This window comes from Barbatula barbatula (genome assembly GCF_947034865.1).
Source record: "Barbatula barbatula genome assembly, chromosome: 21".
Lineage (NCBI taxonomy): Eukaryota > Metazoa > Chordata > Actinopteri > Cypriniformes > Nemacheilidae > Barbatula > Barbatula barbatula.
In genome coordinates this window covers 13,044,933-13,189,111 of record NC_136784.1, presented here as the reverse complement: position 1 = coordinate 13,189,111, position 144,179 = coordinate 13,044,933, and the positions used below count along the sequence as shown (strand labels likewise).

The 144,179-nt window shown below is 40.6% G+C and overlaps 3 protein-coding genes across 12 annotated transcripts; 1 reads left to right on the top strand and 2 right to left on the bottom strand.

Moving 5' to 3' along the window:
- Nucleotides 1-38,526: 38,526 nt before the first annotated feature.
- fam49al (family with sequence similarity 49 member A, like) lies at nt 38,527-63,723 on the top strand. Of its 9 annotated transcripts, none has more exons than XM_079485216.1 (13): nt 38,527-39,039; nt 49,814-49,906; nt 52,949-53,029; nt 53,510-53,589; nt 56,501-56,622; nt 57,105-57,210; nt 59,606-59,742; nt 59,964-60,041; nt 60,119-60,235; nt 60,388-60,467; nt 60,559-60,685; nt 61,667-61,737; nt 61,974-63,723. In XM_079485216.1, the coding sequence occupies exons 4-13, from the start codon at nt 53,517-53,519 to the stop codon at nt 62,035-62,037; spliced, it is 975 nt and encodes a 324-aa protein (XP_079341342.1). In that variant the 5' UTR covers nt 38,527-39,039; nt 49,814-49,906; nt 52,949-53,029; nt 53,510-53,516; the 3' UTR covers nt 62,038-63,723. The 9 variants fall into 9 exon arrangements, with proteins under 9 accessions (XP_079341342.1, XP_079341344.1, XP_079341346.1 ...); XM_079485218.1 differs by having other exon boundaries at nt 38,551-39,039; nt 53,248-53,589; XM_079485220.1 differs by lacking the exon at nt 53,510-53,589 and having other exon boundaries at nt 38,551-39,039.
- Nucleotides 63,724-77,391: 13,668 nt separating this feature from the next.
- On the bottom strand, nt 77,392-114,507 carry trit1 (tRNA isopentenyltransferase 1). 2 transcript variants are annotated; one of them, XM_079484270.1, is made up of 11 exons: nt 114,327-114,507; nt 100,378-100,517; nt 97,134-97,233; nt 95,980-96,134; nt 93,941-94,083; nt 93,738-93,849; nt 90,628-90,740; nt 87,221-87,298; nt 78,905-79,014; nt 78,709-78,826; nt 77,392-78,629 (listed from the first exon to the last, which is right to left on the bottom strand). In XM_079484270.1, the coding sequence occupies exons 1-11, from the start codon at nt 114,483-114,485 to the stop codon at nt 78,496-78,498; spliced, it is 1,362 nt and encodes a 453-aa protein (XP_079340396.1). In that variant the 5' UTR covers nt 114,486-114,507; the 3' UTR covers nt 77,392-78,495. The 2 variants fall into 2 exon arrangements, with proteins under 2 accessions (XP_079340396.1, XP_079340397.1); XM_079484271.1 differs by having other exon boundaries at nt 95,980-96,131.
- Nucleotides 114,508-115,380: 873 nt separating this feature from the next.
- On the bottom strand, nt 115,381-119,739 carry myclb (MYCL proto-oncogene, bHLH transcription factor b). Its single transcript, XM_079485362.1, has 3 exons — nt 119,392-119,739; nt 118,408-118,993; nt 115,381-117,386 (listed from the first exon to the last, which is right to left on the bottom strand). The coding sequence occupies exons 2-3, from the start codon at nt 118,967-118,969 to the stop codon at nt 116,746-116,748; spliced, it is 1,203 nt and encodes a 400-aa protein (XP_079341488.1). The 5' UTR covers nt 118,970-118,993; nt 119,392-119,739; the 3' UTR covers nt 115,381-116,745.
- Nucleotides 119,740-144,179: the final 24,440 nt, after the last annotated feature.

Genomic DNA, 144,179 nt, shown 5'->3' with positions numbered 1-144,179 from the left:
TAAATGCACGACACATCAACGTATAAATAGTTTAACATTAAACATCATAACTATTTAACTTCCATTTTTTAAGTAAAAGTGAGTAATGCATTGTTTTAAGCATAACGCAGTTTGTGTGATTTAATTACTTACAATATTTCAATATTACTTAAAACATTTCAATGTTTACGTTCATTTCAGCGAAGCTTGAAGGAGGAATGCGCACTTCAGATGGTGATATGTGAAATGATAAATAACAATTTCCATACAGAAGAAGAAATACTCACCCAGATATCGTGAGAAAACTATCCTTTCTTTTATTGATCGTTCGAGTGACTTGCGGTTGGACGGGTAAACTGTACTTCAACAGAAACGACACCTATTTGTTTCTTCGCTGTGATTATGAAGATGAGTGGAGCGCTTTCGTCTCCCTTGCCAACACATATGCATAAGGTCCGCCTAATGCGCGCTCTCATTGGCCAACGCTGGTTATTGGAACGGCTGTCCGACGTAATGCGCTTTTTAATTGGACGGTGTGAAATGTCAGTCAAACACAGCTCGTTGCCTCATACTTCACAGAGTAGCGCGTATCATCACTTGGAGCGGGTATGGCTGCATGCCAGCAGAGAAAATGTTAATGTTTATATTTGCTCCAGCTGGCATGTTAATAAATTGCTTTAGGCTGGTAAAGGACCTATCCTATAGGTTATATTCTAATATATTTTTTTCATAAACGCCATACTTGACATTTATTTATTCATTCAATCGATATTGCATCACGTCTGGCTTACAGACAAATACCTGTTTCACTAATGTTAACTGGTAAATAGTTAATTTTAGCAAAAACAATTAACGTGATGTCATAAGAATGTTGTGTTGATCATGAAAAACGGATCGGTAAACAAACCTTTGTAATGGGGACTTTAAACACGGTAAGACTGATGAGTTTACATATACATAGTCACGCGTGGTAGTCTTTGTTACTGTAGCCTACCCAGGACATGGTTATTTACATTTGCACAAAAAGTCATAAATATTCTTCCACTTCGTAAAATTCTAATGTTTGACCTTAAAGGGACTTTTAAATGTAACCCCATTCGTTCTCTGCATCACAGCTCCATTAGATCTCCTTGCATAAAGCTGTTGCCTATGTGTTGGCTGGATTCACCTTTACGCATATTCTGAGTCAGATCATCAGAAGACACGTCATGCGTGTCCCTCACAATGTCCTATCACACCAGACTCTCCCCCAGATATGAGGAAATAAACATAAATTAAAGCGTGGCATGCCTCCGTCCACCCCACTGTCGCAAATCCATTATTCTGGAGATGATCAACATTACGGATAGAGTGAACCCTCACTGCGATGTCTAGTCATGGCCACTGATCTGTAATAAAGAACCTGTTTGGAAAGAACTGAAGCTGGTGTCATGCTCTCTTAAAAATAAGGTAGGCCTACTTAAAGGTTCTTCAAAGCGTGAAACATCTGAACTACACGGCATACATAAACAAGGCAAAAAAACCTATGGGAAAGGGTTTGCTCATTGTGAGAGAACTGCTGGATTAGTGTAGAGCTGAGGCAGCCTCTACAGAGGCAGAATAATCCTTCTCCGCTATGTGGGGAGTCACCCCAACCTCGGAACGCATTTAAGATGAGGGCGGGCACAGGTGCGCTGCGATCGCCTGCTCGGCTGGAGGAATGCTCGCGTAGCCGCGGACTTCACCCCCACCCAGCGAGGCGAAGATTTTTAGGCTGCGCACATAAGCTTAATATCTACAGAGTTGGCAAACGTCCACTCAGGAAGCAGCAGCAAATACCCCTACATCATCTCAAGAAACAGGTAGATCATATACTGTAAGTATGTTTGTACTTGTACTGTGATTTCAGAATAAGCTCAAGTCTCTCTCTTTCCCGATATATATAAACTATAACTAACATATTTTATACATTATCTTATCTATCCTCAAGGTACAGAATGGGGAGGGGGCACCAGTTCTTTACATGTGTTTACAGGGTGGTGCAACCATGAGAAGGTTGAGAACCACTGTTCTATGGCAATGCTGCGAAGAACCTTTTAAGCACCTTTATTCTAAACATAGCTTCTTAAGATATTCTTAAGAAATAAAAATTCTGGTCTTATTGTGGACAATTTATTAATGCACATTTTAACTTTTTATTTTCAATTTAATTTTGACTTAACCTTCTCCAAGGTGCCCTGTACATGGAAATGCACTGCACATGTTGTGGCATGCAGTAAACATCTGATTAACCTCACACTTAGACTAGTAGCATATTGTTTTTCACACACAAACCCACTTAGTGTTTATCCATTATTTTATATGATTAAGAGAAACACTATGACGAAATTTCCACCCGCCTTAAAGGAACACTCTCTCCCCCTCTCTCTCCCCCTCTCTCTCTCGTTCTCTCCCTCTCTCTCTCTCTCTCTCTCTCTCTCTCTCTCTCTCTCTCTCTCTCTCCCCCTCTCTCTCCCCCTCTCTCTCTCTCTCTCTCTCTCTCTCTCCCTCTCTCTCTCTCTCTCTCTCTTTAGGGTAAACAAATGAATTATAGTCATAAGAGCTGGAATTTTGCTAATCAACAATCGTAATAATTTTGCGAGGATGGGACAGTGCTTGAATTTGGAGAGGAATGACGTGGCTGGATCAATAGGATAGATATCAAGAGTACACAGACCACTGCGGCAATTTCACAGAATTACCAAGCCTCCATTCTCCTTCCCCGCACATCCTGACCTTTAAAGAAGAGGGAGACATTTTATTTCCTTTTTATATCAGAGGCTTTTTAATCATATCAGAGCGAACGTCTGCCCCTTTAGCGCTTTGCGGTCATGATTTGCCATTTTGTTGATCCTACAACAGAAAAAGGAGTTCAGAAGATGAGTCCGCATATTCATTCAGCACAACTATAAAAAAAAATATATAAGAAAGTAATGTTTCGATTATATTTTGTCGTGCAAAAATACAGTAAATTGAAGAATGTTTATATTTTCTGAAGTAAAATCGTTTGTCAGGGTGTTCTGGAGGGCTGCTACTTATTACATATCAAAATCCATGATCCACATCACAAGCACTTAGAATCAGAGGCGACGTGCGGAGTTAACAGATCTAAAAAGTCTCTCCGTCATTACAAACATCGCTTGAGGTAAGTAAGAGAAGAGCAGAAGTTAGTGAGTCACTGAGGTTAATGGTCCGAGCTCTTGTGTAGACCCTTACGCTCGTCTCAATGATTGACTCATACAGCGGCAGTCGACTCAGGCAGACTGAAACATTGGAGTAAGCAGGGGTAGAAAGAGTGTGTCGTCTATTCTATTGTCGTTTATTCATATTTCTCTCAGTGTGAGGTGATTCAGGGACAAAGGAGGTAGTTTCTCTCAGACTGACATGAAGCCAGACAGCCTGAGGCAGTGACATTGATGTTTTGGTGACCGTTGGCTCATTCATTGCCTGTGCGGCGTACATCTGCCATCAACAATTTACACCCTGACAGAAACCATATCACATTGAATCGGACAAACTGGCAGGGATGTGAGCTAGTGACAGGGCTGGGAAGGTTACTTTTAAAATGTATTTCATTACAGATTTCAAAACACATGCTTTTAAAGCTTTAGTATTTGTAATGCTTTTAAAAGTAATCTGTTCGTTAGATTACACACATTTTGTAACATAATCTAAATACTTTGGAAAACTAATAAAATACAGAGGACTTGCCTATCTTCTGCATATTATTTTAAACAGCAGATTCACAGTTTTCTCTCATTGGACATTATAGTCCACAATCGTGAGTATATGTCTCACAATTGTGAGAACAGAAGTCAGAGTTGTGAGTTACAATCTCACAATTGTGTGAAAATGTCAGATTCAGTGTGACAAAAAGTTGCAATTGCCTTAAAATTACCTAACAAAGTATACATTTAATAAGTTTGTCTTCTGGAGTGGGATGTATGTAAACATGAAATATCTATGAATTTTGTTAAAATTTAATCAAATTTTTTATGTTTGGCAATGGGTATGAAACTGTAGTTTAGGATGCTTTTGCAGATTAAGTCAGAGAATCACAGATTACAGTTTATATTAATGTTTAAATGAAATAAATGACATTCATATTCAAAGTAATCACTTTGGTAATGTAAAATACTTTTTGGATGTAACTGTAATTTGATAAACACCCATTTAAACGTAACAGTAATGAAATTCAGTATTTTAAACAGGTAACTAAGTTACATGTATTTATTTACTCCCGAGCCCTGGCTAGTGCACACTGGTCTACTAAACCAATGTTGTTTAGGCATACAGTTTTTATTTACCCAAACAAACTGGGGTCAGGTATTGTACACATAAGCTCATACGATACAGCAGGTTTTCAATGGATTTCTTTGTCATTCAACTTTTTATTTTATTTCGAACTCTATCATTGGATATTTGAGAGGTAACAGATGAAAAGATATTCCAGGTAAAACATAAAAGATCTTTAATAACTGAAATAATAAATTGGGCTGAACCAATAAAACATCATAAAAAAGATTGTTTAAAACCCCTTCCAGCTTAATATGCCCTTCATTAGTGTTATGTGTTTCCTCTGTCATTTTTTACTTATATGTTACTTCCTGTTTGTGCCAAGTGTTCTGTAGTCCTTTGTAGTTTTTAGTGTTAATTGAGTGTGTTTTTTATCTTTTTAGTTTCTGTGTATTTAAGCTTTAGTGTTTGCCTTTGCCTCTTGTCAATTGTCGCTTTATATTGATGTTCTTCCGGTTCCTTGTTTTTTGTGACTTTGTCCCTGGTGGATTTGAAATAAGGACTTAAAAGCTGCATTTGGATCCGCTCTCTGTTTTCCCTTGCCCGGCTAATGACACTAAGTTAATTTTTATAGCATTTTATCTTGGATATAATAATTCAAATTCTGTATGTCTTGCATTTATATTTTAGAACATTACGTATGTTAATTTACTTTCATTTTCTCACCAGGAGTCAACTTTAGCTGCAGCATGTTGTTTCCTTAATTCTGTTAGTCACTTTGGATAAAAGTGTTTGCCAATGCCTAATGTGTAAATATTGTGGGGTTTATACAAAGAAGAAAGACTACAGCTCAAATACAGGACAGGAACATGCTGTTTTCTCTCTCTCTCGACCTTGTCAATCTTGTTTCCGCTTCACTTCAACCCTCCTCTCTTTGCCACCTCTTCATTCACCTGTCATACACGCATACATTCAGCCTCCCTGGATGCGGCAGCCCTGACCTAGTTTCTATAGCAACAGCACCGGTCCTCCAGGGCAAATAAAAGGCCTGTGACAACCACCTTGCCGGTTCCACCTCTTCTTTCATCTGCACAGAAGCTGGTGAGAAAAGGGGTGGGAGATAAAACAGACGCATGCTTTCTTTCTTCATTATGTTAGTTTTTTTAATTTTCAACCTACATTTACAGTGTTTTGCTTACATGTTGCTAAAAATACCCTCTCTCTCCGTTATTCATTCCTACATATCAAATCTTTTTATGGCACTTTTACCCTTAACAATTTTTTTAAATACATCCACTTTTGTAGAATAAAGTGAAATTCTGCTTATTCTTGTTTATATATACAAAACACTTGAATGCCACTTCACAAGCATTTATCGGAGTATTACAACAACAATACATCAAGAAGAGGCTTTGAAGTACATTGCAGTGCATGTACCATGGTATATATATTTATATATATATATATATATATATATATATATATATATATATATATATAAATCAAAAGCATTATTTATTTATTTATTTATATAAATTGTATATCTCTGAACGTTTTGTGTTCATATATTAACTCTCTCAATTTATCAAATACTACAATATTAGAATAGTGAGAAAAATGTGCATTGGCAGTGTTAAGGTACAATGATATTGACAATGATAATAATGTGATTGGGAAATGTATTTACTATGGTAATCCAGGGTACTTACTAAACTATAGAGCTACTATGGTACTTCATGATATCCTTTATTAGTGATAACACACCTAAAATGGACTGAACATAAATTACAAGAAGTTTTATAACAGTTTATAAAGTGTTTACAATAATAACAATTTGTGTGTGTGTCTCTTCAACGTAAGTGTTGTATGATGTGTGTTTTCATGTTTGCACACAAGGCAGTTGGTTTAGGGCTGTTCTGACCACATGGATGTGTTTGTGTTGTGAGGAGGAAGGGAAGGTGCCTCAGATTAACACTTCAAAGGCACAAGAGCCCAGCGTGGAGATTAAAGCCCAGCGTGTATCAAAGCCCCTCAGGTGTCCAACAACACACAGGTGTACCCACACAACATTGTGTATGTGTGGTGGTGATATAAGAAATACATCATTACTGACAATTTGCCGAATTTAAATGAACATAAATGAAAATGATGAATTTCTAGCAAAGATGGATGGCCTACAAACATGCAGCTATGGGTGTATGTCATGACGATATGTTAGTTTCATACTTTTCCACGAAATAATAAAAAATTCTATTGTTTACCTCATATAAGTCACTTTGGATAAAATTTAAATGTAAATAAATAACATTAAATACAAATATATGAAAGAAATATCATAAAGAAATCATTTTTGTACCATTAAATCTTGCAATTTTACAATTCTCAAATTATGTAATACAGTATCAAAAAAAGTTTTTATTGAAAACAGAATAAAAAAGTACCATAATGCATCAATACCTCTTTTTTATGAGGTAATGGAGAACTCTAAGATAAAAGGTTTATGTATTTCAGACACAAGAATTTTACTATTTATTGCTACATAACTTACAAAATAAAGGTGTTTCACGATGCCATAGAAGAGCCTTTTTTGTCTAAAAGGTTCCATAAAGAAAAGTAAGAAAGAGATGGTTCTGTAAAGGACCTTTGACTGAATGGTTCTTTGTGGTTCCAAAAATGGTTCTTCTATGGCATCGCTGTGAAGAACCTTTTAAGCACCTTTATTTTTGTAGGCTATTCTGGATATGTGGCAAATTCTGGAAAAAATGACAAAGTAAAACATTAATTCAAATTTCTGTTCATTCATCCAACGTACATTTCATCTCCTTATCACTACTATAACCACTGTATCACATTTTAAATTGTGCTGAACACTGAAACACATAACATACCTCAAGCTACATGAGATGAAGTGAACTGACGTACTAAATGAGGGCATGAGAGGGAATCTGATGAAAATCTTCTCACCCCCGTTCCAGATCATTAACCTTTAAACATCGCCCCATACGCCCGATCAATGTGAAGTGCATCTTACATTAAAGAGGAATACGTGGGATATGTGATGTACCAAGCGGAGTTCACGACGCATCCACACGCACAAGCCTTCCTGAGGATGTGACTCAACCGACAGCATCCATTCATTACTCAATGCTTTACTGCATTGCAGGAAAGTACAGTACAGTATGGTCACAAACACAAACAAAAGTACCTTGAATTCAAAAAATGATGTGTACCAATTACATTGTTTCTGAAAACCAGAATTTTTGAGTGATGCAAGAGATACTGTTGTCACGGTTACCCCATTTCACAAAGCAGTGATGTGACAGGGACCCAATAATACTCCATTATTGATCTGCAAACCACGGGGATGAAGGGAGTGATATAAATAGAGAAAGACTAAAAGAATAGGGAGAGGAAGAGGGGGAAAAGTGAAAAGTGGCCTAAGAGAACAAGAGACGAATGAAGAAAAATGTCCTATATTACCGTCATGCACTCAGGGTCCTATTTATAGACGGAATGGCAGAGAGAGAGAGATCGAGTTTTAGGAGGGGTGGAATGATTGAAGATGTGTAGAAGAGGAAAATCGCCCAAATCAGCCCAAATCACCCAGATGAACATTGCACAATTCTACTCCACAGGAGACCAACACACGGGCTGTGCACATCACTGGAATAAAGTGTAGACCAGACAACATCCCCACATAAATATGTGCAATACCGCCATGACCCGTCAGTTCTGATCTGAGTTCTGATCACCCTACACCTGACTCTCATCACCGTAATGTCCGTGCCGCATATAAGCACACCACTTTCATCACAGTTGTGATACGGACTATTAATGCCTTACCTGTGTTGACTCCCCCGGTTTCCACGGCATAACTCACGAATCCTCAGCCCTGCGTCCACGATCTCCTCCAAAATACAAAGACAGTATTACCTTTCTTACCAGTCATCCAACTGTCATTGCAAAGTTCACTAACCTGATTGATTATTGTGTGTGTGAATAAAGCTGTTGAAGTCACTCACCATCCATCTGTCATAGTGATTCTGTTACAGCCACCTGTCAATCAGATACCAGCACTGGACAATATTAGCATTTGTGTAGTATAAAAACATTCTCAATTACCATGGTTATTAATCATATCAATATTGTGAAAACCTAAATATCATGACATCCACTGATGACATCTCTACCTAAAATACACTGAAAGTGAATGTAATAGCGGTGAATTTGAACAGAAACCCTGCAAGACATAAAACACTGTACATGCATAATAAATGCATACTTCTATTTTAATAAGACCATAATAGAGTGTCATCGTGTTCAGTGATAATAAAAGCAATTATGGCAATATAGTCTTTTGTGTGGTTATGTCCTTTTGAAAATTGATGGAAGATGACAAGCATGTCAATCACCATTTCCCTCATTTAGATTTGGATGTGATACACCTGATTCAACCAATGTACCTGTAAGGACTTCCGCAAAATTATATACAGTATAGTGTAGGTGTGCCTAAAGGAACAGGAAGACTGACAACACTCCCAAGTTTTCTCTAAGGGCTGATGAAAATCTGTAGAGGTTTCATGTGCACACAGACATGAAAACAACAGACGTGAAAAATATTTACACGTAACACATGTGTGTGTTTCTGACCTCCAATGTCATGTGATGCGGAATCTCCTACTTTTAGATGTTCATCAGTGTCATTGACGACAAATATATCATCATCGTCATCATCATGATCATGTTTGGAAGTGCTAGACTGTCTGTGTTTTGAGTAATGGAGTGTGTGCCTCTCCATCCATGGCTCCACAAAACACTTTGGGCTCAGTGTTGCCATAGCAACAGAATACTCGCTTTGTGGCTTCATTAAGCATGGCACAGAAGTCCGTGGGCAAACATACGACACACAGACATTGGTTTTAGTATCATTGTGGGCATTTGCCGTAGATTTGTATATGTTATTTTTACTGACCATCACTACCTCTCACCACAACCCTAAACTTAAGCCTTCATTGAAGCCTTTCTGCATTTAAATTGTTTTAAATATGCTGCTTTATTTTGTGTGAATAGATGAGAAATACGTTATATGCTTTTAATGTTTCAATCATAAAAAACAAGCATTTTAAATTAACTTGCTGGCAATTCGAGATGGTTTGAATACACTGCCATCCAGTGGCACAAAAATAAAATGCAAAACTTTCTTCCTCCTTGCAAAAATATTCAGTAATACAGATAATGGTACACTTATAAGTCGATAAAGGTGCTCCACAAAATCGACTTTATGTGTTTTTGCTTCCCACACACGAACATACGTGTTTTTCTGCTTCATGATCAAATGTAGAGGTCGAGAGAAAGATGTCATGTTTGGGTCTGAACACTAGAGGGGGGTAAATATCGTTAATACAAGACAGCAGCCAGCATCTGTTCGTCCATAGAGTCCTCAGTATCAGGTAATATTTATTAGATACATAAGTATACCTTAAGGATAAATCATGAACAAGTAACAAAAAAGAGGTATTATAAAAACAAATTAAACAAATGGTATGAAATACGAGAGAACCAATTCGGCACATCTATCCTGTGATGTTGTATTATTTTAAAACATTTATTAAAAGTTTGTCATGATCATTTTTACATTTTAAGTTACGTTAAACTTTGGGCACGCTATTTGTTTGATTATTTCTATCATACAGCATGACTAATCTCCTGCAGAAAAACAAACCTTGATCAAATTTGTGACCCAAATGTGCCCTGTACACTGACTTGTATAAAAATGAACCATCGTTTAAATACACTTACCATATACAGTATATTTTAAATGTAATTGTTTTGTAAAACCATCATAAGCAATAATATACCTCTGCGTCGACCGCTTTACAAAATGTAAACATTGGTCCATAAGCACTTCCGGTTTCAGTTTTTATTTATATATAAGATATATGTTTAACAATGTATCTGTTAAAAATATTCTGGTGGTTGTGTTTTGTTTAATTGTCTTTGTAGTGTTAAAGAACTGAAACAGAAAGTTCTTCTGGACCTCTTCGGGGCATAGGCTGCCTGGCCATGATGTCGCCCAGCTGTCGGGTGTGTAACACACAACTTGCCATTTTGTTCTGTGTGATCAGAAAGAGAAGAATAGAAAGAGAAAAAAGAACAAACTGATCTGAAAAGGGCTTGAGTACAACGCCGCTGTTTCCGTGGTGACAACTTGTGACGTCTGTGTGGAAGAAAAAGAAAAGTATGTTTGGAGGGAATGTGCCACGTGGAGGAGCAGAGAATGAAAGGGAGCGAGGAATGATGCCACGACCGATGCTGGCCGTGGCGGAGGGGGGCAGCTGTCGTGCAACTTGCCCCCCCACCGTGGCTGAAGCTTTTGGCCTTACAAACAGACGCACAGGTGGATGGGTGCCAAAGCGGCTGCCCACAGGGCTTAAAGAACTGTGTGTGAGCGAGTCTTTTCAATGAGCCTGAAAAGCAGACCATGGATTATTAGGAGGGTGTGTATGGATTCATGCCAGGCCCTCTTTGCCCAAAGTAACTTGATGTGGTGCTCACAGTAACTCTGTGTGAATCACTGAGCATGTCATACTCTGGTTATCTGTGTTTTCAGTCCTGCCCTACATAGGGTCTCCATACGGAGCGTTGTTTGTGAAAGCTGCACCCTGGCATAGGATTCACACACATACTCAAAATGAAATCCAAAGCCACAGGAGTCTCAGATCACTGTTAGGGCACGGCCACAGATTATAATTGAATAAAAAGCCTTTAAAGAGGGTTAAGTGCAGATGCTAGCATGTCAACTAGGTGACAACACTGAATGACAAAATGTACATTCGTATTGCCAAAGCATTTACAGCTGGGCTGCGTACAAATAGCGCAAGTATGTAAAGAAAGATAATCGGTAAAGAAAGATAATTATAGTTATAAAATAAAATATTTGACAGACTTTCAAACGTCTGGTGCATGGACTTGGACGTTTGGTGTGTATAGACTGATGAGAGCATCAGTAGATGTTTGGACTGAAACATCAGGACTGAAGCTCTGGAATAGCTGACAGAGAGGATTCATTTCTTTGATCATCTCGTGGTGTTTCTGGTCTTTATAATTTCCATTATTTTATTGCCCTTTATTCTATCTTTATGATCAGCGGAGATGCTTTATCACAGTTCATTCAATGTATGATTAAAGTTTCCTGTGGATGTGATTTTTAAACCCAGTTAATTGTAGTGTGATGTTTGTGTTATGGGGTTTGTGCCTAATGTAAATGTGTTTTGTGATAGTTGGGATCTGGATCTTTTCTGAAAGGTGATAATTGGGATAATTGATTTGATTTGTGAGTCGTGATGAAGTTTAAAAGTCAAGCGTTTATTAAACTACAGAATAATTTCCCAGGTTACTAATAACACAAATGCCTCTATAGTTGTTAGAGTAAAATGTATCTCCGTTTTTAAAGGTTGTTGTTATCAAGCCTTGATTCCAGATGTCAGGGAAGTGACCAACACTCATATTCACGTCGTATCTAAGTCCGTTTGTATTTTTGACTGCTAAGTGCTTTCTGATATTATTCTGACTGTTTTCAGCCCATATAATATTGTACAGCTTTCTGGGCTCCGTTTTACTGTTATTTTCTGTCTCTTTGAGATGTAGAGTAATTTGACTGTGATCCGATAGAGGGGTTAGTTCTCTAACAGTGAATGATCTGAGAGATGAAGGATCTATGTCTATTATCATTTAGACACCTGTGCTATTCCCAAGAGGTGAGCAAAAACCGAATCTACCTAAAGTGTCTGTTCTGTGTTCTGTGGATATGAAAGAATATGTTATTCATGCTGGTCAGTTTGCTGTTGATATATTTAGTTCCTTGTGTGTTAGTGAAGTCCGGCTGTAGTCCTGTTCTGGCGTTGAGGTCCCCACAGATGAGCACATTTCCCTGGTTCTGGAAGTGACTTGTCTCCTTCTCTAATGTTGGAAACATGTATTCGCTGTAGTAAGGAGACTCTGGCGGTGGGATGTACAGTATATGGCACACAGGAGTATATTTTTGGGATGGGAATAGATCCTTGGGTGGTGGTGTTTCCTGTTGAATTAAAATGTTTATGTCCTTGATGCTCTTTTGGAATTCTGTGTTTGAGCTCTTTAGCCTGAATGCTGTAGAGTTCAAGCCTTTGATATTCCACATTGATATTGAAAGAGACATTCTAAGAGTTCAAGGTGTATAGTTCTTGTTTCCCAAAAATAAGAGGTAATCCTTTCATTTTAATCTGGAGCTTGTATGTGTAGATTGTAATGAAGTCAGTTTTTCACTGATTTAGTTCAGCAGCTGTCTGATCTCACTCATCTCCAGGGTCTTTGTCTGTCCTTTGACAGCCTGTGTGTAGCTCCTGGAGTGTGGTGGTGGTGCTGAGTTTGATGTGTTTTCAGCTGAAGGTGGGTGAGCTGGGTTAGTTGCTGGGGGCTGTGGTACCTATCAGGTGTTGTTCCTCTGCCTGGAGTGAAGTCTTTGTGGTGGCGAGGTTCTTGGGTGGTGATCTGATGTAGTCTGTGGTTTTTGCAGTTGTAATGAAGTAGGCAGAGGTCCGTGGTGATGTTCAGCTGTGAGAGGTGGAATTAAGTGTGGGATGGGGGTCCCCAGTATTGTTCAATCATTGGTGCTTGTTCTCTTTGATGAGACGGTGAGTTTCTGCATGGTCTCTGGATTTGTGACGTGTTGACATCTGTCTTGTTTCAGAAGTTTTGAGGTGGTCTGTCTGCTCCATGCTGTGTCTTTCAGTCTTTTTGCTAACACGTTAACGTTGTCCCTCCTTATGTGTACGTGGTATTACAGGTCTCTTACTGTTATAGTGAGGTGATGAGCCAGGTGCACACTAGGGAGACTAGCACATCCTTTGGAGATGTCGGAGTTGACTCTCTGGGTGGAGTCTGGGTGAATGTCTATCTTTGTGCTGGCGTAGGTCACTGCTGATTTCTCTGCTTCTCTGCAGATCAGATGCCCAACTCTCTCCTGTTACTTTCTCAGGTTGTTGGTGCCTTTGTGTGAAATGATGTGGCAAAGCTTGAGTCAGATACAATTCTGAGGGCATCACCTGTTTTGGGCACCAGAGTTTTGTTGTCTTAAGGTACAACTGTAAACAGTTTTTCCCCATGCAGGAACTTCACTTTAGAGTCCATGAGGACGACGATTTCCGCCTCAGTTTCTAGTGGCTGTTTCTCAGTTTGGGTTGAATAATGCGCAGAAAGTTGTGTGCCAAACAGTTGGGCGTTCTGTGTAGAAGAATAGATTTGTGGTGAGGGTGGTCTTTAAACAGAATCTCTGGATTTTATTTCTGTGTTTCGAGTTTGTGTTGTTGTCTGATCTTCTCAGACTGTATGTTTGGGGGAAGGAGATGGTGTGAGCTACATTTACCATTGCTGATGTTGCCACAGTGGTGGTGTGAACTACAAAGATTTTTTGTTATTGAAAATTGCTTTGGAATTCTAGAGCTTCAGAGTGCTAGAGGTCTTTGTTGGTTTTGCTGGTTTGTTTGTCCTTTCACTGTTGTATATCCCTGTTGTGTGTAAGAATATCTTTCAGTTAAATACTTTTTTTCAGAACAATCCTTATTGATAATCCAGTAATGTTTGGGAGTAGTTCCTTTTCCAGTAGGTTTTGTGTATATCTTTCCTTGTTAAATGGTTCACTCTAGTGTGAAGAAGGTCCTTCTTCGTAGTTTCCACAAGGTTTCTATATTTTTCTCCTAATCTGTCATATAATTTTGAACCTTTTTAGAGTGAACTTCTGTTCACTATTGCATTTTTTGTTAATTTCGTCTCTTTTTTTTGGGTTACCCCATATAAGAAGCAAGAAAGTTCAAGAGCTCATGATGTCTAACACCTCTCTCTTTGGTGCCTCTCTCTCTCCCACTAGGCCAAGGACAGTTGCCATTACAAAGAAGGACAACAACATTGAAAGGGATGCGATGGAAGGGATCGGCAACAAAAACAGCTGATTAAAGACCTGTGAGGTGACAGAATCAAGTGATGAAACAGATAAGATAATCAAAACAAGTACTCACACAGGGAGTCACGAGGTAAGGACAGGACAGTATTGACATGAACAGGCTTTTAAAAGCGGTCATAAAGAGCCCCATCCATTCCTTCACTCGCACCCTCATTCATTCATTCATTCATTCACTGGCTGACTGCTTCAGGGTCAGAAGGTCACACCACACTTAAGGCTTTTAAGGACTGACCTTTAAAAATCCAATATTCCTCTTTCCTCTTATGATCATGTGTGTGTATGCACGTGTGTGATTTGCTTCTGTTGCATGCCGTCAAACATAATCAACCTGATGGATAATGGTCATACTTTCAAAGACCTCTTAATGTAAACTGAATTAACTACATTGCATGGTATTAGTGAAGCTATTAATGAGGGCTGAGCTATTGAGCATTAAAAGAAGAGAGTTGTGACCAACAGGAAGAAAAAACACAAAGATATTTTGAAAAGCTCAGCTTCTCTCCTAGACTAGAATGGCATGGAGAGCAAATGAAGACTAACATCTCTTGTTTATCAGATTTTCCCTTTGAGTACATTTTTTTATTTCACATGCACTTCCTCTAGATTTTCAAAAATGATCTGAATGATGTCACACTGTGCTCAGATGAACCAAAACACGAATGTCTGATTTCATTGGCTATATTCACACAGTCAGGGACTGTATTTAGCTCTTTGAAACTGGACTGACATTTGCTTTCTGCTGCTGTGGGAATGTGGCATATAAGAATTTAGATTATCTGAGCTGTGATATCCATATTCATGTTATACCTCTGTTCACATTTTCTTCTATTTAAAGAAAAACATTAGGAACATGACCGAGACTTTTTTGTGTTTCCTCATTGTGGTGGAACCAAGTGCTTACCAGAGAGGAAAAAAGTACATTGAAAATGTCCTGGAGTGTTTTTCCCTTTCATCCTGTTTGCTTTTAATACCTCTCCTTACCCATCATCCTCAGAGCCATCTGATGGAGAGAGCCATCTAACTCAAATCAAATGGATATTTTATTGCAAAGCGACATCAAACGCAAAGGTATATTACAGGTCTGTTTTGGCTATAGTTGAGTCTTTTACAGGCCGGGGAGATTCCAGTGTGGCGGGATAGTAACGGTTTTCCCCAGAGAGAACTGAAAGTGAAAAAGGGGTTTTGGGTACTGCACTTTAAACATACACACAGTGCTACACACACACACACACACACACACAAACCGCGTCTTACAGCCCTAGATAACGTCATTTTCATAATGTCATTGCATAAGTATGTAAATAGCCACCTGAAGGAGAGACTTCATATCACATCTGCATCTAGACAACAACATGCATTATAGCTTTCTCAGGCATTCTCCATATGGCAGTGTATTAGGTTGAGGATATGTCTATTTAAATATCTCAATTTAAATATACGCCTAAACTATAGACGGTTTCATCAGACTTACACGCCTGGCTTGAAGTTAACTACTGGTCCATGTTTGTCGATCCGTCTGACTAGCGCCTAATAATTTAACTATTTATACTTTATTTAATTTACATTCATATTAATTTATATAAATATTTAAATAAAAATCATTAGCATATAGACTGTAATGTATCTATAGTCATTCTCTCAGTAAATTAGTAGGTTAGTATGTCTATAGGTTTATTCTTGTTTTACTCCACTGTTGTAGTTCTGTATTTATGTAGCACTGCGGTCCTGTTAGGCACGACATTTAGTTCCACTGTCTGTCCCCAGAAGCGTAATGTGAACTTGATCTATTTTATTGTATAATAATTATATTCAATAAACAATTTGTTCAGTTTTATGGTACACCATTTATTTAAGATAAAAAAATTGTTGAATGGGTCGTGTAACTTGGTCACATTTAGGTTTAGCCAAGTAACGGTTCTTCTACTGGGAACCCAACATTAACAAACTGGCTACTTTTAACTTGCTAGCTAATTTAATTTGCCACAAAAGTGGTCATGCACAGTAACGTTGTTGCTTTGAAAGCGGCTATACAAAATTTGCACTATGACATCACAAAGTTCGTCAAAAATTGTTACATGAATCAGTCATTTCAGCTACTAACTTTACATGCTGTACATAACATATGTACGAACCCAAACCGTTGGGTTTTAAATGTAACTATGCTGGGTTGTTTGAACCCATTTTAAAAGTTAAATATAAACCATTTTCTCGGTTAGTTTAATCCAACGGGTTGGTTCGTCCCTTTTTGACCCAATGCTATGTTGAAAATAACTAACTTTTAGAGTGAAAGTTCAGATTTATTCATGCACATATTTATAATAGACACACACATTTGTGCGTAATAAATGTGCTGTGCATAAAACATCTCATTGTTCAATCTCATCTACATTATCCTGACACGGTTCTGCAGTTGGTCTTATGTCTGCTCAAGCTCCTCCACACTCTTTTCTATGACAATCTACCATGCACACACACACAATGCGCCGAACACTCATACTCAGAATCTGTATCCTAGAGGGACTGTTGATGCGTGGGCAGCACTTTTCCATTGTTACAGTGTATTGCACTTGTGAAAGAGAGAAAACACACTTAAAACGCTGTATATACAAAGCAACATCTCACACTTCAGAGAAACAGTCTCCTATAAATCGCCTTCCTTTTCTTTTTCTGTAAATTCTAAGGTACATATTTATATAGCTAGAGTGATGAGATGTCAGTCCACTTGAAACAGTTCAGTATGTGGGTGCCCAACCCCATGGCACCTATAGCTGGTGTGATTTATCAAAAGTAATCTATGAGTCACTTTACAAATGTTACTCGCTCTCTCTCATTCGTTTTTCTATCTCCCCCTCCTTCTCAATGCGTGGGAAGGAAACCATGCCAGTTCCTGCTGTGAACATCATGCCTCTCCATCACGTTTCTCCCATGACAGATGTGTCCTAAAAGATCTTGAATTACAGATTATTAATAACTGAAATATCAAGTGTTGGTGGAAGTTCTGTTTTAATCAACAGTGTGTTTTTAATTTTAACACATATTACACAACAGTAGGTAAGAACTTAGATCGTTACATTATTTGAGGTACAAGTCAAGACCCAACACCACAATACTAGGGTGTATTGTATTGTTCTGAGTGGTTGATAGAGTGTTGCTAGGCAGTTGCTATGGTGTACTGGGAGGTTATTGGTAGTTGCTAGACAATTATTGTGGTTACTGGGGGCATCGATATGCCAATAAATATAATTTTTTGCATTCAGAAATCTCACTGGAATTTGTAACTCTTTTGGATGGTGGATAATTCAGGGGAGTTAGTATTACTTTTTTAATGTTGTTGTACGGTTTTGGATGTTTTGCATCACTCAAATTCATACGAATTAAAAGGTTAGGGCCTCAGGATACCTCGTGGCGTTGTCTACGATGACCAAGATATGTTCGTGGCCACAGGCAGACTTTGGCATCGGACCCACCAGATCTATCCCAATGCACCCAAAGAGCACCTCTATAATGGGCAGAGGGATCAGGGGGCTGGGGGAGGGCGTTTCGGTGACATCTGTTTCGCAGGTGGGACAGCTCTGGCAATAGCATTTCACCCCAGCTTCCAGTCCTGGCCAATGGAAACTGTCCCGAATTCGCTGGGCCATGTTGGCGGCTCCCAGGTTTCCAGCCATCGGATGGGGGTGAGCCAGTTCAAGAATAGTGGCCGTCTTAGACTTTGGGACCACCAGAAAGAGTTTTTCCTCCCCCTGCCTCTAGGCAGCACAGTAGAGGAGACCATTTTTGATAACTAAGTAGTGGATGGGGTGCGAAGCGGGCTGGTGGATGTCCTCCTCTATGAAAAACACTTGCGCGAAGCAATTCCGCAGCCGCTCATCCTTCCTCTGTTCTCTTACAAACCACGGTCACCTGTTGAAACAGACCAGGGAAGAGATTAGATTAAAGCCCTCAGTGGCTGGTCGAAGTCGTCGGTGGCCACTCCGTCTCTCGGCCTGCTGCATCGAGGAAGCCAACAGCTGGTCGTAGCCTGGCCAGTCTCGACCCAGAACCACTGATATGGGGAGGTCCTCCACGATTCCCACCTCCAGTGGCCAGGCCCCCTGTCCAGCGGATATGGTGACTCGCCGGTACACTGCGGGTGTCGCCGTGGACACAGGTGATGGGGATACAGATGTGATCCCTGGGGCTTTTATGCAGCTTGTGGATTGGGAACAGGTGGTGACGATCGGCAGTTTCGCGGCTCTGATTGCCGCTGTTTCCATGGCGACGCTGATTGCGCACCTTATACACCTTATATACCCAGCTGAAACAAATAGTCATCATTTCAATGGTCATTGTGGAACTTAGTTTGGGATCTCAATCTATTTGTAAACAAAATTCCCTGAGAAAGCCACACCTCTCCCGAGAAACCAAGCCCATCACATGGCCGCAGACCTGGACCGCAGGAGCACAGAATTAAATAATTCACCACGCAAAACTTATCACAAAGTACAGGGTTTGGCGCCCCCAAATCCAACTGCCGTCCAATCTCCTCTAATAAATTTGAGCCTGCTAGTTTGTTGGTCCTCTAGTGATGATTGAGCACAACGTCTCCTACCACTGTAAATTAATGGGCAATTGGCCGATCGGAATAGCTTGCCTCGATGCGGACGCTATTTCAACTCTTAAGGATGTCAGCTCAACCCAATTTATTTGATTTGTTTAAAGTATGTTAAATGTTTCATATGTTAAGTTTGTGTTTATGTTTTGTGGCCGGCAGTCTACCGTGAGGTGGCTGCCGGTCTTTTACTTCTGTGTTATTGTTTATTTTATTTGATTCAATTACGTTAAATGTTCGCCGGTTCCCGCCTTCTTCCTTCCTTTTATAGTTCTTTGTTACACACTGAGATTGAGCGGAAGTACGAAGTCTGACGTAGTCAGGCTAGAAAAAATGTGTGATTAATCAGATTGTTTTTTTTATCGATTGACAGCACTAGTTTTTATATATGTTGCAGCCTCGCAACTATTGTGCACACGATGTACGTCTACATAACCTTTTATTGTCTTCATAGGTAAACATTTTTTTGTCTGTTGCACAAGTGGTGTTTAGATGGGCTACCCAAATCATTTAAATACATTTCTGGTTTTGTTTATTCGAATACCTAATAAATAAAATTAAAGTTTCCCAAGCAAGCATCAATAACTAAGAGCCCCTAGGGCACTTTTACACCTCTCAAATATGAACAGTAATCCACTTATTGGGAGTATAACTACAGTACGCTGCTTTCAGACAAGTCCTAAAGATAACACAAGGCTTATCTCCAAATTATTCTAGCCCCCTGACATTTCTTCCCTATTCTCATCTCTCTTGAGTTTTCCCTGAAATCCAAGACTCTTACATGGGGGCCAGAAGCGAGCACCGAAAAATGTGGGTAAATCTGGAGAACCCACAGGTTAATAGAGATTAGTAGAGCAGATGTTTTGACAAGATAAAAGACATGCAAGTCTCCAAAGACGTCCCTCTCCGCACACATTTGTGTGCCTTGCCAAGGAAATAACATATTAATACAGTTAGGTTAGGTTTAATTCTCAGACCTCCTTCGGCTGCCACCTCCTTGGGACCTGTGACTAAACAGATTGGCATCTGCGGTGCATCATTATAGCTGGAACCCCCAGAGCATCTGCTCCCATTTTCCACCGCAATAATAGCACACGACAGACTGAGTAAAGAATTACACAGAAAGCATCCTGCACAAACAAGCTTCATAGGTCTTTTCATTTGAAAGCTACCCACAAACAAACACTTGGCAAGCAAATAAGATCCAGTTTACTGTGCTTCACACCCACAGCGCCAATTCACACCTCACATCCGAAAGGTCTCTCTTGAGAAAGTTCCCAAGCAGTGTCAATATTTATTCTCCCATGGCAGTATTGTTGCTGTGCATTTTCATAAAGTTAGACTTCGTTACATTGTCAGTAATAAAACCGAAAAACCTTCAGTAAATTATGGTTTAATTAAGTTTAAACCTTGTCCTCCAAGAGCCCAATAGGGCTCATGTGACACCCCTTTTCATCTCTCTCCACTAGCTAAAGGTTGAAGCTCGTATCAGATTCAAGTCATGAATGCTTGCCTACAGGACTATCCCTGGATCTGCACCGGCATACTTTCACACCCTCCTACACTCCATCAAGAACCCTGCGTTCAGCAAATGAGCGCATCTTGTATTGCCTTCTCAAAAGGGCAGTAAATCGTTTCCCGCTGATGGATTTAGATGCATTTGTTTTAATGTTTTTTCAGGACCAACAAAAGATGTTCTTAAAAAAAGACATCAAGTCTACAGACCGGCTCTCGTACACAGATTATGCAGTCTGAGGTGTCCAGGAGATGATATTGGTTCAGTAACAGTCATCCCATTTGTATTCAATAGAGCTTCAATAGAGTTAATACAGTGAAGAAACTCAATACCTGTATACTGTTTAGAGCATACAGCAGAATCTATTACTGGAGCAGCAGAAACAATTCATTTAAAACACTGCTCACAGGTCTGCGTACACAGTTAATGTTCCTGTGTGAAATGAAGAGCTAAATGCAAAAATGTTCTAGCTAGTGACCATGTAAGTAAAACTTTCTCAAGGTTTAAGTAATATGTACTAAAAAGATTTTATACATAAATATGTTTCTGGATTAAGATTATATTCTACAAAGTATGATAATCATATTCTGAACAATAATCCTGCCAAAATAAAAAGGGTTTAATATAGTTGTTTTATGTAGCCACGCCCACTTTCATAATTCATAATTGTGTTTTGAATATTGATTCAGAAATGCAGATTCGATTTCAGTAGCATGTTTAGATTCAAATTCAGGTCCATTCTCAGTTCAATTCAATTTCGTTTAGACTACATGAATGTGGATTTAAAATGAGAATGATATGTGTTTTTATAAACGTTGCACATTATGAATTTGTTAAAGTACTTTGGATATTAGACAGTATGGACACCATCGAAGCATTTTCAATGCTGTAGCGATCAGGTGGTGTATGTAATGCATTGCACCCCTATGTCACTCGACTCTGAGGATGTCATGAGAAAGTGACCAGATTTCTGATTAAAGATATTTATAGTTACAGGTATGTGTTTAGTTCAGGTTCATATTCACTGTTGAGCAATACAGCAGTAATGTTTCTACATGTACGTCTCTTAATTTTTCCCGCGGCTGTAAAATAACATTATAACAAATAACAAAATTCTTTATATAAAGTTGTAACATGTCTGTCATTTTTGTAAGCGTGTAATTCCTGAGAGCCTATTCTGTCAGCATGCAGGTGTTACGCTGAGGGCAGTCCTCATTATTTTCACTAATGTGTATCTGTTCTCAGCAGTTTTGCGTGGGAAGATGGAGGTTTGTACACTGAGGGCTGATTTAAGACATGCAATCTGAATTGTCACAGCTAAATTAACTCAGATGGCACACAGCCATTTGTTCACCTGTAGAAGCATGTGACACATACAGAATACACACAATGAGCCTCATTTATTGATTTAAAGTTGAAGTGTGTGCAGATACGAGTGCAGTAATCATCTTACGAAAAGAGTTTAAATGTGATGCATGTTAACACCATTGACTACCATAGTGAGACAATTATTGTATTTTTTTTGTTCTGTTAAATGCAAAAGAAGATATTTCGAATACTTTAGGAAAACAAACTGTTCTGGGGCACCTTTGACTGCCATTTTTGACTACCCCAAAAATGTTGATGGCTAACTTTCTTCTAAATATCTTCCTTTGCGTTCAACACAACACAGAAATGTATACAGGTTTGGAATTACTTTAGGGTAAGTCCTTCATGACATTCATTTTTGGGTGGACTTCCCCTTTAAATTTGCAATTGTGTTTAATTCTATTCAATATTTTATGTGTGTGTGCATGCATGTTAGTTAAACTTTGCCTGGGCACAGCTGGCACATTTCATCACCTACATTCTACATTTTCTGACAATGCAAAATCGTCACCGTGCTGCTATGGTGCTGCGGGTGGTTGCTAGGGTGTTGCTATGCATTTGATAAGGCATTCAGAGAGAGTTTTTGTGCATTCTTCTGTCCAGATGCTATATTGTATACTAGAGTGTTCTGTGTAAATTTCAGTCTTCAAAGAGCCCACACCAACCCATAATTTTCACATCCCTATATGACTCAGAACCCTTTTCAATATGAAACCATTCAATATGAGTATTCAATATTTTCACAGTGATGCAATAGCAGCTAGCAAGCACTATAAAACCCTGGGGGGACTGTGAACCAAAAGTTTATAGTCATGACAAATCATTCAACTGTAAGTGTCTTTCCTTCTTTTATTCATGCTTGTTATCTGTACTGTTTGTTCTTCTTCTGGGTTCACGGAGAACATCAAGGCGCTGTCCCTTCAGAACCATCGATCCCCCCCACCTCTATTCTCTCTTTCTCTCCACAGAGCAACGGTCCCCCTCCCTGCTGCCGTGAGCTGGTACAGCCCCCTCCTGCTATTTCTCAATGCATTTTGTCCTTATAAGGAGAGAGAGTGAGAGCAGCGAGAGGGCTGAGCGAAAACGTAGCTGGACCGTACCATCTGCTCATGTTTTACTGGGGTGTTCGGAGGTGCTGTGCAAGAGTAAGGGGACGTGGAGGGGGTGATGGAGATTGTGTGAATAACGCCACCCCACTAAATAAATGGACAAAAATAGGTTTAGGAGAGATGAACGGATAGAAAAGCATGTGATTAATATGCCTATGGATTTCTCTGTGGGTTGATAGCACGTTGCGGCATGTTTCTAAGGGTTATTTTAAAACTACTGTGGCGTCAGTCATGTATCCAAGTACCGTTCATTGAGTGGGTTTTTAGGAAGACTTTTCTTTGTGTTACTCACCACCCACATAAACCAAATGCAATAGCAGGCGTCACAGATGAAATACATCAGATGAGGACAGGTGCAGAGGTATCACATAGCCCTTGCGGTGGATAAGAAAGAAGAATCCAAGGTCACCAAACCTTGCATCCATCAAATACACAGTCAATCGGATGTTTGACTTGTAACTCGTCTCAGGTGTACAGTATTCGGAAATGACTGCTTGAATCAAAGTAATGATTTTGCTAATATAGGAAATGGATATGAACCGTAAGAAGATAGCGGGTAGTTTCCAACTGGGCCAACTCACCTGACCAACCTTATCAAGCCAGCAACGCCAACCATCTTCCACAGAAACCCAATGCTGGTCTACCCGCAAACACTTGCTAGTGGCATTATTGTTGCAATGCTGGTCCACTGGTTAAATTAGCTACAGAGCAGTAAACCAGTTTGATCAGGTTTGGCCAGGTTTAATAACAGCAGCTGACCCATCTGAAGACCAACTTGGCAATGGTGTAGTCACCTAGTCCAGCTACAGAGAGTCAACCAGATTTGGTTGGTTCATTCTGTTATAGCAAGGATTTTGCCTAGAGGTGGCTATTTCTAGTGTTGTGGGGTGAAAAGAATTGCGATCAAGCCCCCCCCATGATTTCATTTAAAGGTCAGATCTTACTAAATGCTAATTTGAATGACTCATCAGATCCATTCACAGATTGCATTACAGTCTGACGTATGCAAACACTGCAGGTTGCACCTCCGCATTCATTACCATCCAAAACCTCCCGTTACAAATTACAAGCGCAGATTCATTCTTAAACTGACAAGCATGAAAACAGACATTTTACACCTCAGCCTCATGACAGTTGTGCATCCTTCTCTCTGTACCCAATGATCCAGTCATACATTCACAAGCCAAATACACCTATACAAATACATTCAAGGCATGTCAGCCACAACCTGTACCTCACTCCACAGTGAGGAAAGATTTTGGCTTATTTGCTTAGACCAACTCAAATACACACTGTGGCAAACAGCTGCCGGTTGGTTTCACCCTCCATTGGATGATGTAGGTCACTGGGCTAATATTCACATAGCAAGCAGAAGAGAAAGTGGAAGCGAGGGACACTAAATGAGAGGGTGTTGATGGGTAACGGCAGATGTACAGTACAATACGAATACATGAATGCACAACAAACATGTACAGTAGATTGCAATGTGCTGTCGACCTCCGAAAAATGTCAGGAAACATTACGAAAAAGACATTAAAGGATTTGAATGCAAGTTCATTTCTGTCAAGCAAAAGATGACACTGCCAAATTAAATTTGATGTCATTTCAGCTTGCGCCTGACACAAGTGAAATGGTGTTGTATGTGTTATAATAGAGTTTAGTCAGTGGGCGTCAGTTTAAATTGAAAAATTGAAGCAAGGCTGTGGGGGATGAAGAACATCAGTCTATTCAATGTTGTTACATTGTGGAGCTGAGTGTCGCTGAACACCGGCTCTTCACAGGATGAAACATTGAAGAAATGTTTTAAAAATACAGGTGAACATTAGATATGGTTTTGAAGATGATAATGACAGCCCATATGTATAAAGTCCCTGTGAACCCGAAGTTGCATTTTTTGCTTCCGTATTTTTATGTAAAATTTAATTATGAATGACAAAAATAGTGGGTGTGGCATTATTTCACTGCAATTTATGTGGATGCATAAAAACAGACGTCGCATTTTAAATGAAAATGACAGCAGACTGACAGTTGAAGGGTTTAAGGAGTTAACGGATGCTCTGCCCGAGCCATCAAACTTACGTCGTTTAAGATGGAAAGGGCAGAAGTGCATTTTCAGATTTTTACTGAAGATTTTGAGGGCACATGAGTTATAAAAAGAGAGTGAACACTGATAAGCTTTTTACAATAAACTCTGCTATATTTCATGAAAAATTATTAATTGTAATTTTTTATTATACTGGGACTTTAAGGAAGAATTTGATAAGAAGGGTAACACAAAAGTCAATTTCTGATAAGTCATATACATTTTGTTGAGGTGGCTAATTCGTATGAATTTGTACAATCTTATTTTAAGGGTTAGTACGATTTGTATTTTCACCAATGACGTTAGGTGGGGGAGGGGCTTCAGTGTTGCTTTTTGTAATAATCGTACGAGTTAACCACCTCGTGAAATAGTTTAGAATTTCTGTGAGTTCAGGTCAGAAAAGTTCATTCTGACTTTTGATTGACGGCAAATTTATACATCGCTATATCAGACATATCGCTATTTAAGATTTTAAAGAGATCACGTTCACGATTATTCTATTCATATGTGTGCTTATTTGTTGGATAAGATTGCATTCATTCAGTCTGGGCATAACATTCCTTCCATAAAACCCATTTCCTATCAGCCACATGCACTGTTTATCTCACCTCGACAACTAGACTGTGACTGAAAACCGTAACAAATAAAAGAAACAAGGGTATGGTGACGCTGTTCAGGAAATTGTCCGGCACAATCTTACCTCTTGTGTTTAATGTTACAATAAGATTTCCTATCACAGCCACCCTCCAGATCTCTGTCACCTTGCAATAAGCAGATCTGTTTATGACATCAGCAAGATGGGGCTCTGCGGCCCATTTCAATAAGGCTGTTCAACCAACACAGAGTGAAAATGTGAACTCAGAGTTGATTCATACCGAGCTGTGAATCCTTGAAGTTTATGAGCGAGGCACAGTTTCCTCACCGCTCTGCATACAGTGAATTTACAAATGTGCTGAAAATTACTTAAGTTTAAATAGATAAATGTACCAATAAATGAATAGATTAAACAGTAAATTAATGAATGCAAAACACTGAAATAAAGACAAATCCGTTCTGACTCCCCATCAATAATCTAGTGATGACAGTGACATGTCATGATGTATTGGACACTTGTTAGGGTGTAAGACTTTCGTATCAAAGTCAGACCGATCACTTTATTTATTCACGTTAATATGAAATTTCTCCATAGAGAACTACCGTTTGTGAGAAAATGTAAGGGAAAGAATATGCTCTGATGTAATACTCGGCCATGATGGCTGATGTTATTGATGTCGGGATGGATGAGATGTATTTTGATAATTCACTGTAAAGAACAATGGTACAGTTTTAATATAAATCGGGTCCTAAATTCCCCTAAAGGGCAGGAGATTGAAACAAACTCTGGGTTTACCAAAGAGACCCTGCTCCCAACCAGGTTAGGTTCGCTGAGTAAGTTTCTATGGTTACTGACTCTGAGTATAAGTGTGTCTTGGGTGCGTGGTTATAGGTTTGTGTTGTGAACGTGGTGGAAGAACCCAAGTGCAGGCAGACACGGGGATGAAGGGGTTAACACACAGACTTTAATAACAAAACAAACACCCAACGATGGGGTAAACACTAACAAAACTGGATACAAAACTGAAAACAAAGACTTCCCGCAAGGGGGGCAAAAATAAACTAAGAATAATTAAACTATGTCCTGATTGACCATAATATGTTTCTCTCCACGTAAAACACGTGGGTCTGTCATGATTCTGCCCCTAGACCAGAAAACCAAGACAAGATTAGGCAGAATCATGACAGAACCCCCCCCCCCTTAATGAACGCCCCCTGGCCTTCACCAAGGGAGCACACTAACAAGACAAGACCGACTGGGAAACAGACAACAACCAACAAAACATGGTAAACACAATTAGGGGCAGACAAGAATACATGATAAAAGGGTTGGGGTGACATACTAAAAATAACAAACAAGGGAGGGGGGGGGACAACAAAGTTCATCGGGGGAACACATGAGTCCATGGGGGGAAGTCCAAAGGGGTTGGGATAAGGGGGAACAGTTCTTGTCCCTGGCGCTCGGAAGCGCGGAGTCCCAGGGGACTTAGGGGACACCCTGGGGGGCGGCGCTCGAGAGCGCGAAGTCCCAGGGGCTCTAGGAGTCCACGGCTGAGGAACAGGGCTGGACGCCGGCTGGAAGGCCGGCTGAGGAACAGGGCTGGACGCCGGCTGGAAGGCCGGCTGAGGAACAGGGCTGGACGCCGGCTGGAAGGCCGGCTGAGGAACAGGACTGGACGCCGGCTGGAAGGCCGGCTGAGGAAGAGGACTGGACGCCGGCTGGAAGGCCGGCTGAGGAACAGGACTGGACGCCGGCTGGAAGGCCGGCTGAGGAACAGGACTGGACGCCGGCTGGAAGGCCGGCTGAGGAACAGGACTGGACGCCGGCTGGAAGGCCGGCTGAGGAACAGGACTGGACGCCGGCTGGAAGGCCGGCTGAGGAACAGGACTGGACGCCGGCTGGAAGACAGGACCGGCCACTTGACTGGGCGCCTGAGGGACCACAGGACTTGGGACCACCGGACTTGGGACCACCGGACTTGGGACCACCGGACTTGGGACCACCGGACTTGGGACCACCGGACTTGGGACCACCGGACTTGACGGGACCACCGGGACCACCGGACTCCAAGCCGCCCTCCGTTGCCTCTTCTTCAGCCGAGCCACCCGCCTGGTGGTCGGCTGCAGTAACGATGTGAATGGGATGGGCGGCTCGGGATTGGAGGCCTCGGACGAGGACCCCCAAGATTCCCGTCTCCCCCGCTTGCCAGTGAGACTGGGCGGTTGTGGAGAGGCTGCAGAGGCTGGAGAGTGGTTCGTGGCAATGCCCACAACACTGATCTGCAGAGGACCACTCTCGGGTATCGCAACGAGAGGAGATGAGTAAGACGGGTTCGATGAGGTTGCGGACTCCGACCGCGCTGCGGCAGTTAGCCACACAGCGTCGAAGTCCAACGGCCTCATCGCCCTCATCTCGGAGCGAGAGAGTGGCTCTCTGAGACCGGTGTTGAAAAGCACCGCCAGCTCCCTCTCCCCGAACACACCTTGTTCCGCGATGTCCAGGAACCTCCCCACATGCTCATCCACAGTCTCACTCCCCTGGCGAAGACTGCAGAGGCGACGGGCCAAGCTGGACCGGTCAGTGTCCATTGTGCTGCTGCTGGGTTCTGTAGTGGCTCGTTCGTTCTGTTGTGAACGTGGAACGTGGTGGAAGAACCCAAGTGCAGGCAGACACGGGGATGAAGGGGTTAACACACAGACTTTAATAACAAAACAAACACCCAACGATGGGGTAAACACTAACAAAACTGGATACAAAACTGAAAACAAAGACTTCCCGCAAGGGGGGCAAAAATAAACTAAGAATAATTAAACAAGGAACTTGCCAAACTGCATACAGTGACCAAGAACATGACAGGAAACAAGTACAGCGTACAGGTACAGGTATAACGAACGAGCACAAGACAATAGACATGAGGGCATCTTATAGGAAAACTAACAAAGGAGATAGCAATGGGCAGGTGTGGGTATTGAGACACAGGAGGAAAGCAATACTAGGAACGAGAGGGGCGGGGCCAATGACGAGACTGGAGAGAACACATATTATGTCCTGATTGACCATAATATGTTTCTCTCCACATAAAACACGTAGGTCTGTCATGATTCTGCCCCTAGACCAGAAAACCAAGACAAGATTAGGCAGAATCATGACAGGTTTGTGTGTCTGTCTGTGTGCGCGTTTGTGTTTGTGCGTGTTGTGTGGAGTTTTTGTGTGTGGGTGTGGCTGAATCAGTGTGTCTGGGTCTTCTGTGTCTCACCTTTTTAGTTTTTACTTGCACAATTTTATATGTTTTGCTTAGTCAATACGTTTTCTTGTACAGCTGCTTTGTAACAATGAAAATTGTAAAAAAGCGCTATATAAATGAATTTGACTTGACTTGGCTTGACAATAGAATGTTCATCTTAACAGAATGTAAGGGAAATAATGCACAATAACACAGAGAGAATATGTGAAGTGAAACCTCACAGTGCAGATCCTCTTATTGAACACAGCGGCTCGACAGGAAAGCTTCTGTCTATAATTAGATAGACATTTGTTTGATTCTCTCTAATGTACCACCACAACACTGCTCTCGCAGGTCTGAAAGCATTTTCAAACTGACATGTACACATACTTCTTTTTTTTGTCTCTAGTCGCTCTCTTGTTTTCTACAAAACATTTTATGTACTTTTCCACAAAGTATGATTCACTACTGACGTCTCAATAAACCAGAGGCTCCCTACAGACCCGTGTTGATTTAGCTAAAAGTGAGTAACTCTGTTAGTGGGAAACTTCCTAAAATGAAAAAATAAACTTCACAAAAAACAGGAGTTTACCCGGCTTAAAATATAGTGGCTAGTCAGCTTAACAGTGTTTGTGGATTTAGTCTCTTTGTGTTAGCATTGAAGTCAGCTGACAAAATGATCTTTTAGCTTTTAGCCATTATAAGGTATAATTCACCCAAAAATGACAATTCTGTCATCATTTACTCATTCATTTGGAATGATGTCACCAATTAAACAGATTTACTGTCAGAGTAGAGGAAATAAATACTATGGATGTCAATGAGGGATGGGATCTGTTTGGTTACTGACATTGTTCCAAATATCTTCCTTTGTGTTTAGCAGAACAAAGAAACTTATACAGGTTTGGAACATCTAGAGAAAAAGTAAGAGATGACAGGATTTCCATTTTGGGGTCAACTATGCCTTAAAGTCGGTTTGAAATTGTAGCGCAATAAAATAAATTGATCTATAAAATCTTCATGTATTTTTGAAATACAGTAAAGTACAAAAATCTTTACAACGAAAATTAATTTTCATGTTATTTTGGTGCCTCGGCTGGCGGAATATTACAGTTTTTAACAGTTATTTATGTTTTTGTCTATGAAAACAATACAGAGGAAAGATTTTGATACGATCGCTTTTAGGGCGATTTTTTTACCAGCTGATGACTGATAAAACATTGACAGCCAATCAAAATTCATCTAAATTTAGAGGGCTCACACATTTCAAACTCCAGTGTGCTAGCTTAGAATAAACAAGTCCCGTCTTCCTGTAAAAAGAGCCAATGATCAAATGCTAAAGACTGATGATTCTTTGGGGGAAAGGCTTTGTACAGAGTGTTGCGAAATGCGAAACTGACATTCTTATAGCAGAATTTAAGCTTAAGAAACTGAACAGTTGTACAGTTGTACAGATTTAGATGTAAATATTGTCGGCAATTTTTATTGTAAAGGCATCAGTCTTTCCCCATAAAAGCGTATAGAACTTTTGTCTTTAATTACTAAAATAACAGCGTTCCCCTTCAGTCGGTCTCTCGACGTTGTGAGATACTGACTGGGGTTTGATCTTGAGAACCTACCTTCTCCGAGATAATTAATTAATAAAACGCCAATGGGCTTGGCGAATGGCACGCGCACGCCAGTCTCCGCCCCGTGCATACGGGTATAAAGGAAGATGGCGGCGGTCATTCACTCATCCTTTGTTCTTCGGAACCTGTGTGTTTGCTGATGCTACACGCGATACTCGACTTCGAGAAAAACCTGCTGGATTTATGACGCGGAGCAGCGGACTTCTCCTTTCGGTGGACTTCCCCTGGGCGTTTCGGCAGAAGGCTACAGACCTTAAGAGGTAAGTCCCTCCGGCTACGAGCATGTTTCGTAGCTGTATCCTTGGGTGCGACAGACTCATCCCGGAGTCTGACGGCCATGATTCCTGTGTCACTTGCTTGGGGCTCAAGCATGCTGAGGCAGGTTTTCACTGGTGCAATGTCCCGTGTGTGCGGACATAGCAATCAGGGTGTTGCGGTCACGGTTGGCTACGTTCTTCGAGCGCTGCCACCACCCCGTCTGTTTCCCAGGCGTGTTCAGCTGCCGTTTCGGCGAGGTTGACCGCTTTGGCGAGCGGCGGGGGTGATTTAGGGACGCGATAGATGTCGCTCCGTCAGCTTCACGCTCGCGGACCATCTATACCTCTTCACGCTCACCTGGTTCGTCCCCTACGAGCGGCAGACGGCCGTCTCATAGTGGTAAGACTTCGCACACGGATGATGACGCTATCTGTGTCGCTGCATCGGACAGCTGCCTGCTGGCATCGGATGCGGAAGAGAGCTCCGGAGGAGACTCGGGCTAAGATGTCGGCCATGCTTTCCCGGGCAGCCGCGTGCATCGGGTTGCAGGGTGTAACAACATCCTCGCCGGAACGCTCGCGGCTAGATGCGCGGTTTCGGGGGCGTGGTCAAAAGCCACGCCCCGCTCCGTTACCATTTTTCCCGGAGGTGCATGACGAGCTCGCCAAGTCCTGGAATGCGCTCCTTTTGGCGCGTTTCAGGCCGGAGGGCTCTGTGGCTGTGACTTCCCTGGTTGGTGGGGCGGCTAGAGTCTATGTTGACGTTCCCCGCGTGGAGCGTGCAGTCGCGGGCCACTTGTGCCCGCAGACAGCTGCCACTGGGGGGGGCTCGACCTAGACTCCCGTCCAGAGCACGTAAGCTCTTCGACACTCGTCGAAGACTTGCAGTGCTGCTGGACGAACCGCCTCCGCTCTCCACGCCATGGCGGTCCTCCGGGTTTTTCAGGTAAGTCCTGAAGGATTTGGACGACGGGAAGTTCGACCCAACTCGTATGAGAGCTACGTACTGCCACAGACCTCGCGCTACGAGCGACGAAGGCCACGGCACGTGCACTGGGTCGGTCGATGTCCACAATGGTGGTCCAAGAGAGGCATCTGTGGCTTAGTCTTGCGCAGGTGAGCGGCGCCCAGAACGTCGGTTCTGGATGCGCCCATCTCGCAAGCAGGGCTGCTTGGTGATACCGTGGAGGATGGCAGTTCTCCGCGGTCTGGCAGACTGAGGCGATCGAACAGATCCTGCCACGCGGCAACGTGCCCGCCAACAGGTCGGCATGGTCTCGGGCACAGTCTGGTTCCCAGCAGCCCTGCCCTCCCGCGGCGGCCCTCCGGTTAAGGAACCTCCCAGAGGACGACCCACCAGAGGTGGACCCCCGCGGAAGAGGGCATCTGTTCCCCGTCAGCAGCCCGCCAAGAGGCTCTTTAAAGCGGCCCTGACGGGACGAACCAGGGGGAGATTTTACTGGGCCCGAATCCCGGCCTTTCCAATGCCGGATCGGAAAAGGACGCTGCCTGCCGCGTTCCATCGAGTCTGGGCCCTTTTCAGGGTCCGGCGCCCACATACTCTCAAAGAGACAAATCTCCCCTGGGTTTTCCTCCACAACACTCTCGTCCAGACGGTGTATGGGATGGATCGGGCCGCCGACCGCAATCTCCTCCGGACATTGCGTTGGGCCGCCTGAAGCAGGTAAACATACAGAGCCGTCAACCTCCCTGGGGGTCCCCCCTGTGCGAGGTGACCGTACTGTCAGCCACCGAACCAGCCTCCCCCGGCACGGTGAGGCAGATTGTCCCTCTGGTCCCGTTGTCACGGTTCTTGGGCGCTTGGTAGCGCACCAGCCCGTCACACTGGATAGAGAGGACGGTCCGTCTCGGTTACTCGATCCAATTCGCCAGGCGCCCCCCCCAAGTTTCGTGGCATTCTGTACACCTCGGGGCGAGGAGAGAATGCTTCCGTACTTCGGCAGGAGGTCGCCGCCCTTCTGGCGAAGGGTGCGGTCGAACCCGTCCCTATAACCGAGATGTCGTCCGAGTTTTACACTTCATCGTGCCCAAAAAAGGGCGGGGGGCTGCGGCCCATTTTTGGATCTGCGGCACCTGAACAAGCACCTGCACAAGCTGCCGTTCAGAGTGCTGACGCAGAGGCGCATCCTGGGCTCGGTACGTCACCAGGATTGGTTCGTGGCAATCGACCTGAAGGACGCGTACTTTCACGTCTCTATTCTCCCCCGACACCGGCCGTTCCTACGGTTCGCGTTCGAGGGAAGGGCGAATCAGTACAGGGTCCTGCCATTCGGTCTGGCCCTGTCTCCACGGGTTTTTTCAAAGCTAGTGGAGGCTGCCTTAGCTCCTGGCAGGGAGCAAGGCGTGCGAGTGCTAAACTATCTTGACGACTGGCTTGTCTTGGCACACTCGCGAGATGTGTTGTGCACGCACAGGGACCTTGTGCTTCGGCACCTAGACCGTCTAGGCCTCCGGGTCAACCAGGAGAAGAGCAAGCTCTCCCCCGCGCAGAGCACCTCTTACCTCGGTATGGAACTAGACTCTGTCCGAATGTCAGCACGTCTCACCAACGAGCGTGCACAGTCAGTGCTGCGTTGTCTGAGGTTGATCAGTCAGAATCCCTCGACGCCGCTGAAGAATTTTCAGAGGCTCCTGGGGCACATGCCGTCCTCGACGGGGGTAATCCCGCTCGGGTTGATGCACATGCGGCCGCTTCAGCACTGGCTACAGAGTCGGGTTCCCTGGACGGCGTGGCACGCCGGCACCAGGCGGATTACGGTAACGCCTCAGTGCCTTCGCACTCTCTTACCCTGGTCAGACTTGACCTTTTCTCCGAGCGGGGGTCATCAATCACAAGGTGGCATACGCTCACCGCAGTTATCACAACTCGCCCGACGCCTCCTCCTTGGGAGTCAGCAGGTGAATCCCTGCGGGCCACGTTTCTTCTGGGCAACCTGAACCAGACAGCCGATGCGCTCTCTCGACAGTGTACTCCCCACGGAGAGTGGCGACTCCATCCCCGTGCAGCCCGGCTCATGTGGGAAGCGGTTCGGCAGGCACAGGTGGACCTGTTGCCTCCCCGGACTCCACCCATTACCCGCTATGGTATTCCAAGACCGAGGGTCCCCTCGGCACGGATGCCCTAGCACACAGCTGGCCGCGGGACAAGCGGAAGTACGCCTTCCCCCCCAGTGAGCCTCCTTGCACAGGTCCTGTGCAAGGTCAGAGAAAGGGGCATCAGGTTCGGCTGAGTGGTGCCATACTGGCCCAACCAGACCTGGCTCTCGGATCTGGTAGATCTGACGACAGCCCCCCTGGCCCATTCCCCTGACGAAGGACCTTCCGTTGTAGGGGAAGGGCACGTTGTGGCACCCCAACGCAGGCCTCTGGAACCTCCATGCCTGGCCCCTGGACGGGACGAGGGCTTGCCCGTTAGCGGTCCGGGAGACTGTCTTACAGGCTAGAGCCCCGCCTCTAGGCGGTCATACGCTTATAAGTGGCGCCAATTGTCCTGGTGTTCTCCCCGGGAGGAGAACCCGCGGAGTTGCCTGATCGGATCAGTGCTGACCCGCAGGTAAGTATCCCCGTCAGCACAACCTGGTCACCAGGTTCCTCAGGAGCGCGAGGAGGGTGTGTCCACCCTGGCCGCGCTCCGTACCCTCTTGGGACCCTAATGGGGTCCTACAGGGCCTTGGTACGGCCCTGGTGAGCCCCTAAGTATTGCCAATCTTCCTCAGTCGGATGAAAGATGCACTCTTTGTGGCGCTCACCTCCATCAAGAGGGTGGGGGACCTACAGGCATTCTCTGTGTCCCAAAGGTGCCTGGAACTCGGGATCGGTAATTCTCACGTGGTCCTGAGATCCTATCCCGACAACGAGCCCAAGCTTCCCACTACTCCCTTCCGGGACCAGGTGGTGAACCTGCAGGCGCTCCCCTCCGGAGAGGAAGACCCAACCTTTCTATGTGTTGTGTCCAGTACGCGCGCTGCGCCTCGGTCTGGACCGCACACAGAGCCTCAGAAGCTCTGAGCAGCTCTTTGTCTGTTCTGGGAGACGGCACCCGGGGGGGGCTGTCTCCAAACAGAAGTGGCGCACTGGGTACCAATCCCAGGATCGCCGTGCCCGCTGGCAGTGAGAGCCCACTCCACTCGTGGGCACTGGCACAGGGCGCCTCTCTGGCAGACATTGTAGAACTGCGGGTTGGGCTACGCCCAGTACCTTCACGAGATTTTACAATCTCCACGTGGAACCAGTTGCAGCACATCCCTTAAACGCCGCCAACGTTTAGGGTGGGCTCCTGGTTTGGGCGTACGCCTGCGAAAGCGCCTTCTCCCCTCACCAGGTGAGACTAGTGCGCTATTGTAGCCTACCTACTTTCCCCTCTCGGGCGAAGTATAGGCATTCCATCCATCACTAAGCATTGCACTTGGTAACAGACTGGGCGGAGCCGTCTGTTAGAACCAGGTCCGTTACAGGTAGAGTCATCCCTGCTCAGGCAGACCCCTGTATTAGGACTAGTGCCCCATACGTAGTGACTCCCCTTTGGGTCGTCCCGTGTGTTGAATTCCTCACTCAGGATTTCCCGATTGGTGAATCTGTGACCTCCCCGCCGGTGGTAATCCCACCTGGATTGTCCCCCTATTCGGGCTAACACCGTTCCGCATGTTGTTCTCCCCGCCGGGGAGACCATGTCATGTCTCCACATGTACCTCCCCTCCGGGTAGGATGTGGCCTCCGTAGCACACTCTTCTAAGAGGAGAGCAGTGTTTCCCCAGTGTTCGGCTCCGGACAGCTCCTCGCTACTAGAGGCGTACGCCACTGTCCGTGAGGCCGTCAGTAGAGGCTTCTCGGTATGACCAATACTATATGACTGGAAGATTACGTCTCGCGGTAGCACTCTGGGACTCGCTAGCCCAGTCAGGGTCGCTCCGCTAGAGGTCGTGATATCGGTGCAAGCGCTGTGGCGTTTAAGATTGATCCCCAGTCAGTCTCTCACAACGTCGAGAGACCGACTGAAGGGGAACGTCTCGGTTACGTCTGTAACCTCGGTTCCCTGATGGAGGGAACGAGACGTTGTGACTTCATGCCACAACGCTGCACCGAATCACTGCAGTGAACGGGAGTGCCCTCTCAGGTTCCTCAGTACAAAGGGTGAGTGAATGACCGCCGCCATCTTCCTTTATACCCGTATGCACGGGGCGGAGACTGGCGTGCGCGTGCCATTCGCCAAGCCCATTGGCGTTTTATTAATTAATTATCTCGGAGAAGGTAGGTTCTCAAGATCAAACCCCAGTCAGTCTCTCACAACGTCTCGTTCCCTCCATCAGGGAACCGAGGTTACAGACGTAACCGAGACGTTTCCCACATGGCGAATGTGGTGATGTCCCTAAAATAACTTTGCTAGCAATAGCAAGTCGCATATCATTGTAGGCTTTTGGATAGTTAAAAATTACCCTTCACAGGAAATCAAACTGCACTTGACAAGCAAAGAATATTAATGATATTCATGTTGCCATCTGGTTCATTTACATAAAAACAAACTAATATACAGAATTATGTTGTGTATGCAAAAATATGATGGCTTACAATGTTCAAAGCAAACAGTTTTCATGTTCGATAATCCATTAAACCATATTTATTTCAACTGTATTGTCCTACTTAACTTGGGCGTCACTGCTAGACCCATTTTAATGGGGCATGTGCCCCAGTATACATTTACAATTAAAATTTTGAACAATTTAGTTTATGTTTCAGTGTGATCATATACATTAAAAAATTGCTGCAAAAACGGGTCTATATGCAACGTAGTAACCTAATGCACGATTGTAAGAGCGACGCAGGCGCGCATATTAACCGGTCTGCAAACACAAACTCATGGACGGGTCAGGTCTAAGACATTAGAAGAATGTCTCACGAAAAGCTTTGTCAAGTCTGTAAAAATGCATGGTTGCTTAGAAAAACATTTGTGTTATGTACTTCCATATAAAAATTAATATTTAGTTTACTAGCTTTAGTTTAGGACATGGGGAGACTGGGGAGGGTCACAACATGGGACAGTTGCAACATGGGTTATTCCTCCGATAATGAAATAGAGTGATGATGCTCATACTGCATATGTTTAGTTGGCCGCTTCACCCTTCTGGAAAAAATCGGACATATTTGAGTGACCATTGCTTCTATCCAAACCAAATTTCAAGGTAAAAAGGAATTTTTTTAATGCTCAGATTTTTACTCTGTTTGTGTGAACCATTATACATTTATATCATTTAAATCAGTGTTTCTAAGCTTCTAAAAGGCATTGTTAGCAAGTGTCAAAGCTATGGTGTCTAGCTAGAATAGCAATTTCTTTCATGGCTGCGACAACACTGATGCTAAAATGTGTCATATTAGCATAATACAATTCAAATTTTATGGATTAATAAAGAACTCTTTCAATAGCCACCTTTTAAAGTAGATGCTGTCAGACTAGACCACAATGTAGCCTGTATTAAAAACATAGCCTAACAATTACAATCACAAAAACAACAATAATAATAACAATAATTTTTTTTTTCTAATTTAGTCTTTATACAATCAAGTTAACTGTTCACACACACACACAAAAAAACCACAGTTCAGTTCAGAGAAGTGTGCACAAGTATTTCAGTAGGCTACATATTCAGTATCTTGTTTTTTATTTTAAATATTTGGCCAGTTTTACTTTTTAAAGACTCTGTTTGTTCACAAATAAAGTTAAGAAATTGCTAAATTATGTTATAGAATATTTTTATTACATTTGAATCAAGTTGCAACCGTACCTGAGAGTTGCGACTGTCCCCTGTTACGGGATCAGTTGCAACATTTGACTTGTCTGTTCCAGTATAAATTGTGCGTGTATTATAATACATACGCAAGTTACAGCAGTGTGGGTGGGTAGCTGACAGAGGTGAGTTCAACATATTAAAATATTGGCTTTCTACTAAAGACAGTCTCTGAGAAACTGCAAAAAGTGTTGCAACCGCCCCCAGTCTCCCCTATATAAAAAGTTGTCAGCACCTATGGCTGAGATAACTGTGTGCTGTTATAGGCAGTACAGTTTAATGCAGTACAGCTGGTCCAACAAATGAGCCAGCTTTGTTTGGACTTTGCTGTTAAACCAGAAAATATTTTTTTAAAGATAATATATGTTCTTTATATCAGTTGGAGCCATAAAACGACTGGTTTCTTGAAACTATGTAATTATTCATTTAAATGTGTAATGAATGCACATGTGCAAGAAATAATTCTCTCTGCTTTCATTATTTCTGTACAGTGCATGCAAACTTTTTCATAACGTTTGTAAAGTATGTTGAAGGTACATAAATGTTTACCTTCCCTAGTATTGTTAAACTGTTGGAATAGTGGTTTAAGCAAGGGAGGTTTGTGTAGTGCATTGTGTCGCAAGTGAAAATGTAATGGGGGCCGATAACCCAGTAGAGCTTTTTATGTATAGCGACGCCCCTGCTTGGATGTAAACTGTATTTTACATCCAAGGCATCTTCATATCAATTTCCGCATTGGTGAGCGAATCACTGATGTTCAGTGGTCCTGGAAATCGTGGGCTCGCTGCATGCCTGGCAGGTTGAATCTTGAGTCGACGGCGAACAATAGCCGTTCGGCTCATGTGCCACAGGCCACTTAGACATGGCTCATTTCACCAGCCCCATCGCCACGGCGACTCGCCACCATCCTTGGCCCTTCTTGGAGGGGCTCCCTCTATGTCACACACAGTCACAAACACACACACACACACACACACACACACACACCTGCTGTCGTAGCCCTAAGGAAAAGAACTACATACCCCCCCACCCCTATACACACAACCAAACACAGCTCATGGAAACTGTTCACTCACATACTTGCACACAACCCCCCCCCCAAACCAAATGAGATGTCAGTTGAGTTAGGGGGAGGGTGTGTAAAGGGACTAGTCAAGCGGAGGTCTTTGTGAGATGTCGCGCGAGAGAGATAGAGGATAGAGTCAAGACAGAACGAGAGAGCTAGAGAAAGCACGTGGAACAGAGCGTTCTATTTCTCAGAGATGAGCAGCTGCTAGGCAGACGCTGTCTTGTACGCAGAGAGACGGTAAGAAAGACCATTTGGTGCCCGATCGAGAGAGCGAGCGAGAAAGAGAGGGAGGGGAGAGAAAGATAGAGAGAGAGAGAGAGAGAGAGAGAGAGACATAGCGTGAGGTTGTGGTTTAAGCAGGCACTAGCCGTGCGTTTAGGGAAACCCACAGACTCAGCTCCCTGGGATAAAACACTCGCTTCTCACCCCTTTCTTTCACTCTTTAGATCCTCCAGAGAGCCCATACTCTTTTTTTCATCCTTTTATTTTATTCCCTCCATCCTTTCTCATCCTCCTTTCGCCTGCGGAAAGAGCCGGAACGCTGTGGTCTGCCTGAAACGCATCAAACCGGTAAGCCGGATCGCTATCCATCTCTTTTCCTGTCTGTTTTTGACGTTCAATGTCTTTTCTCCGGTTCAGTCGTTGGATTGAATAGATACTGTGCAGCGGAGTGGGCTGCATTGCCTAGGTGATGCTGCGCCCGGCATCCGTCGAAGCCGGTCTTTACTGCGCTTGGATGCAGGGGAATGAGAGGGACTGGAGGAAAGGGACAGGGTTGTTCTAGTTTCCAAGCCCTGAGATCGGTCAGCTGGGGCTCGTCCTCTTTCACTGCAGCACATGGAACCCAATACACACACTGACACACAGTAACGCACACGCTCCGTCTGCATTATTCAGTCGCATACAAACACCTTTTTTGCATTCGTACACAGCTGGAATCAATATACAGATTCTTAAGTCAAGGCCGGTACATTGTGTTATGTTTATCCACCCTTCTAAACACATACATGGTTTATCGGCTCTATATTCCATTAAGGGTAACATATCTTGATGCTATCTTTAAAAAATGGCATTCTATTCCCGTGAGACGTATGTGGAGACATTTGGTGTAAAGGATAAACCGCACCGGGGTTATTACGGTAGTCTGTCATCCTATGTGATGCACTATGTTTTAATGTTGGTGCATTCATCTTGCTAGAATAGAGAGAAGAATGAATGAAAGGTTGAATGGAGAGAACCGATCCTTTTTCGACCGTCGCTCGCTCTCGTATACATTAGGGGACATGGAAGAGGTAATTCACACCTGAGGGGGGTAAGAGGCGGATGTTTGAATGAAGCCCCTAAATATCAGGTCATACATGTTTACTGTACCTCCCTGTGTTCTGTGTGCAAGGTTATACTAGGAGGGGTGAAAGAGATGGATATGTGTTCGGTTGTAAGACCCCTTGCATGTTAAAAGAAAGACTTTGGGCGGCAACATAACGTGTGATTTTCTAGTGAATGGATGTGCAGCGGTGGGTTTTTGTGGGTCATAAAAACATTGTTATTATGTGTACAGCTTGTTTCACTATGAATTAAATATATAACCTAGATAACCATTAAAATGAACGAATAGACGTTTGAGTGAAGAAGAGAATTTGAATGATTTCATTTTAAAATGAGAGAAGATAATATGTGTGTCGGTACCATATGCACATCTCCTTACTGCAAATATGTGATTCTCCCTCATATATAATCAATCTGAGCCAGAAAATTTATTTACTTGTCTGTTGCTAGGACACTCCCTTTGAACATTTTCTAGCAGGCCTCCGATTGGCTGCAGCCAATGATGCAAGTTTCTCACCTCAAATCTTTCCCGTTCGCCCATGGAAACATGCCTGTCTGCGTTTCATCCTTTGCTTCTCTCTACCTCTCCACCAGTGACTGTCTGCACCTCGTCTCCGTTTCAAGCATCTCTTTTGCTACCTACACACCAGTTTCTTTGTTAGGCTCAACATACAGCCAGAGGAACGCTTGTTATAGAGCAGCCCTGCTAGATGCAATTCTTAGTTTTTTTTTTATTTATTTAATCTAAAATGTATATCCTAGCTAAATAACTATCATTCATTTTCAAGATCTGCGTGTGCCAATGGTAAACATTTGGACCACAGCTTTCAACAAAAGTATTATATACTGTATGTGGTGTACAGTAAGTGGGTCAGGGAGGGGGTTCAGGGGGTGGGTGAAGTGGCCTGGAGCTGGACAGGTCACAGAGCGTGGGAATCAGGTGGGGCTGGAGGGTCACTAAAGCATCCTTGTTAACCTTGAGACGAGCTTCCGCTGACATTGCTGCAGCTTGTCCACTACCTGCCTATCACGTATGAATGCCACTTTGTGTGGGGGGCAAAGAGGTCTATAATAAAAGAAGAGAGCTAGCTGTTAGCATTCCCATTCAATGGCAAGGACCCCTAGAAGATGTCATCTTTGCTACTGGACACTTATAGATGTTTTTAAGCCAGTTACCTGAGACAGAAATGTCATGTGACAAATGTGAAAATGATGTCCTGACAGATCGGCATCGAAGAAATCCTGGCGTTCAAGGCCCCTCACCAGTGACGCATCTGAACTGTGACATAACAGGCAACAAACATGAAAAACATATAACAAAACTACTGCCAATTGCAGTAAAAGGATAACTTTCACTTTCCTCTGGAAAGCTGCATAAATTGGTCGATTGTCTTGAAGAACAGCATAAAATTGCTTTTGCTTTACCTTCAGTCATTGAAATGAACTTGCTCTGTGAAATTGGTGTCATTAATTTCCATGGGCACGTTGACATTCTTTTATGAAAGTCCTATTAGATTAGCTTTAAAACCCGAGTTAACCTCGAGTCTTTATGTTAAAAAACCCCATAATGCCAATAAATCAAATCTAACGCAATTGATAGCCTCAATTGGCTTGGCAATTCCTTTCAGTTCATTAAAAAGTGAATTGTTAAAGGTCCCATGTGTAATATATTGGAGGATCTACGGACAGAAATGCAAAATAATATACATTACTATGTGTTCAGAGGTGTATAAAGACCTTACATAACGTTATGTTTTTATTACCTTAGAATAAGATATTTCTATCTACATACACCGCAGGTCCCCTCACATGGAATTCACCATGTTATTTACAGTAGCTCTAAACGGACAAACTGCTCTTAATAGCACCTTTCGTTAATACATTTTCTTCTTCGGCAAACAAGCGAAAACGTGACGACGTCTTAGTACTGTAAGAGCCGCCACAAAGCTTTGAAAGCAAGGGGTGGAGTGAGCCATTTCACCAATTCGCAACCTCACCACTAGATGTAGCAAAATTTCATACCCTGGACCTTTAATGTCTACAGCACAATCTCTGTCAAAAAAACATTTAAATCCAAAATGAGAGATTATTGAAGCATTCAGAAGTGTTTATTTACTCTGTAGACCTCCATCTAAAGGTTTTTAACATTCTCAGCATCAGAAAGGTGCTATTTTATAAGTTATTATATTGTCTGATGCCATCTGGTCCTACTGAACATTCACTTAAAAGCCTTACAAGAACAATATCACAAAATGTGCTAATGTGTAGAGTGGCATACATTGATGAAGTTTTAGAAGGAAGCTTAAAATGTGTACCGCTAATGGAGATCAGGCTCTTTATCAAACTTTCTATAATATAAATTGAATATATTTTTATCTGCGCATAGCTACAATTCTGTTATTGCAGTGCAAATTTGGTAAATGGTGTTCAGAACTGATCAGCTGGGGAGGGTTGACACTTCGCAAGCAGTTTGATTGACATGCGATCTAACCAATCATAACGCCGATATTTTGTGCCCCTGTGTTTGACCGCCATTTTGTCCGACAAACAAACCAGTCCGAGAAACCTGCCGTAGTAGAGCTTTGGTGATTCATATAAATAAAACCTTTTAATTATTGTAATAGTAAACAGAGAAATATATACCCAGCTTTAATGGACTTTCACAGTATAACAATAAATGATAACTAAGTTATAACTTATAAAAATCATCGTAAATGAAGGAGAATCGTGGAGTTCACATCACAACTATACCAATACAGATAGGCTACAAGACATGATATTGTTGGAATCATTATTTAATTTAACTTAATTACAGATGGAAGCGTTCCGGAAGTGGTGTTTTAAGGCGGAATTTACTACTTATTACTACATATTACAAGAATGAGCAAGCTGGCAAGACTTTAACACACATAAAGATTAAGACAACGATGGACTGTTATTCTTTTCTGTACTGAACTAATATTTAAAAGTTTACTTTCGTCTTCACATCCAACCAGAAAAGTTACTCTTTTCGAAAATTGTCATTGCTACAAATTTCAGAGTAAATATACACCACATTTAGGTTAGCTATACATCAATTTGTGTGACAGTAGTAGCCTACTGCATCGCGCAAGTTTAGAATTTACCTTATAATGTTATTGTCTGCTGGTGTGGACGCAAATATCCTGTAGGTATATGTTACAGTTATCTCAAATCCTGAATGTATCCCTCGAATGCAGACCTTTCTGTCTGAAATTAGCGTGTTATTTTTCCAGAATTCTTCACTATTTCCCCAAGAGAATGCACAAATGTACACTGGGAACGCATGGCTGATACCGAAAGCTTGTCGGACATAGCAACAGTAAAGAAGGGGCGGGTTTTGCGAAGGGTCAATTGTGATTGATTTTGCAATTCCCAAGATCAGTATCTCAATTAATTTTGGCTCAAATCCATCAAACTAATTAAACTCCATTTGCTCTTGGACCACATAAACATTACGTATAATAAGGAGTTTATGTATAGAACTGAAAGAGAGCTGTTTTGACAAGTGTTAACTTTGACCTGTGCCCTTAGTTTGATTTCCTGCAGGCCTGAGATGGCATCAACTCAAGCTTTATGTGGCGTATAGAAATTAAATGTTGCTGCAGACCTGATGCACGTTTTAAAAGAGCGTTGCATATGAAACAAATAGGTCTACAAAAAGCAGATTTGCAAGCTTTTGCACTTTATGATGAGTGCATAAGCGCCTTTTTGCAGGGCTCTCTACAGTATGGAGATGTGCTATAGTGTAAGATTGAGAAAATGGACTGATGGACAGTATGCGCAGAGACACATTTCTATCTTGTTTTCCAGACAAAAACTTTCAAACATTCCTAAACAAGATACTTACATTTATTTGAGCAATGTTATTGTGTATGGCTAGATTGATGCTTTTATGGTTTATAATTGTTTATATTGTGTATTTTGCTTACATTTTGCTTTACCTGCAAAAATGGTGTGATATTTATAAAGATTTGACCAGCGGGGGTTATGTTTTGTTTCAGTGTGTTGTGCAAACCTCTTACAAATGCATTTTCTTAGATTTATTAAGATCTCTAAACCACATTTAAAAAACCTGACTTATGTACTGATTTTTTTTAAGACCGCAAGGTGAAACAATGACAAATGGCTTCCAGTATTACGTGTCACTTAATTTCCATGTTTTGTAGAGCAGATCCCTCGCAGCCATATGAAAAGTATTATTATTTCCAATTAGCATACGGAATATTGAGGCGAGATAGAAACGTTTACGGCTTTACGGCTCTGAGTGGCCCAGAGGAAGTGATGCTGGTGCTAATTCCTGTAGTAGAGTTTCTTATCTTCTGCTATCTGTCTATCAATCTGCCCCACATAATCAGACCAGAGAGAAGAGGGGAAAGGGCTGCCAGATGTAGCACATGACGCTTTGATAAGCAAGAAGAAGCTTAATGGGACAGTTCATATGAAAATTCAAATTCCGTCATCGTTTTTTTCACACTAATGTTGTTTAAAATCAGACTCTTTCTTATGTGTTGGTTGGTCACCAACATTCTGTAAAATATCTTCTTTTGTGTTCTGCAGAAGAAAGATAGTCATGCAGGTTTGGAATGACATGAGGGTGAATAAATTATGACAGAACATTCATTTTTGAGCGAACTGTCCCTTTAAGGAGGTCGGGTACTAGACTAAGACATTAGTCACATGTGTATAATCATTTTTTTCAATGAGATGGCCAATGCTATAATTAGAACATGATTTTGAATCTTGACCCGGAGCAGGTGGGTTCCACACAAGGAGTAAGAAAGCAGGAGACGCTGAAATGGCAGGTAGACCTTAATGCAACGAGCTGCCAAAATGGCTCACTCTCACCAACTGCAATGGCGACTCTGTTTTGTTTATCAGCCTGAACAGGGCAGAAAAGCCACAACACATGCGGTTTGTGCCAGTGTTTGTGGGTCATTTTATTCTCCTAATGATGCTTGTCAATTTCTGCTGACAAAACAGCTGCTTAAAACCATAATAGCTGCTCTCAGGGGATGTTTTGATTTTTAAAACAAGATCAAAATGGGCCCGAGGGTAGAATTTGGTTATTAGAGATCAGGATGTTCCAGTTGTGTCCATTAATTGGACAATTGAGCGAGACAGTGAAATCACAAAATGCATTCGTCTAATCCCAGTTGTTCGTTTGATGTCGGTCATTGTTGAACATAATGCTTTCCTAATCAGCCTCTAAAAATGCAATTCATTACAAAACTCAGAAATCTAAAGGCTCATTTTGCCGTTTAATTAAATTCAAGCCATCAAAAGAGAAAAACGACGTTAGGATCTCGGCGATCAAGATTTTTGTCTCCTGTTAGCCCTTGAGCAAAGGCACACAATGCTAATTTGCAATCGGTCCGCGCAGTTCTCCGGTCTCAGCCTTTTTTCTTCCTGCTCGGCGGATGGAGGGATTGTGGGGGAGGGGTTCTCTACCATGTATCTCTCGCCCCTCTTCCCATTTCTTGCATTAGCATGACTTGTGTGGTTCTTTAGTATTGGTGTAGGTGACAAGGGGTCGAGCATCACCGTCCCCGTCAGCTGTAGCATCTGATTTTCATTTGGTCAATGCTGTCACCTCCCATCAAGCCCAGAGGCGAACTCACTGTCAATACGGATTTATCTTTATATATAGACATGCCATGCTAGGCTTATGCTGTCTCCAAACTTATATATATATATATATATATATATATATATTATGATACTACAGCTATAATGATGCCTTTTAGGAAGGTGGGCATGTCTGGAAGGGCGGGGTGTAAGACAGTACCCTTTATAGGTGGAAGGATCGTCTCTTCGTGAGAATAACAAAGTCAACATCTGACCATTAAACAGGGGTCGTTTCATTTGCTTTTCAATCCAATACTGGAAATACGCCAGACGCTTTATCAGATTTCAATACGTTTTCTGTTATTCTGGAGATAAAAGGTTATAGCCACTTACAGTATGTGGCTCTTTATTGGGTGGAACCCAACAGAAGCTCTTTTGAGAAATGTTTCTGTCTTTTTGTGTCCTGACAATGGGAGTAAATGTTGTTTGGTTACCAACATTCTTCAGAATATCTTCTGTTGTGCTCTGAAGAAAGTCATACAGGTTTAGGATGACACGAGGACTGACAATAATCACATATATTTGTTTTAAATTGGCAAACTGTTACTTTAAAGAGCACTAAACTGCAAATTATTTAGACTAATCTTATGATTAATAAGGTACATTTTAAGGTAAAATATATTTTTTAACTTTGCTACATGCTTTTGTCAAAAGTTTTTTGTTAGTTAATTTTTCCCCCCAATAATTTTTATGCCGATGTTTTATTTGATTACAATAAACAAAAACATTTTCAAAGTTTTAATTTTAGTCAACTAAAATAACCTCAATGTGGACCACAAATACTGTCTATAGTTACTTAATTGTTTTGAACTCAAAATAATTCTTTGCGTACAAATATAATACATTATCAACGTTTTCATCAGCTTCCCAAGTTCTATGAAATGCTACAAAAATCTATTAATGCATATCCAATGGTGTTTATTAAATGACAATTAAGTTACCGCGTCTGCGATTGTTTTTGTCTACCAGTATTCTTTTTGTTGTTCAGATGAGATTGTATGTTTGGTAACGAATGTGTTATGTTTGTACAATACACATTCTTGTTTATTTGCTAAATAAAACATCCACTCTTGAAAAAAACAGATTGAGATACAGAGTGATCCTCTTGAAACGGCATCAGTATTCTAAGTATCGATATATCAAAACTTTGCAAGAAAAAAAACACACACTGTACAAAATCAATAATAATAGTCAAATAACAAGCTTTTTAGAATCATGCCTCGCGGCTTTCTCTGCATTTTAATTGTTTTGTGAAAGTATTTCAATAAAAGCCTGTGGAATCATGTGCGCCACTGTAGCATAAAGTAACCATATAAATAAAAATGATATGAATAAAATATGGAACACAACTCAAAGAGGCGGCTCATTCAAGGTTAATAATATGTAACTTGGTTTGAGGCTTTTACTCTTGTCTGGGGTGTAGTTAAAGCATATAGTATATACTGTGACACACACACACACTGCCTGTGCTGTTATACCCTCTCTTTTGTTTTGTGGCGTAGCCTACATCTGAAGTTTTTCAGTAAACAGTACTTTCACAAACTTAGAATCTATTCTCTGTTTACAACTCCAGCTCCCTCAGTGTAAATGGATGTCTAAGTCAAAACTCATCCCACTTTTGACAAAAGAGTGCAGCAGAGGAATATTTGGCTAAATATTAGTTTGTTAAAACATTAAAGATCGTGTATCACAGGCAGTTTCTGCTAATCTCATATTAATCTTGAGTACCTATACAGTAGTATTGCATACGTCGTATCTTCGAAGAGTATTTTGTTTGATCAAATTTTTAAAAGAGAGATACAGCCATACAATTATTTCCGGAAAAACACGACCTGCTAGAGGTGGGACTAGTTGGGAGAGTGAGACTGAACTACACTACAGCACGAGCAAGTAACACATCATCACATTAAAACCTTCGTGTTTTGTACATTATGCACGTACACGCCGATTGCCAACAAAACACAGACATATGACTTAGTTTGACTTACCTTGTGCAGTTCGGTAGTATGTCTGGGATCTTTTAGCACGGGGGACTGCTGCATTTATCAGTTTCAAGCAAACTCCACTGTTTATATAACATCCATCACTGAAATGCCGTGAACAAACAGACACAGCCCATCTTAACGCAGCGGAGATAATCTTGATGGTAAGCGGGTTGGTAGGCTTGTGGGCAGGCTCTTTCTTATGCCTTGCTGTGCTTTTCCGGGAGAATGGCCATTAAAAGGAATAGGACGACACAGGGATCCAGAATTATAAAAAAACTTTCCGAAACAAGTTGGAGTGCTGGACGAGTGTATCAAGTATAGATAAACTACGTCATACGTCCAACTCATATTTAAACAAGTTGACCATGTTAAGTATGAGAAGCCAGCATGTTTAACAGTGTAAAGAAGTCAGAATGATACCCATCTAATGGTCTAAGAAAATCTGTTCCAAGAGAGAGAGATCTTCATAACAATGCATGTCTCTTGGATGAAGTCATTTTGATGTGTCCGTGACCTGCAGCAACATTGTTAGGACATTCAATGCCAGAGGTCAAAGTTCACGACTGAATGCTTGACCTTGCTTTGTTTACCGTGACGTGAACATCGGTCAGACCTACATGGTACAAACGGTTCCAGATTTCATCCTGTGACATTTAAACTCTCCTTTTCTTCCGGGAGGTGGACAGATTGATCTATGCACTAGATATGGTACCAAAGTCCCCGGTGACCTTGAATGATCCCGTTCTCAGCACAGTCATGATGTCTGATGTCCTCTAACACTACAATGATTTCAACTACACATGCGCTGGATGACAACAAAACCCCACGCACACACAGTATGAAAAATGATACTGTATATGATAAATGACTTACGGTCACAGATGCATAAATGACCAAATATAGTTTTCCGGAGTAAATATTGAAAAGTGTGAATAGCACTGGTCACAGAGTGCCACAGGAGATGTAGCTTTGATGAAGTGGGTTCAAATCAGTCATAAAGCAACAGCCGTGAACAGATGTTTTGTGCACCACATGCTCCCTTTAGATTTATGAGGGACATTGCCGCATAATGCATTCGACTAACATGGTCTTATCTGAAGTGTTGTACGGGGGTGTGTACTGTACACACTGTCTCTGGATGTGATGATAGATTGGTAGTCGTGCCACTCAGGAAATAAAGCAAATTGTGACCTGTGAATAAACATATCACAACAAACTCTCTCCAGAGGTTGTCACTTCACTGACTGACAGACTGGCCGTGCGTGTGACCCCAAGAATCTTAAATGGTCAATGAGTGTTGGTTGTTCAATGACAAAATCAAAAACTGTTACATTTACAATGTGGAATAGTAGCATAGACCACTTAATCGGTTATAAACGTTCTGTTGTATTTTGTTCAAACGTGTGTGTAGTGTCAAAATACTGAAATAAGATTTTCTTCTGGACCAGCGTTGTTTATGTCTTCCAAAGTGGTCTATAGAATACTGGTTTATTTTGGCAAGGTGAGGACAAGCATTCAGTAACCCACTGCAATTTAACTAATGGAATTTACAAAGGGGGGTATAAATTACACAAAATTCCCCTTAGACATGACGAATGGATCCAAAATCATAATAAAGATTATTTATCATAATTCCAAATTCAGTGGGTGAATCGGACACAAAAGATCCACATCGTACTGTATGTAACCATGACATTTGAGAGAAAAGTATAGAAATTATATTTTGCTTAAAGACAATTATAAAATATTCATATATTCCATATAAATATAAAATATTTATGCTATATTTTATATACTCTATTTATACAGAGCCTCGTAAAAATTATAAACCATTTCAAAATGTTTTATTAACCATTTATAGGTAGGTGATTTAGGTAAAACAATCCTTTTTGTTATTCTGGGAACTAGAAACAATATTTCTATCACATTTAAAATAAAAATGTTGTTTCTATTTGCATTTATTTGTAGAAAAAGAAAATTTGAGAAACAGGTGAAAATAACAGAATTGATGCTCTGTATTTTTTCAGACCTCCAATGCTATAAAGAAAACAAGTTCTTATTCACTTGTAAGCAGTACAACAGTAATTTATCTACATGTATTTAGGAAAATATTTGTATATGCTGTCAATCTTTAACATTGTTGTTGGATGACTTTATTTATTTATAACCGCTACTGCCCATTTATTGCATGGCAATAAGTGACAAAGACTATAAGTGCCAAAATAATGCGTCTACTCCAAACATACAGTATAAGGAAGTCATATACGTCATACATTTGTTGTTCATTTCCCCATGTTTCTCTCTGGAGATTCTGTATCTCAATCACTCTCATTCTCAGCCCTTTCAGCCAGTCTAACCCTGTCTTTCTTTCCTGTGCTTTCCTTCAGACATCGAGGCCGATGCTGTGATACTACAGGAGAAACCAACAGGCTCTCATTTGATGCAGTGAATTGCTTTTCCTGAGAAAAACGCAAGCAAAGGTACAGACCAAAACAAATCAACAATTGCAATAGCCACATAGCACCATGTGTGAGAAAAAGATGATCAAAAAAGAACAACAAGCAGGCAAACATCAAGCCAAGCACAGGTCATCTAAAATCAATGGTTTCTGTCACTTTGCAATGCAGCAGATTTTTTCATCACATTCAACACAAACAGTCACAAGTCTTATCCAAAATAGCTTGCGCTGTACCAACAGATGCCTTGTGGAAGCATTTAAAGATCTTTTTTTCTTGCATTGCAGCACTGCCTATTTGATAGCATCTCCCACTCACCTCGAACAGATATTTGAGACTAAAGCTTTAGTGTTTAAGTCATTCAAAATCCTGGGTGCCACATTCAAATAAATGTGCATTTCTGGTCTGGTTGCAGCCTAAGCACAAGCTTTTGCTTTAGTTTCTGATTCAGACGGTTGAGAAGAAGATGCATTTTTAGTCGGCCCAACACAAGGGTCATTTCCTTTAAACATCAAGTTGAGCTTTTCAGTCCTCAACCACATTGGGACTGTGTTCTCAATGTAACATTTAGATATACAAAGTAGGGACCATTGAACGTTTTTAGTGTAGTCTGAAATAAAGCAGTTTTACATCAGAAAGCTATTTTCAACCCACAAAAAAGGAACAACAGATTAGGTATGTTTTGGGCTTCTCTCGCTGCAGAGCACGAATTAATGGCCACTTTATTTTAAATTCAGCAGAACAGATGTTTCATACACAGGAAACATGTTTAAGCCGTGGGTAAACCACCACACTAGTAGTCTAACCTTCTCACCCCAACAAAACCAAGCATACACACACACACACACACAGTGGCACCTCCGAGAAATGGTTTCACCAAGCTCATTGAATATAAGCCGTGCCTTTAAATAGCAGTCAGAAAAGAGAAGTGTGAAAGCGAGATGTTGAATACAGAGCTGCAGAGAGGATCGCTGGTGAGGCTGACACAGTTCCTGTGGGGCTTCGCGGCACTAATCACGTTCAGACGGACTGCGTGCGCCTGGGTGCTAGAAATATTGGAGAGATTGTTCCAATATAACAGATATACAGAGAGAAGACCGGAAAACAACAAAGACTACCACAGGGAGAATCAAAGGGAAGTTGTAAGAAAGGCGACCGTTGGTTGGCTGGTAAGTAATGGGAGACTATCAACCTTTATGTTGAGTTGACAGCAACAGAACGGCTTATTGGTTTTTGGTTTATTAACAGTTTGTGATAGACAGACAGACAGAGACAGAGAGAGAGAGTGAGCGAGAGAGGCAATGTGGTCCAGCCATGGAAACAGGATTCTGGTTGCCAGGAGACAGGCAGAGGAGGGATATAGTGCCTCATAAGTGATCAACGGAGAGTAGCCATCTTTGCTCTGTGTGTTAGACGCATGGAATAGAAACTGAAAATGACAGATCAGCTTCTCAGAATTTCCCTAATTGTTTGTGGTATGGCATATTTTAAATTAGACAGGAGTCCAACGTTTATCTGTGTCTGAATACCATTTTGTTTGATATTACTGTCCTACGAAGAGAATACCGCTAGGTCAATCCGCGCCACTTTACATTGTTGACAAAAACTCAATTGAAAAAAGTGATCTTTTTCATGCGTGGCTCATTGTCGTTTTTACTAGCCAGCTGCCATTACGATCTCCCTAAGGACCAGCAAATGACCAGTTTAAACCAGCTTCCATAGAGCCTTAACATACAATTTCTGTATGGACTTGGAAACAGGCTAGATCCAGTATACATTTTGTTTGCTCAGCAGATTTGCGCCTATGATATATCTGTGCTATCGCGTTAACCGGAGCACACTCGCGTGTGCCGCTTCCACGGCTCTCATAGTGAATCTTCCGATTCGAAAGCAGATTTGATTGGACGAGAACTTTGACGAGAGGCTGAAGTGAAGCGTGATGTCATGGAACTTCTAGATTTGTTTGAGTGCATGTGCATACTGTCAGTTTTGAGAGGTTATATCTTCTAAATGAGAATTTTGTGAGCGCGTAGGAGCATATCAGTTTGTTTCACTGGGGCTTTAAAACAAACCGATAAGTAACTTCTCTGTGAATGAATCTTCATCCACCATTTTGAGATTTGTACCCGTATTGCATTATATGTGAGATTTTTATATGTGATGACATTTAATGTCCCTGACAGTCTCTGTCGTTGCATTTAGCAACTTTTTGGCAACCACCGCTTTTAAGTCATGTTAAAGCTTTAAAAAAACATCAAGAGGGTCTATATTGTAAAATAAAACATGAAAATATTAATAATATTAAAATAATAGAGCTTATTTAAGGCAGTTAAGCAAAAACCAATTAAAAAACATGAAAACTTTGGGGCAATGGAACCAGAAATACTAAAATGCTAACTTGCGTTTGGTTTTTGCATACAAAAGCACATCATCCCTGCGGCACTATAAGCACCATGACATTTTGTTGGTTGGTTCATTATACAGTATATCTGTCATGTTACAGTATACCGGTTTGCCCCGCCCATAACAAAAAGCATTGGTCCAAAATCCTGCACCTTATAACTGTCTGTCAAACGTGAAATATTTTCAGTTTAGCTGTAATGGCACAGCATTAACACTAAAGTACAGACAACTTGACATATTATGTCTGGATAGGAAATGTGTTTTTTATGTATTTTTAAAGTTAGTGTGAGCTCTGTCTCTTTTCACCGCATAATGTGTACACCCACAAGTGCTGCATTGCAACAAGCAAGAGAAAACAATAAGACGGATAAAAAGCACTGTGCACTTTAAAGACAAGACTGTAACATCTCATTAGCATTTCTAAAGTCACATTTATAGATCCAGAGACTGCCAAGATAACGCAACTCATTTACAGCATTGTGTAAAAGGTAACAATAGAAAAAAAACATGATTATTTGTTTAATGCCCTTTGGGAAAAACTAGCATATAACCTCATAGTGCCAACTCCCTCACATACACCACAATGAGCATCTCAAAGTATTTCTGATCATGAACGATGGGTTGTATTGTTTTGTACTGTATGTATTTGTTTCCCTTGTTCAGGTTTGCTGGCCATGGGGAACCTCATTAAGGTCCTTGGCAAGGATTTAGAAAACTGTCCTCATTTTTTCCTGGATTTTGAAAGTAAGTGTTTAACTGGTGTAAGGTGTGTGTTTCTGTGTGCTTGTGTGTGTTGTTGGAGATGGATGTCGTATCAGGGTTGGAGTACGGACAGCAGGTGCAAACCCATCCTCTGCGTAGATGGTGACTGGCATTAGCACAGAATGGTTATTGTTTTTTTTGTTTTGTTAATTTTTTTGGAGAAACTGTTCTTTTTAGCTCTCTCATTGTAGCTTCTTTAGGATTACCATCACTGCACCACCAGAATGTCATGCATTGTCTTCTAGAGAGAGCGAAAAGAACACGTTTACACTGTGATCCATCTGACCATGCCACCATCACCCGATCCAGCCCCTCTCCTGGCCCGAGCAAGATCCAACCCCTACGCCCAACCTGAACATCCCCCAGAATCCACGCACATTCACATAAACACACACCCGACACCAGAGACACAAGTGTCTCACCTCCCATGACCCACGTGCCTCTCCCTTCTCTCTCTTCCAGGGGGATCATGGGAAATCTCCTGAAAGTGCTGGCTTGCAGCGATCTTGAGCATGGCCCAATAGTTTTCCTTGACTTTGAACGTGAGATCATCAGCTTCTTATGTTTTGAGTTTTGTTTTCTTTCCCTTTTAATCACGGTTCCTCTTTAACCACTGCCCTCTTCGTTTTTCACTTCCTGTTCCCCAGCCATCCCTCTGTTTGTGCATTAATGCCTGGCATTCAGTGCTTTTTTTGGTGACTTCAATTTGTGACGTGACTTTTTTGCACGCATCTCCATGCTCCTCGAGGCTAAAGGCCGTTTTATGAATGCCATGCTTTTTTAGCAGTTGAGAGTGGGATGGAAAACAAGCAAAATGACTGACTGTCATTATCTCCTATTTTCCGTCCAACCCTTTGCAGATTTTTTAAGTGTGTCGGCTCCGTAATCTCTTCCTGTGCTGTATATCCTTTTGTGTCTTAGTGTGTGCGTGCGTGTGTATGTATTATTAACCAGTCTCAAGGATTTAAGGAAGTAGGAATGGAAGCTGCCTTGTGAAAGGGGAGCCTCAATTTCCTTGTTCTCTGATGTTGTGTTCCCTTTTTAACCAACCTAAGCACTTCTCTCCTTTCTGAGTAATCCTTCCTTTTATGACATCTCTAACAGACACATGGCTAACCTTTCCTGCTTTATGGGGTTATTAAAACTCTGTCACGTGTGAACGCCCAGAAGTCTTAGACCGGTTGTTGTCCAGTTTCAATGTGAACTCAAAACACGGTGGTACAAACTTTGACTAATGTCATAATCTCTCATTTAAAATATATAAAAGATATTTGTGACAGTTAAACAATGGTCACATCTGTTACACAGCTCTGGATTCTTTTTTTCTCACTCATGAAAAAAGGAAGTGAAAAAAGATCCAGATCCAGGATCAGGTTAATTGTAACATGTTAACATGCACATTGTGAACAAAAATTGGATGTGAATTTGCATAAAATGTTGGCTTAAAGTTTTTAATTTGGCACAAAGGTTGCATTAAAGAAGGAAAGGAAAAATATGCATTTGTATAAATTACAAAGCAATCAATGATAAATTTGAAATAAATAAAAATATATGATACTTTTTTATTTACTATTAAAATCTTTGACATTGACATTTTCTTTTTAAAATATTTATAAGAAAAAATATTTTTGTAAGTAAAGTTTACTATTTTTGTAGGCATTGTTTATAAATAATAATAATAAAAAAATGTATAATAATTATAGTAATAATAAATGCATTATTCATTGTCATGTTAATATTAATGTTTTTTCAAAGCCGAACAAACAAAAATCTACAAATCTGTATTTTGAACAATATTATTGATTCACTCACTCAATACTTTGACAATTATTGGTTTCAACTTTTGCGATATCTGACAAAAATGTCACTGAATATAGTGGTTTTGTAATCATTAAGTAATCTAAATAATAAACACTTTACTATCCAACACTTCATAATCAAACAAAATGAATCTTCATGGGTAGATTCTTCATTGACTCCCATCCCTACAGATACACTTTCATCATTACTACTTTAGCATTTCTCACATTTCTATTATAACCAATATACCACACAAAAAAGGTTTTTACCACAAAGCAGAAGCGTAGCCACGAGGGGCCCGATGGGGACCGAAGTTTAATTATGTCACGTGTTGTGCGTAGCATCTTTTGCGCCAAGAGTTTCATTTAAAAGCTGCGATGGCAAGTGCACAATATTCGTTTTTTTATAAATCACGAAAAGATGAGCGAGAAGAAAATGAGTAGACTGCAAAAGATATCGATTACACTGCATATGACTTCTAGTAGTGTCGAAAGATAGTTTCGAAACCTAATAAATTGCCCTATACACAACGGCCCCCTCATTTAAAGACAGGCCCCCTCAAAATAGAACAAACAGCCCCTAAAAGTAACACAGCTTTGAAGATCCTAGAATGAAGTTTGTTGTTTGTTTGCAAGAGGTGTAAAGACTGATGTGTGTTTACTCAGCTGACAGCACCACCACCATCAGTCACAAGCATCTATATATTCACTCAAACAACCACACGAGCAGAGACGGATAAACAGAGCGTTCAAGACAGGGAAATGCATTATGGTCCGCTGATGGAGTTAATGCCTCCATCTACATTACAGCCCCTTCATCTGTGAGACATAAGGGAGTCTGTGTGTTATAAATCAGACAGAGAGACGTCCTTCGTCGGAGGATCACTTACCATACGGAGAGAGACTTTGGGAGACTTAAGAAATCTGATACACTTAGAGCTTGAAAGACTGCATTACCCAGAATGCCTCCTGCTGCATTTTTTGCACCGCATAGCATCAGCTAAAACGTAAAATTTACCGGGAAAGCCAAATAAGCAGAAAAGTGAAAGTAGATAAGATGAAGTCACCCAAAGCTGCTATAAAATTGACTGTATGTTGAACATCCATGTGATTTTGCTGTCCTGCATGCCGTGTTGAAAGCTGACGCCATTTAATGAATCCGTATAATCAGTTTCCCTCAATTTCATCCTTTCATCAGCATTTTCCAGCAGATCTGTTAATATCACCCCGACAAATCCAGACACACGCCGACACAACCTAAATCCTGCACTTCAGACCCACAATAACATCTTCATTACCAGATTAATCCCTTTGGATTTATGGTTTCCATCTTTCAGGGAAAAGAGCTTTTTCCCTCTAGGTGCCAAAAAAAACGATAATCCAATATTAACCACCAATTTAACTCACACCACAAAGTCCTAAAGCTTCTTTATTTCAATTATTAATCCAGTTTTAAAATAAATTACTGCATTGATATAAATGACAGACTTAAACAACATATCCTGTTCTACCGATTAGGTTTATTTAGATATGACATCAGCATGTGTGTGACAGAGGTGATAAATAAATGGACATCAGGTTGGCCAAGGAGTTGAAAGAGGTCAGTGTGTGATCGGTCCACATGATCACCCCAAAATCTGACTTGTACCCGCAGATGCCCAGCCCACAGAGGCAGAGACAGCTGTGTGGAACCAGGTTAGTGCCGTGCTGGAGGAGGCTCATGGGATACTGGCAGAGTTACAGTCTTATAACGGAGCAGGACAGGAAATAAGAGAGGTAAGGCTTGACGCCACGATGCTGAGGTGGTTGCCAGGTTTTCGCTATTTAACTGCAACCACTTGTATTGATGGTATTGCTGTTATTAAAGGGATAATTCGACTTAAAATGATTTCATTGTTTACACATCATCATGTCATTCCAAACCTGTATGAGTTTCGTTCTTCGGCACAACACAAAAGAAGATATTTTGAAGAATGTTGGTAACTAAACAACACATACCCCCATTGACACAAAATCAATAAAACAATTTTCAAAATATCTTCTTTTGCATTACATTGAGAGTCATAGGCAGGTTTTGAACAACGTGAGAGTGAATAAATGATCAAATTTTAATTTGTGGATGCACTGTCCCTTTAAACATGGCCTGGATTGATGTCTATGGCTCTTTAAATATAATAAACGCTAATAATAATGGCTCTTGCTAGTTCCGTATCTGAAGCCTATCGCTTTAAAATATTGTCCTATGTCCGACTCTTCAGGCTATTCAGAACCCCAATGACCTCCAGCTGCAGGAGAAAGCCTGGAACGCAGTCTGCCCCCTGGTGGCCAAACTGAAGAGATTCTATGAATTTTCTCTCAGGCTAGGTAAGTGGGCGGCCATCTTTTTCCATTCACACCTTCTGTATTTACAAAACGCACTGTCCACACAGTGGTGGAGGAGCACGCAGGCGTCCAGCTTCGCCTCCCATGGAGCTGACCTTGTACACGGTTGTCATGGCAACCGTGGCAGCTGCGCAAAGATGCTGAGCTTTCTGCCTCCCATGCATGCTGACAACTCAGTACTCTCGGTTTAGTCGATCGGTTGCCACTTTCAGAGGTGGTGCTGACTGGTAAGAACCCCAGATCTACGACCAGACCGATAACACGGAGATAAGCTTTCACTGCTGCACCGTGGCATCGCAGTGACTCATGATAAATAAAGACCCGCCCTCTTCAACACATCCCGGTATCCGGATATCAGAACGTGGCTGCGAGTCGGGTTTCTCAGCAGCTCCCCAGATAAAACATACCAGCCCTTTTATTTATAGTAATGCTTCTGCATATTTCACGAGGGGGAAGGATATCTCCTCTGGAGACACGTGTAGGCATACTAATGACATTCGGAGACGGCTCAGGTCTGATGAGGTGGCTGGAGGTTTTCTAGTCACAAAATGCTGAGAGCTTCACAACAGCAGCCTTCTTCTTTTAATCTCATTTAAAATGATAATTCACCCAAAAATCCTTTACTCACCCTCTTGTCGTTCCAAACCTGTTTCGCTTTCTTTCTTCTGCAGAACAGAGAGGAAGATATTTTAAGGGAAGTTGTTAACCGATCAGCCCATTCACTTGTATTGTATCTATTGTATGGACGCAAAACCAATGCAAGTGAACGGGCGCCAGTTAACAACATTCTTCAAAATATCTTCTTTTGTGGTCTGCAGAGGAAAGAAAGTAATTTGGGTTGAAATGACAAGAGGGTGAGCAAATGATGACATGATTTTTGGGTGGAGTATCCCTTTATTAACATTCTTGGCACTTCCAATACTGTATGCATTATATATCAGCACACCCTAGAACATGCAAACACTGCATTTGAGAGTCATTATCTCTTGAAAGCACAGCGGCTTCCAACATTTTTCCGTATCCGGGCAACACTGATGGGATCACAGGTTCCCACGATAAATTGCAGCGATTACAAAAATACAAAAGGGAGGTGTTGGAGGTGGATAGGATGGTAATTGTTTTCCTGGTAACTATAGAGCTACAAACACAAATCGCAGCGGCGCATTATTGATACATTATGACGGATTGCTCACACTTTGTGTTGATAAAGGGAATTTTAGGTTATTAATATTAACACTAAGCTTTCTATTTATTGAAATCAAAGGGTATTGGCCTAAAAATAATTGGAAAAACTAATTAAGATTGAAATGCCTCAGCGATTTCACACAAAAGATGAGTACATTTTAAAGCTGAGAAATCAATTACATATACTGTTTAAATCGTGTTAAATTGAAGTAAAAACGAAGTTATTCTGAGTAAATAAAATATTTATATTAGAATTCATCACAAATATTAAGGGTTAATTAAATACTTATTTAAAGCTCACTCTAAAAATATTACAGTGGCTTACTAAATATCACAAAAATAAACTTTGTAAATCATACAAAGAAATACAAAATTTAATTTCTCTAACATCTACATTTATTATTTCAGTTTATTTAAGTCACAAAAATTATTATTGTAATAAAAAACTAAAATTGAAATAAAATGTAATACGTAAAGGTCCATTGTGTAATTGTTGGGGGATGATCTATTGATAGAAATGCAATATAATATAGCTAACATAGCTACGCCTTCAGAGGTGTATAAAGATCTACTCATATACTGCAGAACATTAAAAATCTTGAAAATTGGTCTTTCCTAATAATACTCTGGGAGTTCGTAACTGTTTAACAAAGTAAATTGTACAAAAATATAATTATTAGCAACAATGAAGCCTGCCATGAAAGCTCATGTCACTGGTGCAAAAGCAGAGCATGCCTCAATGAAAAAAATGTATGGATTATCAACATCATAAAATAAAGTTACAAATCGCCATTCAATTTTGCTAACACCTTTGAAATGTACCGTGCGTCATCATTTTACTTTGTCTGTGTTCCTCTAGCATAAGTTGAAAGCAAATTATGCTAGCAAAGCCATGATCGCGGGTTTGATTCCCACAAAACAGAATAAAGAAATGTGCACTTTGAAGCACAGTCAGCTTCGGTCTGTATAAAAAGGTTTGGAACTACAGTGATGAAATAATGACACAATTTTGGGTAAACTATTTCCCGCGAGGGCAAAGGTGTTGGGTTAAATAGCAGATGATTCAATATTTTTGGAAGGCTCGAAAGAACGATGATGGCAATAAGAACGAATCTGAGAGCGTTAAAACAAAAGATAACTTTATTCAGGAAAAATGTCTGCATTCAAATACGGCTGTAATATCTTCTTTCAGAGAACGCTCTGCGCAGTCTCCTGGAGGCTCTGACCAGCCCACCGTACGCCCCCATGCAGCATCTGGAGAGAGAGCAAGCCCTGGCCAAACAGTTCGCAGAGATCCTGCACTTCACCCTCAGCTTTGATGAGCTTAAGGTGAGCTGACACAAACACAAACTCATCTTGACTTTCAAATGAGTGTGCCGTGACTTCTGTAGCTCTCAAGTCAGCCGTGATATAGTCTTAGAAAGGAAACAAGTGACTCACAACGTTTTATCTATTAACTGCTCCGTCGTAAAATTGTCATCTTGAGAACGGATGTCTCGGATATCTTTTTTAACACTTCTTGTCTTTAACCACAATTCTGCTGTTGCCAGATGACAAATCCAGCCATACAGAATGACTTCAGTTACTACAGGAGGACCATCAGTAGGAATCGGCTGAACAACCAGCAGGTAAATTATATAAAAAACAGAAATAAATGCCACATTTACACTGCACTACAAATACAACATATGTGTTTGCATTATAGTTAGAGGCGGAGAACGAAGTGAATAACGAAATGGCCAATCGTATGTCCCTCTTCTATGCCGAAGCCACACCCATGCTGAAAACCCTGAGCAATGCCACGACTAAGTTTGTGTCAGAGGTAAGAAAAAATCTTATTGAATACCGTTGAATGGCTTTAGGGGTTAAGAATAAGCTTGCAATGGATCAGCCTGTTAAAAGGTGTGGAACGGTTACACCGTCGCCCCCTGGTGGCTGTTACTGGTATGGTGTTAATCCACATGCATGTTGCAGAACAAGACTTTGCCAATCGAAGACACCACAGACTGCCTGAGCACTATGGCCTGCGTTTGCCGTGTCATGCTGGAGACTCCGTAAGTTCCTCTAATTCAAGTCCTCTCAATGACACAATGAACATTGTCAACTTTCAGTTTTGCTGAACTGCTCATTATTTTCTGTGCGAAGGGAGTACAGGTGCCGTTTCACGAACACAGACACCATGCTTTTCTGCATGCGCGTGATGGTGGGCGTCATCATCCTTTATGACCACGTTCATCCAGTGGGTGCCTTTGCCAAGACATCCAAGATTGACGTAAGACAGAGCTCAGTAGTTTCACACACTGCACAGTGGCCCCAAAATGTATCTGGGCCCTGGCAACACAAAAGTGTCATTTATTTTAGAGAAAGATTGCACAAGGAATCTTATGTTTGGTTTTAAATTATATAATATAACATCGTACTTTATGGGGCCAATGTGTGACAATGTGACCCAGCCTGAAAACCCAGCTAGAGTCATTTTAGTGATTTTTAGTTTTCTACATTAAATCATCCTGGAGAACATTCTGTGAAAATATAATCTTGATGTCTTTAATATTGACCGAGTAAGATCATGCCAAAGATTGAAATCATTGAATATGAGAATTTACCCTGGATTTCACAGACAGGGTCACATATTGTGTTTTATAATTATTACAATATTATTATTTGACTGTTATCATATTTATTATTCATAAAGAGACGCAGCATAACAATATAGATGCAATAGCTGTATGAGAATATTACACAAATGAACTGGTTTCTTAAAGGAACGGTTCACCAAATAAGATGACAAACCTGTACGAGTTTCTTTTGTGGAACACAATATAATAATAAGGCAGAATATATATGCAGCTGATGTTGCCAAACTATAAATGAAAAATATGGTACCCTAATGGCACCTTTAACTTATATGGAGATCTATTCACAATCTTTATATAGAAAAGAGCATCCTGCTAATTTTTTCCTTAAATCTCCAGTCGTCTCCAGTAATGACATTAGGGCAAAAAAACGATGCCAGTATCTGTTTAATAGAGTAAATAATTCCTAAATTGCAAGGTGATTTGGATAAAAAACATCCGTGAAATGAATTAATGTAAATATTACCGTTTTTGGCCTATTTGGTACAGAGCTGAAGGGGTTGGTTATGCTTTTTTGTGTGTGGGTGGGCATTCATGGTCACGGTCAGGGGTGAGAAAAACAATGTGCTGACCTTTCTTTAAAGCTTTATTTGTGCATGCATGTGTGTGTTGTGCAGATGAAGGGCTGTATCAAGGTGTTGAAAGAGCAGCCCTCAAACAGCGTGGAGGGCCTGTTGAATGCATTGAGGTGAGTGCGGATGTCACACACCCAACCATTATATGCTTCTTACTGTACCTTCAGGAAGAGTACCCAGATATTACCATAACTTTTTCAACAGGGTACCACAATGAGACTATAGTATTCTTTGAAGTACAGTAGCATTGTAAATGAATATGCTAATACGATGCTTTATCCGATATCATCACTGCACCAAGAGAGACGTATTTGCACTCCATGTGTGAACCCTTCTTTCTTCTGCGCAGGTACACGACAAGACATTTAAATGATGACAGCACCTCCAAACAAATACGAGCCCTGCTTCAATGAAAGATGGAGGTGGGGATGCTGACGACACAGAAAGACTGTCAGAGAACAAACCAAGACGTGGGCGAACCTCCAAAAGCTGTTTACAAAAGCGCAATGCAACTTGATCTCAAATTAAATAAGATATTCTAGAAAAGAGAAAGGAATATGAAAATAAATATATATATAGATTGTTGATGGTTCATTATCGTGTGTCATTTTATAAAACAGGAAGAATAGAGATATATATGTATATTCAAAGTCAACCACTGAACAAAACCGCCGCCTAATACCCTCTTTGAAGACACATTTGATTTGGGGTTAAAACCAATAAAAACAATGGTTCATATTCCAAGGTACACTTGAAAGTAACAGGAACCCCATTTCACCGGAAAGATTTTCAGAATGGCTCGAAACTGTGTATATTCCATATTCGTGCGTTTAGACTCGATCTGATTTTAATGCCTTTGCCTCATGCTTCATCTAACGCATTCTGGAAGTGGCGGGTTTCCTGATAACATCGCAGTTTCATCTGGTTTAAGGTTACAGGATAAATGTAAAGATCACACTTGAAATCCTAAGCGTGCTATAAGCGGAGGTTTACGTTTCATTTAGCTGTATATATATTCAGAAAGCACAGGATAGTTTTGTAAAGAAATGAAGCATTTTGCTTGACTCGCTCACTAGTGCTGTACAGCAATACAACCAAGGTAACACAGACACAACAATTCATTTTAACTGCCTTCACACAAGCCAGACAACAGCTAATGATTCATCTGTGGAAGGTCGCGGTCAGCTGTACATATCATAACACAGATGATACTTTAAACAGCTTCAGTTTTGTTTTTGCTCTTGTAAATTTTTGTCACGAAATGAAACGAGTAAAAGCCATGAAACCGCATCACAGATGCGACACACGTTCTGCCCTGTGCCATATCTGCTTTCTATATCACTGCACGTCATTTATCTGATGGAGGGCCATTTTGCAAATATCATCTGCAGGAAAAAAACATCCATTCAAATAGATTTAGCGTTGAGAAAGACGACACAACAATCGTCGGTTTAACCGCGAGCAAATCATTGCCAAATGAGACCTTTTAGATAACCAGAAGTGATGCCGTGTGATGTTTGCCTGCTTGTTATCTCAATCAGATGTTTTCAATCCCTTATATGGAACAATGCACACGATTCAAAATCAGGCTTGAACCTTTAACGTAACACTTGGTGTAAATACAAAGTATCACAAGGCCTTCTACACACATGTTGAATAGTTCTGTTAGAAATACAGAATTGTACTGAAACAAGTGGGTTTGAAACAAAAGAATGACTCAAAAAGCAGTGCCGTATTTTGGATGTCTCATTCGTCTGAGTTGATCTTCTAATAAGTTTTCTACATGGAGTTCTGTCGAAAAGCAAACTCTGTATGAATATATAGATGGCATGCTGTACAAGTTCAGACAAGATTGTAAATATGGTGTTTTTATTCATTTTTAATTGTTCAGTGAATCTGAATTGGGTGTGTGTTGTCTCTAAGACCATGCGTTTTGGTTTGGACCATCGGACTTGCTGTAGACATATGTTCCAGATCTTCAACTTCATATCAGCGGGAGAAAAAAAGAGAAACAGGGCAGGGTGGGGGATAGGGGCTGTCCATTTGCTTGTTATTTTGTACATTTTGTGCAAGAAATAAACTTGTCATTTACAACATTCATCATTGAGTACTGTCATGTATTTTTAGCCGTATGACCTCGGTCACCAAATGTTCGGTAAGACAGAAGTGTATTTTTGATACAGAGCAACCTTTTGGCGATGAATGCTTTGAATCAGATTGAATTAGAAAGGACGTCATGTTCCAACGCTATTCTTTATGTCAGTGTTGCTGTGGCTCATGGCACCGACATGACTAAATGCGATACAGTACAACCACTGCAATAATAGTACAGTTAATATGATCAAAAGTGAATGAATGTTCTAGATATTTGACTTCATTTTTAAGAAAAGTATTATGGACACGATTATAAGCAACACGTGGCTACATACGTAATTTAAAATACTTCATAACAAAAAATCCTGTGTTTACTATCCTGAAAACACAACCTATTGGTTAATATAGTTTGAAGAATTTGACAGTAGAGCTTATGTACAGTATTTTAGTGTGGTTTTATTATGTTCAAACATTTATATTTAATACAAATAATTAGGATACCATTTCAGAGACTCTTGGTCTGATTTTAAAATTGACTATTTCGAAGGATGTGCTCAGGTAAAATGATCTTTTTTGTTTCTATAGACAATATTTCTACCACATTTTAAATACAAATTCAATTTCGATTTGCAGAAAATAAAAACTTGAGAAACAGGTCAAAATGACTGAAAATATTTATATTATATAAAACCTCAAACCTTTTTGTAAGCGAGGGCTACCAAAATATCCAAATCCTCTAGAGGGCTACTTGTTGATAACATACATTCAAACTTTAAACATGTGATGCCTTATTATATATTCTTTTAGATATTAAAGCTTATAACATTTGCTAATAATAAACTTTCATGACGATTTGTCAGTTGTCTTGAGCATTATTGGTGAGCCCTGTGTTTAGAGGGCACCTTACAGAGTTCTTGCGGGCACCACGTTGGAGACCCCTGCATTAAAGTGTACCGTCTAACCACAAGGGGGCAGCATAGCATTAACATTGAGAATTCACTAATCTATTCATAATTTAACAATACCAGGGGCCCTACAATTTGTATTGCTTCATTTTTGTCCTTATTAAAACATTTACACACACATATATAATATGTGCATAAATGTTACCACATCTTTACATAAAATGAGTAGGAGTGGGTGGTGGATAATAATGCAGTGTTTTAATAACCCGAAGCAAGAGAACACAAAGGAGATGAAACTGAGATTGTGTTAATAAAACAAGACTGTAAAGAGCAGATTCAATTATGGAATATGATAATAGAGTTGTGATTGTGTTCATATTGTCTTATAACAAACGTTTAACTCAAGGAGAGCAAATGTAATAATCTAAAAATTAACAATTGAAGAAAAACATCAATTTACCATCTAAATATTAAGACCCACGTTCCCATCAATGCCTGTGGTGGCCACGTACTCTGCGTTTACTTAATTTAGTGTAAGTTTTACGTTACATTAATGTTGTTAACTTCTAAATGTCTTTAAAGAATCGGTGAATGCTTATTTCAGTGTTACACAAGACTTCTGAAAATAAATATTTCATCGGTGACTGATTATCCTGTCATAAGTTCATTGACTTGTCTAGACGGTTCCGGTGCTGACCCAGTAAACACAAGAGCGATCCATCATCCCGCTGCGACGCAGAACAAATATCGCGATGAGTCATGTCGCACGGGGATCTGCAGTGGTGGGATTTCTGGGAGATTTCCAGGTAACTTCAGGAGCTGCCGGTGTCATGGTGAGAAATGCGCCCCTGCCAGATTATGCCTGGGTAAGAATTAGCCAATCGGACAGCCGTGTTATTAAAGGGGGTGCATAATCCGGCAGGGGTGCATTTCTTGACATTGCACCAGTCAGTAGACAGGTGTACCGCCAAGATAAACAAACCGGTCCCGCCCGGCAGATAAAAAGAGAGGGAGGTGTGAGTTTGTCTAAGGTCATGCCAGGTCACGGTTACCGGACCAGTTTACGACAGTGCGCACTGGGGTCGGTAAAGCGTGTTTCGATGTCATTTAAGCGCTCGTTGTGTTAAGACTGCTTTGTTTGTGTATCATCTAATTCACATTACGATAACTGAAGCAGACGTTGTGTGCATATCCTCTTTCTATTGTTCACTGTAAAAATTGGCACAGAGTTGTAAAGAAGTGCGGTTATATTTCCCAACCGCCATTACCTCCACCTGCCCCGTCCACACCCACACCAACTGTAACAACACACTCAGAATATTACACACGGACACTTGAGTACGTGTGAAGGAGCCATGTAAATATATTCAAAACATATGACAATATTTGACTAGTTTAATGAAATGCAAATTGCAATGCAATGGTTTTAATTACAAACACCATTATGGACCAGCTGTTTACCATTAAAACCATTATAAAACTCAATTTTGTACTTTGTTTGGAGCCTTATTTCATAAAGATTTAATAGGTTCCCATCTGTCAGATAACATACCATCAATAAAAAACTAAATATTACCAGCAGAGACCCAAAGGGACTAAAAAGTAATTGGCTCAGTAAATATCACAAAAATAAACAGTTTTATTAACTTTATAATTATATCTATTAAAATAATTTACAGATTGTTTTGAGTGGGACATTATAAAAAAATCCAACAGTTAATTTCTCCAAAATGTACATTTAGTACATAAACGTAAATAATATAAGACATTTAATTAACAAATTCTATTTTTAATATAGACTTTTTGGTGAATTCTGATAAAAGTATTTGAGTTAAGGTTTTCGTTTTATTTTAAACAGAATTCCCATTAACCATTAAATGTTTTAGAATTTCTCTGTTTCTTTTCTAAAGTAATTGTGACTGTAAATATTTATTATAAACAATTTTCTAATACGAAATATCTTGAAAATAGCAATTTTAAATGAAATGACAGAAACTAACGTTGCAAACAGAAAGAAAACTGTGTTTCATGAGGCCATATAGAAGGCATGTTGAGGCATCTCTCGTAGATAAACAACATGAATGAACAACCTTGAATGAGAAATCCATTCAAAAGAGATGAATGCATCCCAGACCAATTCAAGGCCGTCTAGTTAAAGTCATAAACTTATAACCTATCATTAAAACCTTTGTTTAGCAGTCCGGCGTGCAAAACTTCCTCACCAATGTGTTAAGAAAGACCACCATTTCCAGTAAACACATGAAATCTCATTTTCAGGCATGCTCAAGTATTTGACATCTCTGTGTAACTTAAATTAGAAGTGGACGGAGGGTCGCATATCCATGTACATAACACAAAGCATGAGGCTGGACGGTGCTCTTATATTGATGCTTAGTGGACTTGTGTCCTTCACTTCAGCAGTGAAACGGTTAACTGTGCTGCAAAAGCTTGCACGCCCCTCCCACCCGGCTCATTTGCATGCAAGGCATTTGGCGGGAAAGCCTCCCATGCTCCGTCTTTGTGCCAAAGCTCCTCCCTCTCGGCAGGCTCCGATGGCGGGAAAGCCAGCGCGCTAAACTGCAGCCACAGTGCAGCAGACCGGCTCTGGCCACTCCCATCTCTGTCTCCCGCGGCAACCGGCCCCGCCGTACCCATGCAACCAGAGAAAACATTCAGCCTTGATCTAGAAACACACAGGCATGATCATACACAGCTTGAAGAGAGATACATACACACCCATGTGAAAGATGGAGAACTCAAGAACACACACCGAATGTGCACGTCTCTAGAGACAGCGAAGGGTTAAAGAGAAACGTTTAAGGCCCACTTCTGTGTTCGCGCCTTGTTTTTGGCGCGAAATGGATGGAGAAATAAAAGATGGTTTTGAACGAGAAAAGGAATTGAGGGTAGATGGGAAAGAGGAGAGTGTTGAGCTGTTATTTAAGATGGCTGACGCACGCACACAAACACACACACACACACACCAAGGGCTTTCACTTGATATTGATCTAGATAAACATAGGAAAAAAAATTGTATATTTTCAATAATATAATCTTATTATAGGCCAGTGTTGTTAAGTTACGTACATTCTTCAAAATGTCTTCTATTGTGTTCTGCAGAAGAAAGAGAGTCATACAGATTTGACACTCTATTCCTTTTGAGTGCGTAGCAAAGAGAAAAAAGGCTGTAAATCACAGGACAAATATGCAGGTTACGGTATGCAAAACATTTATGACAGCATAGTTTTAATACGTGCAGAAAGGGAGAGCAAGACCCTGGGGTATTGGGGGAAAACCAGCATTCAGTGAGTCACGGTGGGCGTATCTTCCAGCTGAGCGCCCCCCTCTCATCCTGTGTCTGGGAAAGGGTTCAGTGGCCCACTGAGAAAACAGGAAGCTCTGAAAGACAGAGCAAGAAAGCAACAGAGCCGCACAGGGAAGGAAAAAAAACGATGCCCTCGGATTACATAAGGCAGGAAATCTGCTGAGCTGTAAGATTCAACACAGAATCCAGCACGAACACACGCTGCCTCATGCACGGTGTGTTAATATGCAGATTAGTTTACAGAAAAGTTCGAAGCACACGCTGTTCCCCCACTGAGACATCTTAACAGCGCGCGAACACGAGCCAATTAGGTTCAAATCGAATAACAGATCCAAGAACGAATCCACGGCATCTAATCTAATACAGACATCATTTAGTATTCACTTAAGGAGATGTGCACACGCACAGCGGAACATCAGATTTGTCCCCGCAAAGTCCCCTCGGTAAAATGTTTCCAAATATGATAAGAGATAAATATGAAAATATATATCATCAAATATTCAGTTCACACGTCGCCTGTGATATATTCCATAAGAAAGCTTTGTGTGAGGAACAAAACACAATTGTAATGTTTTTTTTCCTTCTCCGCTGTCCCTGTCAAGTCACATATGTGTATACTGTGCATACGCCGTCTTCAGCTCTAGTGCCTCATCATAAATCAAAATATCACTTTAAAATGTGTTTTTTTAAATGAATCAATGACATTTTTAGAGCTACAAGCAAGGGAAAACGTTTAAGTACTGTAAATGACAATTTTTGTCTTTTCTTTGCACAACTATTTTGTTTTTTGTAATTTGAAACGCATATGGGCATGTAAACCACCTTTATATACACTGCTGGTCAAAGGTTACCTATAATAATAGTAAAAACAAATGGAAAAACACAATGCAACTGTACTCGAGATTAAAAGCGGCAAACGTACATGAACTCTAAAATTAGCAAAATCTTACACAGCTTCATTATTTGGTGGAAGTAGTCCATTTCAAAAACTTATGAAATAAAAATCGAGTTTTCTAAATGAAACACTGAAACATACACCTTCGCATTAAAATTATTTAAAGATCACATCAGACATTTGTATCAAGGCATCCCAAACTTTTAACCTTTGATGTACGTTTCTCTGTACACTGTATATCACAGGGCTTTGAAATAACACGAGGATAAGTACATCACGACTGAATGTGTTAATTCTTGGGCTCACTGCTACTTTAATGTGCTGACACCTCCAGAAAACACTTAGATATTCACACCAGAGAATCTCTGCTTGCCTCTGAGCTACTGAAAGCCATTAGTCAAGTCATTTGTATTTGTACAGCGGAAAAGCATGCCTTAATGTTTTCAAGGGCCCAGTGATGAGGAAAATGTCCATTATACTATTTAACACTTGCACATGAGTTTTAAAACAACTATCTTTGGAATGCTCGATCGTGATTGGTCCCTCTGCTTGAAGACTTTCATTTACTATAAACACCATGGTAAAGTCATATATAAATTAAATCAATAACAAGGTATACAAAAACACAGTGTACTGTACTGGTATTGTTACTTAGGGGATAAACACACAACCAATAATTATAAAAAACGGTCATTTCGGAGAAAAATCTAAGTCATTCTGTACTCAGTTCAGTGTCACTCTCACATTGTTAACAGTGATGTGGAATGCGAGGAATGCTGACGTAATAGAGTTATGTGAGAAAGGGACTTAATCATGGGGTGGCATGAAAATCTGTAATGGGGGAGAGAGAGAGAGCGAGAGAGAGAGCGAGAAAGGTTTGGAGAAAGATAAAGCAGCGAGCAGCTACAGTGAGTCTACCTAGAAAAAAGCAAAGATACTGAATAAAACATCCAAGGCCGGTCTCGGTCTAGAACAGTCCTTTTAACATCGTTCACTGCTTATCTGACTCATAAACACCAGCAGCGGAGAATATAAAGGAGAAGTTATTTAGTTACATAGGAAGCCAGCCAGTCAATAAAGTATATGAAAAGAATTGAAAGGCATATCCAAGTGAATCTTCTTTATCTGTGGACGAGATAGAAATCTGTAATGCTCAGCCAGCTGGCAGTGAAGGAGGGAAGAGAACGCATGTGAGTGCTGCTTCCTGTCAAACAAAAGCCGAGTGAATCAGCCGTGTTCAACAGGTGGCTGCTTCCTGTAAGCCTCTGAGGCTTTCTGACAACAAACAGAACTCCAGAGATATCCTGCATTAAACACCGGAGCTTCCTCAACAACACACACTGACCAAAGACACAAACAGTGACCAGTGGCCAGAAAAAAGCACAAATAGGAGGGAGGTTGGGCGCATAAAAGATGTGACATTAACACAGAATTTGACGTGATGCCATTATAAGGACGAGAAACAGTATTAAAGTGCTTTCGAAACGCACCCAAGTGTCTCTTAAGCATCAAATATGTTCAGATCAACAGTGATTGTATAACGTCCCGAAGTGTTTTCCCTCACTGTACGTTTACACCTCCCTGCCATCAACTCTGTAGAAAGATGAATTGACACTCTGAGGTAAACCAAAGTTTACAGGGCTGTGTTCTCTGGATCCTCTCAAGCGGTGAACTTCTACGTTCCGATTGGTTGCCATTGAACCACGTCATAGCTCATTACGATAAACTTGATCTAATTTCAACTCTCCTCAATGCCCTCAATGGCCAAGACGCGCGGCCGCTCGCTGCCGGCTCGCATTGAATATGAATGACTTCCGGACACTGTGACGCTCTCGACGACGTCGGCGTGAACGTAGTTACAGTGTGGATGGACAAATTACATGTTGCAGAAAATGTGCTTCGACTGGTTAAAGCTGTTCCAGGATTTACAACAACATGTATAGCCTTCCTCTCCCCACCTTATCAGTTTCAACCTCACTGATGATCTCAAACGTTCAGACAGCGGTTTGTTCCTAGGAAGCCAGTCAACGGTTACTTTATTGGTGCAATTAGAGTCAAGCAAATGTAAAGCGTCCTGAACACCCAGGAGAAGACCGGTGACAGTTTTTCAAGACTAATACAGTTATCAGGAGCAACGGACAAAACCACAACAGCTCACTTGAAAACTGTGCCCCAGACGGAGACATAGAGCAACCACTGGGTGTTAAGCAAAGAACATAATCATCCTACGTGATGGCCAAGATGGCCTTTGCAAACTGCACCGAGAATGTGTTATTGAGAGCTGATGGCATTTTATCAAACAGACCTTCAGCGTTTTAGATGAATGCATGTACGGTACAGATCACCACGTAAGGCCACACCACTGAGTCCAATCCACTGTTCTTGAGACATTACAAAGCAAGGTCTTTCCGTCACCGCAGGAATGTGCTTTAAGCTTTCAAATGTTATTCTGCATGACATTCACATGAAGAGATGTTGTTATTTGAATGTTGTGTTTTGGTTTAGATAACAACACCCTTAGGCTTTCTGATGATCCTATAAAACTATGGGATGGAACAACAGGATCCATAGGTCACTAGGGGAATTGCAGACAAGTGCTCAAACATGTACAGGCATAGTTGCATTGGTAACTGTCAGGATCTATGGATCAAGTTCAAACGGGGGCAAAGAGAAGAGCAGACAGGCTGGCAGCCAAAGTAAACAAGGAAACGGGGTCGACCAACCGCCCTGCCAGCCTCTCTCTATCAGACAACCACACTCATGCTTTAAAGGGATAGTTCACCCTCATGTAGTTTTGTGTCCATACAAAGGATGCCAATTCTGTTTGGTTACAAACATTCAAAAACAGCTTTTGTGCACTGCAAAATAAAGTCATAGACGTTTGGAATGACCCGAGGGTCAATAAATGATGCCTTTTCATTTTTGGGTGAACTATTCCTTTAAGAGGAAAGCTATTATGGATTCTCGCAAAATAAAACCTTTGTTCCAAAACAAAAGCAGCGACGCAACCAACATTTCTTCTAGACTAAATACTCATCAAACATGCTCGGCATTTGGCTGAGAAAAATTTCAACCATGCGTTTAAAAACGGCACAAATTATAACCTTGGATGCGAGCCGATAACACACCCGACCTTCGGTAAACTATGGGCCCCTTGTGTTTGGGTTAGGGCTAAATCTGCGATAGCTGCTGGTTGCCCTAAAATGATAACATGTGCCAGGAAATAACGTGATTTCCAGTTGACAGCACTGTAGTTAGTAGTGTTCAAAACAAGTGCTAATGCTGAAGTCATGGATATTTTGAATGTCAACACGATCCCACATCGCGGCTCACAAACAAGTTTACAGTGAAAACGAGATAACATCCTTCTGTGTTTTTGTCAAAACCTCTTCATAACATTTATTACTACTACAACAACTACGTCTACTGCCACCCACACGCCAACGGCGGAAAAATATTATTCACACTTCTTAGTAAACATGAAACAGGAGCTGCTCTTAATCGAATCCCGTTGACTGGATTTCTCACTTCAGGGATGTTTATAGCGGGTGCCTTTACAAACAGTTCAAAGCGTCAGGACTGCATCTAGTTATCAAACAATAGCATTACGTCACTTTCATTTACCGTAAGTGTTTTCATGGACGGCTGTTGTAGTCAATGAACTAGAATCAAAATACATTGAACAAATGTTTCCGTAACGTTTGTCGACAGCAGTAAGTTAGTACAGTAGCAGTGTTTGTGTCTGGCTGGCTGTTCATTAGCTGCATTTGTAAGGCTTGCTCCAGATGGCCTGGTGTTTTGTCTAAGGGGATTACGATTATCTCGTAGACTCGAAAGGAGAGTTTAAGAGCAAGCGTGCTGCTTCTGTATACACAGATTCAGACCAAACATTAAAAACATAGTAGGCTTCACCAGAATGACAGATGCTAAGGCTCTTTTCCTGAATGTACTGAGCTGCTTTGCAGTTTTCTTGTCTACATAGGCAGCATCTTAAGCATTAAGAAACACGTTTAAAGCATTTAGCAACAGTTTTTTGCATGTCGAGCAGACAAGACAACAGATTCTAATAGATTCTGACCCTAACCATTTGATAATGCTACAATAAGATATTCTGTAAAAATGCACAGCACACCCTTTTTTGGTTTCTTTTTTGTCACATCAGTGTATTTCTTTCTTTCTGTAGTCTTTTTGTGTCACAGAAAGGTTTTTCAAACGTTAGAGATAGTTCATCCAAAAATGAAAGTTCTGTCATTTACTCAGATTGTTCCAAACCTGTAAAAATGTCATGGTTTTGCTAAACGCAAGGGAAGATATTAGGAGCAATGTCAGTAACCAAACTTATCTCACCCCCATTGACTCCCATAGTATTTATTTTCCCTACTATGGCAGTAAATGGGTGGTGAGATCTGTTTGTGTAGTGACATTCTTCCAACTATCTTCTGTGGTTTATGGAACTATGCCAAAATGCTCTGCTATGGCATTGTGACGCACCTTTATTTATTTAAAGTAATTGTTTGGCTTTTTTACAGCTTTATTTTGACAGTTAAACTGTAGAGAGAGACAGAAAACTGTGTGAAATAGCCGAGAAAGAACCATGAGTCGGGACTCCAATTCGTGTCTTCTGAAGCCTCCAGTTTATATCACATTATGCGAAAAAAGTGAAATATTTTCCATTTATAATGAATCCAGATTGCTCTCAATTTATCCACCACATTACATTTTTGCAGTGCATTCTGGGATAGTCTTTTCTGTGCACGCGATGCCAGCTCGGGCTCTAGACTGCGACCAAATGGTTGCATTTTGCGACAAACTTCGATATGGAGGCATTTTAACTATTTATATAAGTTCTTGTATTAAATCAATAAATCTTTGAAAAATCTACACACCTGTCATTCATAACTACACATTGAAACAAAATGTATAGTAGCTACACCAGAGATTGGCGGAATCGTAAACATTTCTGAACGTGCCTACGCCTCAATGCACACAAACAGTTGTCAGCGTTCCTGGTTTATGCAATGCATTATACTTCAAACAACATTAATTCTCTACAGCGAGGGAAGACTGTGTGCTCCACGGCCATTACTTAGACAGAAAGCTGACCTCTGGTAAAGACTGCGTGTACAGACTGTTCCACAGCACTTCAGAACAACATGATTCATTCTTTACTCTATCATTACACAGAGAGAAAATGAGAGATGGAGACAGATAGATGAGGCAAAAGAGAAAAGCATAAAGGGAAGATAGAATAGAAAGAAATGACCTCTCTGTTCAAGATGATATTCGGGTAATGGAGGGGAAAGGTAAGATGAGAGGAAAACAAAGAATTCGAGGGATATCCAAGCAAGTGAAGGAAAGATGAGACGATGGTTTCAGAGGTTACAAGACCTTGACAGTGGGGTAGCGGAAGGAAGTGACTGTTACCCCTAGAAAGAAATCCCTAAGTAATGTGGATGGTATGCAAACAACTGAAGAAATTAGTGCAATTCCAGCATTACGGATGTGACATTGTCAGTAAACAATTTTAATTGTCAGAGAAAATGAAAACATTGCAAGGAAAAAAGCTTGACCGGAAATTATACCAGTGAATGATGGGCGCGAGTATGAGTTTGCACCAATACCAGAAGAGCAATGGAGACTGAGATGTTAAGCCCATTGCACATTAGGTCTGAAATTTCCACGCGTAAAAAAATAAATACGACCTCACGTTGTGTCAATCACATTTACACACTGCCTCCGATATTTTCGTCCATCATAAAATATTCAGACCAGGTTCAAATTTCTGCGTTTTTCGCATCCGTCAAGCATTTTGAGTGGCCTTTTTTAACAATTGAGACACCGTACAAATAAGAGCCAAATACAAAAAACACATTCGAAAATTTCGGGCTGTATGTGCAAAGACCTTTACACTTGCTGTAGACACATGGTTCACACATGGTCTGTATCACATTTAAGCAGTGTGAATGGAATTGAACTGAACAACTACTGCTTTAATACTGCCATATTCAAACGTGCATCATATGTTTCTCTCTTCTGTAAAATAAAAGTCGCATGAAAATATGCTTGCTAGTTCATGCGTTTTGAAAAGCCTCACCAGCCCTGCCGTAAAATGACTGCGTTGTAGGGGTGTGAAGAGACACTTATCCCACAAGACCATACACAAGACTGAGTTCACAAGAACGACTTTTTTTAAAGATATCCTCAATGATTATACATCTCTTATCTTTAAAATACAAAATGCAAAAACTGTAGGCATTATAAAACCGACCTTCAAATAAGACTTCTATTTTAATGAATTATATTATTCAGTAATAAACGATATGTAAACACTGCAAAATGTTTTGTCACAAAATGTATGCTTTGTTTTCTTAACAGGTGCAGCTTTAAGTAAAGAGCTGTGGTTGTTTTCTCCAAAGTGCATTTAGCAGAGGTGGCGATCATATCACAGTGTCAATCCTCCTTCCTCCACTGACTGAACCCTCATAGCCTTCAGAGAAACAGCATAAAACATGATGTGTTTATGTAGTTTTAACTAACATTGCACATATGACCCGTTTTTGAAGAGGTTTGCATGTGAATGTGTTTAAAATACTTGCAATCATAGGCGTAATTTGCGGGGGGGATAGGTCGGACATCCCCCCACCACTTTTTGGGAAAACGCTGGATGCGTCGCTTTCTCACCATCTCCCATTGCTCACACTCGTAATATCTGTGGAAGAAAGCGAGCCCGACTTCAGAAACGTGATCGGTATAAAAATGCGTGCATCATCCGCACATGCGGCGCTTGCTTGTGCATCCATGCATATTGCCTGATCAAATTGTTGAAAAGAACAGCAAACAATGACATGCCCAAAATAAACCCATTAACACATTTATTAAGGCAAAAAAACACTACACGCAACTGCTCACTTTATTAACCGTATATCTGCAGCTTTAGAGAAGACTAAACACTAAATGCGAAGCTCTTAAAAATATGTAAACACCACGAAAGCATACTGTGAAGCTCTGAACATAAACTAAACACAGCGCCTCTGTCTTTATATTAGTTCAACGTATAAATCTTTTAGGCTTAATTTTTGCATCTGACGAAAATGTAAATCGATTTAAAAATTGTTTAGTTAATATTTCTGCTATATGATTCGGTTTTAGTTCTGCAAATCGAGACAAAATAAAAGATGTATTTCTTGCAGTGCACTTGTTTTAAATTAGGCACTATGACTATGAAATATTTTAATTAAAGATTTCACATGGGTATTTAAACCCTCAAATATTGACATCGGACCCATCAGTATGGTGAAAACCCTTAGTAAAAACGTTTTCTTCTTAAGGGTTAAAACATGCAGTGACATTTGCCCATTATTGTATTTTATATGTAAACAGAAATTTGTCGACAAGTACATTTAAAAGCCTTGAACAATCCCAGCTCTCTGCGTGACTGAACATAACAGGCGTATTAAGCAAACAAACTTGACCCAGTTCTCAGCGTAGGTTAAATTGTACCACTGGAACATTACATCAGGCGTTTCTCTGTTTTAATGCCTGAATCGGCAGTCAGGAGGGTGAAAGCGAAGCATCCAGCGAACAGTCGTATTGAAGCGCCTAATAATCCCAGCATGAGGTAAACAAACGTTCCTTCACAACACAAACGCGCCTCGTATTACACCTAGACAACAACAAGTCAAGCGTTCAACAATGAGGGGAAGTCTTGCATTCTTCCTTCCAAACCTGTCAACAACCAATAACCTTAATGGATTTGATCTTAAAGGGCAGCGGTCAAAACACCAAGCAGGTAAACATGTCATGGCACTTTCAGACTACAGGACGTTCTGATGTGAATGAGCCATTCACAGGTGTGAATGTGTAAAGTTGTATTTAAAGAGGCGGGCGAGTTTGAAAACTGAATCGAATTTCTAAATACATAACCGAACCAGTCTATGAGGATTCCCATTGGTTAATGGATGCTGACATCACAGCACACTGACAAAATTGAGCACATTTTTACTTGCAGCAGAATCTGAAGGGTTGCTTTCATAAAACCTTCATGTTGTCCACTACATCCCTAAACAGTCAAGGTGAACACATGGCAGATGGCAGTTTCTTTCTTTTCTTTCATCCTTGAAAACTTTGATCTGCAAGAACCGTTATCCGTCAAAAGGAAGCTAAGATGAACTACAAAGACTTTCTCGCCGGACCAAAAATAAAACGGCCTCGAACAAGGATGAGGCTGTCGGTCAACCCCGCTCGTACCGGGATCACTGGCACCCGCTCTTGTCCAAATCAGTGACCTAAATCAGTGCGAGTGTGGGGCAGACCAGTCACTCGCACACTATGTAAACACACTCCCTTCCAGCTATTGTATGCGTGATGTAAATTTAGCCTGGACGGGGGGCTAATGAGCGTAGGCTGCGATCTTGCTGAAATTCCACACTGTGGCACAGACATAAACACGAAGAGAGAAAGAGAACAAGTCAGACAAAAATGCAGTTTGAAAATGACTGTGGGATGGTATGAGAAGGCATTTGTGACTTATCCCAGGATGACATGTAAGAACCTTTTAAACCCATTTTGTTTTATTTTATACACACAGATAGGATAAGAGGAGTAATATTACAAGGTGCTGTGTGTAATTTTTTGGAGGATCTATTTACAGCAATGCAATGTAATATACATAAAATATGTCTTCAGATGTGTATAAAGACCTTGCGTAATGAAGCGTTATCTTTATATTACTTTAGAAAGAGCTATTTCGATCTACATACACCGTGGGTCCCCTTACACAGAAGTCGCCATGTTGTTTCTACAGTAGCCCTAAACGGACAAACTGCACAACAGAGCTTGTTTCGTAAATACGTCTTCTCCTTCCGGAAAGAAGCGAAAACGTGACGACATCTGTCCGTAGTGCCTCGAAGGGGAAGGGAGAGTGAGCCGTTGGTTGTAATTCTTAACCTCACTTCTAGATGTCAATACATTTCAAACAATGGACCTTTAAATCATAAAAATTACTTTAATTAAATTACATAATGTAGAAGATAGACGTCATTCTGCACACACAAAACAAAAATTCAATGCAAGTTTAATTCAGACAGAAATAATGTAATTTCCTTGTCCGCTAATCCTGAATGATTTATGTCCATATATACGAGGAAAAACTCGGAATAAGAGTTGAAATTTTTCTGTCTAGCGAACTAGTCCTCCGAGATTTCGATTGAATGTCTTTTAGAACCAACTTAAAATGTCGCCAACGGGGGAGAAACGTTCCGCATCTAAAATATAACATTATGCACTTTGTGTCCAATGAGTAATCCAATAATCCAACAGCAGTGTCATGCAGTCTGGTGAGGAAAAGGCAAAAAGATTAAAAGAAACCTGACTTAGCTGGGTGTAAAAACGCACCACTCAACATCTGTGAGAAGTCACGTTTCCAGTTTAAGAGTGTGAATCCAGAAATGAGCCGTAACTTGGTCTGAAGTCAATGGGAAAAAAATAAAATCCGGGTGTCCAACCAATTTCATTTGAAAAATCACAATTGCTCTCTCCGGTCCATCACAGAGGCCAGAAAGTACTTTCTTGAAAGATTACTATTGATCTCCAAAATACATCATGATCCACACCAGAGCTCTTCATTTCTTGACCCTATAAGGCACAGTAGAGACTAGAGCACTGGGACCTGTCTGTCACTCACATATACAGGTTCAGTGGTGATAATGTCGTGAGGCTGATCTGGGACCTGCTCAGCTTTTCTCCTCTTGCGGACTTGGTAGAGATGGTTCTTGGACTTCTGATGTGCTAGAGGTCATAAGAGGGCAAGAATCATTAGCTTATTTCGCTTCACATTTTCTTTATGACTGCCAGTGTGGAAACTCACCTGTCCATTCCAAATCGCCGATGATAACCTTATCGCACAGTTCACACATGTGATGACGACGCTTATTGCGTGTCTCCGCCCCCTCTGCTCTGACAGGCTGCACGGATGGCTGCTCTCCCTGAAAAATAGGGGCGATCTTTATAAAGAACAGGTGAAAAGGGATGCGATGGGGGAAACTTAAGTGAGAAAGACAAACCTTTTGGAGGCATTCGAGTATCTCTAAAGCAGGAGTCAACACGGTAGTCTCCCAATTGGTCACGTCTGTCACATCGAGTCCGTAAACGGGTGGCACGTTGCTAGCAGGCCCTGAAAATTCAGGAAACGGCACAAAGTCAACACACTTATTAATCGTATTGTATTAAACCTACAACATAAAACGTGTGCGAATCAAAGCGCACTGAGTTTGATGTGCTCATAGTATCTTAATAAGAGCGTTTAATGTTTCACTAAAGGCTAATAATTGTTTCCGGCTGTACTTTACAGGGGAAAACAAACACAACACTTGTTCATCTCATGCAATAGAGCAAGAGAGAGAGAATAGGAGAATGTTTAATGGTCCAGGCATCAGTAGTGAATGGTGCAGTGAATGAGTATGGAGTGAAGTGTGAGAAGGAGGTCTGCAGTAGTTTGAAGCTGCTGAATCACTCTGCTCGATAAACTACAATAGCATTCTGAATAGGGGTTGCGCGGACTAGTCGATATTAATGCTCTCACGCGGCATTTAAAGCTTGATGTCGACAAGTCGCGGGTCATGTGATTTTGACACTGTGCTTTAAAAACCGCTGACTGTTCCAAGAGACCCGCGTGCGGGTGACTGCTGTCATTCCACCCGCTTCAGCCGGATTCTGTCACACCTCCGGCAATAATATATGTTATCTTCCACACCCATCATTCACAATGTAACCAGTTTTCGTCCGGAAAATCAACGATTTGTTTGGACGCCTTAAAAGCTCGCAGGTAAAGCCTAACATTTCAGTGCGCTTCTACTATGATATATTAATATCATAAGCTATTTTGTACTTGTTCCCCATTTAATCAAACATGAAAGAAATGTTTCTCATATTGGCTATTGTCACTAAGGCGCTGCGTTTGTAAGTCCGCAAAGATATAAAGCGTCTAATGCATTAGGGTAATAAATATATTGATGTTTTTCTAAAGTCATAGGCCGTCACAAACAAACTTAACACATTCTCTTTATTTTAGATTTTTCCGTCTGAGGCTCTCGTAGACTCATTGTAGGTGAGACAAAAGCTTAATATCCACAAAGTAGCCAAACGTCTCTACATCATCTTAAGAAACGGGTAGATCATATAAGTATGTTTGTCTTTCAGACTGTAATGTCAGAATAAGCGCAAGTCTATCTCTCTCTCTCTCTCCCGATGAGTTCAGTGCTCGTGAAAGGAGTGGCATGTAAATAAAGTGCCTTTTCACACAGAACTTGGATGGCTGTTTTAAGATGTTGACAGTTGTTAACGGTTTCCCAGCCAGACTTTTTTTTGCCAGCGCCAGCATTTTTAAACCTTTTCACTAAAATGATGGCTCACAGAACATTTTCTGCAATAAATACATAGACAAACAATATACCAAACGAAAGAGAATACGGATTCTTTTATTTAAAAGCAGAGACTCGGTTATCTTCATGTTTTCTTTTTTATAACTTCTTAAAAATGGATCACTTTGATTACACAGCTAAGCGAATTAGCATTTTTGTTCAAAGACTCCGCCCAAATTAGACTCCGAACAACCATTAAAAACACATCTAATATATACGTTCTAGGTTCAGATATTCTGTACTTTTTCCAAAAGTGTGTAACAGCACCACCTGCTGTACAACAGTACAAACACAGATTACCGTAATAACTCGTCTTTGGCAGGGAATCGTTGATTTTTAAATGACGAGACAGATCGATGGTGGGGAAAGAGTTAAATAGTTTCGACAGGCAAATGACAGCACACCGCGTCTGTATTATGAACAGCGAATCGTCTTAAGAAACAGGTAGATAAGTCTGAAAGACAAACATACTTGTATTTCAGAATCGGCGCAAGTCTCTCTATCCCGATGTGTCCGTTGCGTGTGAAGGGAGTGGCCTTTTCTTACATTTCTAAACTTGGACAGCTTTTTAAAAATGTTGACAGTTATTGAAGATGTAAAGCGCTATTTTCGACAAGCAAATGACACCACACCACGTCTGTATTATCAACTGCGAGTTAACGCTCAGTCATGTTAAAATCAATGAAGTGTTCACTGTTCTCGTGATCTGGAAGATAAATCCTTTTGGAATAATGCCCATGATGCAAAAAACAAATGGGAAACCATTAATTTCTGTGATGTGTCTTGTTTTGATCAGCTGGGTTGTAACTTTTCTTAATCTGATCTCTAAAACTCAATCCGTTTTATACAGGTATTTTTGGCTTCTTTATACACTCACCTAAAGGATTATTAGGAACACCATACTTCTACTGTGTTCGACCCCCTTTCGCCTTCAGAACTGCCTTAATTCTACGTGGCATTGATTCAACAAGGTGCTGAAAGCATTCTTTAGAAATGTTGGCCCATATTGATAGGATAGCATCTTGCAGTTGATGGAGATTTGTGGGATGCACATCCAGGGCACAAAGCTCCCGTTCCACCACATCCCAAAGATGCTCTATTGGGTTGAGATCTGTTGACTGTGGGGACCATTTTAGTACAGTGAACTCATTGTCATGTTCAAGAAACCAATTTGAAATGATTCGAGCTTTGTGACATGGTGCATTATCCTGCTGGAAGTAGCCATCAGAGGATGGGTACACGGTGGTCATAAAGGGATGGACATGGTCAGAAACAATGCTCAGGTAGGCCGTGGCATTTAAACAATGCCCAATTGGCACAAAGGGGCCTAAAGTGTGCCAAGAAAACATCCCCCACACCATTACACCACCACCACCAGCCTGCACAGTGGTAACAAGGCATGATGGATCCATGTTCTCAAACTGCCAAATTTTGACTTTACCATCTGAATGTCTCAACAGAAATCGAGACTCATCAGGCCGAGCAACATTTTTCCAGTCTACAACTGTCCAATTTTGGTGAGCTTGTGCAAATTGTAGCCTCTTTTTCCTATTTGTAGTGGAGATGAGTGGTACCCGGTGGGGTCTTCTGCTGTTGTAGCCCATCCGCCTCAAGGTTGTGCGTAATTGAGCAGATTGTGAAATACTCAGACCGGCCCGTCTGGCACCTTAAATCACCTTTCTTCAGTTTGGAGTTCAGGAGATTGTCTTGACCAGGACCACACCCTTAAATGCATTGAAGCAACTGCTATGTGATTGGTTGACTAGATAATTGCATTAATGAGAAAATGAACAGGTGTTCCTAATAATCCTTAAGGTGAGTGTATATAGTATATATATACACAATGACGGTTTCAAAGCGACAACAATTACGTGATTGCGCATACATGCATCATTTCTGAAAACAAGCAAAGGAACCGAGAAGAACTGTTACTTGGCTAAACTTACCTCTTCAATATTTTGATCTTGGTATTGCAGTCTAAATCAAACCGCTAGATGTCAATGCCTGATTCATTTATTTTAAATGCGACAAAACTGGACCCATTCAACAAACTGTTTATTATTTCATACAATGATTATACAATAAAATAACTAGCCATGTATTCCTCATCACTGGAGTGGAGAAAACCACTTGTTCAGCAATTACTAATAACTAATTTTGTCGAAGTATTGTGGTCAGTGATGTTTCACTAAGGTCAACTGCAGTGTTTTGTCTTCACTGAGATTTAATTATGCTCTTAAAGAAGCCACGAATGAGCAGTCAACATTTCCCTGCTGTGATTATTACTTTCAAAGCAGCATCTATGCAGTAAAAATTTTTAGAGTAAACAGTCTGTCGAAATAGTTAAAACGACATGCGGCACACAACGTTTGTTTACATATCTTTATGAAAAGGTGAGTAGAATAGTGTGTGAAATACCTTAACAATTCAGATTCTAAGTATTACACATACATTAAAGTCAATACGATACTAAATGGGTAGCCAGTGAAGGGTTGATATTGAAGGGTTATGTGATGGTGATCTGGACCTGGTAAGAACTCTGGCAGCTGCGTTCTGAACTAACTGTAGTTTGTTTATTGATGATGCAGGACAACCACTAAGTAGCGCATTACAGTAGTCAAGTCTTGAGGTCACAGATGCATGAATAAACTTCTATGCGTCAACAACACAGAATATTTCATAATTTGGCAACATTTCTAATGTGGAAGGAGGATGTTTTGTGATATTTGAGATGTGATTTTGAAATGAAAAGTTGCTGTCTAATAGACACACCTAGTGTGTTTTGGGCATTATTTCAACAGGATTCATCTGCCGGATAACATCCCACCAATATAAAGTTTATATTAAATCCAATACAATTCCCAATATATCCATTAAATCCATAAGCGATTCTATTGGGTTTTGGACAGGTTTCTATTCTGTATTTTCAGCATGGATCTTTTCCAATATACAACAATATAGAACACAAAAGTTGGAGTTGGATGCTTATAAAGATATTATGTTGGACTATGTCTGTTACAGCAACACAAGAATAAGAATTCAAAGAAAGCAGCATTCCCAAGAACACTGTTGATATCAATCAAACACCTGTTCCCTCAGGTGCACATTATGCAAGTATAGCACTGTGATAAAAAAATCCATCTACACTTTAAACAAAGTCAACAATCCAAAAATATGCATAATAAATGCAAATTACACACTCAAAATATATTGTGCGTAACTGTAAACATAACTAGCAAAAAAATATTATTTGGCAAACAGCTTTCTCCGTGTCAGACAATAAAGGAACTGTTTCTATTTTGTCCCTCAGCTTAGTGCTGGAACGATGCCATTTACTTCCTTATCATCCATAGTTTGTTTACAATTACAGCAAAGCCAGATAAGACAAATATAAATGACATAATGCTCAAACACAACAATGTTTCCTGCATATTTAATGAGGCATTGTAAAATAATTAAATGATCATCAAAGCCCCTGAAATAATAACTGTGCCCCAGACAAATTCATTACAAATCCTTTTATTCAGGAAATATGCCCGTACGTGTTCCGCATTGGCATCAAATCCACAGGTGCTCCTGTACACAAGAGACTTTAGTCCAACCTGGATGGTAAAAACATCTCTTTACCCTCACGAAACCTTGTTGCCTCTTTCTTTGCCAATCGCACCCAATCAAAGACAATTTTGAGCTCTTTATGTTCTCTATTGTGACTTAAAAAAAAGGAGGCAGCAGGTGGGCCTGCTCCGTGACACCTGGCCTACCTGAACCATGTGGGGAATGAAGCAGCACTTTTCTTTGCTTTTCTTTATTGTAGCTAACTTCTTTCTCTTTGGCGGTGAAACAGGCCAGTGATGGCCATCTGGAGGTAAACAGATGCTGAACGAAGGTCTTAACCCCTCCCCCTCCAAAATTCAAATCTCAGTGAAATCCAAGTAAAGTAATCTTGCCAGTCCCGAGTGGGCAAAAGAGGAGAGAACAAGGGTTTTAAACCAGAGATCTCAAATATCTGCCTTGGAGGTGGGGTCTAACCAGAGCGCCTGTGGCAAACAGCCGTATGGCTGCTGTCCTTTGAGGGTTGAAATCCCGTCGCTCACCAACTGACGGACCCTGCGGAGTCTCTGCAGACATCAGAAAACACATTGAGTGGTCACACCTGCCGCTATTTGTGCGATAAGAGGGTCAAGGGCAAGGGTGGATGGAGTGGATATGGATTTCACGTAGGGCACCTGGTGTGGTGTTGTACAGCTGTAGGATTTTGTCAATCATTGATAGACATGTTGAACAGAAACTTGCTATGCAGCTGGTCAATGACGTCACATGAATAGTTTAAGCCGGTCTAACATTCTGCAGAACACGAAAAATGATATTTTGAACAACCCCTGATTACCAAACAAAACAGGCCCTCATTGACTTCTATTGTATGGACTCAAAACCACCAAGACATTTCTCGAAATATCTTCCTTTATGTTGCACAGACAAAACTCCATACAGGTTTTGAACTGCAATTGGGTGAATAATTTTTGGGTGAACTTTCCTTTTAACAGTTGTTTTCACCCAACCCTCCATCACATTCTCATTCATTCATTACACGGCAATCCTCCGCAACACAATCTGACGCCTCACGCTTTCCAACAGGCTCAACAATACATCCTCAGTTCCCAACACATGTTCACATGCATAAACACACGCACAGATCCGTATATATACAAAGACCATCGTCTTTTGGTCAGACTGTAGCATGTAGTGTGGGGCGTATCCAGATAAGTGTGCCGCGTAAGGGGACACTTCTCCACATTGCACCTGTTGCGCATCCCACTCAGGTTTCCGTTATCGTTGACAAAAGGCAGGAGGCTATTATTTAATGCTCACGCGGCCTTCCCCGAATCATCAGCTTAGCCGTCGCCACGGTTACCCCAAGCCCAATCTCTCCCTGGGGAAGCACAGAAGGAAATGGAGCTCAGGTTTACCTTCATCTCGAATACAGCTTTGACGCTCTTTGTCAACAGTGCAGCGAAACAGCAGCAACAATGGCCAAATGACAAAAACAAATGACTTCAGTATCTCAAAACATACAAAAAGCGATAATTCAAGATGCACATAATTCAAGAGTTGTATCGGCATTCACTGACCAATGACAATTTGTCCTTCAAAATACAATTTTCTTCAACTTTTCATTACCCACTGAAAAAACTGTAATACAGAGACTCCTGTTCTTCACAGCACATCGGTTCCAAAGCATTTCTGTGGGCTATGTTCTATTCACAGCTGTTTTGAGGTCAGCCTTGGTCAACATGATTTACATACTGTGTACCATTCATATTTTTTCCAAGTCCAGCTTGATTCACAAACAACTGCAGGTTCCGACAGAGAAAACCGTTGAACGCCACCTGGAGGTCAGAAGGACCATGAGTCAAGCTTGCCCTCAATGACCTAGTATTTACACTCAAAAGCCCCTGACAAAGTTTCCAGCCTCCTGCCACCTATCTGAATTCCCGGCAGCACGCTAATGCCTGCAGGATTAGGCCGGTCAGCTGAGGGCCCCATGAGGCGCTGAAGGCGTGGGGTGTGGAGGGAGGGTTCGGTCAGTCCACTGACAGGCAGCCATATGAGCTTAACCAGACCAAAATCGGGTCAACAGTCCAATAAAGGGTGGGAGATGCTGGGGTTGTGTTGAAGCGGTTGAAAGAGGAGAAAGCAACCTAGAGCTGAGATGACTTGAGAATAACTGGTCTAGTGAACCTGTAAGGTAATGGGTTACAAGTTTCAAGTGTTTCTTAGTAAGCAAACAGTGCGCTTAAAGGGATAGTTCCCCCTTCGACATTGGCCCCCATTGACTAACGTTGTATGGACGCAAAACCACCGAGACATTTTCCCAAATATCTTTTGTGTTTCAGAGAATATAAAGTTAAATAAGTGTTTGACAAAAGGATGAATAAATGAAAGTTTTTTTAATTGATTCTAATATGGAAAATGGGCCAGCTACTTGCTTTTCCACAATAAGAAGCCATAAGTACAGTAAATGCTTCAATTGTGTACCACACCTAACACCATCCTCCCAAGTGTAAGGACCAGATGCGTTTAGAGAGAGAGGGAGACAGAACTACACTTAATGACGGCTAGCCACAGTCTCCGGCTAATCTCATTTGGTTTAACAGGATTGCTGGAAGCTTGTGTAGGGATGGGGAGTGGGGGGGGGGGGGGTAATCCAGACCAGTATCTTTACAAGCAAGACCAGAATCCAAAAGAAATGCTAGGACAACGATGGTTAGACAAATAACCCACTTGTCCAACTTCATAACCATTTTGTGCGCTTCAATAAATCTTTGCTTTCTATGGTTGAACATCACATTTTGATGTCACGTACACTCACACCTGTTTAGCCACTGAAGGGCTCACAGATTTGGCTATGGTCGGTCAGGGAGTAAGAACAAATTGTTCAGATTGACTGTGTATTGACAAACCCAAGCGTTACAACCGTTTGGTCTTTTATCAACCCAAGGCCGATAAATACTGAGCCTTGGAATACTAAGGCCGCCTGTGAAGGAGGCCTTCGAACAAACACAGACTCAATTTCTCCTCTATTGTTTGTGTGTTTAATGGTCTGTGTGAGGTCCATCTTGTTAAAGACGGCTGCGATGATTACTAGACCGTGCTGACAGGAAAAGAAAAATAGATTTCTGGGTGCGACTGAAGCCAATACAAGTCATGAGCATCTCCTCATAAGCAGGCAACATGTGAGATATGCACTGATGAGTTTAGAGATGAGCTGACTGAATGATTATTGAAAAGATTATTCTCATTTTAGAGAAAGTATGAACCAAAGCCAGTGGAGTCCTGACACTGAACTACCACAGATGTGGGTTTTAGAGCACCCGACTGGTACTCTCACGGATCATTAAACACTCAAAAACCACCCAAAGGACAGAAAGAGGAGCTTTCAAGTTAGACAGGGAGACTTACTCTTAAGAAACCGGTTGCGCACCCATTTGTTCTGCTTCCGGGCATAGCGTTGGGTCGCCTGCTTGAGACATTCGATCCCTGCAGGGGAAGAAAGAGAAGAAGATATTAATATGCGAGGTGTCTGTAGATCATCTGTTAGAACATGTTGCCAAAAATGCCAACATCATATGTTTACCATTAAATGTATAAACTAAGATGTATGATAGTCACAGTAGTAGATATGTGTTCTTACATTGGATAAAGGTAAATTATGCATTATGGGTATAATGACAAGTGCTTAATGTCTAAACCAAGCACAGGGGTTCAGTAGCCCCACCTCCATCATTATTAGGGATGTGCTATGACTAATGTGTCATGTCGTCTAAACTAAACTTTTGTAACCATCTAGTTGACTAGTCTAAAACAAAGAATGGACCAGAAGGCTATCCAAAAACTTTGTGTAAGGCCTATATGTAATACATTCTAAAGAATAAATAAAGTATTCATCAACCTGCAAATTCAATTCAAGTAAAAGTGTGTCAATTACACTGAAAACGAAAGCTTTCATTTTTTAATGACAAAAAACATTGCTTTTTTAACACGCAACACTCGACAAGAGAAAATCCCACTGGCTTCATGATAAGACCATGCCACAACTTTCATGCTCGGATAGCTGTTAACTAACATAACATGTCTAACTGTGAAAGAGAACACATGATAGAGAGACATGACAAGGCCTGATGTCTCCCTCTCTCTCCAGACCCACAGCAGGTTCTGATCAGTATCATCAGCCAATGGAAAAATTATAAACAAACAGCAGATTAAATTAGAAGATGGTTGTATTTGTTGTGCAGCTTCAGCAAACCTTAAACATATTCTTGTGGGTTGTAATATGAGCTTGACACAGGGGAGATACATTTGGCGCCACAATCAAGTACTCAAGTGCTTGGCTAAAGCAGTAGAGACCAAGAGAGTGGCAGCAAATGCCATCCCCCAAAACACGCAAGCTAACTCGCTAAAAAGGCAACCTTTTATTCGGGAGGGTCAGAAAAAGCAGGCCAAACCCTTAAACCGAGATTCAGATCTGCTGAGTTTAGCCAGGGATTGGGAAATGTGATTAGATTACAACCACAGACATTCTTTCCCCTTGGAAATCACACATATCAATCTGCGGCCTGACCTGGTTCTGTGGTCCAGCTCCAGTAGGACAGTCATCATAGTTGGCAAGAGGCCATTAATGAAGGCATTTGAAAGAAAGAATCTCTGGTATGCCAACTTGGGAGCGGAGGCTGAAGATCGGGGCAGGACAGCGAAGTGTCCGCGGTGGTAGTGGGCTGCAGGGACATTGTTTCCAATTCCACTACAAGGCTGCCTAATTAAGTGGGGTTTGGAAGACCGGCCCGACAGACTGTAGTCAAAGAACTTGCCAATGTTGCTGAGAGAAGCAGCCACTGGCCGTGTTTAAAATGGAAGGACACAATATGGGCTGCCAAATGACCACGTAATAAAATGGTGTTTTGTGGTGTTATGTTACGGTTAAACCATACGGAACCAGGGGCACTGAGCCTGCATTTACAATGCCAGTGGGGCTAGAACAGCCTTAGCCAACGTGTAGGTGTGTATGGTTGCGTTGAGTTTGGTAATTTGTTGGAATGTTATGCCATATGGGACTGGGAGCACTGACCATGCATTGACAATGCCAGTGGGGCTAGAACAGCCTTAGCCAACGGGTAGGTGTGTATGGTTGCGTTGAGTTTGGTAATTTGTTGTAATGTTATGCCATATGGGACTGGGGGCACTGAGCATGCATTGACAATGCCAGTGGGGCTAGAACAGCCTTAGCCAACGGGTAGGTGTGTATGGTTGCGTTGAGTTTGGTAATTTGTTGTAATGTTATGCCATATGGGACTGGGGGCACTGAGCATGCATTGACAATGCCAGTGGGGCTAGAACAGCCTTGGTGTTGGTGGGTTGGTGCGTATGGTTGCGTTGAGGTGGGATGCCACCGAACTACCAGCAAAGCAAGTGTTGTTGAGGCTGCAGCCACTAATCTGGATGAGCTAATTGCCACAGGAAGTGGGGTTCTGAGGAGGATTTTCAAAGAAGAAGCCACTGACTGTGGTTGAGGCAGATGGACATGTAATAATAAGACACACACCCAGGTCCGATCAACCTGCAATGGGCCTCCCTTGGCAGAGGGAGTCTTGTGGTAAATGGCTGAAACACCCAATAAGTCTGAGGTGCACAACTGACGATCTGTCGCATTGTTGGGAACCATACACAAGGAAATTATCAGCTGCACCTCAACAAATTGCATCATGAATGTGATGAAAGTGGGATCGGACATGCAACTCGTGAGACGTCTCTCTGATAACAGCAAGGAAAGGTAGGTATGTATTTCTATACATTCAAACCCAGTGAAACCTCTGACCTCCATTCCTCTATTCATATTCTTGACTGCTCCCCCTGTCATGCATAAGGCATCGGAAATGTCCTTTTGGGCAATTATACTGTGCTGAAATAGTGGGATTATAACACCTTTGAATTGGCATGCAGCTGTAAGTAATGGCACGCCAATTTAAATGCTGTTTATGACAAAAGCAAAATGTGAGTAAACACTCTTACATGTGAAACTGCAGGCTTTTTAGAAATAATCACAATTATTTACAAGTTAGAAATATTCTTGTTTTATACCAGGCCTGGTACTAGGCTGTCAGACTTGAGAGCAATCAGATATTCTGATTGGGCTACAATATTTCAAGTAATACGTTCATATTTTAAACATTTTCTGCGATTAAAATGACAGATCATTATTGAATAGTTAACATAAATTATAACTATTTTATGGTAGTATTTTTTATTGTCAACTAGACATTTTTGGAGAGGCCGAAGGAAAATCTGGGGGAATGCCCACCTAAACCCACCCCTTGTGTTATACTAACCTTTTATCTATTCCTGTTTGGGTAATAATCATATTAAATAATCACACGTAACACTTTTCAAAGGGACACAAATTGCCCAAACAATAAGTATCATCCACATGAAGCTGTTCACTCAAGAAAATCCAGGAGGGTGCATCCAAACACATAAATATTAAATGTGTTAAATTCATCAGTTTGAAAACACATCAACTGAACAGGATCTGGGGTCATTCAAGCTCTGGTTTGTCTGTCGGTCACAAAAAGATTGAGTAAAAAAACTGACCCTGGAGAAAAGCACACGGCACTGTTAGACATGACATTGTGAGAATGTTTAGAGACTGAGATATCCTCTTTTCTTTTAGTAAGGGTTCAGTAAATTTTCGTAACTGTTCTCACGCAGAGCAATTTCAAGAGCACTCAAAAACACTCTCCATTCTGAAGGACTATACTGAAAACAACAAACGAGCATATAGCAGCGGCTAAATGAAAGGTTTGCTGGATCCTTACCCTTGATCTTCAGTTTCTCATGTTCTTCCTCACTGATGTCTTTACTCGCGGTCAGATACTCGTGAAACTCTTTAAAGCCGATCGACTGGAATATGCCATGCTGATAGTCCTGGCTACAACACACAAACCAGACAAACCATATTGCTTATTTTCACAAAACGAACGTTTTTATTCCTTTATTTTTGGTTAAAATATGCTTAAAAATAACATTTTATATCATGACCTAATGTTTTGTAATCCGGAAAGGTAAAACGGAATATCCAACTTTTCTCCGGATACAACATTTGTATGGAAATGGGGTCAACGGGTGCATCAGTACACCAGCCCTGGGGCAAAAAGCGAGTCGTAATACAGCTCAGATGAACAGAAAGAGATCAAGCAGTCACAGGGACACAGACAGCACAGACGGGACAAGGGGTGTCTATTGACAGGCAAGAGATAGAGCGGGAGAGCAAGACAGAAAGCGGAAAGGAGAGACAGCCAGAGTCTGACCTTGCCGCCTTGCGACAGCTCCTTGTGTAAGGTGAGAAGCTGAGCGGAAGGGCAGCAGATGCAGACAAAAAGGAGGGAAAAAGGATGACGTGGGGGAGAAAAGTGCTTGGGTGGCGAGATTGTGGTGGAAGACTGTCTGAGAGGGATGTGGGGGTGCGATCGGAGGGACGGAGAGCTGGGCAGTCGGCCACAAGTTCATCAATCAAGCAGATGCCCCACCCTAGACACTGCTGTGTCATCAACATCCACAGACACAGACGCAGTGCAGCTCATCCACCAATATTCCAGCACAACTGAGCATGTGACAGCACTGATCAATAATTCATCACACGATCAAAGGCGTAAATACAGGACAGAGCAAAAAAGCATCACGTGATAAGATCTGAATATAACACATTTTCAAATAACGATAATATTTCCCGTTCAGCATCAAGTGTTAGTATTTAGTTTATAAAAAGGCCACTCGGATATAAAGCCGGCCTTTAAATATGCAATGTGAGAAATTAGGGTGAATCTATTCACAGAAATGCAATATAATATACATAAATGTCATGCTATTATTATCTTAGAATGAGCTATTACACCCGGGTCCCCTTAAGGCAAAAGTATGTAAAGATGCCCTCATCATCAGTAGGGTCCGCGGTTGTTCGCATATCCCATAAGCTTGCAGGCCATTTTTGGCCGCGTGTTTCGGTGGAATGAGCTGTTGGTTGTAATTCGCAATCTCACCACTAAAGTTCACACTCAGGACCTTTAACATAGTCAAATGGCTCATGTGGACGAAATCGAAATACTGTATTGTAATTGTATTTAAAGGTGTCCTGAACTGGCCGTTTTTATTATTTTATACTGTTGTCTGAGGTCTACTTATGAAGTTTGCATGCTTTTTACATTCGAAAACATCAAAATCAATAAGCAATAGGCTGTTTTCAACCCGGGTTTTGAGTCCAGCTCGACGAACGCTCTGTTTAATGGGCGTGCCGCATTGAAGACTTGGAAGTAATGGAAGCTATGATTGGATAGCAGTTTGCGTAGTAAACTTAGTACGAGCCTTCTGTAAATTTGGTTAGACAGCTAACGTTTACATATCAAGCGATCTCTAACAAAGCAATAGTGACTCATAGTGCAAATATGTTTTACTCACATAAGATTGCTGCACCATTCCTGTCGGATCCAATATTGAGTGCACAGCACTGCTTGAAATTTTTTGTATCTCCGCAAATCCAGAGCTGGAACGTCCTTAGAAATGCGTGGTTACAGTTTATTTTTTATGTCGGAATCCAAAGGATGTTTATGCAGTGACTGTTCTTCCACAACCAGGCACAGCACAAAATTTTGCGATCTTTCTAACGGCATTTTTATTGCTTGATCGCTCTATCTGGTTCCGCGCCACTTGTGTTACTTCAGTACTGTAATTTGCGAACCAGTGGGCGGGTTTAGAGAAGTAGTCTTTGATATTCTTCTGTGGAGGCGGTGTTCAATCTAACTTTGATAGGTGCGTTCCAGGACCTGGCGTTCGCTGAGCCTGTGTTGTCATTTCAGAAACAAGGGCGATTTCAGTTCTGACACTTAAAGGATGTTCGCTTGAATACGACTACCGCTTACATAACAAAAGCTCGGGTTAAAGGTGATGTCTTAATTCATCGGCCCTTTAATATGTTTGAATTTCTATACATTTTATTAATATTAAGCCACGTTTAGCTGCCCATGATTAAAGCAATGTCATGTACGTACCTTTTCACAAGTTCAGGTCTGTTTACATGCTACTAAATAGCCACGTAACACACAATAATTGTTTATTTAGTTGCACCAATTTTCTGAATGTCTCGTATTAACAAATACAATTGCATTTGTTTTATATCGGCCCATTATCGTGTTTTCTTAACATTATCAACCGAAAAAGCAATATATGGGTATAGTGCTTTCTTATTATCGGCATTGGCCATTTAAACCACTTATCGGTCAACTACAACGAAAGAGTGAGGCAAACCTTTCTTAATATTATGTAGAGTTGTTAAAAGATAAAACAATATTAACTTTATATTTTAGATCATTTCAAAATGAGAAAGTGTTTTTAAAGTTGTAAGACGAAGCCCAAAGCTCAACCTAACATAAGTAGTCCCAGTCGCATTAAATGTTAATGGCCCAACTTCCCATCAATCTCCTGCAAATTCAAAACAAACCACGTGCAAATGTAACTGAATGCACTCTGATGTTAATTAAAACATTCATGACTCATTCGACTGGCTCAGTCATTCTGACTAATCCAGCTGTCATTAACATCTGTAATCGGAGTCACTTCAGGATGTCGTCCATTATTACATTACAGAAAGAGTCATCAAAGATAAATATGGAGCCGTTGTTTGTGGTTTCAAGAATCCCTTCCAGTCAAGGTTGACACCCTTTTAAAACCTTCAAAGTCAGACCTGCTAAAACCTCCATAAACTGACATCCACCTCACCACCAATGAAAAGATTGCTTGGGAATGAACCTGCTGTAACATGTCGACTAAAAAAAGTCTGGTGTGCAGAACAGGTTCAGCCTGCAAAACTTTGCTTTCTTGTATTTCTCTGCCAGCTGTGTTGTTATTGTGTCAGATGGCTAGAACTAAAATCTACCTGTTGTCTTGAATCTTCTTCTCATTGAAGCGCTGGTGAAAATCTCTGAGCTCATCAATCAGCCCAAGAGACAGCATCTCATCCACACGCTTGTCCAGCCTTTCATCCAGAGCTGCAGAAGAGAGAAGATTGAAGAAATTAACATCTGAATTATACCAAAGTCATGTTCAGATCAATCTGTGACGACTGGTGGATTTTCATACCATCTATGTTTGAATGCAACCAGAAGATGCAGGGATCACGAAACCGCAGCGGACCCCCGAGGCAATCCCCGCCATCCTGTCCTCGCTGCTCCTCCAAAAGCTGACTGTGTGGAACTCCGCTCTTCATGTAGACCTGCAGACTCCTGTCAATCAAACAGCGAATAATCAGTTTCACAGCCAAGATATTTAATGACTCAAGGCATTTCACATAACAACGCATATTTCAGATTGCATAATTCAGAGCATTGGCATTTCTGTGTGAGAACGCCTTCTGGATTTCGGATGACGCTGCATTTAACAATACTTAACTGACAAGCTGCGCATAAACAATATATATAGACACTGCTCAAAAAAAATTAAGGGAACACGTAAGCAACACATCCTAGATCTGAATTAATGAAATAGTCTTATTAAAAACTGTTCTTTACATAGTTGAATGTGGTGACAACAAAATCACACAAATATTATCAATGAAAATCTAATTTATTAACCCATGGAGGTCTGGATTTGGAGTCACACTCAAAATTGAAGTGGAAAAACACACTACAGGCTGATCCAACTTTGATGAGGCTCAGTAGTGTGTGTGGCCTCCACGTGCCTGTATGACCTCCCTACAAAGCCTGGGCATGCTCCTGATGAGGTGGCGGACGGTCTCCTGAGGGATCTCCTCCCAGACCTGAACTTTAACATCCGCCAACTCCTGGACAGTCTGTGGTGCAATGTGGCGTTGGTGGATGGAGCGAGAAATGATGTCCCAGATGTGCTCAATTGGACTCAGGGCTGCGGAACGGGCGGGCCAGTCAATAGCATCAATGCCTTCATCTTGCGGTAACTGCTGACACACTTCAGCCACATGAGGTCTAGCATTGTCTTGCATTAGAAGGAACCCAGGGCCAACCGCATCGGCATATGGTCTCACAAATGGTCTGAGGATACCCACTGCAACTGCCACTGCATCTACGGACTGTCACATGTGCTCAGTGTGAACCTGCTTTCATCTCTGAAGAGCACAGGGCGCCAGTGGCGAATTTGCCAATCTTGGTGTTCTCTGGCAAATGCCAAACGTCCTGCCTGGTGTTGGGCTGTAAGCACAACCCCCACCTGTGGACGTGGGGCCATCATACCACCCTTATGGAGTCTGTTTGAGCAGACACATGCACATTTGTGGCCTGCTGGAGGTAATTTTGCAGGGCTCTGGCAGTGCTCCTCCTTGCACAAAAGCGGAGGTAGCGGTCCTGCTGCTGGGATGTTGCCCTCCTACGGCCTCCTCCATGTCTCCTGTTGTACTGGCCTGTCTCCTGGTTGCGCCTCCATGCTCTGGACACTAAGCTGACAGACACAGCAAACGTTCTTGCCACAGCTCGCATTGATGTGCCTCCTAGATGAGCTGCACTACCTGAGCCACTTGTGTGGGTTGTAGACTCAAGTCTCATGCTACCACTAGAGTGAAAGCACCGCCAGCATTCAAAAGTGACCAAAACTTCAGCCAGAAAGCATAGGAACTGAGAAGTGGTCTGTGGTCCCCACCTGCAGAACCACTCCTTTATTTGGAGGGTCTTGCTAAGTGCCTATAATTTCCAACTGTTGTCTATTCCATTTGCACAACAGCATGTGAAATTGATTGTCAATCAGTGCATATATATATATATATATATATATATATATATGCAGCCTACCGCCATTTGATGTGCTGTTTCTTTTCGATTAATCGTGCGGCCCCACTTTGGATAACGGTAAATTTAAAGCGCAAGCCTTTTCAAAATGTGAACTATAATATTTATTTCACAACATTAAACACAAGCAGCGATTTTGCAGACACAGCAGCGTTCAATCAGCCAAGTACGAGTAAAAGATGCAGCAACAAAAGACAAAGTTAAGACCACCAGAGACCCTAAGAATACAAGACCGAGACCTGCTGGTATTAAATCAAACTGTCCTTTGAAAGTCATTTTATGAAACATGTTTATTACAATTTCATCTCTTTTGCAAGTGTATTCAATCACCATTCTCATGTTGTTTGGTATTATAGTAGTAACTACCTCGCAATCTTGCGGGCATCGTGAGGGTGTAATAAGGCTGCCATGTCAGGGTCCACTTCCTTCAGCCGTCTGTGAAGTTCAGGACCGCCCAATTTCTCAAGCTCCTCCCTTGATTCAGAAGCCCCATCCCTTTCTGACTCTGTGTCACTGCCCTGCTGAAGGCCAGACAGAGGTGAACTCGTTTGGGTTATTTCTGCTAGGGCTGGGCAATTTATCGATTTAATCGACTTGCTCGAATGTTTAGTTTACATCGATTTGTTTGAATGAAAATCTGGTTTCTCTTAAACATCCGCGATGAAGCTCCCTTTCTGGGCTCACGTAGTTCACATAGAAATTTTCAATTATATAACTTAAAATTCAGTTCCATTTATAGCCATATTGTTAACTGCTTGAATGTATGACTGTCCGTTTCTTCATGTTATGCGAGAGAATAATGTTATGCGCAGCATATTTCCCCTGCAACTGTACGTACAATAAATTGGTGAGCGCAGGGATGCACTGAAGTTTCTGCTGATGAAAATGGCATTATCTATATTAAAGTCCAAAAATGTCTGGCGCTCACTCTCACTCTCACTCCACCATCAAGACGATAATGTCAACCTGTCATAACAACGAATAAAAACTAATGAATGCAACAGGAAAATCTTGAAAGCCAGCGAAAGGAAAATTACACGAATGCTGTGTGCTATGACCGACCTAACGCACACGTGTTGTAAAACGGAGCTCAAAACATGTGAACGCCAAGACTATCTAGATGTAGTTCTCTAGCCCATGTCCTGAAGCGCATTTCAAGGCCTTTACATGTATAGACCCACTGCCACAAAGCCTGTTTTAATTAAAATGATAGTGTACCATATATGATTTTTAAAGCATTATTTAAATCGTAAATATGATCTTTTTTAGGCCATATCGCCCAGCCCTCACTTCTGCCTACAGACTTAGAGAAAGACACTAATAATGGGTTATATTTCACCAAAGATGTATGTGAACAGGTCCAGTTTACCCATGAAGGAAATCTGATTTAATGCTTTCGCTCCTCTGTCAGATGTCTTCTGTTAATGATCATAACTCATACATGGTTGAGAAAACTGGATGTGTGCAAAAATATTAAAGATGTCATTCCCAAATAAAGAAGATCGATAATTCATATTTACCCCAGAGTCGATGAGAATTTTCCATAAAATTGACTCAATGTAGTAGTTCGTGCCTCCGACGATGATGGGAAGTTTTTTCCGACGATGCATGTCCTCTATGTTTCACATTAAGGAACGCAAGACACCGTAAAATTGTAAAAACTCACAATATTTATTTATGGAATATTGCAATGTTTAATGTAAATTATCACTTTTTATGTGCCCAGCCCTCACTATCTTTTATCGGAAACCGATAAAACCTTTTCCAACTCAAACATCTCTTCAAACATCATCTCCTTTCTGTATTATGCATGCTTTGGCACAGGAGTATATTGACTTGTTCTATAGCCAGACTTCCAATAATTCAATAAATTCCTGAAGAACAAAAAGTCCCACCCATTTTTTCCCTCACTCCCAAAGCTATACGCCAGACAATATTGAAAAATATACTAATGCAACATCCATTTCACGTTGGCTTTAAAACAATCAGACTGAATGATTGTCTAAAATGAGCATTTAATGACCTCACAGTTATAATCATTGCTAAATTATGTATGATAATTCATACATGTGCTGTCACATTAGTTTAGATAGGGCAGACTGCAGTAGCGTGCACTGCTACCATAGCTTTCAAACAAACGCAATATCATATTCTCAGACGTATAGACGTAGACATTAGAGTCTACATTAGCACTAATGCAGATAGTAATGTGATGTCATAAATCCAGACCTGGTGCCATGAGAGGACATCTGGTTCTGTTGGGATGTAAAAAAACGTCTAATAAAGAGCATTTGATGTTGCCTCCCTGGAACATTTATATAACGGCTTCAATACAAGGTGCATCAGGGTTGGCTTTGACTCAAGATGAACACGCCCAGGTCAAGTTTCACCCCAAAATCAAAACAATAAACATTTGACAAGCAAGAAATAACACTTATTTTTAGATAAAACGATTTTTGACAGTATTTGACAATGTGATGGTTTATCATGTTTGATAAGCTGTGTAAATTTTTATTTTCATTACGTCAAGAATGGTAATGTTCAATTACATTAAAAGTGTATCATTATTTTAAAATATATTTTATATATGCATTATATCGAGAAGGCAGGGAGGGATGTGCAGACAATAAATAATTCCAAAATAATAATAAATCCAAATTAAAAAGGTAATACAATTTATTATTTCACTTTTGATTTTGGGCAAAATAGAATGTGGAAATGTCATGATTTTTATCCATACACAGTCCGACCACACCCACATCACTTTGTGTTCTCTCTGAGGTGGAGAAACCAATGAAAAGATGAGAGGGAGGCAGATACGGACAGAGATAGTTGCAGGGAGAGGAAGACATGAAGGGTGTGGACAAGATTCTGAGAAAGATAAAGACACAGAAAAACAGCTGAGCATCTTTGATCCATGACGATGTTCTGGTGTAGGGCTGTAGAAATGATGACGGCTGATTATGACCCCTGTTTTTTAATATTGTTAAAAAAACATTACTTTTGTGCAGGATGAATGCATATTCATTCCAGCACATTATTTTAACAATGAAAGTGGATATTGTTACATTAGTGGACTGTTCAGATTCCATTAGTCAACAAAACTGGCACTCCGGTAGTTTTGTGCTACTAGTAATAGAAATCAAACTGTTAATTTTGTAAGTAAAATGCAAATCCATACAAATTCCTCACAGAAAATCTAAATGTTTGCCCTTTTTATCCATTAACAGAGCAGCCTGTACCGTCTTGCCCATGAAGATATCACCACTCTGCAGGATGAAATGATGCTGACTAGAGCGCATCACTCCGCCCCTCATCGTTTCTCATCAGCTCGAGAGTCTGGGGTGAGCAAGTGCACTCATGTCTGGAGGAGTGGTGCTGCAGACATAACGCCCCACCTCATGCACACGCGCACACACACACACAGCATCTCCCTCAGCTATTAATATCCTCCTCATCTCTCGCAAACATCTGCAGCAGACAGGCAAGGAAAATCGAGGACAGTGACGGCTCTCGCTTTCTTTCTACCCGCCTAATGCAGGCATTTCCAGTTATGCCCTTAAATAAAGAGAAAGAGCGTGCCGAAAGCGTCTGTAGGGAGTACAACCCAGCTCCCACTCACAAAATGCCACAGCCGTTCATTTGGCGCGTCAGAAAATGGCAAATTCCACGAAAGCCGAGAAATTAAAATATTGGGATTTGCATTCCTAAGTCATCACACATAAGCCGTGTCACCGATGTCAGGGAGCCGATGGCATTTTAGAAGAACAATTACTCTGAGTGTTCATTAAGAAGATTGAGATCTTAAAAGGCAGACTGATGGCCCCTTAATTTCATCTATACAAAGAAAAAAGATGGCGAAATGAAAGGTATAGAGGGAGCCGTCAAATATACTTGATGGATTCTCCAGCGCTGTGAATTATGGGAAGCTGAGATTGGTCACGTTAATAAGGCCGACTAGAGAGTAAGATCGACTATTGAGTATTTTAAGCGGCTGTGCTTTAAAGGGAATGAATCTGGAGACCAATCAACCATGAGGTGGTTTCAGCATGCTGTGATTTAACATGCTTGCAGTTTAATAGTAACTCTTCGCATGCACTCACAAAAGAAAAAACGTGGAAATGATTAATAGAAAAGTAAACCTAGACAAATAGTGTACTACTCTTTTTTTCACTGTGTTGCTTTCTGTAAAGCCGTTAATGACAACACACACACACCAAGTAATAGCCTTTAAAAAGAATAGTTCACCTAAAAAATTTTTATTTATTTGCTCATCCTCATGTCATTCCAAACCTGTATGACTTTTTTTATGCAGAACACAAAAGAAGATATTTTGAAGAATGTACAATCAACAATGACCCTCGCTGACTTCCATTATATGGATACAAAACCACATTTCTCAAAATATCTTCTTTTGTGTTACACAGTTTTGAATTACATGTGGGTGACAAAATTTCAGAACAAGCCATTCGGAAAACCAACTACTAGTCTATTTTAAAAGTATGTCCTCTTACATTTGGAGAATGAAACCACAAAACATTCTTGCGTGGCCTAAAACTACCTCAAAATGCATGTGGTTTGCACAGATACTTAAAACCCTGAATGCAAGTGTGGCTTTAAGACATGGCTGCTGCCTTACATAAAGACGCACAGGGACGTTTTTGAGGAGACAACAGCAAAAAATGCATTAACAAATTTAATTTGATGTACACCAGTCTGGAACCGAACTTTGAAGTGCAGCTCTGACGCAATATAAAGGATATGAGAGTGAGAGCTTTGTTTCTGAAGTCCACCACCGTGTATCCACTGACCAACGGATCCACAAAGCTGATCATGTGATGGGGACACTGCGCTTGTTCCTCTTCTGTAACCTTATTGGTGATGATATTCAGCCCCTTGTATACCTGCGGTGAGAGACAAACCGGAGCCAATGAGTTATTCCATGAAACAACAAAGCACATAGAAGGTTATGACATGATGCTGACCTCATAAATCCTACGTCTCATGGTTTCGTTCACATAAATGTCTACAATGTTACCATTCAACGCACTTTGCACAATGTCTGAAAATGTTTGCCTTTAAGCACATGTCCAGCTAGAGCTAAATTCAGAGCGGCTTACCGAAAGTCCTCTGCCCTTGCGTTCCGATTTCGTCAAGTTAGGAAGAAACTCTGCTGAATTATTAAGATCCTCTACCCGAGTTCTCCACAGGACATCCCTGCCAGCAAAATCTCAGTGTGGTGAAGAGGGAGCACACACGCGCAGAGACAGGCACTTACCCCATTCTCTTCAGAACACAACAGTAAACACTAATAATAATGTGCGATAAAAACATGCTGAGGACCTCAATAATCGCCTCAGCACTTGGCAAGCGCTGCTCTGTTTTTATATCTGCACGAGTGAAGCGTTTGCTTTTTAGTAGAGCCCGACCGATATATCGGCCGGCCGATATTATCGGCCGATATGAGCTAATGGCATTTAAATCGGCATCGGCGTTTATAACGGCCGATAAAACATGAGAAACAGAGTCTCATGCTTCACTCATGTTATGAAAAACGCTGGCCGCTTCCAGACTCTGGCTCCATTGGCCAGGAGGTTTCTCACTCCTCCACCTTCATCTCTCCCTAGTGAGAGGGTATTCAGCACTGTGGGGGCCATCTATCAAGATAGGAGGAGCTCTCTAACAGGTTCCAAGGCAGAGATGTTGTGCTTCCTGTACTACAACCTGCCACTTCTCAACTGGCAGTACTAAGGAGCACCCTGTTCAAGACATTTTTCAAAACACTGTTCAAATATTAAAGTTCAGAGGTAGACAGAGTAAAAGTCTAAAAGTATAATTTGTAAAAAGTAGTGAAGGAGGAAAACCTCTTGCCTGTGTGTTGTATATATTGAGAACATTCTACATTGTTTTAATTATATTTTGGTATTATTTATTTATTTTATATTTTATATTTATTTATTGTATATGTAGCTATACATTTAACTTATTTTAATTTTATTATGGTTTTGTGGAATATTGAATTTGTTTGGTATAGCTCTTTTACTTTAACTTTAACTTATAATTTATTTACAGTACACACTGTTAAAACCAGCTTCAACTGGAAGTAAATAAAAGTGTTAAATGTTTAAAACCAGACTGTTTTGTGATCATTGAAAAATATATACTTTAGATGTGCAATTGTTTAGTCATTGAGACTGTAATCTAAGGCTTTTTTTTAACATCCCTTCTGGAAAATGGTTTATACAGCCCACATATCTAGAACAGGCAGATATTTTGCTATTGAATGTTGTGTAAGTGCAGTTTATAGGAAATGGGTCTAATATCCAGTTTATTTTCAAAATCAAAATATCGGCTTATAAATCGGCTCTTTTCAAGTTAATATCGGCATCGGCCCCCAAAAATCCATATCGGTCGGGCTCTACTTTTTAGAGCCTGCTCTTTTCAACACAATATCTTGACTTTACAGTTTTTAATTGTGTAGAAGCAAGGAATCTATAACAGCTGTTTTTCGACCGTGAAATAAAGCCAAATGTTAAGCTGGGTTACTATGATTGTTAAAGTGATAGTTCACCCAAAAATGAAAATCCTGTCATCAATTACTCACCTTGGAGTTGTTCCAAATGTGTATAAATGTCTTTGTTCTGATGAACAAGGAGAAAGATATTTGGAATACTGCTTATAACCAAACAGATCTCAACACCCATTTACTACCATGTAGGAAAAAACCAATGGTAGTCAAAAGTTCCCCAGAACCGTTTGCTGTCCTACTGTGGTGAGGAAGGCGGGACGAGAGCCGTGAGGCGGGACCGGTGGTCCCACATACCTCACGGAGGAGAACGGGAGCTCAAGAGGACGAGCGGTAGGACTGATAGAGGACAGTGTCATTTCATACCTGTATAAGATTCCAATGAACACAAAGAAAGATATTTGGAAGAATGTTAGTCATTTTCAGTTACAGGACATCATCAACAACCATACTTGGAATTAAAAGGCTGTCAGAGGTGCCCAAAAACTCTTTGTTTTCCTAAATTCTTCAAAAAGATCTCATTATTCGTTCAACAGAACAAAAAATGTAATATTATTTCCCTACTATGGTAGTGGATGCTGTCCCAGAACTTGTAAATCTCAGGGTTTATTGGAATAAATGTATTCACGTTTGAAACAACCTGAGGGTGAGTAAATGTTGACAGATTTTAATTTCTGGATGAACGATCCCTTTAAGTCTTCCATAGACTGAAGAAGCAGGAATTGTTTTAACAGCAACATAAACATTTATTATTGTGGAACGGTTTTCTACCAAAACTAACAAAAAGCACCAGAAAAGACTGTAGACACATCACGCGCACTCATGGACATTTATGTTGATTATATTTTTCCGCTAAATCTTCGAATATCTTGAACACATTCAACTCCACTTCCAAAGATATGTCTCATATAAATACCTGCAGACACCAAGAGCAGGTAAATAAATTCAAACTTTTTCTGTAACGCTTAAGTAAACGAAAATGCAGCAGTAATAAAGTATTTTAGCTGTCGGTCAGTTTACGGTTTGCTATATGCTGTAGGTTTGTGTTTATAAACCATAATGTTTGTATCTACATATAGCATTTATGATATTAATAGCATGAATAATCAGCAGTTTTCATGTTTTCATGTTTTAATTGGAAAGTATATCTAGAATCAGTTCTTATGCAAAGGCTGTTAGTAACTTTGTAAGTACTCCTGCTCATGATATATTCAATTCAGTTGATACATTTTGTTGTCAGATTTTAAATATTAAAATAGACCACTAGGACTTCACTTCAGCACCAGACCCTACAACACATTTTCTCAGTTACCAGACCTTCTATTTTTCATATAGACTGTGGCTATCAGAATATAAAGAAAATGTCCTGATAAAACATTCGATTGTTTGATTTAACATTATTTAAAAAGTATCGTCCGGACCTCCACCGGAAAAAATATAGAGACCCCACCTCAAAGCCGTTAACCTAGGTTTGAAAATTTTTTTGCAAGGTTTAGCTGCAGGTGATGATCCTTCATCCAAAGCGAGATGTCACTCAGGCATGCCGCGATGCGAGCAGCGACCGTCGGATCGTCCGTTTGAAATGACAAGTAGAGTTGAGTCTCGTCGGCATAGCAGTGATAGGAGAAGCCATGCTTCTGAATGACCGAGCCGAGGGATGTCATGTAAATGGAGAAGAGTAGCGGTCCAAGCACTGAGCCCTGTGGCACCCCCCTGTTGAGCTGTTGGGACGCAGAGACCTCATCTCTCCAGGATACTCTGAATGACCTACCCGACAGGTAGGACTCAAACCATTGCAACGCCATTCCAGAGACACCCATAGCACTGAGAGAAGCCAGGAGGATGTGATGATTGACCGTGTCAAATGCAGCAGACAGATCCAGTAGGATGAGCACAGATGACATCGATGATGCTTTTGCCAGTCTCAGGGCTTCGATGAATGAGAGAAGTGCAGTCTTTGTGGAATGACCGGTCTTGAACCCAGACTGATTGCTGTCTAGGAGGTTGTTTTGCATGAGAAGGAGGAGAGCTGGAACAAATCGCTCCAGGGTCAGGTTGGCGTAGAGAACTGGCTGGTGATGGCAGTAGTTTTCTTTACGAAGAACGATGCAAAATCAGCAGCTGTTAACTCCGATGAAGGTGCGGGAGCAGGCGGACAGAGGAGAGCAGAGAAGGTTTTGAAGAGCGTTCGAGAGTCCGGAGAGTTGCAGATCCTCGAGTGGTAGTAATCTGTTTGTGCAGAGGTGACATCTACAGAGAAAGAAGAGAAGAGATTGGTAGAGAGAGAGGTCTGCAGGGTCTTTTGACTTGCGCCATTTTCTCTCAGCTGACCGGAGGCTGGCGCGATGCTCACGCAGTACATCCGATAACCAGGGAGCCGACGGGGATGCACGGGCTGGTCCAGATGCAAGAGGGCATAGGTTGTCCAAGCAGGATGAAAGCGTGGAACACAGAGTGTCTGTGCCACTGTTGGTATTCAAAAGAGAGAGCTTATCAGAGGGGGGGAGTGCAGAGAAGACAGCAGAGGAAAAACAGGAGGGAGGGACAGACCGCAGGTTGCGCCGGAAGGTGACCATCGGTAAGACATCTGCGGTATCCGGAGCAGTGAGGTCGAGGGTGACGAAGAAGTGATCAGACGAGTGCAGCGAGGTGACCTGAGAGTGATGAGTGGAGCAGTACCTTGTGAAGATCAGATTTAGATGGTTTCCAGACTTGTGGGTTGCTGATGTGGAAACCTGCTCGAGGAGAAATGATGCGGTCAGGTTGACGAAGTCAGCAGCCTGTGGCTTTCCAATGTGGATGTTGAAGACACCTAGTACCACCAGGGGAGTACCATCCTCAGGGAAGGATGAAAGAAGCACATCCAGCTCCTCCAAGAAATGTCCAAGCTGACCTGGAGGACGATATATAACTACAAAATGACTTTTAACAGGGTGGGTGATAGTAACGGCATGAAACTCGAAGGAGCTGTTGTCACACATGTGTGTTAGCTGATTGAATTTCCAGTCTTTGGGGATGAGTAGACCGGTGCCTCCACCCCTTCCTGTGATGCGAGGGCTGTGGGAGAAAGTGTGGTTATGGGAGAGGGCAGCGGGAGTACCAGAGTCCTCTGGTTTGATCCATGTTTCTGTAAGTGCTACAATGGAAAGACCAGAATGTTTAACAAAAGCTGTAATGAAATCAGCTTTGTTCACAGCAGATTGGCAGTTCCACAATCCTATTGGGAAAGTACAAGGGGCAGTTGCTAGCAGTGATACATTGTGAAGATTATTAGCATTGCGTCGCCTTCGGCATGCGGCAGATGATTTACGTGTTGTGATAACAGAAAGGATTTTAAAACACATATTTAAGAGAAGCAGAAAGAAAATAGGGAGAAACATTAAAGATAACAATAAAGGAATAAGTATTAGTGAAAACAAGTAAGACAAAAAGTGCAAGTGTTGATACAAAACAAAAAAAGGTACAAAAGAAGTGCAATACTCAAGTGCCCTGTCGGTGTCCCGGGCTCGGTGGTGTACTCTCTTCGGTCTTCACGCGATGAGGGCTGCACGCGACCGTTGCCGCGGTGGGTAGACGCTTTGTGCATTTGTGTTTTTTAAAGATGATAACAGAAGTTTTATACTTGTGCTACCTGTACAACTGTTTGGCCTGTGCTACAAAACTTCAAACCACTGTGGCACCAGTGATTTATGCAAAAAACTTAATGTACAACCCTGTATTTCCATTTAGATCGTGGATCGAGATTCTTTGTTATGAAGATCGTGATATGCATTTTTTGGGAAGAGACTCGAGACAGTTACATCTATTCTTTAGCAGATGCTTAGCCAAAATGACTTAGACCAAAATGTCAATTAAAGGAATAGTTCAACCAAAAATAAAAATTCTGTCATTATTTACTCACCTTGTGCCATTTCAAACCTGTATGACTATCTTTTCCAGAAAAGATTATATTTTATTTTCAACATGGTGAATCCCATGCAAACAAACAAAATGAGCACGAGGCGTTTAAAAAAAGACAACTTTTACGCCTGCTGTTTTGCGCGTTGGTGTGCACACTCACATTGATGCCCTTTGTTTAGTTACGAGGCATTAAACCTCCTGGTGTGGACAAGCCTTAAGGTAATAAAACATAACGCTTTATTATGTAAGGTCTTTATACACCTCTGAAGACATAGTTATGTATATTATATTGCATATCAGTCGATAGATCCTCAAAAAAAAAATACACATCTGACCATTAGCGGGTCATAAACGTGTGCAGTAGTTCTGTAAAGAATGAGCTAATGTGATTTAGTTTTAGATTAAATATAGCACACCACAGGACATGTCAACTACCCATATCAAAGAACCATTGCGGGATCCTGAGAGATCATCATTTCACAGTGATTCAACCACAATACACTACAACCACAATATACCCTTACTGAAACCTCAACAACAAAGATATCAATTAAAAGAGAGATTTGGGTTCCGGAAAGATACTGTGGGTTGGCAGCACAGAACGTGCATCTTCTATGACCCTCAAACATCTCTCTCGGGGCATCTAAACCACCAGGAGCTCAAAGACACATCCAGGAACAACACACAACAGCAGCGACAGAGCACTAAGGTTTTTACAGACGATACGATCAAGCTCCAGTTACATTATCAGGGATCAATACTGCAATCGCATCTGTTGCCTAAGTGCTGGAAGATCCGCAGCGAGGGAACTTCAGGGCACAGAGTGGTTCTATATATTCCCACAAAAATAATCTGCCTGTATGTGTGCAGGCCTCCATGTATTCTTCGGAATAGATGTGTAGGGCCCCTATGAACAGCCCTTCAGGATAAAGCTAAACTGACACAGTGTGTGGCGGAGACGGACAGAAGGCCCTGTGAATGCACAGCCCGGTCATGTGGCTCTTATTTGGGGCCACGTTTCTTAAGTGCTGCCGGCATTAGCGGGTTTTGTTCTCTGCACCCATTTGTTACCCCCTTTCTATAAGCTCTGTACCAGTCTCTCACTGATACCGAGGCCACCCTGAGCTCCGGGCTTATAGCAGTCATCTCGTTCCTTCTGTTCTCCAGCACTTCCTTTCACATGATCTCTTCCAGTCTCCACGCTAACTCAGTAGACTTAAACCCAAATTCTGTCATCATTTACTCACCCTCTTTCCATTTGAAACCCATTCACTTTTATTGTAAGGACACAAAACCAATGCAAGTCAATGGGTACTGTCGTTGTTCGGTTAACAAAAGTCCTTAAAATACCTTCTTTTGTTGTAAACTACGGCAATTTTTATTTTTGGGTGAACTACAACTTTTAAGAGACCGTTTACAGATTCATATACCCTATGCAGCCACATCCAACTCAAGTTTCAACATCCACAATTTCAACGAACAACAAATCAATTAATGTGGCTAGTTTTACATATGAAGCAGTGCATGAGAATCCAAGCGCTTGAACGTTTCAACAGAGCAGCAAAACAATGGTCAAAAGTATGTGCGCTCATCGAACACAGCCACTACGGGGTGGGGACAATTTCTCTTTGTGTGACAGTGTGTGAATGGGTGTGTGTGTATGAAATAGAGAAAATGAAAGGGAAATGGGGGTGTATTAAAAGAAGAGAGGGTAGCGAATCCAGTGACCCACCCTGCACCACTCAGATGAGTACCCAGACAATGGCTTTATTGTTGATCCACACAGTACCTCAGGCCACGCACGAGACAGCTGCTCCCCACTATTCATGAAGGGAGGGGGGGTCCGGTGGGAGGGCCAGTGATGACCGAGAACTTACAATGAAGTAACAGTGCGACTGACAGCAAGACTGACAGACGTCGTGCACTAGAGGACAACAGACATTTGTATGCAAGTAAACCTAAACTACACCTAAACATGCCCACAGGATGCAATGATGGTTGCCAGATGGTTGCTAAATAGCGCAAGTAAAATTTGCTCTCTACATTAAGGTTCTAGAGGTCCTGCGGCGTTATAAAGTGGGGCGCGTCATTATACAATGGGAACTGCGCAGACACGTGTATGCAGTTTTTGTAAAACGCAGGCTGCGCAGACATGAGTCTTCTTTATACAACATGGGCTGCGCAGACACGCGTCTACTTTATATAACACTGGCTGCGCAGAGAGTCGTCAAGTAGGAAAAAAAGAGACGCATCGTCTTTTTCTTGCCTCGGATTGCGCCAAGAGACCGGCTCAAGAGTTTAACTGGATGTCAGACAGATCTCAGGCTCTGGCGAGGTTGCTTATATGTTGGGATAAATACAGACGTCACAGCAGGCTGCCAGTTCTCGACCGTCAGACAGACTGACACAATTGGATTTTTATTCATTCAAGTCCTATTGAATTCAGCTGCTGGTGTGTTTGGCAAAGGGGGAAAATGATTTCTTCCAAAACCATTAAGTGCCCCAGCAGACGCAGACAAACTGACTCTGCCTTTTATTGCATACAGTTATAATAAGTTATATATAAACGGTTTACCGGTACAATGCGTCCAACACATGCCGCTTTCCAAGAAATGCAAAAGCATTTGGCAAAAATCTTCACATTGAACCGATTCATACAGTTATTATTAGGGCTGCACGATTAATTCCCATTTAAATCGTGATTAAATCGATGTGGCTATTGCGATTGTGAAATCGCAAAGACTGCGATAATGTTTTGTGCATGGTTTGTTCTTGAAGCATGGCTCTGTGATAAGCAGGAAATGCTGCTTCATCTGAAAGCACTGCACGTTTGAGTCGCTATACCGTGCATTTAAAAAAGCATCACCCGTCAAACATCATCATTATAAATATCCTTTATTGGGTGTAACAAACTGTCAGGAGGCATGAAAAACTCTTCTTCTGAGGAGCATTGACGTTTCTGCACGAGAAGGCCCTCTGGCATTCAGAAGCAGCGGCATATGAATTTAACCAGACTTCAGACTTCTTTTTTAAATCGCAGCGAACCTTCAAATCGAGTGCGTTTTTTTCCGAATAATCGTGCAGCCCTAGTTCTTTGTCACCACAGGCTAAAAACACCTTATACTTCCTTTACATTTTTTAATTAAGGTTTAAAATAGAGATTTAAACCGCAAAAAAGATTAAGCACAACAATTACTGGATAGGTTTACACGGGACGGCTCCTGCAGGTTTCCAGCATTGGACAGCCGGTCCTGTCTGCTTTGAGGTCTGATCCATTAATCCACCACACGCGGAGAAGTTAGTACGAACAAGTGCTCAAACCGGTGACGCTTTATCAAAGAATGCTGAAAATGAGCTGAAATCATACAAGAGCTTTAAAGTGTCCAAGGGAGTAGTCAAATCAGATCTATGTGATGGAATTGGTTCCATACAGCAGGGATTGTTGGTTAGTTAACAGGCAGCATGCCGAGCGACGCACTCAACCATATGAAGCATTTTTATCAATCTTTTGTGCGCATAGTAGAACACGGCCCTCATCAGATGTTACACGTATCAGCTGACAAAGCATATACCTCAAGACAGTATGCAGATGCAAGAGATATAACAAGGAATAATGGTATGACAATAACAATCATCGACCAATTCTTTCATTATTACATCGAACATGTGCTATATAATAGAATATGCAGGATTTATTTACTGTAACGTGCAGAATTTATCAATTATTTAACAGCAAATAAATACATCTACTGTTGGGAACGCATGTGACTTCATCCCTTTACAGCACATCTGTCAAATGTATAATCGGCAACCTTAGAGATCCCTATGTAAAGTTTGATTGTTAAGTCTTCTTAAAACATGTAAAACATAAGTGTTGTGTAGTAGCCTATATGAACTGAAATTCATATTCAGTGTTTCCCCTAAGTTTACAGCGAAGGTCTCTATATTTGTGGCGGAGATGCGGACAATAATTTAATCAATTGAGTCGCGTCTGTATATAAAAAGTTAATATCTAATGTTTTCTCAGGCCATTTATTTTATATTCTGATACCCACAGTATGTATGAAACATAGAAAGGCCTGGTAACTGAGAAACTATGTTGTAGGCTCTGATGCTAAAGGGAAGTCCTAGTGGCCTTAATGCCATTCATACTAGAACTTATTCTAATGATCTCTGATTAAAACATGATTTATTATTAAATGCTCATGACATTCTGATTATCAGTGCAATTCATATTATTCAATATTATACTAAATGTAGATGCAAGACGTTAAGGTTTATGCGGTCACAAACCTAGATAGCAAACAGTAAACTGACTGAGCGCTAAAAAGTCTTACTACTAATGCATTATCGTTTACTTAAGCATTACAGTAAAATTGTCCATTTATTTACCTGCTTTCGGTGTCTGCAGGTCTTTATTTGAGACTGGTACTTTCCTGTGTATGGGCGCGCAAGTGTCTGTCAGTTTTCAGCTTTTTGCAAAGAAATGCAATTGAAAAAGAATGTGTTAATGTGTGAGAAATATTAAATTGCTTATCAAATAGCAATGTCTGTCAAAATAAAATTTAGCACGGCCCTATACATAACATATGTTATGTAAACACAAACATTTATTCTGGATACGTTTAATCATTTGACAGCCCTCTTCTAATATGCGGGGAAATTATTGCAATTTTGTATTTAACCAGAAACTGACCGTTAAATTAAGCAATCTGGTGATGTCTCTGGTTTTCTTATTTAAACAATCTTTTTTTCCATACTACACAACACTTATGTTTTACATTACGCAACAATTGAGGCATTACGCAACAATACTGTATACAGCAAGATCGCCAGTATGAAACCGATCCGTTTAAACAGCATGTAAAAGATTAGCGATTCATTCAAAGCTCACGTAGGATGTGAATGAGCTTTGCTCATTTAGTAAGACTGGTTAGTTATGGGCAGGGCCAGACGGAATCTGCCGACATTTTTTGGTAATTCTATGCAGAAGTTTTTTCTTAATCTGCGGAATAGTTTTTAAATTGTTTGAAATGTATTATACGTTAAAAATGTTTTAAAATAAATGTGTTAAATGATTTGAGAGAATTGGCCTTTAAACTTTCCAAAATAAAAGCATTTACAAATCAGCTGTCAAAACTGCCATTAAACCGAAATAAAAATGTTATGAATATGTTTTATAAACACCATTAATATGAACCTACTTGTTTATTTATAATATCCATTTTACATGCAGAATGAGATTTTTATATTAATGATATGATATACATGCAAACTGTGCGCTCTTCACAGCTTTAAACTATGACGATCTCAGTCGTGTTTTTGACTACTTTAATGGATCTTTCAGTGATACTGTTTCAGCGCATGAGATGAAGAAGAAAGGAATTAATTTGGGAAAAAACACAAGCGCTTTAACAAACTTGTTCGCTCATTGCATTATTGTGTGTGAGTTTGCGTCTGATGACGCAGCGCTTCTTAAACCCAAGTATAATGTGAAGGCTAAGCTTGCTTTTATCAACAAAAACACGTGATGCAATACGAACACGACAACCATATCGTGTGGCCATTGATATAGACAGGCTGCTTCATTAGTGGTTTTTACTTTTGCTTTGCGTGAGGTAAGCAAAGGTTTTTACGCTGAATAATGTCACTGCTGCACAGACACCTACTGAGTGCCCTTTGTAAATAGCTGACATGCAAAACAATTGGGTTACATTTATTAAGCACCTCATTGTAACTCATTTGCTACTTTGTGGATGTTTGCCTGGGATTACGCTTAACCATGTTATGATTACGATAGCCTTAAACCCTTCGGATCGATAATTATGTTGATCAAAAGTTGACACCACCACAGAGCATTAAAAACCGGTTCCATCAGTGAGCCCAAACACACGCAAAAGTCCATCATTAAACATTTGGTTAACATTTCCAAGACTGTCTTGAATGGGGTAGGTTGCTGGGATTTTAAAGACTTCATGTGAAAGGTGGGGTCCTCTTAGCATCTACAATCCTTCTGCCTTTTCTCTCACTGCGGTTACAACCCTCTTGACCCCAGCCCTGGTTCCCATGAGCAGTCTGTCAACCCACTCTGGGTCTACTGAACTCTGACCTGTCATGTCATCCTGGGAAACCTGACTACATTTGTTACAACTGTTAGCTCTCTCAGCTTTCCTATTCTGTCCATCTGTACAGTTCTGCCATTCAAAATCCAAACAGTGCGCTGTGTAAGCCGCATAGCTGCTAAATACCAAACAAGTTCATTGAAAGCAACAGGACACAATAGGCGTGAAGGCACCAATTCAGCAAGTGCAAGGAGTTGCGGATGGCCAAACCAAAACCTAACAATCTTATAGTACAAATCACACTCACACAAATAGCTGTGAACAAATGCAATGCCCATCATCAATGTACACATAATACACACATTTATCCCAGCTAGTGTACTCTGGCACAAAAATACACTGACTGTTCTGTTTTGTAGCCTGAACAGCACCAAAAACAAATATGATTTAAAAGCCAACAATTATTCAACAATAATGAACAACTTCTTTTAACCATACTTTCAGAAAAGTCAAACTCTCACAAAATCCAACTAAACCGATATTTACTTTGACAGACAGACCAATTTCCACATTGAAAATTAGTCTTTGCACCACTAAATTGACCCAAATACAAGAAAGGAGAAAAGTGACTTCCCTTATAAACAGGACCATATGCAAATGATGTATCAAAACTTCACGGAGCCCACCCCCTGAGATCCCAGGCCCATTCCAAGGGTCACCAGAGCACAAAAGGGGTCCGTCCATCCCTTTTATCTTTTCTATATCTCGCACAGACATGAATACAGATGTCCAGTTATTTCACCTGATCATGACTCCAACCACACAGTAGAACAAGAGACGTTCTTCTGTCGTTTTTTTGAAGGAATTACAGCTCGATATGATATACGATATCCGCACATTACAAAGCTTCATGTGCTCATAGTCGCCAAATGGAGATGGAAATACCAACCCCTCTCTTTAAAAGATAGAAAAGCCGCAGTGGCAGGAAAGGGTGGCTAGTTAGTATTTGCGGAAAACCGTATTTTCATGAAGTTCACTTGTCAAAAGATCATATTTGAGGCTTGTACCTTACAAAAGTGTACATCTGCCCGATCACTTTGTTTAGCGTTGATGTACTCCGTGTTCGGATTCCAGGATGATTTTATAGCAACTGAAACAAAATGTGTCCATGTGTGTAAACACAGCTACCGACACTGTGAACTTGGGTTGTTCAACGCTGACATGAGCAATAGAATTAATATCTTATTTTTAATATTCAAATTAAACCAAAAAGAATATATCCTACAGTGATATAATTTAGTATAGGTGTACAGTTTTTACTGTGATGTCACACCACTGCAACACATGAAATGGTGCAGATCTTTCGATGCAGCCGTTTTTCCTTGTGGTCCATATGTGGGTTTTAACTTAAATACTATTTATTAAAACTAATCTTAATGTAAAAATGAATCCATTTTGATCCACATGCATAGACTACCACACGTGAACAAAAATGGGTCTAACAATGGGGAGGACTGTAATTTTGGAAGGCTCATAAAACGTAACAACTCAAGGATCACCGATGTGAAAAATGTATGCATGCTCGACTCTAGAATTACAACATTGCATTCTATGGTCGTGCAGATGATGTCTTTTGATTTCAAAATTGGTCTCACTAGGACAGGACTGGCACATGACAGACACACAAGGCGAGATGGGTAAAACAGGTCCATTTACTGAAACCATCAAACAGTTCAAGCCAGGGAATAGAAAAAAGTCATTCAGTAAATTCAGTCTGGAGATGATGCCAGGGATCACTGAGCGGGATTGTCTTGGCTTTATGATCAATTTGTGAATCAGATCGCGAGGAACGTTGTCAAATATGGCGACCAGTGAAGAACACGAGGAGAAAAAAAAAGAACAAACAAATCATCATCGTATACGATTCGTCGTGCAAACGAAAACCAAACATTGTGTAAAAGTGTGTTATTAGTCTATGTACGTATTTGAATTTGACTTATTTTCATGCTTTGCCTAACGTTAACTTACGTCGGCTTAAAACAGCATCAAAACGGACTGCATGTATTCCTAACGACATCAAAGAGTTTGACAACTTCATTTTTGTCACAGTAAACTTTTCACGCTATTACACGGCTATATAAAATGACCTGTCATTTATAAGTAGCAATGTCCTCTCGCCTGCTTTCTTCGTTGACAGCGATTATACAACAGATCGGGTACCTCACCTGCATGGAATCGGCGCTTATTATTTCCCCCTGAAGTCTTTTTCCAATCTCGATAGCCAGTTTAGACTTGCCAGTTCCAGTGGCCCCTAAAATCACCACCAAAGACGGGCTGATACCTTTCCAAAGCGCACGCTGCACACTCAAAGTGGTGGCCGCCATGACAGCTACCTCTCAGAACCATGGAAGGATCTGCGCATGCGCGTTGTCTTGGAGGACTTTGAGGCGGGAACTGTATCCGAGCAACTAAACCTGTTTCCATAGGAACGAAATTAAAGGACTCTGTTTTAACAGGTGAGGAAGGCTCCGTTAATATATAGGACAAAAGTTTATACAAACAAAGAACAAGAAAGTATTGAAAACTGATGTGTAGCAAAATAGCGATGGTACCAAAATGGGGCACTGAGGACAATCAGAAATCACCTTTTCATCCATATTGCCTATTAATCTGTTAGCTAGAATATCGTTATACTAGAAACTAGTAACATCATGACGTATTGGACATGTTTTATTTAGTCAATGTACTATTGACAGCATGTTTTATTTAATCGCTCATATATTTAATATATTTCACAACGCGGTTGACTTCAAAAGGTTGACTTGTGCACCTTCCGGAATACAAGGGTATGAATAGCTCTCTTCCGTCTCCATGGCAACTGAGCGTTCTGCGCACAGGAGAAGAGAGGTGATGGTTGCCATGGCAAAGAAGGCCTCTAAGTGATGTCAACTAAAAACGGCTCCCCCTAATGAAACTATCAATCGAGTTCATCCGATCGATAGGGGTTGATGGAGAAATGCCACTTTTGAGTAAGTATACTTATAATCTATAATCTGAAGTATCTGTGGCAAATTTAAAACTGTTTTAAACAAATAAAGGTACAAAAATATAACAACTCCAGTCCAAAATACTTAAATAACCATTTCTTTAACATCGTAAAGTGTAGTCAGTTGGCCTGTTTAAATTATTTTCTAATCATATGATCTTTGAAATTATTGATATATATATACCGTATGAACGTTTGTGCTGAATGCAAACAAAAGAGATTGAAACTGACATGATTTTAACTGAATTTATTTATCCAATTTCGAGTTTTTGTATATAGGCATATGAGGTACAGAACACAAAGTGCTTAGACAATGCTGCTGCCTTTCATCTCCCAGTATGACACCTGACGCCAAGGAACAAAACAAAAAAATGTATGTTACTGGTGGCATATGCACACTGAAGTGTCATATTCTGACAGCATTTGAACCTTGCAAGACATACAATCTCTTAAATTTGGACTTGGCAAATTACAGTGCAATGGTTTTAAGTATCGACAGTGTTATGGGAGAGAGGGCATATGCCACCAGTATACTTTAACTTCACATTCAAATTGAATTCAAACAATGATACAATGAATTCTGTAAGAAAATATAATTAGTACAAAACTCTTTTAGCAATTTGTTTTTCCCCGCCACAATACAGTAAAGAAAAGTCAGAACATAAGGGAATAGGCACCAAAAACAGCATAACAAAGTGGCTAGTGTTAAAAATGAAATGTTGATAGTGTCGTCTCATTTAAATTTTAGATTTTTTTCACTTTTCTTAACAAAAATAGAAACTTTGAGATACTCTTAGGGAAGGCAGGTAGGCCAACCAAGTTTTAGAACAAATGACAGAAAAATAGAAAATAAAGTCTATTAACAGTGCTGATTTTCGTATTCAAACACAAAGTATGTTTTTTACACAACGATCTGTACAACCCTACAATTATATACATATGTCCAAAGAATATGCCACAGTTTATATACACTGAAAGGCTGTGCTGGACGCTGTCCTGAATGTTAAGAATAGCAAAAAAAACATAGAACATGTAATGTAACAAAATAACAGTGATGCAACTTCCTGCCTGATAAACTCACACGTGGCAATAGGGGCACACAGCTCTCCTTTCGAGTTAAAGTAACGAAGCACTATTAAAGGAGAAAACAGATTGATCAAAATACCCTTAAATATATTTAACCTGATAATTTTTTCAACATTCTGCCGCAAATACCTTTTACAAGACCAATTACACATGCATATTATTGCCACCTTTCAAATAAAGCCTAATTTCACATGCAAAGTTAATTAAATAATACATCTGCACCTTTTGCGAGATCATTTTAGAGAGCACATTCAAATAATTCACGGCTAGATCTTTCAATCTCAAATGAAAGATGTTTGAAATCTCTTTGGGATAATGTCTGAAGCTTTGTGGGGTCTACTTAAGAACAATGGTACCGCCGCTTCATATCAGATTTTTAAAGTATGTATCCAGCTACAAAGGCAAATGTGCAAAGAACAAAAACAGAAGATCTAAACTCAAAACGTAGAGTCCGTCCATTAAATATCCATATTTGAATGAAACACGCAGCTCTACACAGTTGGCATGATATTTTATGCACGTTTCAGTTCAGCTAGTTTCCGCAGTAACTGCTGTTGCCTGCTTCTCAACTGCTTCTTCTCTTGGGCCTTTTGTTTGTCGCTGGCATGCAGCGTGCGCAAGTATTCTGTGGCCTTGGTCAGGATCACTACTTTAGGCGTCTTTGGACAATCAACCAGGCCTGGGATCTCATCTCGAAGAGCCAGGAATCGGGAACGCAGATCATTACGTCTCTTTCTCTCCAAGAAATTGTGCGTCTTGCGCTTGTCTGTGTCTTCGCAGTCTGAACTCTGAGGGCTGGATGGTTGGGACCTAGGGTGGTAAGACGCATAGGTTGGAGAGGCAATCTGACACGGGGCCGGAACGGACGGGGAGGGTAACTGGCTTTTGCATTCAATGGTTTGAGGAGTGGACCCCAGCCGGGGCTGCAGGATCTCCTGCCGGATCTTTTTGGGGGGAGGTTCCTCATCAGGATAACTGTCTGGCGAGCGAGCGGCGTAGTTGTGTTGTTGCTGGTGGATGGAGATGTGGAAACGTTTCATGCATGGGTCATATGGGTCTGCCCGAACTGTGATGGTGACCGGTTTACGGGCGTTTACCAAGCGTGGCTTGTTTTGCTTGTGTTCCACGGTCACCACATCAATCTCTTCATCATCTGCAGAAACAACAAAATGATATGAAGAACATCAGTTCTGCATCCGTCATGCAGTGTACATAACTTGTATAGCATTAAGTGTGGACAGAATATTAACTACACAGCTAAACTTGACCAAACTTTAGCATGTATGCAATTCAACTATAAAGATTCTTATTTTAACTTAATTTGGAAAGCAACCTCTCATTTGATGCATTTCAAAACTGTATCAACATGAAATTAAAGATTATATTTGTTCCCTATTCTCAGCAAATTAAATATTTGCAAAAATACTATATACTAATATCATGTGTAAAAAAAGAACTTTCAGTCACCACAAATGCGGTTTCATAAGAGAAACATCATAAGAGATATTTTGAAGAATGTTGGCAACCAAACAACATTGGACACCATTGACTTCCATCTTATGGACACAAAACCGCTGAGACATTTCTCAAAATATCTTCTTTTGTGTTTCAATGAAGAAATTGGGCGACATTGGGGTAAAACAATTATGACACTTTACCGATTCTGTAAGGCCTAGAATAATAATAATAATAATAATAAGTAGAAAATTATTGATCAACACTAAAATAGCAGTTTTAGATTATCATGAACTGCATTCAATACTTCAGAATTCAAGCAACGGTATCATTGGTTTCTGCTGATCGTGTACTAGGCACCACCCACAAATAAAACAATTTCTCCTTTTGTTAAACTTAGAGAATGTGGAAGCTGAGCACTGCAACAAGTCCACACTATTACATTCCACAAATATCAAGTAATAATCAACATGACACGCCGACCTTAATCCCTGCATTTACAAACCTTTCTATGCAAGTGTGTGAAGTGTTAGCTTAATCTGCTTAAAATACCATTCATTCATATACAATTAGATTTGCGTATACACATGAACAGCTGTACAGGATGATCAGAGAGATCTGTCAGTGTCAAAAGAAGGGAGGGGTAAAGCCCCGGTCTCCATTAGATAAGGAGTCACCCATGCGTTTTGTTCTCGTTCAAAGTCAAGGTCTTAGCTTACCAGAGGAGTCGGTGCGAGATTCTGACCCGGACGACACCTGTTTCTTGCAGCTGCCACTCATAGGGAAGGTAAGGACAGCTGCTGGATCCACGCAATCTGTCGCCAAGCTGTGGAGTCCCGGCGCGTCCGCGGAGACGCACTGCGCCTTGCTGGCGAGTTTCGACTGCGCCGAGAGTCTCTCGTTGACAACTTTCTCCAGCCGCTGACTGGCGGAGAAGCAGCTCCACATGCAGTCCTGAATAATGATGGAGCTCAAGTTCTCGAAAGTGTCCTCCGCATTGAGTCTGCACTGTCCCTCCTGCTCGTCGTCCTGCCCCAGGAATTGGGACACCCACTCCAGTCGGTCCCCTGGAGATGGGCCGGTGCCTTCCAGTATCCTAACAGGAGACATGGGCGGGGTTGGCACGAGCTCGAATTTCTTCCAAATGTCTTCGCTCGGTGCGGTCGATTTGAAAAAGTCCTCATCCAAGTTGTGGTCGTCGTAGAAATAATGCTGATATTGGTCGTGTTCCTCCATCTCCCGCTTCTTGTTGCGCGATGCGTTTGTACCGATGCCTGGCATTTGCGTCTTCTCAAAGCTCGAGAGCTACAAAAAGAGATCGAGACATTTATAAATAATCCCATCGTGGTGTTTAATCTACGACAGGAAGTTAATTTAACGCACTCTTTTATTTTTTTATTAACGAACTTTGTAAAAAAAATTATGATATTGCAGTCATTTGCAAGCACTGTGTTTATTATTTAAGGATTTGTGTCATTAATTCACCAATGAACGCACAAAATACAATGCTATATTATCGCGTCTCTATAGTTGCACTTTAATGCAACAAAACTTGTAGTTTCGTAACTCTATTACATAACACGCATCGTGTTAGTTTATGCGCTAACGTTACCATCTAAACAACTCCTCCACAGTTCGTGAATACTTCTGCAAAATGCCTCTTATCCGCTCAAATTAAAGCATATCAACTAGAAAACACTTACCGTAGTGTAGTGCCAGTCGACGCGGAGTAGGGCACGTCATTTGAAAGGCGAAAATAAAGGCTTGCGGTAAAAATCCACCGGTAAAATCCAGCAACAGAAATGATTCCCGCACTTCGCTATTTACACAGAAAAAGCGTTCATGTCAACAAGTGAAGTAGGCGTCCACAGCCGTTTGCTGAATAATCCTGTCGTTTTTCCAGCTCTCTAATGTGGCTGTTGTTGTTGTTTTGGGGGATGTTGCTCTCCGGTTCTTCGTGAGAACTTCGCTTGACTCTTTCCAGCAGGAGTATAACACCTTCTCAAGCCACAGCTCAGCTCACTATGGACACCTGAAACGAGTACCGCACTATATTATCAGGACAAAGTAGTGGCTTTATTTGCATAATAGGCGTGTGTAGTCCGTTAGCCACGCCCGTCGTTTAAAGAGACCGTCTGCTGCCTAGACGTGCATTGCAGGCTGCATCGTCTGATGTGTCGAGTTGAGACTGTTGTTGGTTGTCAAGGGCCATATCGCATAATGTTGCTGCTAATGTTGTTTAAAAGTTACTGAAAATGTTAATTTACGCACTCACAAAACATTTACATTTATCGACACTTTTTATTAAAAATGACAAGTTGTCATCCGTGACCCTTAAGTAAGAAAGGTCATGAAGCTGAGACGCCAACGAGAGTGTTTTTATTAACTACAGGAATTAGATGAGAAAATGTGTCAAGCAAATTACCTCAATGTTATTTTTTTATAGAATGATCTCAAAAAGTGTTTAGAAAAGTGAAGCGATTTAGTTTGTTGCTGGTGTTTTGGGTGAAACTAAGTCTTTTATGCCCTATCAAGTTAAGTGAAACATTTTGTAACATGATTTTGATGACATCGTACATTGTTGAATTATTAATGAAAGAGTAATTCTCAGGCTTGTGCGTCACGTATGAATGTATTTAGCTGAAGATGATAATTAGTTCAAGACAGTTGAATGAATCACTGACACTTCTCAAGCTGATTGATCATGTGTTTTTGCTTTATGCTCGTGACCATGTGTCCTTTTTCTGCCAATGTCCCATATGGCAAATCTATGGCATTAGGAAGGAAATAGTTGTGGACTAGTCTCTCTTAATTCAGCGTCTGTCCTTTCCTTTCTTTACCTCATAATTTAAGACCTTGACCATATGCAGAACAAAGACACTTCCCACAGTGATTGACAACTGTCCCCGGAGAGATGAAAACCCCCTTGGCTTTATGTTCAAAATTTACTTTATGACCCCCTCTTTTTGTCCAAATGTCATTTGGAAACGTTTGTGGGAGGAATGTGAAAGACACCAGGCTGGGTGAGTTTAATCGGTTTGTATACAATTGTATCAAATCAATCTGTTTCTTCACCTTGTTTCTTAACCAAGCTGCCACTTGTTGTGAAAATATTTGCATGTGACGTAAGTCATTTAAAGAAAATCTCTAAAGGAATGTATGTAGGGTGCAAAGTGGAACCCCTGCAGTTACATGCATGAGCGCACTGCAAATCTGTGATCTGGCCCATTTCCTTGCACAGCAGAAAAAAATGAACTGCGTGAGATGGAGCTGGTACATGTGTGACTCTGGGGACAATGACTTGAAGAGAAGTGTGTGCTTGCATGCACGTGTGTGTGTTAGTGTGAATGAGTGGCAGAGGTTGTTGTACATTAGCATGATGTTATCATATGCAAGAGGTGCTAATTAAGAATTCTGCTCATAAAGCTGTGCACTGGAGAGAAATAGAAAGAAAGAAAGAAAGAAAGAAAGAAAGAAAGAAAGAAAGAAAGAAAGAAAGAAAGAAAGCTCCTTAATTTCTAGGATGACAAATGTTCCTGCTACAGGAACCCGTAAGGGTGCTCTTTCTTTTCGAAGCAATCAGATTTAAAGTTTTCACCTGGTGGAAGATAGAATGCACAAAAGCATCCCACAGATGCAGACTGAAAGGCTGGATTGGTCCTGTAAACCTGGGATGTTGCAGTGACCATTCCTGCTCTTTTATATTTGGCTCTATGATCCATAAATTAATATTAAATCTGAACCTACACTGCAAAAAGGAAAGTCGTCAGAAAAACCCCTTAAAACAAAAAAATTGTAAGTAACATTGCACGTTATGTTACACCTGACATGTTCATTTTCCTTCTTTTATATATTTTTTAAATCTTAAAACAGTTCTGTAAAAATAATACCGTAAAATTAGTATTTATTACTTTAAACTGAGCGAAGATAAACAGATGTCTTTTGAGAGATTGATGTGAAAAATCCAGTTGCCAGGACAGCTGTCTTTTTTAGGTGTTATCACGTTAAGAATCCCTGAGAGAACGACCTGTTAGAAAAACTAAATTAAGACGTCAGATTAGAAATTATATCATCAATCAGTCTATTTGTTAAATACAGTCAAAAAATTACAGAAATAAAAGACTGCAAATATAAAAAAATACAGAGAAACCATGTTTTACAGGAAAACATGTAAATTTTTTACAGTGTCTTCAAACTCTCGTTGCTTACAGAGGTACATCTGACTGGCATCATGAATTCCCAGGAGCTAGATGCCTGAATAAATGGTTGACTAAGCAGATTCAATACCACCTGACGCCTTTTTAATCAGAAGAGGACAAGAGCAGAGTGTTGTCCCTAAATGTGTTATAGAGGTCAAGGTCTCGTGATGTTGTTGACCATTATGCACAAAACAGAGCTGAGACCTGTCCTTTTGATCTATTATGATCTTGCCTGCTTTGCACCTCCCAGAATCCTCAGATTAAATCTGAACTGGCAGCATCAGTCAACAGACAAATCAGAAAAAATGTATCATCAAATGCATGTGAAAATAAAAAGTATAGCTGCATGAGTATGTACAGTATATTGAATTGAAGCAAAGCTACGCAAGACTGTGAGGTGGCACAGAGACTTCTGGATGCATATATTTCTAAATGCAAGGTGATTCATACTTTGTACATGATGTAACACATTGTAAAAATCTGTATTTAGTCAATAAAGTAGGTGTATTTTCAAATACAATCTCTAAGAATCTGTAATTCATACTTAAAAGTGTATTTTTAAAGGGGATGTGCGAGGGTGTTTCATGCATTCTGACTTTACAAATTTAAACGTGCAGTCTTCGCATGGTCAACTTGTCAAAAAACAAGTCGGACGTATTGTGTAGTATTTCTGTGCTCGATACACTCCCCCAAACACGCCCACGGCATGGCGAAAGAAATCGCCCAACAAACCAACAACCGATGAGCGATAGGAAGACCCGCTTAACATCAAGATTGGCTGTGCTGCATCCAGATTGGCAGAGATGTGAGCCTGCAGCTGCTGCTTGTTACTCTTGCGAAATGTAGAGAAGTTGATGTGTGTTTGTTTGTTCACAGCATTTCAGTGATTGTTGTTATATTAAAGGGGATATAAGGCTGGATTTGGAGATCGTTTGAAACTGAAATATGTCAGTCACGGTAAGTGAGTCATGTGTCTGTGTTTTGTTGGCATTGGGTGCGCACATGCTTTAGTACACGTCGTATGTTTTAGGAAATACATCGTAAAAAAAAACATATCTATAGGATAAGCAGAGTTTCTTAAAGATTGATAAGTATAGATCTCATGCAGCTACTGTCTCTCGTGGTGTACCACAGGGTTCGGTTCTTGGTCCACTCTTATTTCTCATCTATGTGCTTCCATTGGGTAAGATTATCAGATGTCATGGTCTTAATTTTCAGTTATGCTGATGATATTCAAATTTACCTTACAGTTAAACCTGACTCCGTTAGTCCTCCCCTCTCTATTGTCTCCTGTCTTCGAGAACTTAGTCCCTGGATGTCTGCCAACTTCTTACAATTAAATGACGATAAAATTGAAAGCATGATGGTCAGCCCAAACTCAAAGTATACCTTTCCCACTATGACATTTTCATTGATATTGATGGTGTCCAGCTTAGGCCCTCGGAAACTGTGCGGTTTGACCCAATGTTCTGTTTTGTTTCGCATATCAGTCAGACTGTTAAAGGAGGCCTAACATTCTATTACATCCATTATTGTGCCTTCATTTTACTGTTAAACGTGCTGGGTCCTCAACATGGTCAACTTGTTAAAAAATGAGTTGGATGCATGACGTAGTATTTCTGTGCTCGATACTGTCCGCCAGAACTGCAACTTTTTTCAGAAAGGTTTTTAGAAGTCTGGATCCCTGTTTCGAATCAAGGATCCTGTGGTTTTGATTGGCCATTCTCCTGGAAGAGCACACCCATGAATGAACCAGAGAGCGAACGGAAGTGCACACCGATCAGCGTGTTTCCTTCCTGGAGAAGCCAAGGTGAGCACCGCGCGTATAGTCTATTGTAGTTGTTTTAGCTAAGAGCTAAAAATGGCGCCTAAGAGATGTGTTTTTGGATGTGAGGGGATAAAAGCCTTATTCAGGTCTCCAAAGCACCCTGTGTCACGACAGCCGTAGATGGAGTTTGTATTTCCCAGACAGTTGCGACAATGTTTTTGTTTGTGAACGTCATTTCGAAGAAGATTGTTTCTCAAACAAGTACCATTTCTTCGGAAATAATCGTACAGCTTCATCTATCTTCTGTAGATGTGAGAAAACTAAACACTTTTCAGAGATATTACCTGCCAAAGTTATTGATCGTCTTCAAATGTTGCAGAACTCTGCTGCTCGAGTAGTTTCATTTAACAAAAAATGGTCACATATCACTCCCATCCTTCATCAACATCACTGGCTTCCTGTGGCAAATCGCATTCACTTTAAAGTGTTGATTTTAGTATACAAGGCCTGTCATGGCCTTACACTTCAGTACCTAGCTGAGTTATTGCCACCATATGCTCCTGCCAGGACTTTCAGATCTAGCAATGACTGCTTACTTGTTGTGCCTAGGTACAGGCGCTCAACATCTCTGTATTTTAGGCCCGAAATTATGGAATAGGCTGCCCCATAATCTTCGTGCTGTCCCGACTCTTCAGGCCTTTAAGTCTCAATTTAAAGCTCATCTATTCACTATCTTCTCAGACTAACATTTTTCAAACTTCTCACCTATAGGTTAACTGACCATTTTTAATGTGATTTACATTTATGCATTTGGCGGACACTTTTATTCAAAACGAATGACTTTTATAAATGTGATTAAACTAAAGTTTAATGTAAAAACTGTACTTAACAAATTAGAGGGAAAATGTGTGAATAACTAGATGTGCAGTAATTGCATATGGATGACAGTATACATCTAAATACCTTTCCCTTAGCTGAGGCCACAGGGTAGTGTGTGAAATGGGATTTGGGGCCCTAGAGTGCTCCCCGTGTCTCTGTTGTTTCCCATTGGCTGTATTTTAAAAGATGCACAAGCCAATCCCGACCCATCCCTCGCCTGCTGTGTGCATATGCAAATGAAGGTTGTTCGTGGGTGGGTTGACATCACTTTGATATGTATGTGTGAGATAGATGAGAGAGGGCAACAGAGCCAACAAGCTGAAAGTTCTCTGTGTGAAATTGATGATGGTTCTTTATTAGTCGTGTGCAGTATGCAAATACATTGTCTTTTAATAAGTTCAAGTTATTTTTTATTTTTTAAATGAAAGGCCACATTTAAAACATATAAAAGTATTGAATTTGAAAATAATCCAAAGAAAAATTGGAAAATAAATTGGTTTAAATTAGTTGTGATACTAGGATATAAGATATATAAATAAAATATTGTTAGTTTTTGCAAATGAAGTATCTACCGATCATTCACTTCAGAAATAGTCACAGAAATACATTAACCACCATGATAGACACCATTCATGTATATCCTGTGACCCTGTTAAAACAGCGTATGTAGTAGCATCTGTATGTAAATCACAATTGTAACGCCACTCCTTTTAAAGTGTCCATTTTGGCATTGGTATCTTTTGAATATGTGATTTTTCTGCTCTGAATTGATCGAATGAAATCCAGAGATGCTCTTTTTCACACTCCCATGCTTCTCATGAATATACAAGCGAACCAACAAGAGGTCCAGGCATAGAGGTTTTGTCCAGTGGGTTTCAAAGCGGCAACTATTGACCAGCACGACTGAATGTAAGTGGGAGGGTCATTTGGCCCCAGTGATTGATAGGTGCTCATTAATCGAAAAGGGTGTGTTTTTTTTTGCTGCATTCTTGAGACTTGAGAAAGCCGGCTGTCAGCTCGGTTCTGGGTACGGCTTGTACTTGTTGCAAACTGCATATTGGCAGCAGAAATGGGGCGAGAGAGAGAGACCAAACGAGAGGGAGAGAGGATAGATGGGATGGAGAGAGAGGTGGTGCATTTCACAACAACAGCCACGGAGTGAATAGATTTCATAACCAGTATCTGAGAAATGCGAAGGCTTAACAAAGTGAGCAGTTGGTTGACTGTTCCTCGCTGTTTGAAATGTTATTCCAGTGTAGTGACTATTTGCATGTTTAAACATGTGGAGGTTATGAAACGTGAATTGCATCTGTTTAAATCTACTTGTTAAACAAATTTTCCATTGAAATCTAATGTTTACTATATTCCGACTGTAGCTAAACTCAAACTCTGCATCGGGTGCAAAATCATTAGGATGCAACTTAACGTGCCATTTAGATCTTGCTGTTGCAGTTTGCTCTGTTGTCTTTTCAAACATCAGATAAGGCAGAATTTGCACGCAGGTATCTATTACAGTCATATACTTCTCTTTTCCACTATTTAAAGATGTAAAAGAGGAAACTGAGCATCATACATGTGTTAACTACTTCACTCATTTCACCTTTGCCACTTAGACTCAAAGGTGGGCTTTATTCACACGGTGCCAGTAACCAACCCCCCACACCTAAGCGACCCCCAAGGCAATCGCCATAAACGGCTTAAAACATCTTATCAACTACAGAGCAAAACCATGGTAAAAACACTCTATGGCATATGTTTATTACGTGAGATATCACAGATCTATGAAAAGATTGCATATCTTAGTCTTTAACCCCAATTTAACATTCAAAAACATATTCAAGATCCATTGATTCAAAACGGGCACGTTCTTTGTTGTATTCCAACGTGTATTTATTTCCTTCAGTATAGCTTACTAGATTGAATCTTTGTATAGATGTATATTAAGTACCTGTATATGAAATGCAACGCTCCCGCTACACTTTGAATACTTTCACTGACCGAGAGACCTAATTTGCTTGGGTTGTACATCACTTGTTAACATTATTTGTATTTTGGTTGCTAGGCTTAAAACCAAAGTGATTGTGTTTGTATGTAAAGATTAAATAGTACAGTAGGGAGAGATTCCAAAACCTCTCTGCTGTATCCTGATTCAACCTGGCTCTTGCTTATTCACACCCACTCAACTCCAAGAGCTTGTGATAGCTCTGCAATCTCTGGCAGACACCTGCCCACCCACCTGCTTACACATACAGATTTACATGCACAAATTAAGCACCCGTACACACTCACTGCTATAAAAACAGCCATAAAAGCACCATAAAAGCACAGTATAAGGAGTTCATACCGCTGTGCTATATTTGAGGTCTTTTGATGTATGATGAGGAAGCAATTGATATTTGAGTTCAACTTTCAACTGAAATTGAAACCACTTATATGAATTTCCTCTTTCTGAAGGTCTGAAAAATATACATATCGAAATATTATTTGTGATTGTCTTCAAAATTAAACAAATGCTTTTTAAATGAATATTAAAGATGTACAGTTAGGGGTACATTACTCACATACACACACACACACACACACACAGTCAAAATAATTAAAAAACAACAGAAACAATACAGGATTGAAATTTTTTAAATAAAATTATTAAATAAATAATAAATTATTAAATAATAAGATATGTATACATATAAAGATACATTTCACAGCTTTGTCTGTTTCTCAATTCCAAGAACACAAGGAATGGACTTCTCCCGGAGGTTTGAGACAGCCTCAGAAAACACGCCGCAATGACTTATGGGACTTCTAGTGGATTTCGTAATGTGCATGTCTGCATGCAATGCATCCTTGATATCCAAAAAACACATCCGGGTACTTTCATGCGTTTTCTGTTCCTGAGTATTGGAACCAAACTTTGACGGTTATTGATGACGTAGAGCGAGAAAAGGATGACACTGAAGAATGCATATTGAGAAACGGCCATGGTATTTTTCTGTTTGTTAAATCTCTCCCTGAAATGAAAAATACTACTGGCTAAGCTGAAAAAGTAACAAATAATGAAATGATGTCCTAATGAAAAAAACGCATCATTTATCAATATCACAGTTAAATATGTGTATAACACAGTAACTGCAAGATAAGTATGACCCAATCTATTTACAGTAAGAGAGATTTGATTATGTTATTTGTCGTCAAGTGAGGAATTGGTTCTCACCGTAGATTCTTGTGTGTCATAATAAACACACACAATTTAAAGCAGTTTAGATATGCAGGGATACAAAATAGTTTGTATAGAAAAGGTTGAATGACATGGTAGTGAGAAATAATGACAGAAAGGATAGTAAGAGAGAATAAGACAGACAGAGAGAGAGAGAGAGAGAGAGAGATTGGGTTTAATTACGTCATCTGGCTCTAAAGTGATCTCTCTCCTTCAGGTCACCTCCTCCACATTCCTGAAAATCCATCAGGCAGCCAAAAACCATGATCACGTCATTGATTTCATGCCATCTTTACTTGATCATACAGAAACACTGTTTGTTAATCACATGGATTGCAGACTTCCTTGAAAACGAATCAAAACGCCAGCGAAACAAAACCACAATTGTCAGAATGGGCCTAGATTTTGCATGCAAAGAGATTACATTGGTAACATGAGTCAAGAATGATGTGACGGTCATAGACACAATAATAGAACATAAAACTGGTTCACATGACCTCACAATTTAATGTGTAAAGGCCTACAGTAAATCTATAGTTATATATCGGCTTCCCTGCTCAAGGTTGTCTGCTTTTTTTTACCACTGGATAAACAATCGCTATTCCACCAGTGAAACAGTCTCTTTCAGATGGGTTCTGTTGGAATGTAGAGGCTGTTCACAAAAAGGCAGCTCATCCTGGCCGGCAATATGCTCAAAATCAAGATTAGCAGGCCTTCACAAAGAGCAGCGTTGAGCCGGGACGGTCTAGATGAACTGACGTGACCTGTGGAAAGAGATGCCCATTTCAAAGAGCTGGATCCCATATATCAACACTTTTCCCATAATGGCAGAGTAATCTGGCCCCTGATTGCAAAATAAAAGCGACAGTTTTAGCAATATTTAAATGCATATGCACATACCACAGTTTAAAGATTTGACCAAAAAACATACTGTTATTCAGAGCGATATTATATTTTCAGTGATATTTTTTCTCAGACGCTTTGGTGTGTTTCACATGTCTTCCAGTAAACTCTCAGTTAAAGTTCTGTAAATTTAAGGAAGTCTGTTGGAAAGATAACAGTTATAGAACCTCAACTAAGCCAATTGAAAAGGTTTTTTTTTGTTGGTTCAACTTAAAAAAGATGACAAATTTTGAGCTATCTAACTTAAAAATATTAGTTAAAGGTCCAGTGTATGAAATTTTACTGGCATCTTATGACGCTTTTCCACTGCATAGTACTGCACGGTACGCATTTTCATACTTAATATTGGCATTTTCGTTGAATGCTCTTTGACAGTAATATATATAGAATGAGACCCTTAACGCAATGCTAAATGCTACATTAGCTTACCCTAGTGCGCCATCGAGCTAACCAAATGATCGCTGTATGCTCCTTGATGTAAGATTTCCCAAACTCTCTTGTATTTTAGCAGTCTTTTGTTTTCGCCTCATTACCGAAGGAGATAGCATATTGCGTTGCGGAAATGCGTTCTGTAGAGCAGTTTGTCTGTTTAGAGCTACTGTAGAAACAACATGGCCAATGTCCTTTTCACAATGACGTAACTTAACTTCTGCCTAGCTTTGATCTTGTCTTAAGCGAAAATTTGTCTGAAAGATGTTGTACATCATCTAGCCGTATTTGTGGCAGCTGTGCAAGGGACTTGGTAAACTCCATTCTGAGGCGCTAGCGGAAGTAACGATTCACTGCTTCGCGACAGAATGCATGACGTCATGTGAAATAAAAACAACGCTTCATTACGTAAGATCTTTATACACCTCTGAAGACATAGTCATGTAAATGTGACCCTGGATGATGAAACCAGTAGTAATGGGATTTTTTTACATCACATGAAAGCCGATAAACAAGCTTTCTATTGAGTTATGGTTAGTATATGACAATATCTGACGGAGATACGACTATTTAAAATTTTGGAATCTGAGGGTGCGAAATAATGAGAATAAAAAAAGCCACATGTTCTGAAGGCACTATAGCAGGCCATCCAATCAAACAAATAAAGATTTATATATTTAGGGTAGGACATTTTACAAAATATCTTGATCTTGACTTAATATCCTAATGATTTTTGGCATAAAATAAAAATCTATAATTTTGACCCTTAGCGTGTATTTTTTAATAAAAATGTTCCTGTGCTACTAAAGACTGGTTTTGTGATCCAGGGTCACACATTATTTTGCATTTCTGTCACAAGATCCTCCAGCTTTAACTCAATGGATTTGATTCTTTTTTACAGTGTTGAAACTGATGCTGTATATGCCATACAAAAAAAAGCGAAGCCTTAAATCATGACCATATTTATAGCTTATATTGACAAAATGAAGCATTTTGACTATTTTCTTTGTGAGCAAAGAGGCAATAGTTTCTAAACTTTACACCTGTTACCAACTTGCTAACATAACATTTGAATATGTTGAAGGAGGAATCCTTATTCTGGAAATTTGTAAATAAAAATAAATAGAAAGTAGTGCGGTAGAAAAGATATTTACAGTAATTCCATTCTATCTAATATTCAATTTCTTTTTGCAAATGACAGGCATATGATGTCACAAGTTTCTGTAGCATTCTGATGCATTGCTCTGGTTGTTATTTCTGATGTAAATAATAAACTTTTTAAATTGACCCCCCTCATTCGATTGAGCTGGTGGCTTACCTTCATTCATTGTAATGCAGTCCAAGCACAGCTGGGCAAAAGGAAACAGTTGTTGTGTTGCCTAAAGACTATTGCTTCCTCTGTCTGCGCACACAGTGGGAAGAAACAACTGTTTGGCTGCCATGGTCGCGCATCTGTTTAGACAGGGAAAGCTCTGTGAGTGAGTGTGTGCAATTCAACAAGGAGGATCAAAGACGGGACAATGATTTACATTGCACTGAAATTGTTGCACATTACTGTGCTAAATAAAGCATCGGCCGCACAGGAGGTCTGATGGGAAGTTCAGATTGAGTAAAATGGCTTATCTTCAAAATTATTAAGAAAAGCATGGGATCTTGGGGTATTTATGCAGCAAACAAATGAAAACCAAGACAACCCTTACAAAACAAAAACAAGTTATTAATTCAAAAATCTCATTGTTGGATGATTGTCCGCTTAACATTCATGAGCGATGTTTTTCAGCGTGAGGTTCTCCAAAGGCCATGAATAAAACTCATGAATAACACTTCTTCTTCTGAGCGTGTCAGAATCGCTGAAGCTTTCTGCATTGTCTTTTGTCCTCTTCTGTGACCATCTCACTGATTCCGGACACCCCGCAATCTGTTGCGCTTATGGGATATTCATTACAGCCCGAGAGAATGATGGGCCCTTTGGCCTCTTGCACAACCACAGAACCATCCTCATCTCCTCCCATAGCCCGCCTCTCTTTCAGAACCCTTGCGATTGTGTCCTAACATCCACGTTTTCGTCACAACAATGGTTAACACTGACGGCACCATCTTTCCCACCCAAGAGCCCCCCAGGTTAACTAAAGCTGGGGATACCTCGACTCCTCCTCCTCCTAGCATTCCCAAACATCGACACACACCCTCTCCATTGTCTCGCTAGCATATGTTTGCGAAACAGTGAGGAGCAGAGGGCCACGTTGGCTTTAGAGAGAAGTCAAGCAAGGCACATTAGCAGCCAGTCACCCTAGAGAATTGGGCCACCTCTAAAAAAGCAGCAAAAGAAGGTGGGGCTCCAGAGAAGACCACTCTAGAGGAATTCAAGACATTCAGACAATTCCCTGCATTGATTTATCGATCTCAGCCATTGCAATAGCCAATAGCCTCTTGACCCATAGTAAAGCACTCAGACCTCCTCTACCTCCAAAACTCACGCCAATGATGCAAGGGGAGTGATGTCATTCATCTTGTTGGACACCAATCAATCACTCTGTAATAGCCCAATAATTCAGGACATGCACAAGGGGTTGTAAAAAAGCAGATGGCTGAAAACCTTCTAATACGTTAGCTGATCTAGGGTTTAAAGGCTGGAGATTTGACCTCAAATAACGCCGACCCGGGAAATAGAAATATGCTGAAGGCATGAACTTGCTCTGTCAGCACGTGAGTGAGTGAATAAGGGAGTGTGGCCTTTCATCTTTATGGTATACGCACAATCACTTACAATGAAGTACCCGCTTTGACTTTCTTTGTATGGACATAAAACCTTTCTCAAAATATCTTGTTTTGTGCTCTACAGAAGATCAAGTCATATACCGGTTTTCATTACATGAGGGTGAGGGCACTCGTCAAACATTGCAACGCTGTAAAAAACCCTGTCATTTTACAGAGTGTTTTTACAGATTATCCAGGTATTATGTAAAAAATAACATTTTACGGAATTTTACAGTTTTTACAGATTCTTCATGTATTTTTGAAAAACTGTATAGTTTTTAAATTACAGCAGGAAACGCAAATTTACAGGAAACACTGTTATTTTATTGGGTTATTTCTGACGCCCCGGCCGCCAAAGTTGTTTTACAGGATTTTTATAAAAGATTTTATATTTAAAGACTACAAATTACAGAGAAAGGCCGCAAATTTACAAGAAAAACTGAGAAAACTGCAACCGCAGCTGCCAGAAAATGTCTGTCTTTTACAGTGAAGCACATAACTATACCCATAACATAGTGCCTTCAATTTTGTCATGCCCAAGCAAGCACCATTGACCACTTATCTTCAGAAAATGTGAAAATATCATCAATACTTACACGTCTGTAAGTAAAGATATGGAAAAACTCTATAACCCAATTCATCAAACTGTGTTTTCATGAGTCAGAGCACAAAGCAAGAGATCTTTACACTAAGTCGTCATTGACAAGAAAAGGTCCTGATTCAGACAGACGTTCATTAAATGCAAATTATTACTGCACTGCTAATGACTCCCAGACCGCTGTAGAGAGCCAATGCTGGGATCGATCAGCTACATGCCTCCACCAAATCTCAACTCAATACTGATCGATAGGCTCTAATAAGCGTCAATAAATCACAGCGCTGAAGGCTTACTGACTTTATCCAGTATCAATATCAGTCAATGATCTTTAATGAATATCCAAACACAGCAGCAGAGTGTTGAATGAGGAAAAAATGACCAAATGCCGAGCAAGCACCCGTATGGAAATAGTCACCACCACAAAGAGAGTAAATCATTCTTTCTAGCTGTAGAATTAAAGTGATGGTATTAAAGTGATAGGTCAGCCAAAAATGAGAATTCTGTCTTCGTTCACTCACACAAGTCACTGTCATTTCAAACCTGTATGACTTTTTTCTTTGAAGTATGTTGGTAAACAAACAGCGACGGCACCCATTAATTTGCATTGCTTATGTGTTCATGATAGAAGTCGAAAGAAAGAAAAGTCATACAGTCAAGAAGAAAGTCATACAGAATTTTCATTTCTGGATGAACTATCGCTTTAAGCACAAAGAGGCAAACATATATTGATGAAGGTTTACATGCATAATCTTAACCTCTTTAGAAATTTCAATAGACATAGGCCTACTTGGGTAATCGCTGTCCAATACTAGTAATGTAGTCAGAGAGGCTTATATATCCTGAAAGGTAACCAGATCGAAAATGAAGAAAACACATTATGAAAATGCTTTCCATGTTTTCCGTTTTGTAAGCATGTCCAGATCATTCCTTAATTTAAGGTAAAAACAATGGGATTTATGTAAATAAACTAACAAATGGGTCTCTGGTGAGTCGCCTGCCTCTAGATGCAACTCATTTTTCTTTTTTAACCTTTACATTTCTGTTGAACCTCGCCATGCTGTGACATTCTAATCTTTTAAAGTAATGGTTTGATCTCACTCGATTCATATTTGAAGAAATTAAGTTCGGTTTAAAAAAGGTTATCAGTGTAATGTTTGTTTTTTGTATTGTGTGTATGTTTATTGCGTTTACACATTTACCGAGACACTACGAAACAATATTAAAGGGATGAATGTTTGCAACCGAGACAAGCTAAGCAGAATAAAAAAAATATTTGTATTGTATATCGTTGTTATTTTATTGTTCTGTTAAACACAAAAGAACATATTCTGAAACATTTAAGAAAACAAACGGTTCTGTGGCAACTTTAACTTCCATTTTTGACTACCCCTGAAATCTCAGTTGCTTACATTCTTCTAAATATCTTTCTTTCTGTTCAACAGAACAACACAATTTACAAAAGTTGCGAACTACTTGTGTGTGAGTAATTCATGACAGAACTTTCCTTTTTGGACTATCCCTTTAATGTTACAGGTTTCACAAAATATATGAAAATATAATGTGTAATATTTCAAGACACGTCCACCATTACTGTAATGTTCTCCATTCAAATTATCCGTATAAAAGGGTTACAATTATTTTGTTAACATAAAAATGAAAATTCTTTCATTGTTTATTTACCCTCATGTCATTTCAAACCTTTATGACTTTCTCATAAAGTACAATAAGATATTTTGAAGAATGTTGGCAACCTAACAACACTGACCCCCATTGACATCCATTGTATGATATTTCACCAAAAAATGATTTTGTGCTCCACAGAAAAAAGAATCACACACTGGTCTTAAGTGACATGATGGTGAATAAATGAGGACAATCTTTCTTTTATGTTTGCGTGACAAGGACAGTAAAGTGCTGACAGGCTATGCAGCTATACATGTCATATCCACATCTCAGCAGATGGGATGGTCACTGCATCCCATCAGCCCTTCTGCCAACAGCATGATGGACCACTGTATGAGACCCTTGGGAATCCCCGGGCGTGCCTCAGATAAGAACCGTCAATGTACGTGATGGATCTCCCTGCGCTTTGCCACCCCTCACGCACAAACACACACCAAATCCCCCTCCAGCTGATCAAAGCATTATTCATCTAGATCAGGAAGTGGGCTGGAGGGGGGTTGAGAGGCGGGGAAGTGAACCTTCTGTCCACTTATAAAACCATTAAACTGCAGTGGTCACTACACACCCTCAACTTCTACAGCTTGTACGGTCATACCTAGACCGGTACTGGTGTGTCAAATGATTTTCATTTATGATGTTAAGTCCTAGTTCTTTAAGAGTCTGCAGATGTTGAGTAATGAATGGCTTGAGGAACAGATGGGTACCCGACGTTTGCTCTTTTTATGCCCATGAGCCTTAATTGAGTTTTCAATTATAGGTTTCGTGTTTTAACTTTGTATCTTTCTTCCACGAAACACAAAAGATAATTGAAGAACAATGGCGGGATTCACGCATTGACATGTGAATGGGTACCGCCATTGTTCAGTTACCAAAATTCTTCGAAATATCTACTTCTGTGCTTTGCAGAAGAAAGAAAGCCATACAGGTTTGAAATGACAAGAGGGTGAGTAAATGATGAAAGAATTGTCATTTCTGGGTGAAATATCCCATTAAGTGAATGTCTCCATTGTTCTCCGTCTCATTGCAATCTATCATAAGCATTTCATCTTGTTTTTACAATACACGCAGACAAACAGAACAAACAGACTTTTGTTTAAATACAGACGTCTAGATAGCGGCGACCACTTGCCAGCAGAAGGCAGAACAAACCCCATGGAAAACTTTCCTGACGTTTGTAATAGTGCCCAGAATGTTTGGCAGGCGAGTTGAATTTTTCCGGCAGCTGAGGCATTTAAGTGCTACAGAATAACAGTATTACAACATTAAGCTTTCAGGTCTGGCACCAGACAGAAACCCCCGAGGAGAAGACACGATCAGCTGTTTCAGCATGCATGCGAGTGTTTGGCTGCGTGAGGAACGCATACGCTTTTACAGCCATGCAAAACATAAAATCACAGTTAAAAAGAAGTAATCCTCAATGGAAAAAGAACAGCTTGTGCTACGATATGTGTGTGCATGTCTGCATGCATATGTTTGTGACGGCTGATATGAGTATATGCCATATCATATGGTAAAGGGTCCATTTGCTCTGGGAGCTCTTGGGGAGGCACTTACGCTGTTGTAAATTGATGCGGGGGGTGATCGACAGCTGGACTCGCTCATCTGTCTATCAGCTTTGTTCAAAGAACTGCTGTTTCTGCCTAAAGCCCCAGGGAGTTCCTCGTGTTCAGCCTAAAGCTTTCAGACTGTGTGGGGTCCAGGATGATCACTTACCCAAATTTAACAAAACATCAATGCAACATTGATAAAATACAGCCTTTCGTGGGAATATGTTGTGTAATACAATCAATATAGAAGCCTGACAAGCTCTGATTTTGTAGAAATCTGTTGAAAGTTTATTTCTTGGATATGTTGTGTGAGATCCATCTGTGCTGTCTCTCTGCAGCAGCAAAGCTCTGATTTCTCCAACACTGAGATGGGTGAAGGGTCTAGAGTGGGCGGCATGGGACTGCGTGTGTGTTGTGCCCGTAGGTCCCATTTCAAGATGATGCATTACTCGTGTGAACACAGGATGTTCTCTGTGGCCTGAAAACATAACATATTGTTAATGCATAATGCAAATGTGAAATGATGCTAATAGTTTATGCTGTATATGAACTTTGCCTTAACATGTCCAACCAGTATTACTACAAGCAACCAGCCACTTCTCATGGTTGAAATATCTAAACAGGGCTGGCATGATAAAATAAAAGCTTAGTGGTCCAATCGCGCCATCTGCTGGTGGTTTATTTAAAAACGTCAAAAGTTATGTTAAAGACACAGGTTCACCCAAAACTGATACATTTGAACTATTCACCCAGCCCATATTCAAAATCGGTATCTGACTTTTTTGGGATAATTTAAGAAGTAAATTAAAGAAGATAATTTAAGAAAAGTTTCTCAGTGGCTTCGTGTCCTTATAATGGAGGTCAATGGGGTCCAGTGTGGTTTGCTAACCAAAATTCTTGAAAATATCTTGTTTTATGTTCTGCAGAAGTGAGCGGGTCAGACAGGTTTGAAATGACATAAAGGTGAGTGAACGGTGAAATAATTACAATTTTGGGGTGAACTATCTCTTTAATATAACAAATGTGAAGTACTCTAAAAGTACAAATGAATTTGCCGAAATACCACGAAAAAAAAAAAAACACTTAAAGACCACACAAGAAATGTAAATTTTCCTTAAAATATATGTAATGTCTTGCCAGTAAACTAACCACAAATATCTTAAACATTAACAGTGGTTATATTGGTTAAGAAAATGTGTTTAAAGTAGTCTTCCAGTTCCAGTCCTGCCATCTTATAAAGGCAACAAAAACTGGTAGATTTACCCTATTTACTTTGTGAGTCCACATTACTAGTTTTGCTGCACAGAGAGTGATGTTGCCTCCTCGTTGTCCAGGGACATCCAACTCCAATATTCTCTAGAGTAAAAAGAACACAAGGTAAAATATGGTAAATTTGTGTTTTACAGTAATGGCATTGATTGCAGTCAATACTACTGTGAAATTGTTGCTGAAGTTTGAGTTTACACTTTGAAGCAGCAGTATTCATATGCCTAAATCTTTTCACATATAGTAGCATGGAATAGTTTATGGACACATACTTAAAATTCAGGAAAAATATATCTTTAACAGTAAAATTGCAGTAATTGGGTTGCACATACTTGAAAAAACTGGAAATCGCAACTCCTTCACTCTAACGGAGTTCCTCTCAAAGGGCACTTTGTATACTTGCTTCATTCGGATAGCATTTCTTCTTAGAACACGGTCAATTGTGGAGAGACTGCATTGGTGGATATTGTGGAACAGTTGATTGTCCTGTGTTATTCTTTGCTGAATTTCTTTGAGGCGGAGGGTGTTGTTCTGGACCACCATGTCAACAATGGCATGCTCTTGTTCAACTGAAAAAAGTCTTGTTCGTCCACCTGAATGTTCTCTAACTTCAATTCTGAAAAAGGTTTGGACAAGCAGGAACATTTACTGTAGAGATCTAGACCTATGTCAAACAAGACTACATGGACTCTTTCATTCTACTCTTACAATGATAGTTACTTACCGGTTTTCCCTCTGAAATGTACGGACAATTGAAGCCACTGTGGATCTGTTTATATTGGGCTGAACTCTCTGGCCAGCTTCTCTCAGTGAGAGACCATGATTTATGACATGGTCAATAAGTGTGGCTCTGATTTCATTTGAAACACGCGTGTACCCTATCCTAATTCTACCTCTCCTCCCTCCTCTTACACCTTGGCCTCCTCTTCCTCTTTGCCCACCTCTTCCTCTTTTCCCCCCTCTTCCTCTTTGCCCTCCTCTTCTTCCCTGTCCACCTCTTCATATATTTTCTCTTTCCACTACTATACCATTGCCCTCCAATCTATCCATCTCTTCTCCTCTTCCTACATCCTCAGCTCTTCTTGCTCTTCCTCCTACATCTTCAGCTCTTCTTTCTCTTTCTCTATCTCCTCTTCCTCTTCCTCTTCCTCTTCTCCCTCTACCCTGGCCACCACCTCTCACTCTTAAACCTCTTCTGTTTCCACTGCTCATACTTCTTTTTTTTGTCTTACTGTATCTCCTCATTTGTCTTCTTTGTTCTTCTTCTCTTCCCCTTTTGTAGTTGTTGTAATTACGCAAGACAGCTGTGTGAACAATTAGGAAATTGGCTTTTTCTGTGTTGAGTGGATTACTAACTCATCATATACAAATTTGGCGTTAATTGAAGACACACGGTGTGCAACTGACTATTTTACAATTCACAGAGTTTTGTTTGTTGTGTTTTGAAAATGGTACAAAAATGCTTGTGATCTTTGTGAAGAAAAATGAAAAAGTTACAAATGTTTTTCCTGATATACTTAAGATTTGGTTGGATGTATGAACTGCTGTGATAAAATGAGAGATGTTTGTGCACAGTGTTTTGAGAAAATTATGCTTTTGATTTGTGATTTGTATGAAATGAAGGAGAATTTACAATCTGTTTAGGACAATTACAAAGTGTACTGATCACTGTGTTAACTGTTTTTGAGAGCTGTTACCTGAGTTTGGAGAAATGTACAAAATCGATTGAGAAAAACTGTAAAATATGTCCACTCTCAAGTCTGATGACGTTGGTTTGACAACGAGGGTGGAATATCTGTTTAGCTCCTCCCTCAAACTGTCACAGTCTGCTGCTAGCTCCATTTTTGAAACACATATCAATTCACAAAAGCCACACCCTCTATTTTTCACGTTTTATTATACTTTTTTTATACTACGGCACATAATATGTACAAACTTAGGCTATAAAACATAGAACAATTACATAAAGAACATTTTTCTTATAAAGTGAATATAATGAGAAACATTCACATACGTCAAACAAAAAAAATAATGTTCAACTTCAATATGGAAGGGGTAGTTCTACCAAAAATGAAAATTCTGTCATAATTTACTCAACTCCCATAGTAGGAAAAATTACTTTATCATTGTATGTGTTCTGTTGAACACAAAAGACGACATTTTGAAGAATATAGGACAGCAAACACTGGCACTTTTGACAACCCTTGTATTTTTTCTTACTATGGTACTCAATGGAGGGCAAATTCTGTCTGGTTATAAGCATTCTTCCAAATATCTTTCCCTGTGTTCATCAGAACAAAGAAATGTATACAGATTTGGAACAACTTGAAGGGCAGTGGTTAGATTTTGGGCAGTGATGTATAAAGTACCTAAAAGCAATATCCTGCTTGAGTAAAGATACAAATATCTTGCTAGAAAACAACTTTGGTAGAAGTGAAAGTATCCTTTTAGAATGTCTTTGATAAAAGTAACAGATCAATATTAAGTCTAATCAATATCAAATCTCCTTAACTATTTGAAGTAAAGTTTAAGCAAACATGTTTTTTTAGCAGAAAGATAAAAAAATGGTGCTTACATAGAAATGTACAATTTTGAAAAAGCTTTGTCTCAAGATGAGTGGTTTTATCCGGAACAACGTGTTGCCAAATTGCTAAATTATCAAAATAGAAGTTAATAAAACACATCTTTATAACTTTACTTTATAAAAGGATAGTTCCCTCCCACCCCCAATATTATCCCTCCAAGGTCTATAAAATAAAATTCGTCTGGAGCCGCAAAATATATGTTACCTTTAAATGACTATAACACAGGTTATGCATGTAAGGTAGCAGTTGCCCTGTTGCACCACTTGGTGGCAATATAATGCGATTTTGTTTTAGTTTACTGTAATATTACATTTTATTAGGAGTGTGGGCACACACATTAGCAGAATATTTCATTATAACGTTTTGGATATTGTAGTGTGAACTAATGTAAGTATATAGCAGGGATCCATCTAAGGGGATCTTAGTTCACAGTGTGTTCTTCGACGAGATTTAATCCAAATGTGCTTGAACAGTCTGTCTCTGTACATGTAGAAACGTTTTGATCAAAGTAAGACAGAAAATAGCAAATGATTAGCTCCCCTAATGTTGAAATCCTTATTGGGTGTTTCATTAATGCACTTTTATGTTTCTGGAGTTTTATTAAAACGAAACTGTTCAATTTAAACTCAGAAACTCAAATTCTATCAGAGTTTATTAGCCTTGTGTTTCAACTCACATGCAACTGGTTATGTCACTGACCCCTTCAAACACTCTCAGGGCCGGGGTGGAAAAATTCATGACGGAGGTAATGAGTTAAAATAGACAGGAATGCAGTCATTCACACTTCATGCTCACGCTAAGTGTCGTGAATGCAAACAGACCAATGACTTTTCCTATAGCCCCATGTGATGTACAACTCATTCTTGTTGCATAAACATGCTTAAACTAGTCTTACAGGTTAGTCATCTTTTTTTATCATGGCAGTTATTTTTGCAACTGGCCCCGTTTGACTAAAGTACTTGTAGTTAGACCAAGACTTGTGACCACCAGCACTTTGATACTTTGATCAGAGATTCTTTCATGCTGTACGTGGACTCTTAAGTTTGCTCATTGAGGGTTTCTCAGTGAAAGATTGTACAAGGTATGCATGTAAACAACATTTGATACTGTTTATTATTAGCTTCTCATTGTTTCTTTATTCGTTTTGTTAATAATGGTACAGGCATGCAGTTGTACATAAATTGTACAGCATTGCTGGGTGTGATCTTTACATACGTTTAAGAATGCGTATCGACTTGTTTAGAGTCTATCTGGCAGTACAGGGTTATTATATGACTCTTACTTGCGTTTCACTTTTTCTGTCTGGTATGAAAACTGTGACAGGTTTTATTTAAACTATACAAAGGAAAAGGATGTAACTGTATTAGTGTAGACATAATGTCATGAATTACATGAAACAGAAACCAAATGCAGAGTCAGACAGCTCTTACTGTAACACACATACTTTATTAAGACAGAAATAAGACAGAACTCAAAATCCCTCGAGGGGAAAACATGAACAAGATAAGAAAAATAAACGTCAATAAGACAGACGAGAGGTAACAACAATGCGGGGAACCAAGACAAGGGGAACAACAGCGCAAACACGCATGGCAACAAGGCAAACTAGAACAATGAACAAAAAAAGCAAAATGCAACAGCACAAGGAAACAAGAGCCGGGGTAAAGAGACGACTCTGGAGAGAACGCATGGCATGCCAAAACAAACAAAGCCATGTCTCTCTCCACACTAAACACCTGGGTCTGTCATGATGTGTGTGTGTGTGTGTGGCCCGCAGTCGCCCGTGAGGGGTCTGCCAGCTGTCTATTTAAGTTTGTTTAATTAATTATAAGAGCCGGAGAGTTCGACGAGAGACGACCACCAGCGGCTGCCCAAAGCGGTGGTTCTGGAGCAGAGGAGACCTCACCGCCGAGCACCTTGGTCGTGGCGGGATGGCTGTCTCCCCAGAGGGAGCGGGGCGGGTCACCACGGTCTGCCAGAGGCCTGAGCCTGTCTCGTCGGCCCAAGAGGGAGCGAGCGGGGGAGCCGAGAGCGGCTACCGCCTGCCAAGGGCCGAAGCCTGAGTCCGTCCGCCCGAGGGGGAGGAGCAGGGGGCAGAAAACCCGGGAGGGGCTACTGCCAGAGGCCGGAGCCTGTGTCCGTCTGCCCAAGGGGGAGGACAAGGGGACGGGGGCCCGCTACTGTCTCTCTAGCAGAGGGGCCACCGCCAGCCGCCAGGGGGCGCAAGGTCTAGCACTCAGGGCCAACGCAAGGCACCGCGAAGGAGACTACCCACGGCTGGTTGAGGATCGAGCGCCACTTGTCGGGGAATCGGACTAGAATTTTTCTTTTTCCTTTCTCCCCTCTCTCATTCCGATCGCTCGGAGTGCTCCCGTCTCCGTTTTCTCATCTCGTCAGTGCATACCCCCAGGGGATAGTCCGCCCAGGCTGGGCGACCCCCACCCCGAGGGAGGGGGGAGCAAGCACAGTCTCGGGGTACCCCTGGCCTGTGAGGGGCGATGGGGGTATGTAGTGAGGTAGGCGGGACGAGAGCCAGGATTCGAGGCCGGTGCGTGAGTCATAACACCCGTCAGCTGTACTCGTACCGGTCTCGTATCACGGAGGAGATCGGGAGAATAAGAGGACAAGCGACCAGACCATCAGTGAGAGAGGATCAGGCCTGGCTTTTAGTTATGGTTTGTGTGTGACGCTAGCAGTCGCCCGTGAGGGGGCTGCCGGCTGTCTATTTACTTTTTTTTATTAATTAAAAGTTGTTATGTTCCCGCCTCCTTCCTTCCTTTTATTGAACTGTGTTACAAACATGTGTTCGGTTTTGACAAACCTAGTAACTATTTTGTGAAAAATATGTCCACGAAACCATTTACAAAAGCAGAGTCTTTATAATCATTACAGAATCAGTCAGTAAAATTTATTGGCATCTAGCGGCGAAGTTGCAACTTGCAAGCAACGGCACGCTCTACCACTTCCCCTTCCTTTTCGAAGCACTACGGTGGCTGGCACAGGACTAAGATGTTTTCATTTCTTTGTCGAACGAGATAGCGTATTTACAAAACGTGCGCTGTAGAGCAGTTTGTCCGTTAAGGGCTACTGTAGAAACAACAGTATGCAAGGGGACCTGCAGGGATAAAAATAGGTCATTCTAAGGTAATCAAAACATAACGCTTCATTGTGTAAGGTCTTTATACCCCTCTGAAGACATTGTTATTATATAGCATTTCTGACAATAGATCCTCCTTAATCTTACACACTGGTCCTTTAAGATTATGATAAATATACATTTAGTCAGGTAAGCAAAATATTTGACTCTATTGGCCTAATTTAAATGAAATATAAATACACACACGTGTGGATTTATGTGGATCTGATAACTAGAAATGGTACAATCAGTGTGCTTCAAAGCTATGACTAGAAACAATGTTCACACACTGTACATACTATTATTTGGAAACTCCCCCTTCCTTGTGATTTTCCATAACACCTATGCCTATGAATAGAGCTAGGTCTTAGTCTCTTGATTCTGGAACAGGTGTCGGTGTGTTCTTTAATACCATTCTACAATCCTATGTGTGTGAAACACAAACTCATGTGAGCTGACGGAAGGAATTGTGGGAGTGACAGGGCTACATCATTTATCATATAAAAATGAATTTAAAATGTAATGAAGTCTACAGAGAAATCATACAACTTACCCCACACAACACGAACTACTGGAATGATGGTCAAGGTCAATAATTTATTCCCTTATGAAACTCTGTCATGGTTTTATCAATAAGCTACAGTACGCCATCATTTTCTGCTGCTGAAATAGAAATAATGAAGCAGATATTGAATTCCCAAAGGGAAGGTCTGAGTCCAGGTCATGTCAGGATTTCTGTTTAGCATTTGATGTGTGCTTTAGTACACAAGAGCAATGTGATTGGTCATGTTGTCCTATAAATATAAATCAAATAAAGCAACAAGTCTTATAAAAACACACGCCAAACACACGCAAATTCAATAAAACCTCTTGCATTGTTAAAACCAAATGTGATTCATCAAAGGAGACATAACAGATGGTATTCACTGAGATTGTTCCACAATAGAGAAAACAGAAGTTGAGTTGTTGAATTGTGCAAGTGAACTTAAATATATCTTTATACTATATAAGGATGTAACAAAAGGAGAAACTGACAAATTTGGAATGATATGAGAGTGAGTATCTAAATGAGGACAACATCACATTGTTTGGGTGTTAAAGGGTTTTATAACCGAATATTACATGTGTATATTTTCTATCTAGATTTAATTTATTTATTTGACAAATTCAGGTTTGAAGCAGTTGTCTGAACTTAACTGGAACAGGGAAATACAGCGTGGCCGTACGCTCTCAAGATAAACTGTAAGGTCTATACCTACTATAACCATATGAACACCGAAAGACTCAACCAAATAGACCTTTATCTTATCTTTGGTAAACACACATTGATTAGGAAGATGTAAACTTGAACTCATTAAACACGTGTATGTGCACTTTCATGTGATCTAGGTAAACTCCCCCTTCATACGTTATAACTGAGAATACACTGTGTTAAGCAATATGCACGTTGCAAAATCTTAAATCTGGCATAACGGACGCCATTATAAGATGAATGAATACATTCAAAGCTTTATTTCCAACATG

What these genes read in the sequence shown, in the direction of transcription:
- trit1 (XM_079484270.1), bottom strand. Translation starts at nt 114,485, where the DNA reads ATGGCGGCCACCACTTTGAGTGTGCAGCGTGCGCTTTGGAAAGGTATC. An exon ending in GTTGCATTCAAACATAGATG is followed by an intron (nt 93,850 to 93,940) that starts GTATGAAAATCC and finishes TCTCTTCTGCAG; the next exon opens with CTCTGGATGAAAGGCTGGAC. An exon ending in TACTCGAATGCCTCCAAAAG is followed by an intron (nt 78,827 to 78,904) that starts GTTTGTCTTTCT and finishes CCTATTTTTCAG; the next exon opens with GGAGAGCAGCCATCCGTGCA.
- myclb (XM_079485362.1), bottom strand. Translation starts at nt 118,969, where the DNA reads ATGCCAGGCATCGGTACAAACGCATCGCGCAACAAGAAGCGGGAGATG. An exon ending in ATCTCGCACCGACTCCTCTG is followed by an intron (nt 117,387 to 118,407) that starts GTAAGCTAAGAC and finishes TTGTTTCTGCAG; the next exon opens with ATGATGAAGAGATTGATGTG.
- fam49al (XM_079485218.1), top strand. Translation starts at nt 53,475, where the DNA reads ATGACCCACGTGCCTCTCCCTTCTCTCTCTTCCAGGGGGATCATGGGA. An exon ending in CAGGACAGGAAATAAGAGAG is followed by an intron (nt 56,623 to 57,104) that starts GTAAGGCTTGAC and finishes CCGACTCTTCAG; the next exon opens with GCTATTCAGAACCCCAATGA. An exon ending in CCAAGACATCCAAGATTGAC is followed by an intron (nt 60,686 to 61,666) that starts GTAAGACAGAGC and finishes TGTGTTGTGCAG; the next exon opens with ATGAAGGGCTGTATCAAGGT.